This window comes from Staurois parvus, unplaced genomic scaffold (assembly GCF_062004578.1).
Source record: "Staurois parvus isolate SC_StPar_1 unplaced genomic scaffold, SC_StPar_1.0 ptg000163l, whole genome shotgun sequence".
Classification (NCBI taxonomy): Eukaryota; Metazoa; Chordata; class Amphibia; order Anura; family Ranidae; genus Staurois; species Staurois parvus.
In genome coordinates, this window is record NW_028317959.1 from 3,270,744 (window position 1) to 3,392,639 (window position 121,896).

General features: G+C 43.7%; 2 long non-coding RNA genes across 2 annotated transcripts; one reads left to right on the forward strand and one right to left on the reverse strand.

The window, feature by feature from the left end:
* Positions 1 to 35,743: 35,743 nt before the first annotated feature.
* On the reverse strand, positions 35,744 to 118,812 carry LOC149463007 (uncharacterized). Its single transcript, XR_016312545.1, has 2 exons — positions 118,572 to 118,812; positions 35,744 to 38,537 (listed from the first exon to the last, which is right to left on the reverse strand). It is a non-coding gene; the product is annotated as an uncharacterized LOC149463007 (long non-coding RNA).
* Positions 51,295 to 53,145, forward strand: LOC149463008 (uncharacterized). The gene is made up of 2 exons (XR_016312544.1): positions 51,295 to 51,786; positions 52,914 to 53,145. It is a non-coding gene; the product is annotated as an uncharacterized LOC149463008 (long non-coding RNA).
* Positions 118,813 to 121,896: the final 3,084 nt, after the last annotated feature.

Sequence of the window (121,896 nt, forward strand, 5' to 3'; positions counted from 1 at the left end):
CTTGCATAGCCCAGGACCTGGAGCTCTTTTAGGTAAAAATTTAAATTTTTCATATTGTCAGCAGAGAACTAAGAGATGGTAGGAGAACAAGGTGGAGAGGTGGGACAGTGACGTCACGCTCTCCACTCCATCCAATCAGAGAAAAATTTGCATTCATAAGAGAAACTATAAAGCATTCTCTAATTAGCACCCGTTCTAAGTGGCCGACTTCCTGTGTTCAGAATGCGGCAGGCTAACCACTCAGCATGGGACCTGGAAGCAAGTGGAGATCCCTAGAATAGTGGTGTCTTCTTCAATGTTCTCTGGCTTCCAAGGGTATTGACCAGATATGGTATATACATAGTTACATTGGTCCAAGCAGGAACAATGTTAAAATATGCTATGCCTGGAATTCTTCTTTTAAAAAATCTTTCACATGTCCCTGTAAGTATGATGAATATACAAGTCTTTTTTCCACAGAAATTATGGTTGTCTTCCTGAATTTGCATTTTGCTTGAATTGGATTTTCCTGCGAACCGCGCATAGTAGAATTCGTCATTGTATAAAAATATGCCGTAATATACAGTATTTTCTTGTAAAATGTAATTAAGACATATTTTTTCTTCAGAATTTCAGCTCTTTTCATTTGCTAGCCAAATGATCTCTACAGCAGAGTTTATACATCTAAAATAATGACTATGTTAGCATATTAGAATACAGACACACCTCTGGGGACAGCGAAAGAAGGAAGGTTGTATAATCATCTTGTGACATTCCGGCAGTTCTTGGATCCCCCCTTCCCCACCAACCGCCACCAGCTGCACATGACTTAACAGGAAAAAACACTTTTTTTCTTAAATGTATACAGCGTAACAATAATGTCATAAAGGAACCAAAGGAAATAACTGAGACGAAAGCTGACGAGCTGTAAAGATAGGGGGCTGGATGCAGGTGAGAAAATATCCCATACTTGCAAAATATCCTGAGATGCTGTTTATTGCTCACTCTCACAGTGGGAGACCTTTACAAAAGCAAAGCAAGTCAGCAGAGCCATTCTTATTGTGAAGGTGAAGATTTTCAAGGTGTGTTCAAAGTTGCCCTCTAGTGGGGGTACAGGGCAAATAGAGGCAATGCAAACTGCTTTTTTTATTTTGGATAGAGTGAGGGAGGATTATAACTATGGCACATTTTTTTTTTATTATCTGTGTCCCATTTAGGAGATTTCCCTTCACCTCCTTTCCCATAGACAAACCAGTGGTTGTCACCAGTACTAGAATTATTCCCATTGGAAGAGTTTCCCTCTATTGCTGTTTTGGTGACAACCAAAAAAATTGTGATTTCACTTTTGATGATAACGGTAAACAGCACTAATAGAGGGTGAATCTTCCTATTGCTGGCACAGACAGCAATAAAAAACTGACACCTGTTCCAATACATCTCCACTCTATCAAAAACTAAAAAAAAGTTTTGCCTTTATCTATAATTTAACACACTGTTGATGTTAAAATAACAAACATGTCATACTTACCTGCTCTGTGCAATGGTTACCCTGCCGAGTGCCCCCATAGTGAGTGTACTCACTCCTGATTCAGTTCTGTGTGTCCATTGACAGAGTGTGGCTCAGCCCCACCTCAGCTCCCTCCTCACTGGCTGTGATTGACAGCAGTGGGAGCCAATGGCTGTTGTCTCTGAGCCAATGAGGAGAGAGAGCAGAGAGAGCCTCTTCTCTCGTGCACAGCACTGGCCTGAGATTGTGATCAGGTAGGTATTAGGGAGGCTTGGGGGGAGCTGCATGCAGAATATTTTTTACTTTAATGCAGGTAAACACTGTAGATGCCTCTGCATCACTACAAGCTGGCATGCTGCCGATCCACAAAATGTAAGAATCGCTTTGGAGCCCACCCCCATTCATAAACACATACTGACAGCCCTAAAGAAAGGGGGAGGCAATTCCCCCAAAAATGTGTTGGTTTGATGTATACATTTACACTTTCAATAAACGTTTTTTTTTAATCCTACATCAGGAGTTGCATTATTCTGGGCAGCGGGCACTCCTCCCCCTCACCAAAGTACATTTTGGTGAAATGACCTCATAATCATACTAGAAAGATAGCAGCCCAATCCCTCAAGGGTAGGCCCTTGAGGAATTGGGGGTTGGAGATCTACCTGCGCATCATGGAAGAGATCAAAGATCACCGGGGTGCAGCACCCTTCTTTTTTTTTTGTTATAAAGAAATTAACTCACAAGGCCCCAATAAAAATGATGGCATGAAGAAAACGTATAAAATACAAATAGACAAACACCACTGTAAAAAAGATAAATATACTTAACCATTCTCAGCCAGCCCCAGTCTGGTCAATGTGATTTTCCTTGTGTCAGCAAGCGGCGACTGCAGAGGAGAGAGAGCGCTTAACAATGAATGGTAAACCTAGAGCGGTGTCCCAGCCGTTGTTGGCGCTCTCTCTGCTCTCCCCTACATACACCGCTGGCTCACAGAGGTGAGATAATGTGACCAGATTAGAGTGGCCTAAAAATAGGTTAGTTAGCATGGGTGTTAGTATTTTTACGGCTATTTAGGTTTAAGCTGTAATTGTATTTTAACCACTTTAAGACCAGCTAACGTACATTTACATTGCCAGTTTAAAGTGTTATACTGGGATAATGCCTACAGCTACAGTATCGTCTCGGTATTGTATTTTGTAGGCAGGCAAAGCTGTTTTTTTGTAAAAGCAATTCTTGCGATTAATTAGCTGATGGATTGCTTTTACAGGTGGTGAAAAGGCCTCAAAATTGTCAGCCTTTTTTTTTATAGTGCAAAAAATAAAAAACGCACAGGCGATCAAATACCACTGAAAGAAAGCTCAATTTGTGGGAAAAAAAGGACGTAAATTTAATTTGGGTGCAGTATTGCATGACCGTACAATTGTCCGTTAACGTAACGCAGCGATGTAACACAAACCGCTTCTGTAACCACTTCCTGACTGCCTTATAGCAGAAATACTGCTACAGGGCAGCATGGGTGCACAAAATCACATATATGTATATACAGCATATATACGTGATTCGCGCTCCCGCGGTGTTCACGCCCTTTACAGATGACAACAAATTGCCCGTTAGTACACCAGTCATCACATTGAACCCCTTGATTACCAGGAACACGCTCATGCACAATAAACCTCCACTGCTAGTATAGTGTCTGAACGGATCAATATCTTTGATCAGATCAGCACTATACCAGCGTTCACATTAGTATAGTGTCCACAAAAACATAGCGTCAGCAGGATCAGCCCCGACACCTGCCAGCACCTGCATTTAACCGCTACACTTACCACCCCCCCCCCCCTTCTCCCCCAGCAAGTGCAGTGTCAATAGGTCACTGTTACTTGATACATTGCACACAAAACCACAGTGTTGACAGAATCAGGCCTGATCTCTGTTAACACTTGTCAGTAAATTTTGATGACTCTCATATGCAGCAGAGTGCCAGTAATAGTGCCGCTCTACCTTTTGGTGAACTGGCGAGTACTAGTGGCCTAGTACATCCTGGTCTTTCACATACCTCTTAGATTGTAAGCTCCCAGGATCAGGCCCTCCTAACCCTCTTGTATTGAACTGTATTGTTCTGTATTGTCTCCCGTTATATTGTAGCCCTGAGCAAACTGTTGGCGCCATAAATCCTGTATAATAATAATAATACTAGCACTGCAGTATGACTTGGCGGCGTGGTGAGTCCCATAAGTGCAGTACAAGCTGGTGCAGTGGCGAGCACAAGTATTGTCCCGCAACCACAAAGAATTCACACACAGGCCTGTAGAGCCCCTAGTATCCTTCAGGATGTGCTTGCAAATCCCGATTGACAGCCCACAAATTCTGCAGCACCCGTACTTCCCCCATTCACTGCCCAACCCGGAATTCAGTTGGAAATAGCAAATTTAACTCCTCCCCTTGATTTTTTGAGCTGTTTTTTATGGAATATGTGTATGCATCGATTGTGGATCAAAGCAATTTATATGCAAAACAATTTATCGCCGCCAACTCAAATTCAAACCTTGCCAGACCAGTCGCATGGAAACTCATTACGGTTTTTGAATTTACATTTTTTTGGGCCTAACCCTCTACATGGGCATTAGTAAAAAAATTAATTTCAGTTGTATTGGTCCGCAGACCCAATTCATCATACGCCCGTGTTTTCTGCAGCCATGGCCAGGCATAAATATGAGAGTATAATGTGTTTTATGCATTTCAACGTCAATACACTCGGTCATCCTCGAGGTGACCCTGAATTAGACCGGCTCCACAAAATTTAGCCCCTCGCAAATCACCTTAACCAAAATGTACTGGTACATCACTGGACTTTGAATGGTTATACCAGGATGATGCCTACAGCTGCAGGCATCATCCTGGTATCATTTTTTTTCAGCCGGTGATCAGCTTTCATGTAAAAGAAATCCTAGTGGCTAATTAGCTGCAAGATTGCTTTTACAAGCAGCGGGAGATGATGCCGACCCCCCCGCTGCCTTCCATTACCTTCTCAGCCAGTCCTGTGCCATCGGGGGAGCTGAGAATGTAGCCGGTGTTTCTGCCAGCTGACCATAGAGCTGATTGGAGACCAGAATGGTGCCAATCATCTCTATAGTCTAAGAATTCGGAAGCTACAAGCATTTCATCACTTCAGTTTCGCAGGATATAAACAGCGCCATTTGTAAATTGGGAAAGCATCTGATCACACCGATTTTGGTGTAATTAGATAATGTAAGGGCAGAGGAGATATCTAGAGTCTGACAGACCCCAGATTTCTCAAAAAAGAATATATGACATTGCCCTTTGAAGTTTTTGGGGATATTTGCATTCCCTGTGATAGCATTAAAAGTGATAAAAAAAATGAAAGGTACAGTGTAAAAATAATTTTAAAAAATCAAAATAACTTAAATAAAAAAAAAGATAAAAAACTCACCCCTGCCATGTGCGTACACCTGTGTGCACAAGCCTTGACCCTGTGCCGGTATGTAAGCAGCGGTTGCACCATGCATGTGAGGTATCGCCGTGAACGTCAGATCAAGGGCAGTAATTCTAACACTAGACCTCCTCTGTAAATCTAAAAAGGTAGCTTTTAAAGGCTTTTAAAGCGTTGCCTATGGATATTAAAAATCTATGAAGTTTTTCGCCATTGCACGGGGCATGCGCAGTTTTAAAGAATGTCATGTTTGGTATTTATTTACTCGGCATACCATTATCTTTTATATTTTACCAAATGATTGGCCAATATATTGTGTTTTTGTGCATTAAAAGTAAAAAAAGTGTATTTTTTTGCTTTTGAAAAATCGCTGCACGAGTACAATGTGCCATAAAAAAGTGTAGTACCCACCAATGTATTCACTAGGGTGTCTGCTTTAAAAAAAATATAATGTTTGGGGGTTGAAATTAATTTACTAGCAAAAAATACAGATTTTTTTCATGTGAACAAAGTGTCAGAAAAGGCTTGATCTTCAGGCGGTTAGAAGAGTGAGTGATGTGTGGCATAAACTTCTAATGCTGGGCATAAAACACCCCCACCCCCCAAACGACCGCTTTTTGGAAAGTAGACACCCCAAACTATTTGCTGAGAGGCATATTGAATCAATAGAAGAATTTTTATTGTTTACCACAAGTTTTTGGAAAATTACAAAAAAATATATTTTATTTTTTTTTACACAAAATTGTCACTTAAATGATTTACTGCTCATACATGCCATGGGTATATGTGGAATTACTCCCCAAAATACATTCTGCTACTTCTCCCGAGTATGGGGGTACCACATGTGAGAGATGTTTTGGCAGTCTAGCCAAGTACAGGACCCCAAAATCCAATAAGCATCTTCAGGCTTTTAAAGGGCTTTATTTCCTCATCACACTTCCAGACTACCTATCACAATTTCGGAGGCCCTAAAATGCCAGGATAGAACCAAACCCCCCCCCCCCAAATGACCCCTTTTTGAATAGTAGACACCCCAAAGAATTTGATAAGAAGCATGGTAAGTATTTTGCAGATCTCATTTGTTGCCACAGGTTTTTGGAAAATAAAAACAAAAACATATTTTTTCTATTTTCTTTTTACATTTCAAAACCTTGTGAGAAAAAATGAGATCTGCAAAATACTCACCATGCCTCTTTTTAAATTCCTTGGGGAATTTAAAAAGAGGCATTACTTTCCAGAAAGGGGTCATTTGGGGGGGGTTGGTGCTATCCTGGCATTTCAGGGCCTTCGAAACTGTGATAGATAGTGAGGAAGTGTAATGAGGAAGTTACACACCTTCAGGCTTTCAAAGTGATCATTGGATTTCAGGCTCCTGTATGTGGCTAGGCTCCCAAAAAGTCTCACACATGTGGCATCTCCAAACTCGGTAGAAGTAGCAGAATGTATTTTGGGGTGTAATTCCACATATGCCCATGGCTTGTGTGAGAAATAAATAATTTAAATGACAACTTTGTGTAAAAACAAAAATGTTTTTGTCATTTTCCAGAAACTTGTGGGAAAAAAATAAATCTTCCATGGACTCAATATGCCTGTCAGCAGATACCTTAGGGTGTCTACTTTCCGAAAAGGGGTCATTTGGGGGTGTTTGTACTATCCTGGTATTTTAGCACCTCAAGAAATGTAATGGACAGTCAGAAAGTAAAAGCTGTGTAAATTCCATTATCTACCATAGTTTGTAGATGCTATAACTTTCACAAAAAGCAATAAACATACACTTACTGGGATTTTTTTAACCAAAAACATGTAGTAGAATACATTTTGGCCTAAATTTATGACGAAATTTTAGTTTTTTTGGATATTTTTTATGACCAAAATGAGAAAATATTGTTTTTTTCCAAAAAATTTTTTTTTCTTCAAAATTTTTCTGTTTATAGTGCCAAAAATAAAAAGTGCACAGGTGATAAAATACCAACAAAAGAATGCTCTATTTGTGTGAAAAAAAGGACATAAATTTCATTTATGTACCATATTGCATGACCGCGCATTGCATGTCCGTTAAATTAGCACAGCGCTGTATAGCAAAAAGATGGCGTAAATCTATACCATAGTTTGTAGACGCTATAACTTTCAAACAAAGCAATCAATATACACTTATTGGGATTTTTTTACCAAAAACATGTAGCAGAATACATTTTGGCCTAAATTTATAACTAACTTTGAGTTTACTATATATTTTTTATAGCTGAAAGTAAAAAATATTGTTTTTCTTCAAAATTTTAGGTCTTTTTTTGTTTATAGCGCGAAAAATAAAAAGCGCACAGGTGATCAAATACCACCGAAAGAAAGCTCTATTTGTGTGAAAAAAAGGACGTAAATTCTAAGAAAAGATGTTCAATAGTAGTGGGGTATTTTGTGACTATTTGTTGTGAATAAATGAATGAGATAGTTTTTAGAATAGTGGTCAGAAAGTAATAGCCTAAAATAACTGGTGAGTAGAAATGTTTTAAACTGGTGGCACCATAGACTAAATCCAGGCTTCCAATCACTGGTGTCATCACACTCACATGAGTCTCACAATGTTATGGAGTGATTTGTGTTGTTTGATTAACCTTTAGCTTTGTGCATATCAGAGAATGTTTGTTTGTTTGTTTTTTTCTGGGGGAGGTTTTTAGGAACCCACAGTAGGCTCTGAAGGGGAATAGATGCTTCTTGTTCAACATCAACCCAACTCTTTAAAGATGAGTATTTTCACCAGTCAAACAATGTGGTTATGATGGTGGACCAGATGATGACAAGATCAGGGAATGTTGGTTCATTAGTCCCCCACTAATCTTGGTAAAGTGCAGTGTAAACATGGAAATTTGGGAGGGTTTGTAAGCCCAGAGGAATTCTATGAATTTGCTCTAACTAAAACAATATAGGCGGTGAGGATTTTTATAGGCATAGTTTGTTTTAGGTACAGGAGTTGGGACCGGATATTCATTTTCAAGATATTAGTTTGCCTAAACCATTTGTAAGTTGTCAGATTGACAACATCGTATTGTTTATAGGATAAATTGGAAGTTTTTTATGTTTTTCACTCTTGGGTGACATTAACTCCCAGATATCTTAATCTCCCTGGCACTTATTTGAAGGGAAAGTTTGAGGTAGTGGTTGTACATCATTGAGTGGGAATGCTGATGTTGATCATTTCCAATTTGAAAAGTTTTTTTTTTTTATAGTTAGAGATTTTTACACTTTTTTTTTTAAATTAAGAAAACAGCATTCAAGTTGAAGGGCAAGACCATGGACCCACGCAGGGGACCCAAGAATAACAGTAACATAGTTTATATAACTATGATTTATAACAAGATGATGGTATCGCAGGTCTGTCCATGGAACCTGAAACCAGTAACATGCAACTCTCTGACGATCGTGCTACCTAGTCCTGAAAAAGCAGCTTTTCAGCTTGCTGTGCAAAAAAAGAGTTGCTCGAGGGATACGTGAACAAACTAGGTGACCTTAAAAATCAGGCTAGGGGGCATCTAACAGTGGAAGGTGCTAACAAAACAATGGTAAGCGATTACCAAAAAAGAACCAAGAAAGAAGACATCAAAAGGAGGAATGACAAAGTAGTGGGGTGGGAAGGGGGTGGGGTTGAGAATTTTCACCATAGGGAAGTTTCAGCCATGGTCCCATCTCAAAGGGGGTGGGGGAGTGACAGTGGAAATGTTATTTAAAGATGGTCTAGCCCTGTGGTATATCGGGAGACCGGCTGGTAGTCAAGCCAGGCTTGCCATATCAATAAAAAATGTTGTGTTTGTCCTCTGTTAACTTCTGGTTAATGAAGATTTGACATCTTAAAAATGGAGAATCAGGGATTTCCACGCACATGCAATGGTCTGTTTTGTTGCCATAAAAAAGAATTCAAACAGCACCCTAGATTTCCTTTAGTGGTCTGAGGAGAAGAGATTTACCCGGGTTCTTCCACAGATTAACTTGCGTGACTGTGTGGATCAGGTTATACACCCTCTCCCACAAACGGTGGGCCACAGGGCAAGACCACCAAATATGGAACATTGTTCCGTCAGCCTTACACCCCTGAAAGCAAAGCGATTATACCCTGGTACATACTTTGCAATAGGCATTGATTGGGGTAAAATACCAACAGGTAAAAACCTTGTACAAGTTTTCCAACGCTTATATGTTCCAAGAACACTTCGCGACCACTTGTCAGATTGGCGTCCAGTTCTCCAATAATAAAGTTTCCTGTAGATCTCGGGTCCACTGATTGCAATATGAAGGGAGGAGCGCCAGAATTAAGGAAGAACGAACAGAGGAAGATGCCGGGTGTCTGGGGTTTTTATAGCAGCTGAACTGCAGCTCCTTCCAGTGTTCCTCTCAGACTGTCCCATACTGCAAGCTGGCTGATGATCACTGTGGAGTTCCAGCCCTTCTATTCCCATCCATTAGTGGAGGCAGAGCTGCACCTGCGGAGGAAGGTAATGTCTGATTCTGATGTCTCGTGTTTATGTGAATGTGCCCGGCCGGCCACTCATCACATGTGCAATGTGTCACTGAGTGATGACATCATCATGATCCCACAGCCTGCTCTTCTACTGCCTGCTGAGCCTGCGTCATTGTTGGTGGTGGTGTGTTGTGTCGGAGCTGTCACTGTGTGGGATGGCTCAGTTCAAGTGTTCTCTGTGTGTTTGTGGGCTGAGCTGCATTCTGTCAGTGTTTTATCTCCCCCCATTGCCTGGGGAATTCCAGCCTGGGATCTGTCAGAGTGTGGATCCATCATCCTCCACTCACTGCAACTCTCACCCTGCCACTGCCAGCTACAGACACTGATTTTGTCTTTAATATTGGTGCTGGTGGCATTTTATGGCAATTAGTTTTGCAAATTAAAAGAAATGTAGCAGTTTAATGTTTTGCTGATTTAAAAATTTCTATTTTTTTTTTTTTTGAGGGGCGCAAATAGCTAGTTTTGCATAGGGTGCAAAATAGTCTAGCACTGGCCCTGCCTGCCCCTCTCTCTCAGTAATGAGGTCAAATTATCTGAGTGATAGAGAAAAAATGAGAGAGAAGAGAATCTTGTATCAGTGTGCAAAAGTGTATTTGCTTTGGACAAATAAATCCCCTCTATTGTTGGGTGTCCTACATGTGTGGGTATTGCTGCATTTAGGTAAAACTATTTATAATAGTTTTTTTTTATATTTTAGAATGGGGTGCCTTGAGACTGTCCATAATTTTAAAGGGTGCCTCAAGATTGTTTATAACTTTAAAGGTTGCCTTGACTGAAAAAACGTTGAGAAACACTGGCTTAGGCTATGCATACTAAAGTATTTTCCTATTCTGAACATGCAGCCAATGCAATTTAAAACAAACCTCAAGTTAATTTATATCTGTATCTACAAGCATTGAGGAGAAATTATTTTTTCAAATTTCACTGAGCTCTTCACTATTCTTTTATCATAACAGAATGCTGACAGCCTACCGTTCCTCCTTAAATAGGCCTTGTATTCTATAAAAAAAAAACAGTTTTTTTTGTGAATGAGCAAGGAGAAAGGAGCCAGCTTGTTGCCAGCTATGACTTTTACACTAAGCAGTAGTCATCCACACACAGTATAAAAATTACTAGGGCTAACTTACTTAGCTAGTGCTAGCTAGGTTTTAAAATAAACATTTTTCCCGGAATTCAGATTTAAGGGGAATCCTGGTCCCAGACAACTTACACATATTTGTAGCATGTTGTCAGATACATTCCAGACAACATTCCTCATGTACAGTCCTCAGGCAAGGATACCGGAGACTTTCTGTGCTTAGAAGTAGCACATGGATAGGTGAATCCTTTTATATTGGCATACAGGGGGACTAAATTCTTTATGGCTGCCAAATGGGATCTCTCTGGCTGGTATTTTTCAAGTCAACTTCCTTTTTTATTTCTAAAGTATGGAATTCAAAGGCCAGCAGACCAGAGTCCTTGTCTTGGCTGCATTCTCTACATTTCCCAGAATCATTTGCTCACGTCGCAAAAGATTCTACGCGGTCTGCATTTTATATTAGAGTTTTCATCCATTGATGTGATTCACTTGTGTATGTGTAAATCCCTGTTTGCTGGATTCTGTTGTCAATGACAATTCAAATAGCAAAATGATTTGCTAGTTAACTCAGACTGTATAAACTGCAAGTCTATCCATCTATGCATGAAAGTTGCCAACTTGGTTTGATATTGGCCCAGGGGCGGACTGACAACTCATGGGGCCCCCGGGCAATAGGGGATCATGGGGCCCCTGTGTCCTTGCCCAAACTCAAAAAAGCCTATGAAAAAGGTACCAGGGGCATCTCATGGGGCCCCCTACTGACACGGGCCCTCGGGCAGTGCCCGAGTTTCCAAATGGTCAGTCTGCCCCTGTATTGGCCACTGACCCCTTTCCACTAAGAAAATAGTGACAGAGTTGGGAGCGGGTGCTCCCAGCAATCAGAGACTCAACCTTGCAGCCAGTCAAACACCTGGAACTAATTATACTGGTGTATTTAAGGGACATTCAGACCTGCAGACTCTGCCTTGGTGTTGTGTTTCTCTTGGGCCCTGTATCCTGTTCCTGCTCTCTGTTCCTGTCTGATTCTCTGCTGACCCTGCTCTGATCCCTGGCTTGTCTGACCATTCTCCTCTGCCTGACCCTCTGTACCACGCTGCCTGCTACCTGCTGAACCTGGCCTGTGACCCCGACCATTCTCCGCTTGCTCCCCCTGTACCTACCTGCCCGACTGATATTGACCCAGCCTGCCTGACGACGCTTGCATTGTATGTACTGTTATCTGTGGGTGGTTGGTTGGTTTGTTTGCACTGTGTTATGTTTTAGTATTGCACTGCGTTTATGTTTGTATGGTTAGTGTTAATAAATTACATTGTTTATAACATATCTGAAGTCTACGTTTCCCTGCGTCAGTCACACACCTCTGGTCATACCCGGGAGCCCTGACAGACTCCTATGGCATTGTTGTATTTCTGTATGAAAATTTTCCTATCCCCTAAGGATGAGCATTTTTTTGTTCTAAATTCTTTTTATTGATTTGAACAAGTAATCACATAAACAGTGTAATTGTTGCCCACGCAGGGGCAGGGCCTTTAGACCCATAATACAGAAGCCAAAAAGAAATATAGCTACAAAAAAAAGGAAAAAATAATTACAATAAAAGAGAGAAACCCCAGAAAGAAGATGTTAATGTCTTATAGTGCAAGGCTTGAGCAATCCGCAGTCGGGTTAGAAGAGGATGAGGGACACATTGGGTGGGTAAAATACCTATAGGGTTAACATCCTCATAGACCTTTAAGTGGAATTATCATGTACTGCTGTAGCAGTAGAGGAGTTATCTAACCAGCAAGACCATACTCTTTGCAACTTGCAAGGACACCCCTATTAGTGTATGTGGCTTGGTATAGGGGCAGGTCGGAATTTACTAAGTGCATCCAGAATTGCACCTTGAGGGGAGAGGTTTGTTTCCAGGCTAAGGATGAGCATTTTTACTTTGGACATTTTCATCAAAAACCAATGTCTACAGGAGATCAAATTTAGCTGACAGCAAACCCCCATTCCCCCGCTAACTGTGGTACCTGTCTCAAACACGTGTTTAGCATAATAGTAAGGCCAGCAGACTAATCAATAAAGAGGGATCCAGACAGTAATTTATTTTACAAGTGTCAAAAAATACAAAACATTCAGAGAACATATGACAGCCAACCCTGCTCTTATTTTGTGTGATTCACCCTTATTCATCTATTCACACTGGACAATGTAGCAAGTGCTTCTCAGTCTGCATGGGTACTCAGGCGCAGTAGTCTCAGAGAATGCTGCACTGCTCCTACATGCAAAGGAAACACAATTTTATAAAGATTAGAAACGTGGCCAGGGGCGGACTGACCATTTGGTCAGTAGGGGGCCCCATGAGATGCCCCTGGTACCTTTTTCATAGGCTTTTTTAAATTTGGGCAAGGACACAGGGGCCCCATGATCCCCTATTGCCCGGGGGCCCCATGAGTTGTCAGTCCGCCCCTGAACGTGGCTTTCTCACACCAGATATCAGAATTCTATGCAACTCTCTTTATGTAACTTTCCCCCTGGAGCTGCTATACCCAATTTCACAGACCTTCCCTCACTAGCCTGAGTACACATTTGCCAATATTAAAGGAGTAGTAAACTGAAGAAAAGCTTTTTTTTTAATGGCAACCTTAGAAGTTTGTGCCATAATGTGCTAATATGCAGCGGCCTGCTGTTACCAATTCTGGTGCTTCCATCTTCATCTAGTCTTCCTTCCGGGTTTGTACTCTCTGGCTGTTTGAATGAATGCGCACAGGAGTCATGTATGCATCAAGGCAATCTGCATTCAGGGCACACTCACTGTGTCCTGAATGCCAATCACTTTGTATTTTGTAAATGAAACATTAAGCTGTGTTTGAGTATATAATATACAGATGTGTTATGTTTTTTTACTCTGTATGTGTTTGTATTGAGTTGGACTTAAATACCCTGGGTTGCTACAATTCCTGACCACGTGATATTGCTAATGACACTCTAACTTTTGTATCACCAATAGTATTAGAAGCCGGGGGGCCTAGCCAACCATTTGGGGAAGGAAATTAAACGACATCATTGTAAATGCTCTATTGGGGGTGTAGCGCTGAGTATTTTGGGTCCCCTAAGAAGCCGCTGAGTATTTTGGGTCCCCTGTTCTCTCTGAGCTGGATTTGGAGCACAGCCCCTGCGGACAGAATTGTATAACCTTGACCAGGAAAACCGCCTGGCTATGAAACACAAAATAATCACACAGATTAAAGTGCATAAATGCTCTGTTTGTATTGAAGTTAGAGACAAGTAATGCAGGCATGAAACAAATGATAGTAGGTGTGTACAACATTAATCACTCTAGAAAATGTAGCCAAAATTAACATTATGCATGGCCACTTTATTAGGTACACCTGTTCAATTGCTTGGTAACACAAATTGCTAATCAGCCAATCACATGGTAGCAACTCAATGCATTTAGGTATCTAGACGTGGTGAAGGTGACTTGCTGAAGTTCAAACCGAGCATCAGAATTGGGAAGAAAGGGAATTTAAGTGACTTTGAACGTGACATGGTAGTTGGTGCCAAACGGACTGGTATGAGTATTTCAAAAACTGTTGATCTACTGGGATTTTCACACACAACCATCTCTAGGGTTTACAGAGAATGGTCTGAAAAAGAGAAAATATCCAATGAGCGGCAGTTGTGTGGATGAAAATGCCTTGTTGCTGCGACACTCAGATGGTAGGGTCAGAATTTGGCATAAAGAGCATGAAAGCATGGATCCATCCTGCCTTGTATCAACAGTTCAGACTGGTGGTGGTGGTGTAATGGTGTGGGGGATATTTTCTTGGCACTAGCAAGGTGTTCCTAATAAAGTGGCTGGTGAATGTACAGTACTACTTTAAATAGACCCAATTGTCCTGCAGGACCAGAGTTTAAACAGTAATGATGTTCTCCCCCACAAGTGAGCCCACAGGTCTTCTACCCCTTCGGCTCTGGATGTTCTAAGTGCCCTTGCCACACCAGTTGATCCAAACCCATGGATAAATCTACCTCCACAAAAAGGTTTTTTCCTACTAGCACAAAGGAGGGGGGTGCCTAATGGTTTTGAAGAGATTTTCAGAAGCTCACATAGCAAACACAATGGTGTAGAAGGTTGTATCCAAAGGTTACAAAATAATTCCCATCCTCCACCTGAATTTTTTTTCTTCCTGTGTCTCAGCAGCATTGAACAGAACATCTTTCAGCCCATCAGGGATTGCTGAACCAGAGGGTTATCATTCCCATTCCTGCAAGTAAATGGTTTCAAGGTTTGTACTCAAAACTGTTTATAGTTCCAAAATCCAAAGCAGGCATGTGTTCTATCTTAGGTTTGAAAAGACTCTTAATGCCTTTGTACATCTTGCATCAATTCAATTAGTTATGCTTCACTTCATCATAGGGACCTCTTACCATCCATCTTTATAAAGGATGCATAATTAGACATTTAAGCCCTTTCAGGTCATCAGTGATGTGTTTGCTTTGCCATGGGCGACAGCCATTATCAGTTTTTGGCACTTTGTCTTCAGCCCTGCCAGTATTCACAAAGATTCTTGCACTAGTTCTTGGCCTGCTTCATCTCAGAGGGGAGCTCTGGTCAAGAAGCAGGCTGAGGCTTAGACTCCACGCCCTGGGGAACCCCAAGTTTAGGATCAACAAGAGCTCACTACCACTTCCACTCTCCTGGAACAACTCCAGTGTGTGGCGCAGAGAGTCGATGTCCATCAGGCCTATCAGGAACGTATTATGCAGTGTCTGCAGGAACTTTCCTCCCGGTTGGATCAGCTACAGTCCCCTTCCCCTTTTGTCCCCCTTCCTTACCCTCTGTTTCGGCTCCTGCCACGGTTCCAGCTGCTCCAACACCCGCTGTTCCTCCAGTGGAACACAGTCCTTCGAAACTCCATCTGCCTCCACCGTCTCGCTTCTCTGGTGATCCCAAAGCTTGTCGGGGCTTCATCAATTAGTGCTCAATTCACTTCGAGCTAGCAGCCCATCATTTTTTTACTGACCGTTTGTTGACTATGATACATGTATTTTTGAATACACCTCAATCCTTGTAGGAGTATTTACATGTACACAGCTAGATCTGAGAGTTCCTACACAAAAGAGGTAGTTCAATCTGCAATATACCTTATGTTATGGTCTTATGTCCCCCCCTTCTGTCTGTACTGTGGCTAATATAATGCTCACTAATTGGACACTGTACCTAGCCAATGTATATTGGGTGCAACCTGATTGGAAGTTCACAGAAGGTTGCTGTTTACCACTCATGTTAAATATGCTAAGGGAACAGAAGGCCAGAACTTGTAATACAAGTTTGACGTTAGAAAGTTTTGATGCTGCAAAACACTCAGTGGTTTAAATACTGTATATTTCCATCTAACTAAAATATACTTGTAATGATAACATTATTTACATCCATTAATGGAGATTTCACATAAACTCATTATCTAACAGTCCGTCCCTTGTGGCCAGTGAAACTAGACCACACCTAAAATAATGATTTATGTGTAATCTTCTTTAATATTCAGAATTTTGCTGTTACCTTCTGAGTAAAAAAAAACTCTTTGAAAAGACTCTTTAAACTCATTTCTACAGTCCACATTTCTGGATCTCAATATCTGTAGTCCATAACTTGTGTTGGATGTCATAAGTACATATTAATAATAAGAGACAAAACCGAAAAATGGAGGATCTTTTTTTTTTCTCAACAGTCCCATAATATTAAGTCCATAATGCCATTTTGATCACGTTGCACTTGCTTCTGTGACATCCTTCCATGGCGATTTGTCTTTGGTACACGTATGCTTTATTATTGTGGGCACCAATATAATAATGGAAAACACAGGTTTCCTGAAGAGTACTTGTAAGACAGATTCATTCAAAGTGATGTTTATCTAGTACTTCTGATTATTATGGACCGTTGTTGGCAATTGCTATAGATATACTGTGACATACTCGTGAGATCCTTTTACATTGCCACATTAACAATTTGGATGGTTACTACTTTCAGCCAGTTTCTCAGGGTTGAAAACACCCTCTGTCTCCTTCCATTGTCATAAGTCTGCAATAATTCCCCACCTTCTGCTGATGCCCACTGTGTGTGTATGACCCTTCATATCTCCGTTGGGGATCCTGTTGCCATCGCAACTCACCACTGTATGCTTTTACTGGAATCTATGTCCAGTTATACAAACCCTGATGGGCTAAAGCCTTGGCTGGTGTCAAACATTTGTACACTGAATTCCGTCCTTGGCTACTGGGTGTAGCTACTGTATGAGCCATGCCTTTAGCAGGCTAAGGAAGAGGTCATACAGTACCTTTAGCAGGCTAGGGAAGAGTTCCCAAAGCAGAGTAGGCAGTATCATATCAGCAGACCAAATAACTTCATTTCAGAATACAGAGAAGTGTGATATCACCTGTTACTTGTGGCTTCAGGAATAATCCAACTAAATTACACTTAAGTACAATTGTACTATACTATACCTGCTAGTGGCCAATCGCTATGAATCTCAATACTCAAGCAATGCCCTTTGAACTTTGCTATGGCAACAAACACAGGAAAAAAAATGACCATATAGGAGGACTGATAGATTCTAGTACTGTAGAGAGGACTTCATGTGAGATGTAGAGATACTGTAGAATGGATACACAACTGTTTCTTAAACCTGGTGTTACTTTTCTTGTAGTTGGCAATAATTAAATCACAATAGGGGAGCTTCACTACATTTATATAAAACAGTTATTCAATGTTGGAAGAGAAACAAAAATGCTGGAAATTCACTAATACACACAAAAATGCTGTAAGGGAGCTTTAATATTCTATATCAAACATTTAAAATAAAAAAAAAATGTTCTCCCTGTGCAATTTCAAAATGTTCTCCATATAATGTTCTCCATATCCCCCTCTTTTTTTTTTTATTTCACCATGGCCAAACCACACAATTTAAGAAGCACCCAGGAAGAGAAATTGTGCTTAAAGGATAAACAGAAAAAAAAAAAGCAGAAAAAATAAAAAAGAATAATAAAAAAGAAATAACAAAAAGGTTCAGATTTAATGCTGACTCAACATGACATTTATCCTACACCTTTCTCATTAACTTGTTAGAAAGCATTGAATCTGTATTTGGTCTCCAAAACAAAATGCAAACTGCATTACAAAAAAAAAACAGTAACAGTGACTTAGCACAAGCCACTCCTCTATTATAGTGAGTAAATTGATCCATTTTAAACTCACTTTGCAAGGCAGGGACACAAAAAAAGTAGAGAGAGGAAAAAAAAACATTTTATTTTAGAGTTTTAGTTTGTCCCTGTAGCTGTAATTCAGAGGCTTCTCCTTAAAGCAAACATAAAAAGTTTGCTATGCTTTAAGGTCCTCTTTTCCAAGTATTTTGCTTAGTCTGGGTCGGCTCTGTATTATCCGTCAATGTTCTAGTAATTTTTCCTAAAATACAAAACTTAGAAACCATTAATAACCCCTCACTCAACTTCTGAGAGGTTCCCAATGACTAAACAAGTAGTTAATGCTTGGAACTAACTTCCAGCAGAGGTAATAAGTCAATTTGGAAGAGAAAAACAAAATAAAAAAAAACACATACATACTAAATTGACAAACTATCATCAAGTGCAAAATAATATATTATCATGTATTTTCCCAGTGTCAGAGTGAATGTTGACTATGTTACATGTATTTTTGAATACACCTCAATCCTTGTAGGAGTATTTACATGTACACAGCTAGATCTGAGAGTTCCTACACAAAAGAAGTAGTTCAATCTGCAATATACATTTATTGATAGAGGTACATAATATATACAAATTAAACGCTAAGCAGTATTTACAACACAATGTACAGTTTAAATCTCTTGACTTATACAATATTTACAATTTACCCACAAAATCATGTTTAAAATACAATGTACAATACAAGTATGAAGTTAGTTTTACCTCTCAACTTCAGGTTTAGTCATCCTGCCTGCTGTGTGTGTCTCATCACCAAGAGCCCTCCAGCTGGGTGACCAGGCCTTATGTCCCCCCCCCCCTTCTGTCTGTACTGTGGCTAATATAATGCTCACTAATTGGACACTGTACCTAGCCAATGTATATTGGGTGCAACCTGATTGGAAGTTCACAGAAGGTTGCTGTTTACCACTCATGTTAAATATGCTAAGGGAACAGAAGGCCAGAACTTGTAATACAAGTTTGACGTTAGAAAGTTTTGATGCTGCAAAACACTCAGTGGTTTAAATACTGTATATTTCCATCTAACTAAAATATACTTGTAATGATAACATTATTTACATCCATTAATGGAGATTTCACCTAAACTCATAAACCCCTTGTGTTTTGCATTGTATTGGTATTGTTCTGTCACATGTTCTGTCCCCCTCTGTAATGTACAGCGCTGAGCGAACTATTGGCGCTTTATAAATACTGTATAATAATATAATAATAATAATCTAACACTGTTCCAAGGTGGCGTACATGCTTTCCCTCCTTTCTGGTGAAGCACTGGCTTGAGCCTCGCCACTGTAAGAGCGTCAAGATCCAACTATTTTCAGCCTCCCAGCCTTCCTGTAAGCTTTCCGTAAAACCTTTAATGTGCCTGGCAGGACTTCATCTGCCGCAGGAGCTCTTCTTCGGCTTCGTCTAGGTAGCATGACTGTTGGACAATATGCAGTTCAGTTTCGCACCTTAGCTTCAGAACTGGCATGGAATAATGAAGCCCTCTCTGCAACCTTTTAGCAGGGTCTAGCAGACCGTATTAAGGACGAACTAACTGGAAGAACCATACCCACCACCCTGGATGACTTGATTGCTCTTAGCATCCAAATCAATATCCACTTCCAGTAGCAAGATCTGGAAAGGGCTCTTCCACGTCACCTCCCAGTAGGGTAATTTGCTCCTGTTTTCCAGAAAGCCCCCGATAAACTTACCTCTGCAACTGTACCGACATCTGAAGAGCCTATGTAGTTAGGCCGAACACACCTCACTCCACAAGAGTGATCGCGTCGCCTAAGATTTGGTCTATGCCTTTACTGTGGGGCTGAAGGTCATCTAATTAAGTCCTGTTCTGTCCGCCCAGGAAACTCGGGTCTTGGTCACTCTGAGGGAGGAAATCTAGACCAGAACCTGAATTCCGCCACCTTCCCTCGATTTATCATACCTGTCTCCATTCATTGGGCCCTGAACTCGTACCAGGTTTCTGCTTATGTGGACTCTGGGGCAGCCGGGAACTTCATTGAGCAATCTTTGGCCACTGAATTGGGAATTCCTCTTGTCCCCTTGACGACACCCCAATCAGTATCTACAGTTGATGGCTCTACCTTGGCCTTAGGACCTCTACGCTTCCAAACCACCTCCATAACTATGCATGTTGGCGCTCTTCATCGTGAGGAAATTTCCTTCCTGATCCTCCCTAAGTCTTCTAGCCCCATCATTCTTGGACTTCCATGGTTGCAGAAACACTCACCCAATCTTGACTGGAACTCTGGACAAGTATTGTCTTGGGGGCCAAAATGCAATCGGACTTGTCTCCGTAAGGTGCTCCCACCTCGCACCGTACCCGTGGCTGAGGCCACCACCTATCTGATGCTCCCTCAACATTGCCAGACCTTACAAGATGTTTCTTGTAGTAAAGCTGCTCCCTTGCCTACTCCTATTGTGGGCCCCCTTCCGGTGCTGTTCACCTCTAGTTCCTTATCCTCTGTCAGGAATGGACTCAGCACTGGTGGTGGGACTCACCTGCCGTGTGGGCTGCAGTACCAGAGCTGACCAGCGGGTGCTCTCAGCAGCCAGAAGCTCACTCCTGCAATCAGCCAAACCTGGGGCTGATTGCAGAAGGTGTATTTAAGGCATGACCAGGCCTGTGACCAGACCTGGGCCTTGGTGTATGTTTTCCCATGAGCCCCTGTACCTGGTATCTTGTGTTCCTGCTTCGTTGCTGACCCTGCTTGATCCTGACCTCTGCTGACCGTCTCCTGTTGAACCCCTGGCTTGCCTGACCATCCTTCTGCCTGATCCCCTGTGCCACGCTGCCCGTGAGTTACTGAACCCGGCTTGTGACCCTGACCATTCTCTGCCTGCTCCTTTGGTACCTTGCTGCCCGCACATTGCTGACCTGGCCCGTCTGACCACGCTAACAACTCTGCCATCCATCCATCCTGCACGGATCCAGCCGTCCCTGCTCACACCTTCTGCCTCTTCACATCAGGCTTTCTACCTGCACATACCTCTGGCGGATCCCTCTACCACTAGCAGGTGTACTCAGGGGCCGCGACCTGGTTCCTGTCTGCTCCAAGTCCATCCCCACCATCAGGGGCCCTGGTGAATAAGCAGACTGGGACTTAGACTCCGCGCCCTGGGGAATCCTGTCCTGGGGACCGCTAGAGGTACCACCAAACGGTCATTACAGAACCCTACGGCCGGCCTGACTGTTCCACCTCTCCAGCCCTGACTACGCCTGTGTTCCTGCACCTCCTAAGATTAGTGGAAGGTTGGTTTGCTCACTGTGCGTTTATATATATATATATCTGGGTGGCTAATAATAAACTGTATTATACTGTACCTGAGGCCTGCGTTTCCCTGTGTCAGTCCACACCTTTCTGGTCACTCCTAGATTCCTGACACCCTCCTTGCTGCCCAAACCATCAGTCCCTTTACATACTGTGCAGCTCAGAGCTCCTATTTCACTACTTTCTGGGTGGGTGGAGGCCCCAACATCTGTGACCTCTGTACCATCTGAGTTCCCAGCTTCGTGTGCCCTGAGACCCCAAAACTCCCTTCAGCTGCTTTGGACCCAGCTGTGGTTTCCACAATAGTAGCTACTGTGCCTTCTGTCCCCTGTCCCGTCCCCATACACCCTACAGTGCCCTCTGTCCCCTGTATTACCCCAGGTTCCTGTTCTGCACAGCCTGTCTTGCCCACTGTACAAATCACAGCCTTCATGCCTACTCCTGTGTCCTCCCTGGTAGCCTCCTCACCAGACCCTTCATCCTGGTTATTGGTGTCTGCTCCAGCCCAGCTTCCTGTCTTATGTTCTCCTATTCTTACCCCTTCTGAGGCAAATGTTTCCAAGAACTTATATCTGTCACCTTCCAAGTACAAAGTAGCTCCAGACTGTCATCGCCGGGTGAGTCCTAAATTTTTCCCTGGTTACAAGGTTTGGCTCTCTACCAAGAATATCTGTCTTCGAGTACCCTCTATGAAATTTGCTCCTCATTTTATTGGTCCATTTACCATCCTCCGCCAGGTCAATCCTGTTGCTTTCAAACTTTGCCTCCCTTCACATCTGAGAATCCCTAATATTTTCCATGTTTCTCTTCTGAGACCATATATCATCAGCATGGTTTCCCGTCCTGATCGTCATCCTTCCCCAATAGTGAATACTTCAGATCAGTATGTAGTCAAGCAAATCTTGGATTCCAAATTCATCAGAGGAAAGCCTTCCTATCTAATTGACTGGAAGGGATATGGTCCTGAGGAGAGGTGTTGGATTCCTGCTACTGATGTTTCTGCACCCCGTCTGGTGGTATTTTTTCATTAGAAGTTCCCCCTTAAGCCTGGCCCTAAAAAAGTGGGGATACCTCGTAAGGGGGGGGGGGTACTGTCACAAGTTAGCCTGCAGTTTCTTGTTTTACCTTCTTGCTGCAGTCCTGTTCCTGATCCCTTCTCATGTGTTTGTCTGTGCTCATCTATGGGCGTCGTCTGCTGTCCTCTGGGTTTTATTTCCTTCCCTTCCATCACTTCCTGGCCCACCTCCTTGTTAGCCTGTCTATACAAGATGTGCTCAGACTAGGCCACTTTGTCTGAGAAACTTCCTAGTTGTTGGAGCTCCCGTGTGTTACTAAATATCACAAAAATAGTGCAGCGCTTAAAGCGCTGCACTATTTTTGTGATATTTTGTACTGAGGTTTTTTTGGTTGCCTTGAGTGTATAGCTGCTGAACTGAATAGCGCTCACTTTTTACTTTATTTCCCGTGTGTTACTACTGTCTGAATCCTACATTGACTACTTGTGTACCGACCCCGGCTTCATTCTCTGAATTTGCTTGTTTTCCACCTGTCCTGACCCCGGCTAGCCTATTGGATTCCGTTTGTCTCCTCCCATTATACTCTGCTCCCGCGAGCGGTCCCCTCAACCTCAGCTGGGCGTACCTGGGGGCCACGACCTGGTCCCAGCTTTCTGCAAGTCCATCCCCACCACCAGGGGCTCTGGTGAAGAAGCAGGCTGGGGCTTAGACTCCACACCCTGGGGAACCCCAAGTTGAGGATCAACAAGAGCTCACTACCACAGGTGCTGACAGCATCATTCCAATTAGGTTTTGGATAGCAGTAAGACCAGGAGCAGGAAACCAAGAAATAGACGTAGGTCCCACTTCAATCAAAATATGAAAATTTGTCTTTGATGGAGTTGCTGTTTAAGTATAATTGTAAACCCCATCACACAACAAACAAACTACCTGACCGTCTTATGCAACCAGACCACTTGTATTACTACAAGACAAAAGCTGTTCTGCAGTTAATTTTCAGCACCAGCAGACACAATACAAGGTTTTCTCGTGGCTTTCTATCTTTCATCTCAAGCAACACAATTTCCTGGAACAATAAAACTCCCTCCATGCCAAACTGGTTAATACTGGGGATAGCGAGAAGGAACAGGAAATGAGTTGGTTGCTGACAGGAAGTTGCCACAGCTAGGCCCTGGACTTGCTTACTAGGCATCTGCACCTTATCACTAACAGATAAATTGAGGAAAGGTCATTTGACTGGAAAAAACTGTTTACTTCTGCATCATTTACCATGAAATACTACGAGGGAAAATTAAGCTGTGTCTATTTATGTCTACCATTTCCCATCATCTTAAAGGAAAAGCATGTATAGTAGCTAAAGAGGAATCATATTGCAATCTGTTTGTTCTGACCTATCATAGCACAAAAGAAATACTTTACCATGTACCTGTCTGTATTGAGCCATTAAGCTCAAAAAACATCTCATATGCTGTGGGGACTTGGAGATGTTGAAACTGCTGCAATTGCTGTACAGGGACTATAGCAATGAAAACTCAACAAATATGGGAAATTAGAAGCTAAAAAAAGGAGCTACAGATAGTAGGTAAGTGTTATGTGGTGTCTATTCTCATAGATTACTGTGTATTTGTGGCAAAAATTGAACAAAGTTGGGCGGTGAAAAAATAAGATATGAATCAATGCCAAAGGATGTTTTAAGAGTGCTTTTAAAGATTTTACGGAGCTGGCTAATTGCAAGGGATTTATAAATTTAGGGGTCCTGACTATGTAGTTGTGTGACTAATAAATTTAGAATGTGTCACTGCTAGACTGTAACCAGTCTGAGCTCACATTTACATTTTCTGGGTTCTGTAGGTTTTTCCTAAGCCTGGCAGGTTGATTGCTTCAGCCTGTTGCTGGAAGGAGGCCTGTCAGGGAACGAGAAGATCGCCACGACGCATGAATCTGCACATGCGTAGGATCCCGACAAGACATAGAGGCAGGCGGGCACTAGGACCCAGGCGCGCCTGTCACCAATGACAGTGCTGGCAGGCACTAGGACCCAGGCGCGCCTGTCAGTGCCGGGTGGGCTATTTAAACCAGCTCTTGCAATGCTCACATTGCCGTATGGTCTTATTCCTGTGTTCCTGTTCCTAGTACCTGAGATTGCCTTTGTTGCCGAACCTGCCTGACCCGGATTGTCGTGACTCTCTCCTGCCCTGATCCCTGGCTTGTCTAACCATTCTTCTGCTTTCTCCTGTTTACCTGACCTCCTGTTGCTGAACCTGGCCTGTAACCCGTTTATCCTTTTGCCTGCTGATCTGTACCGCCTGCCTCTGCTGTTACCGACCTGGCCTGTCTGACTACGTTACACACTACCTCTTCAGATCTGGCTCTCACTTGTTACCTACCACTGGCAAATCCACCTTTACCACAGCTGGTTGAACTTGGGGGTCGCGACCTGGTCTCAGGCTGCTTCAAGTCCATCCCCACCATCAGGGGTTCTGGTGACTGAGGCTTAGATTCCACGCCCTGAGGGATTCCGGCCTGTGGCTCGCTAGAGGCTACCGCCAGTCGGTCCATAACAAGGCCCCAGTAATCAGCACGGGAAGGATTAAAGAAGAACTACTGTATAGGCAAGCCTTTTTTTTTTTTCATTTTGGTTGGGAGGGTTGGGTCCCATTGGGGAGATTTCCCTTCACTTCCTGTCCCATAGCCAAAACAGGAAATGAGGTGAAATACCTGGAAGTTAAGGGGATCCCTAGAAGACCCCCAGGTGACCAGAACTAGTGTCTCCATTGGAAGATTTCCCCTCTAATATGTTTCTGGGGACAAACCAAATTTCGGGATTTTCTTTTACTTTCAAAGATAAGGGTAAACGGGGCAAATCGGGTGGGTGAACTTCCCTAACGGGGGTACAGACAGCAATAACAACTGAGAGGGGTTCTAATCCAGCTCCAAAACTATAAAAAAAAGTTTTGCCTTTTGTTGTACTTTTAATTACTAGGTCCTGAATATTTTTCTGACTCCACCAATCTCTGAGGGTGTTGTTCAGAGGTATGGGCTGGGAAGATGATAAATGAGTTGAAGCACCTTTCCAGAGCTCTCCCCACAGGGAGAAGCCTTGTATGTAAGAACTGCTGCAAGGGCCTGGCTTCAGTACGAGCCATGTGCTGTATGCCCTGGATACAAAACCCTTTGCTGAGGTGTTTGCCTGAAAGAAACTGAATAGAGATACTTTTGCCTGAAGAAGGTTACAGAGCAAAAGGGTAGAAGCTACCATATGGACCTTGGAGGAGGAATCCATCCATGACACTGATTTTGTCTTTAATATTGGTGCTGGTGGCATCTTATGGCACTTATTTTTGCAAATTAAAAGAAATTTAGCCTTTTCATGTTTTGTTCATTCAATATTTTCTACGGTTTTTAAAAATAATTTTTTTTGGGGGGGGGGGGTGCAAGTAGCTGGTCTTGTTCAGGGCTCAAAATAGTCTAGCGCTGGCCCTGACCACAACGGTGAACAATTGGTCACTGGATCTAAAAAGAAACTGCTGTTTAAAGGTAAACTCCTGCCAATACTTTTTCCATCCTTGGATAAAGTCTGGCAGGTTCAGCGTGGAACCTCTTGTCAACTTTTTATTGCTGTCTGTGTACATGTGTGCAACATATTTCTAATGGAACAGGAACTGAGGAGAACTACTCCCAAAAGGTACACAAGCAGAGATAATACACATTTTCTGGTAAAGTGGAGAAGCCTTTGGATGTTTCTAAAGGATAACTGTAATATTCCTTGAAAGGTAGATTTCTCCTCACAGGTGACAGGTATCATACAGAACAGAAAGTGAGAGGAGATCTTCTAAGCAGGACACCATATATAAAACTGAGCAGATGTTAGAACCCTTCTCTGCTCTGAACAAAACTGAACTTTGTTCAGCAAATGGTATGAATCCAAACCTTCCTGGTGCTGAGCCTCCACGATTGAAACAACTGAAATGCAATGATTGAAACAACTGAAATGCAATGAATGAAAGGGGTGGGCCAAGAACAGTCTGGCTGGGGAGAAAGAGCTAGGTGATGCTGGACATCCTCCAGCCAAGAGATGTGGTGGACTTATCTGCTTGTTGCAGCTTTTAATGCACACTGTTAGAAGCTCACAGTGTGCAGTGAAATCAAAGTAAGCAATTTAGTACAGGAGAGTCAAGTTGGGCTCAAAGTTCAGACCAAACTTTGTTTGAGTGTTCATTTGAGCACTGGACTTTTTACCCATTCAAAGGGAACTAAATGTCATATATAGTACAGTATTTTCACGCTACTATCCATGACATCTTCCTGTCAGGGGTTGGTAAGGAAGCCCTTTAAGCAGTACTAAAATCGCTGCTTTCTGCTACAAATGGAAATTATTCTTTTTTTGCTTTGTACATGTTCATCAGGACTGTGCCCCCATCCCATCCTTACAGCTGGATTTCAGCTGTAAAGTGTATGTAAAGCCAAAACTTTTTGATAGCGTTCCTTCTGGAGAGATTCACCCCTTCTATTTGTCTTGTTACCTACAGCAGTGTTTCTCAACCTTTTTCAGTCAAGGCACCCTTTAAATTTATACAAAATCTCCAGGCACCTCATTCTAAAATGTGAAACTAATAGTTTTACATAAGGCAGGAACATCTACACATACAAGACACCCAACGTTAGAGGGGATTTATTCTTCTCACACAAATAAACTGTACCTTTTGCACACTGGTACTGACTAATATTCCAATATTTCTCTCACTCATACAGCTAATGTGACTCCAGTGCTGATCGAGAGTTGCAGGGGGGGCTAACAAGGATGCTGTGCAGGCACCCAATGTCCTCATTATTTATTTCAGGTACTTATATAGCGCTGTCAATTTACGCAGTGCTTTACATACATATTATACATTCACATCAGTCCCTAACCCTCAAGGGGTATACAATCTAAGGTCCCTAACTTACATTCATACATACACATACTAGGGCCAATTTTTAGAGAGGATCCAATTAACCTACCAGCATATCTTTGGAGTGTGGGAGGAAACCCATGCAGGCACAGGGAGAACATGAAAACTCCAGGCAGGTGGTGCCGTGGCTGATCAAAAAATTATGATACTAGTTGTTAGGATGTCGGTGGTAGAATGTTGTAATGGTGCACAATGAAAACCCGTGGCTTTGTCTAACTAAAAAACAGGTTTGTATACAATTTTTAGCTATTTTGCCAAGGCATCCCTAAAAAAACCTTAAGGCACCCTGGTTGAAACAGGCTGACCTACAGTATACTGTAGGTAAGGGAAAATTGAAAATTTCACCAGAACAGGAATAGAGGGGAAGTCTCCCAATGGCTACCCTTGCTTCTGTGTAACTATCTATATAATATGCGCACGAGATGAGTAAAGGGAAATCTCCTCAATGGGAGCAGCAACAAAAAAAAAAATATCAATGGGTTTACACAGTTTCTACTACAACTGGGGAAAAGGAGAAATGTTGGATCTCTGTGATATAATCTAAGTGATACATTATATAAACAGTTGAGATTGAGTGAGATACCTACAGTGGGGATCGAAAGTTTGGGCACCCCAGCTAAAAATTTGTATTAATGTGCATAAAGAAGCCAAGGAAAGATGGAAAAATCTCCAAAAGGCATCAAATTACAGATTAGACATTCTTATAATATGTCAACAAAAGTTAAATTTTATTTTCATCATTTACACTTTCAAAATAACAGAAAACAAAAAAATGGCATCTGCAAAAGTTTGGGCACCCTGCAGAGTTAATATCTTGTACTGCCCCCTTTGGCAAGTATCACAGCTTGTAAACGCTTTTTGTAGCCAGCCAAGAGTCTTTCAATTCTTGTTTGAGGTATCTTTGCCCATTCTTCCTTACAAAAGTCTTCCAGTTCTTTGAGATTTCTGGGCTGTCTGTCACGCACTGCTCTTTTAAGGTCTATCCATAGATTTTCAATTATGTTGAGGTCAGGAGATTGTGAAGGCCATGGCAAAACCTTCAGTTTACGCCTCTTGATGTAATCCCCCCATGGATTTCGAGGTGTGTTTAGGATCATTATCCATTTGTAGAAGCCATCCTCTCTTTAACTTCAGCTTTTTCAAAGATGGCATCAAGTTACCATCCAAAATTTGCTGAAATTTTATTGAATCCATTTTTCCTTCTACTTGTGAGATGTTCCCTGTGCCACTGGCTGCAACACAACCCCAAAGCACGATTGATCCAACCCCATGCTTAACAGTTGGACAGAGGTTCTTTTCATTAAATTCTGTGCCCCTTCTTCTCCAAACGTATCTTTGCTCATTCCGGCCAAAAAGTTCAATTTTAACCTCATCGGTCCACAGAACTTGTTTCCAAAATGCATCAGGCTTGTCTATATGTTCATTTGCAAAGTTCAAACGATGATTTTTGTGGTGAGGACGTAGAAGAGGTTTTCTTCTGATGACTCTTCCATGAAGACCATATTTGTACAAGTATCTCTTTATAGTGGAATAGTGTACCACAACTCCAGTGTCTGCCAGATCTTTCTGGAGGGATCGTGCAGTCAAACGTGGGTTTTGAATTGTTTTTCTCACAATCCTGCGAGCTGTTCTGTCTGATATTTTTCTTGGTCTTCCAGATCTTGCTTTAACTTCCACTGTTCCTGATGACTGCCATTTCTTAATTACATTCCGAACAGAGGATATTGACATCTGAAAACGTTTTGCTATCTTCTTATAGTCTTCTCCAGCTTTGTGAGCGTCAACTATTTTCAGTTTCAGTTTTCTAGACAACTGCTTAGAAGAACCCATGGTGCTGATTGTTGGGGCAAGGTCAGATGAGTCTGGGCATTTAAAACCTTTGAGATTGACATCACCTGGTCTACCCAAACGATGATTGAGAACAATCCATGACACTGGCAGGTCTCAGCTTTGCAAAGGGGGCAGTGCATGCTATAAATTCTACAGGGTGCCCAAACTTTTGCAGATGCCATTTTTTTGTTTTCTGGTATTTTGAAAGTGTAAATGATGGAAATAAAATCTAACTTTTGTTGACATATTATAAGAATGTCTAATCTGTAATTTGATGCCTTTTGGAGATTTTTCCATCTTTCCTTGGCTTCTTTATGCACATTAATACAAATTTTTAGCTGGGGTGCCCAAACTTTCGATCCCCACTGTATAAGTGTTCTGCAAGATCAATAGTCGGAGAAGCAAAGATTGCAGATTCAATCTTCTTATGCAGACAATCACAGTTATCCCTCCCACCTGTGGATGGGCTTGTGCCATTATTACATTATGGGAATGGAAGTCTTACAAGAGAATGGTCCCTTAGAGCTTACACACAGTGTCCTAAGACAGGAAAGTATCATGATTGGACACTGATCTCTCAGGAGTCTTTGGCGAGTCCCTTTAAATAAGGGACCCCACCAGGGGCGGACTGACAACTCATGGGGCCCCCGGGCAATAGGGGATCATGGGGCCCCTGTGTCCTTGCCCAAACTCAAAAAAGCCTATGAAAAAGGTACCAGGGGCATCTCATGGGGCCCCCTACTGACCCCAGGCCCTCAGGCAGTGCCCAAGTTTCCAAATGGTCAGTCCGGCCCTGGACCCCACATAATTTTGTGGTGTTTCAGGTGAGTATGTGGTAGGGATGGGAACCTGTTTGTGAAGAATAGTGTTTAGGGCAGGGTCTAGATCTGGAAGAATGATCGTTCAGGGAAGGCTCCTTTTCACAGTGTTCACGCCGGGGAAAGTAGTGTGGAGGCGAGGAGCCAATTTAAGTTGCTAATACAGCTACAGCCTCTGCAATAAGGGATACTACTCCTGTAACGGAAGCTGTCTTCTGCTAATTTAGCCTGTAAAACACTGGCACTGTATATTCTTTGGATTGCATATGCTAGTGCTGAAAATCAGTGACCTATACTTTTAATAGACGGTGCAAATGTATGCATTCCCAATTCATTGTGTGTGAGTATTCCCTCCCAATATAAGGTACTTAACTTAAGCCCTACCTACAAACATCTCCTTAGTATCTCCCACTTCAAGATCATCAGACAAACAACATTATACTCCAGAAATAATTGTTTTACAAACCTCTGTAGCAGTGTTTCTCAACTCCAGTCCTCATGGACCCCCAACAGGTCATGTTTTCAGGATTTCCCTCAGATGAAACAGCTGTGGTAATTACTAAGGCAGTGAAACTGATCAAATCACCTGTGCAAAATAATGGAAATCCTGAAAACATGACCTGTTGGGGGTCCATGAGGACTGGAGTTGAGAAACACTGCTCTATAGGTACATGTAGTGATTTGTGACTGATTTAGATACAAGTAATCACAAACATGCATTTTTACCACTAGTTAAAATATCATCCAATGCATGCTATGCTGTAATCTTCTGTACTTTTTGATTGACTGAAATTTGATTTGAAACGTGCAACTGAAGACGTTTTTCACAAAGTCAATGTGAGAGACTGGTGGGTAGTTACACAAAATGCCTACAAGCAGTCATTTCTGCTAAAAGAGGTCAACACCACCTTTTGAGGCCATAGAACAACATTTCAATAATTTATATTTTGGTTAAAAAATTATTAAAAAGACATCTCCGTTTCTCAAGTATATAATCTTTATCTGTATACACTGTTTGAAATAAGATATAATGTTTAAACCAAACCTAATTATCAGTCAGGGCAGCCACTACGTCATTACCCCTTACACCACAAAAAAAAAATCATCAAACACATAAACATAAGTATAAAATTGCATATGAATCAATAATTAAACATAAGGTTGCTGCGTGCATCATAAAGTGGTTTCACTCCACCTCTCAGTAAATAATGCTGCAAAAGATGCCATGCAACCCACAAACCACTATAAAATAATAATAAAGTCCAAAACATAAAATCCAAAGTAGTAAGATCTTCCATCAAATTATATATGTGCACCAGCAAATCATCCACATGTCCCAATAACGCTGTGCATCAATATCACCAGTGCTACTCATGCATACACCTCAAATGAACAATATATGCCCACCTCCAGACTAGACCCTGATGGCTTGTCAAAAGTCACATGCGCTTGTGCCTCCTTCATGGGCTGCAAAAGGGTGGCTCCAGATTCACTCCACCACAGATGGTGTCCACTGTTTCACGGATCCTCCACTCATATAAAGAGTTATTCCTGTAGCACCCTCCTAGTCAGCTAGGGGGAGCTAAAGTTTGAATTGTTAGCCAGAGGCTGAGTAGCAGCCTGGTGCAAGTCAGAGGGGTCAAATTTTGGTCAGGGCTGAGAGGCTCTGCAAACCAGCTTTCTGAAACTTCCCCCTGCACTAAAACTTTAGAGAAAGTTCTAGAAGCAGTGGATTGAGGTGAGGAGTGGCTACTCTGCACTCTTAAGGGATCCTGGCAAATCCCAATCAGGAGGTTTGGCATGGGGCCAGGAACAGCCCTTAAAAGTGACAGAGCCTGCTCAGCAGCAGGAGAGTTCGGGTGGAAGATGGAGTTGAAGTGAGAGGCTGGAGAGCAGGACCCAGTGAGGGAGGCCCAGCTAGAGAGGGGCTCTCCTACAGGCAGATGACCTTGGAGGGAGAAAAACTCAGGACTTCACTGACCCCCAGAGCAAGGACCACGTATGCAGCAGGGAAGGAGTGGCCCAGCTAGAAGGCCTGGTAGCAGCCACCAACCCACCACCAGCACAGGAGAAGGACTCCATGAGTAGACCTGCACCCCTTGGGCCAGAAAGTGGAAAGAGGCATTCTAGTGGGAAACTGGATTCGATTTCTTACCCGGGACTGTTTCACACTGTGGTGCCAGGCACTGGATCCCCTGCCCATTGATTCACCCAGTACAGATGGATGAGGAGTGGATTCATCTAGGGTCTGGGGTGGTACAACAGGAGATGCTGGCTAGCTCTCCAGAAGAAAAATTTCTACTGTGTAAAGACTTGTACATAGTTGCTAAGGAGTTTGTCTTCTGTTGCCATTACCCTTGGGCATCCCATACACCCCTTACCCCATCCAAGTTCAATCCCCTAATAAAACTTCAAAAAAAGCTCAAGGACTGGTTACTGTCTCCTGGAGTCAAGTCTGTGTAGAAAATACTTCATCAACTCCTAAAGGGGTAGTGCAACATTTCATTCATGAAAGAGGAATAGGAACTGATAGTGCTCTCTGTACAGTAAAAACATTTATCAAAAATTTTAAATGACACTCAAATGTCAGTGCAAACACAAACACTGACTGACCCTGTTCTACTCCTATATGTAACATGTATAGTAGTGGAGCTGGGTCAGTTGGCGGCCATCTCGATATCGGCAGTAGAGATAGAAAGCTGCCTATGTTTGATATGCGCTGTACATAGCACACTGTGTATGCTCTGACTTGTTTGTGTCATTTTACATTTTAAGTAAATGTTTTTACTGTACGGAGAGCACTATCAGTCCCTATTCCTCTTTCATGTTTAAATAATGCCTCTTATGTAAGTGGAGGAGCCAGGGAACAGCGGGAGCCATTTGTGGTGGAGTGAATCTGGAGCCTTCCTGTTTGCAGCCTGTGAAGCACAAATGCATGTGACCCTTGACTAGCCATCATGATCTAGTCCAGAGGTGAGCTTATATTGTTCATGGAAGTTGTACGCATGAGTAGCACTGGTGATCAGTTATAGAAGATATTGGTGCACAGAGATAATGGCACACATGGATTATTTGGTGGTGCATGTGGATAATTTGGTGGAAGATCTGAATACTTTAGACTTTGTGTTTTGGTCTTTATTATTATTTTATAGTGAAGATTTGTGGGTTGCGCGGCATCTTTTGCTGCATTAGGATCTTGTGTTTGCCTGTTCATATACTGTATGTTGAAAAGGTCAAGAATTTCCGTTAGATGTGCTTACTTTTTTACAAGAATGTAGAATTCTTATAGATAGATCACAGCAGTAGCTGTGTCTTTCAGACTCTCTTAATTTAAGGTCTAAGGAGCCATATAGAACAGGCGAGCTAACTTACTCAGCTAAGCGTGTAATTTGAGCTTCAACATTTGATCTCTGAACAACAGTCTCTATGAAATATTCATATGCATGATAAATAAAGAAAATATGTACAAGGACACAATGCTTTCTCCACTGGACTGAGCTATTTGTAGCAATGTAAAGCCATGATTACAGGGGTGCACAGAAGAGTTTTTTTCTGACAGAAATTTTAACATCAAATGTTAGGCTCCATGCACACTTGGCGTTTTAATAACACTGGTAGCGTTAGCTGTGTAAAGTCACGGTAAAAACGCACGTTTGTTAATGTTTTTCAGCATTTTTGCATTAGCATTCAGCTGTGTTTTGCCACATTTGCATTTTTGTAGCTTTTTTTTTACTTTTTTTTGCTCACAAAAGTCCAAAAACACTGGTTTGTCGTGTTTTACCGCATTGTTCAGCGGAAGAAGGGATGGGGGAAGGAAGGGGAAGTTTATATATGGAAAAAGGTAGTCCAGACAGCAGGGCTTTCGTGAAATCTGACTTGTCGTCAGTTTTATTTAAAAGGTTCCAGGTCGACCTGGAACACACACCTCCCAGCCTGCACTGGGATGAGGTGTGTGTAGAGCGAGTGCACCTGTTCCATATCTCCATGCTCACAGCCCAGGAGACAGCAGACAGGTCTTATTGCGAAGTACCTAAGGTGATCTCCTGATATGAAAGCACACCACCCCTGGCGATAGATGATATAAGGCAAATTCGTGTTACTGTAAAGAGGCGCACTCCCCCTGGTGGTAGGAGACAGCAAGAGTAGTGCACAGTTGTTCCTGAGGGCTCTATGCTGATGACCATTTGGCTGTGACCAGGAGTAGGTCATTATACTCCAATGCCCTTTGGCTTGCGCTATCTGGTTAGTGCATTTTACAGCTATTCTCCTATCACAGAAGTCACGGATTTGATTGGCACTTGGATGTATCCCTAGATCTAATGACTCTAACATCCCTATCACTATATGCACTTCGATTGGTCGGATGAATCTTTATTACTTACCCGACCACTGTTTACATTACCGTATTTGCCGGCGTATAAGACGACTGGGCGTATAAGACGACCCCCCTACTTTTCCTGCTAAAATTTAGTGTTTGAGCTATACTCGCCGTATAAGACTACCCCTCTTCCAATGCACACCAGTGTCAGGAATAGTGCCCCATCATTGGTATCAGTGTCAGGAATAGTGCCCCATCATTGGTATCAGTGGCAGGAATAGTGCCCCATCATTGGTATCAGTGGCAGGAATAGTGCCCCACCATTGGTATCAGTGTCAGGAATAGTGCCCCATCATTGGTATCAGTGGCAGGAATAGTGCCCCATCATTGGCATTAGTGGCAGGAATAGTGCCCCATCATTAGTATCAGTGGGAGGAATAGTGCCCCATCATTGGTGTCAGTGGGAGGAATAGTGCCCCATCATTAGTATCAGTGGGGGGAATAGTGCCCCATCATTGGTATCAGTGGCAAGAATAGTGCCCCATCATTAGTATCAGTGGGGGGAATAGTGCCCCATCATTGGTATCAGTGGGGGGAATAGTGCCCCATCATTGGTGTCAGTGGGAGGAATGGTGTCCCAACATTGGTGTCAGTGGGAGGAATGGTGTCCCATCATTGGTGTCAGTGGGGGGTGGAATAGTGCCCCATCATTGGTGTCAGTGGGGGGGGGAATAGTGCCCCATCGTTGATGTCAGTGGGGGGGAGGAATAGTGCCCCATCGTTGGTGTCAGTGGGGGGGAGGAATAGTGCCCCATCGTTGGTGTCAGTGGGGGGGAGGAATAGTGCCCCATCGTTGGTGTCAGTGGGGGGGAGGAATAGTGCCCCATCGTTGGTGTCAGTGGGGGGGAGGAATAGTGCCCCATCGTTGGTGTCAGTGGGAGGAATAGTGCCCCATTGTTGGTGTCAGTGGGAGGAATAGTGCTCCATCATTGGTATCAGTGACACCAATGATGGGGCACTATTCCTCCCACTGACACTTGCTGACCCTGTTCTCGTATGGTGCTGCTGCAGCCAGCATATGTGGTTGCAGCAGCACCTCTACACTGACCACTTACCTGCTGGTCCTGCACTCGATTTTCGCGGGGCCGCTCGGCTCCACCCCCTCGCCGGTGATTGGCCGCCTGTGTGCCTTTCCTGAGCTGCAGTTCTGGCGGCCAATCACTGGTGAGGAGGCGGAGCCGAGCAGCCGCACGAACATCCAGTGGCCGAACTGAAGGCGCAGCCGCGCTTCCTGGACCGGATCGTCGTGGGACCGGAACCAGGTAAGAAACAGCCGCTGCCCACCCCTGTACTTAGTGTCCCTTCCATTGGGGGAAGGGGGGGGCGGCGGCGGCAACGCGCCGCCCCCCTAAAAAGTGTCAGTATGCCGTATACCGGCGTATAAGACGACCCCCGACTTTTGAGAAGATTTTCAAGGGGTAAAAAGTCGTCTTATACGCCGGCAAATACGGTAATTTATGTACGTTAAACCTGGTGCATGTCATACCTCTAATGTATTTCCTTCTATTTCTGTTGTGCATATGTAAATTCTCCTTACTATACACTCAAGCGCTGCATTTTTTGCTTTATTTTATATACTGTATATATCATAGTTTGTAGATTCTATAACTTTCACACAGACTAAATAATATACACTGATTTTTTGTTTATATAGCAAAAAAAATTAAAAAAAACCCAGTGGTGATTAAATATCACCAAAAGAAAGCTCTATTTGTGTGAAAAAAAATTATAATTTTATTTTGGTAAAGTTGTATGACCGAGGAATTGCCAGTTAAAGTAGCACACTGCTGAATAGCAAATAAAATGCCCTGGTCATGAAGGGGGCAGAACCTTGCAAAGGTCAAGTAGTTAATTTGCCTACACATTCAGGAACATTCAGGCACTTGAATGTTCAGCACGGACTTCTCCTTCATGCATTTTATTAAACAATTACATTGTTATTATTAAAATCTAGAAAATCCCAAAATAAAATTTAAAAAAAATTTTATTAGTAAAAAAGAGAAAAGGGGGCCTCATTACTATTATAGATGAAATAGTTAAGGTCTCACTCTACATTAAAACCATGTGGAGTGAAATACCTTAAATCATAAATCCAGTATGTTTCCCATTGGGATATTTCCCCAAATAATATTGCGGCCATTTTACTCTAGGGTCAGTACACTATCCTTGTCTGTCACTTTTGACAATTCACTTGTACTTGCACCCAAGTTTTTTATATGTACTTCATGGCAATAAAGCATCAACCTACTACACTATGGGCATTCCCTCATTGTTTTTGACCCTATATTGAGGGTTTCAGATACATAGCAGCAGTTCTACTACACCAGTATCCAGAGGAGAGAGCCCATACATCCAGGCTGTTCATCCACTCTTAAGGAGACCTCTGTGCCCTGCTGTACATCACTTCATCCAAGGCTTGATGATCTTTACCCTGGAGGGATGTCCTATCATCTATCCGTAGTTATCTACCTCGATTGATGGTCACTTATATGCGCATTCCTAATGCGCGGTCCGTGAGTGCGCATTTCTGCTATTTTTACCAGTTACTAGCGTATAACAGCAGGAGGATTTCTATTTGATGCCATATATGAGACATGTCACATGAACTTTTATGAATTCATCTGATTATATTTATTTTACATTTGATGTCGTTTTTGATTTATCACACGAACTTCCATGAATTTTATTAGTTTTTATCGCTGCACTACTATTTTATATATTATGATATGAGGTTTATGTGATTCCTTTGAGTGTTCTTGCTGCTGTCCTTATGAGCGCTCGCTTTGTTTTAGTTTTTCTTAAATATTTAGTTACTGTTTCCTTAAAAATGCCCCCCTTTTTTTCTTTCCTTGACATATTCTTCATCTAGGAACAGACATACATATTTTATAGGGGATAATAATAATTATTCAACAGCTTTATCTTCTTTTAATTGTGACATGATTTCCTTATATTTACAGGGGACCCGTATGGTCTTCTAGAGTTTGAAAGTAGGACCATTATGGTCCATAGGGACATTCTGTGCTTTACATACCAGTAAGTACATAGTTATATATAATAATATGAGATATGTGATTTTATACGTGCCTTTAGTTTTGTGTTAACATTTTAAAAAATCTTCTTGAAATAGTCTTTCCCTTCTCCCATACTAAAGGGATTCCTTTTTATGTGTACATAAATATAATTCATTTATATTTGTATTTATTGAGCATTTTTTAATCACACATTTTATACACCCCCTTTTATTTATTTATTATCCATGATTCTTATTGCTTATTAGTTCTTCATTTTACTATTGAGTTATTATTGTTCCATTGATTGATTAATGAGAGCAGGCTGGCTGGGCTTCTGGTCCTCCCACTTTTTAGTCCTCTATAAAATAGTCTTCATGGCAATACACCCCCAGGCCTTTAGACGAAGCAGTTAGCTCCGAACACATAGTCTTGAGCTTTCTCCTTTCTGTGACGTCATATCTGCCTACGTGTGTGCTCTAAGCTGGTCCCAGGAACTTCTGGTTTTCAAGCAAGCATCCAGGAGTCCTGCTCTCCATCTGCAGCTGACAGACACACAGATCGGCGGATCCTGCAGGATGTGGATGAACGGCGGTTGTTCTCATTGTATCATATTGTATTGTATCGTATCTGTATTGTAATTTTAACCTACATACTGCACTTAGAAGGCTCTTCCCCTTTCTCTTATAGGAAAAAGGGGAGGGGAAGAGGAGACAGAAAGAGGGGGAATTGTTATGGGGTTTTTTTTGAGGGGAAGAGTTAGGTAAAGGAAGGGAGAAGGAGGGGAAAGGAAAAAAGAGGGGGGAAGAAAAGGTGGGAGGGGAATTTTTATTTTTTTTGAGGTAGAGAAGAAGATGGGAATGAGGAGAAGAGAAGCAGTTGGGGGAGGAGAGGAATTAGGGGAAGAGAGGCTAAAAAAAGAGACAGGGAAAGAAGAGGAGAAAAAAGGGGGGGGGAGTGAAAGGGGGACTGGGAAAGGGGAAGAAAGAAGAGAGATTGAAGAAGGGTGATGGAGGAACTCTAGGGGCACTCCTCTGCTGTTTTACTTCCTGAATAGGAGCATCTGACAACTCACTGGGAAATCGGAGATCGTGGGGCCCCCTGTGTCCCCACCCACAAGCCTCCAGTAACTGCTTGTGCTAGCCAATCACGAAGTGGAAAAGAGAAAAGCGGCTCAACCAATGGGAAAGGCTTGAAAACAGGAGTCTCCATGACCACTACAGCTTAGGGGTGGACAAAAAAGAACAATGCTAAAGATGGCTTCTGCATGGCAGCCATCTTTATGATGTGACGTTAATGCAGCTGGCCCTGTCAGAGCAGCACCGAGGTCGGCAACATTCTCTGCCATTTTCTGGGGTCTTCCCCTATTCCAGTTCGAGTTTGTGCTCTTTAGAGAGGCTCACATGGGATCAACACACATGGGATCAACAGTTGATGTCCCACTTTGGCATCCAGGACACTGTGGAAGGTCTGGACGCTGGTTATTTTTGCACCTGGAGAAAGAAAAAAACAAGGTTAAACTTTGTGTTTCAAAGAAATACTAAAGTGTATAGCAAGCCAATAACCTTTTTTTCTAGTTTTGGAAATAGAGGGGAATAGTAATAGAACTCTTGTCAGGTTCTTACTGCGATTCAAGGCTCTGTTGGAAAGATTTCCCCTTCCTTCCTGTCCTTCTAAGAGCCAATTCACTGCACAGTAAGTAAGGAAAAATCGCGACAGGGACGCAGACATAAATAAAACTCTCCATACTCTTTTAGAGAAAGGAAATTGTTTTTCTGTCTGTGTTGTCCTTCTGAAAAAATGGCATAACTGCCAGGTGGGCAGTCTGGGCCTGGCCCATAGTAAATCTCACGTTACATTCCTGTCCATTAATTGCTGGGCACACCCAGGGCCAGTGCTTCCACCAGGCAAACAAGGAGGCCAACAAAGGGCACACTGCCACCCAGGGGCTCCAGGGCGCAGCACAGGCCGGCACTCTCTCTGTGTGGGATGCACATAATGAATGATCCTCCAGCTGCGGGGAGGGGTGGCAGAGGGGTAGAAGAAAGGACAGAGGAAGATACCCAGTGTCTGGGGTCAGTGTAGCAGCTGAGCTGCTGCTCCTTCCAGTGTTCCTCTCAGACTCAGTCACTTATTTCAAGCCGGCTGGCAGCTGCTGCTCACTGTGGTGTTCCATTCCTTCTCTTTCCATTCAACATTGGAGGCGAAGCTACACCTACAGAGGAAGGTAATGTGTGATTCTAATGTCATATGTCTGTGTGAGTATGACCCGGCCATCCATCACATGCGCAATGTGTCAGTGAGTGATGACATCATCATGATCCCAAAGCTTGCTGTTCTAGCGCCTGCTGATCTTTGTCAGTGTTGGTGGTGGTGTGGTGTGACAGATCTGTCACTGTGTGGGTTCGCTTAGGTGTTCTTTCTGTGTGTGTGTGTGTGAGGTGGGCTGCCTGCTGTCACAGCATTTTATCTCCCCCCATTGCCTGGGGAATACCAGCCTGGTATCTGTCAGAGTGTGGATCCATCATCCTCCACTCACTGCAACTGTCACCCTGCCATTGCCAGCTACAGATACAGTGCATCCGTGACACTGATTTTGTTTAATATTGGTGCTGGTGGCATTTTATGGCACTTATTTTTGCAAATTAAAAGAAGTGTAGCAGTTTCATGTTTTGTTGATTTAATATTTTCTATTGTTTTTAAAAATGTTTTTTGTTATGGGTGGAGGGGGGGGGGGGGCGCAAGTAGCTGGTCTTGCCTAGGATGAAAAATAGTCTAGCATCGGCCCTGGGCACACCTTGTAAGTACAAATGTCATCATGTCTGTCCCCTGTTATCCCCTGTATACCCAGACTGCCCTAACTCTCATCTAATGAAAGATAGATGAAGCTAGTTACAGCCACCTTATTTAAAAACAACTGAGTACTGTCCGTGATACTTTTTTAATTTGCACTAACATCCAAATTTTCAGGAAAATTTTTTTAGTGGGAGTGTCTTGTCTAACAGTGGGAGGGTCTTGATGGAGCATTGTTAATACCAGTAGTGAGTTATGTGCAGAGTGCAGAGTTCAGGAGTGTGCTATGTACAGAGTGAAAAGATCAGGAGTGCGCTGTCTACATAGTGCACTGTATACAAAGTGAAGAGCTCAAGCATGTACTGTGTACAGAGTGCGGAGTTCAGAAGTGCACTTTATATATATATATATATATATATATATATATATATATATATATATATATATATATATATATATATATATATACACACACATACACACACTGTATATATATAGGGCAGGGTGCAGGAGCACGTTACGCACAGAGTGCAGGGTTCAGGAGTGAGCTACGTAGAGAAAGCAGAGTTCAGGAGTGCACTGCATACAGAGTGCAGAGTTCAAAAGTGTGCTACATACATTCCTGACAATTACACTAATCTCTACTCTTCTAAATCCACATTTACTCTAGAGGCCCTGGATGAATATTTTGGAGATACCCCTTTACCTACACTAGCTCCTGCTCAGAAATCTTATTTGGACTCTCTTATTAGAGTAGATGTCAAGGCAACTACTTTATTCCCGAATAACAAGGCAACGGGGGAGGATGATATCCCAAAAGAAGTATAGAAAGTATATGCCGACACCATGCTACTGCGACTTTTAACGGTGCTTCAGACGGCATATGACAGGGGCTCTCTACGTGCTTCTATAACCAAGGCCACGGTGGTCTTGCTACTCAAGCCGGACAAGATGGCCACTGACCCTAGCTCCTACAGACCCATATCCCTATTACAATCTGACATTAAGATTCTGGCCAAAGTGTTAGCGCTTCACTTAAATAAAGTCATTACCACTATCATCAACCCTGATCAGGCAGGTTTCTTGCCAGATACATCCACTGCTGCTAATCTACGCAAACTGTTTATTAATATGCAGACACCAGCTGACAAGGGGGGCTCTAGAGCGCTTCTATTGTTAGATGCCACTAAGGCGTTTGATAGCGGGGAATGGGATTACCTATGGCGGATTCTTGCAAGATTCAGTTTTGGCGACCGGTTTATAAATTGGGTGTAGCTTCTATATCACTCTCCCTGTGCTGCAATTAGGTAGAGTGGAGCAATTTCCTCAACTTTTCACTTGGTCAGAGGCACCTATCAGGGATGCCCCCTTTTCCCGCTTTTGTTCGCATTGGCCATCGAGCTTTTGGTGGCACGAATTAGGGCTAGTATAGATGTGGTGGGTTTCAAGTATGGTACCCATCAAGAAAAAATATTCCTATATGCTGATGACGTCTTGCTTTTACTTGGTGACACTGTACCTTCTTTGCGTACAGTTATGCGTATAATTTCACAATTTGGCCATTATTTGGATCTACTCATTAACTGGTCTAAGTCGGCTTTGTTGCCATTGGACGGGGTTGTGCATCTCATGGTGCCTACTTTCTGTGATTACAGCCTCTTTCAAATATTTAGGTATCCTCATTAGTGCTGATCTATTAGATTATTGTCACCTTAATGTAGCTCCCTTGTTGAATCGCTTTAAAGATAAGGTCAAGATATAGTCCAAACTCTGGTTATCTCTGGCAGGTAGAGCTAATCTTATAAAAATTATATTTACGTATGCCTCAATTGTTATATTTCCTTCATAACTCCCCAGTCATGATTCCATTGAAAACTTTTGCTATTATAAATACAGTTTTTTGCTCATTGCTTTGGGGGGGCGGTTCACCTCGGCTTCAGCATGAACAATTGCAGCATCCCAAGGATAGAGGGGGGATAGCTTGCCTAACCCATGGTTGTACTACGTTGCTAGTCAGCTGCAGCATTTTTATGAAGATATTGTGCAGGGAAGGGTTGACCCAGCTCCGGTTGCCGACTCTACTCTAAAAGTGATGTTGCATTGCACTGCCTCTGGCTCTTTGCCTGAGGGTCTTGAGGCCCAATCTTTTTGTAAATCTAATAAATTCTTCCCTATATATCGCCTGATGCAAAATATTTGGATTAAGGTTAAACAATTGCAACAGATTATGGGCCATACGTTTTATAGTCCCATATAGAACAATGCAACAGTAGCAGAATTGGCCAAATTACAATATGTTGCTAAATGGAAAGCTTATGGCATCACTCACCTAAAACATATATTTTGCAATGGTAAGCTTCTCTCCTTTGATGTTTTTCAGTCTAGGTATAACCTCCCATCCACGATGCTATTTTACTATTTTCAATTGAAACATGTAGTCACTGCTCGGGGCCCATCGGCCCTCTGGCACTCCTCCCCGACCTCTATTTTTAATTACTTACAATCTGCTACGGTGACCAAGGGGGTTTATCTCTTGCTGCTATAGCATACTTTTGACAAATTATTTGGAAAAACACCCGAGTAGGGCCGGTGAGCAATGGGAACGAGATGTTGGGACTTTCGAGGATGACCAGTGGGAGGCTGCTTTGCATTCTGTACATCTTAGTTCTTTGACGGTTTCCCATTGCATTTCCCAATTGCATATTCTGCTTAGGGTTCATTACACATCTGCAAAATTGTACAAGATGGGGCTTCATCAGGACCCCCTTTGTGGTAGATGGAAGCAGGACCATGGGGATCTAATCCATATGCTGTGGAGATGTCCAAAACTTTATAGGTATTGGGAGGAGGTGGTGACTACCTTTAACTTGGTGTTTCAAACTAATTTAATGTTGGATCCTAAGCAGTGCCTCTTGGGTATTTTAGATTCGGTAACGCAGGATACATTTATATTGGAGGCCTTATTTCAGGCGCGCAAGGCTCCTCTTGTGCGCTGGACCTCTGATATTCCTCCCACTGTTGCTGACTGGAAGCAGAATATGAGAATTATTTTATGATATGATCGTGTAGTTTACCTGCATAGAGGATGTTTGGGTAAATGTGAGAAACTTTGGGATGCTTGGTTGGCCACTCCAGGGTTAGTCCCTTTTGATGTAATAATGCATAGGCTAATTGTCCTTAATTGTAATTTGATTATCACTTTCTCATGGCTAGCCTATGCCTCTCCTGCATTCTTTGGCAGTGGGTGGGGTGCTCTGTTTCCTGTGGGTCTACTGTTGTGGGGATACTCCTAATGTCTTGTATGTGCAAATTACGATGTCATTTGATTGCATTGTAATAAGTTATCTCTGTAATGATGCAGAAACTCTTGGATTTCTTGTCTAATTGATGGCACTGGAAGGTTTTATTTATTATGTTGTTCGGTTTATTAATGATTGAGTCTTTGATATAATTCCATATTTGCTTTGTCATTTTGAGATTTGTATGACTTCAACGTTAATAAATGTCATTTCTGATTTAAAAAAAAGAAAGAAATGTAACTTGACGTATGATTACAATTTGATAGAACAAATAAATGAGGCACCAAATTCATAATGATACAGGAAAATTCAGTGGCACATCTTATTATATCCAGAAGAGGAAGCGGAGAGACCCACAATTTTATGACTCATCTGAAAATTATTCCTGTATATTAATTTTGTTCTCTGCCAGATAAAGCTGTTGAAGGCTCCCTATGCTGCAATGCCCAAAGAAAGTAGAAATCAGTATGAAGCCATCAGGCTCACTGTATGCTTTTATAACCTATGAACAGAAGATATGAGAAAACAGGAAAGTACACACCAGCATAGTGTAACAAATCTTTTAAAAAGCAATAGTAATGCACTCACAGAGTAAAATCCTTGCACATCTTGCACATAGTAAAGTACAGTATTTTAACAAGGTGTCTCCACTTGTGGCCATCAGCATTGGTATCTGGCAGGAGTGCAGTACACATAGCCCAGCCCTAACATTGCAGTACATTCACCTCTTTCCTGAACTTCCTGTCGCCTGTTCCATGCTCCAGCACCAGGTTTTTCCTTCTTTGTGCAGCCACAATCTTTCCGCCAATCACAGAGGGGGGTGCATCTTTAAAGGACTAGGCTGCAGGTTGCTCAGTGTTCGAGCAATGCATCCACACACTACCAGCCGCAACCCTTTTGTTTACTAGTGTGTTTGCTAGTGTATCCTAGTGCCTCCCAGTGTTTCCCCTTGACCTCTCTTGTTTCCAGTGTCTGTCAAGCCTGTGTTCAGCTCCTGTGTGTCTCAGTAATTCCAGCATTCCCCATTGTCTTCGGTGATTCTAGCATGCATCCAGCCTTGTGTAGTCCAGTGTCCCTGTGCCTGCTCCTGTGTTCTCCTGTTCCTCAGCCTGTATCCTGCTTCAGTGATCTGTGCCCTCCTGCCAGCACCCTGTTTTGCCTCACCACCACATCTCCCTCTGTACTCAGTTACCTGTTTTTCTGCACCAGTGTATTTCCCTATGGCCTCTGTTTACACTCATGGATGTCAAATTTGGAGCAGCAGCTATGTCTGTACAGCTGCTGCATCCCAATTGACATGAAAGGGACTGTCTGCTTAGGAATGCAAGGAACACCTGTGCATCTACATGCAGCAGGGACGGACTGACCATTTGGAAACTCGGGCACTGCCTGAGGGCCTGGGGTCAGTAAGGGGCCCCATGAGATGCCCCTGGTACCATTTTCATAGGCTTTTTTGAGTTTGGGCAAGGACACAGGGGCCCCATGATCCCCTATTGCTTGGGGGCCCCATGACTTTTCAGTCCACCCCTGACATGCAGGGATCATTTTGATCCATGTATGGGCACTGTAGCTGAACAAAAGGTGATCTACAGATCGACTTCTGTTCAACCTATTGGAAAATTTCTGCTCAATTAGATCTGCAAGCTATAGGGAAAAAACTGATTAATGTATGGGAAGATTTACTATATCAGGCAATGGTTATGGGCTTGATGACCATTTATTGGTTGGCTGGTGGAAAGAACAAATCCTTCTGGAGATGGTTCTGTATAGTAGATATTAGTAAAGTCACATTAAAATCATCATCTGTAACATGAATACAAAAGCTGAGCAACAATTAGATACATAAATCTACATCTTCCTGGGAGGTGGTACAAGCATGAAGAGTTCAAACTTTGCAGACTTCACTGGCTGTATGCTTGCTCCAGGTCAGAGACTCTCTAGGTAGTGATGCTACCATGATGGTCCTGTGCCTTTAAAATACAAGCAATAGCAGTTGACAAGTTCTATTTAAAGGGCTACTTGCACTGCGCTGGGCAAAGAATTCATGAATTAATAAAACTGGATTTGCAAATATAGTAGATTTTAGTTTACCGATATCTCAATAAAATTCAGCACCTTTGTGTGAAATGCATTGGAGTCAATGCAATGTGCCACAGGAGTGAGCTGTTTTCTGATTCAAACCCAGGACATGCACTTTCTCTCTCCTGATGCAGTAGCTCTGTTTTTGAGAGCTCACTCCTGTTATGGTGAAGGTGAACAGTAACAAACCCAAATATTACCTTGTGTAGCACTACCCCCTTGGGGGTCGCTATTGACTTTGGGTCCCCCTATAGCCCTGCACAGCCAATCAATGAGTGTTCTCCAAACAGCATTCATCCCCAGAGAAGAAATCTGGCTTTGAGCATTGGTTTTGTTTTTTTATCTTGGGAGTTTGAACTTGAATACGGAATAGGGGTGTATAGGATGCCCAATGTCACGATATAGGGTCAGGTTCAGAGACCAGTTGCTACAGCAGTTGTAAGGCTTACCTGAAACCAGCAGGATTGGTACACCAGCGGCCCACCCTGGGAATGACGCAGGCTCACCTGAGGTGCGGGGTCTAAGCATCCACCGGTCTTCCCCAGAGCTCCTAATGGTGGAGATGGATTTGGCTGTGTGTGAATGCCAGGTCGCAGATCTCAGGATCACCCCCCCAGGGAATGAGTAGGCTGGAAACCAAAAGCGGATCAAACAGTTCAGGGATCAAACAGAAGCGGAGTCAGTCACAAGCCAAGGGTCGGTCACCAATGGTAGTAGATAGGATGAGGCAGAATCGTAGTCAGTAGCAAGCCAAAGGTCGGTACGTAGATGAAGACAGCAGCAGGAACAGTAAGCGGGATATTGGCTGGTAAGGCACAATAATCTGGCAACCAGGAAGTGCAGAGACATGGCTTTTATAGGAAGTTCATGGGAGGAGCAAGGAGTTCAAGGTTCAAGACAAAACAGGACAAAGGCAGGATCATCCAAAGATTGTCAAGGGAGCTGTCCAGTATTCCAGGTGGCTCAGTGAGAAGAAACACTGTCTCTCACCGCAGAAGGCCCAGGTTCAATTCCAGGCTCTGACACCCAATGGACTGAACACCGAGGACAAACTTCCTGAACTATTCACAACCTCTCCACTGCAACATAGTCTCTTGTTGAAGTTGTAGCCAGCAATCCCTGTTGTAGTACTACAGACCCCAGATGAACTGCTCTTCCACCCAGCAATCTGAAAGTTTTTCTTTCCTGAGCAGGGGATCTGGCTCCTGTCCCATTAAGCAAAGTGTATAGTCATTAGAAAGGAGACTAATCTGGCTTCCCGCCAGAGAGCTTCTTCCCCTATCCACCCTGGGGTGCAGAGGTACTCACTCAGACCATCTCCTGCACAACTTTTGGATTGGCTGCTGCTTCCAGGCATATCAACTGCGCTGCTTCTTGCTTGTCACACAGGAGGACCTCTCTCAGGGGACCAGTGAGTCCTGAGCTTTCCGACTCTCTGACCCCAGGCTCACTAGCAGGCCCCATCCCAGCAGACCTCCTGGCAGCCCTCCTCCACCAGCCTCACTTCTCTCTCTTCTCTACTCCACTCCACCACTCTCCCATTCCTTCTCCTCCTGACTGAGCAGGCTCCAACACCTTTTTAAAGAGTCCAGCCCCCTTCCAACCTCCTGTTGGGGATTGGCTGAAGTCCCTGGAGAGGTGCAGCCAGCTACTCTTCAGATCCATCCACTGCCTCCAATACCCTCCCTGAGAACCTCAGAGCAGAGGGAAATTCCAGAGAGGCTGGCCTGCAGAGTCTCAGCCCTGTTCCAAATTTGACCCATGTGGCTATTACACATGATGTCAGGAATCAAGGAGTGACCAGAAAGGTGTGGACTGACACAGGGAAACGCAGGTTTCAGGTATAGTATAATACAGGTTATTATTAGCCACCCAGATATATATATAAACGCACAGTGAGCAAACTAACCTTCCACTAATCTTAGGAGGTGCAGGAACACAGGCGTAGTCAGGGCTGGAGAGGTGGAATGGTCGGGCCGGCCGTAGGGTTCTGTAACGACTGCCTGGTGGTACCTCTAGCGGTCCTCAGGGCAGGATTCCCCAGGGCGCGGAGTCTAAGTCCCAGTCTGCTATTCACCAGGGCCCCTGATGGTGGGGATGGACTTGGAGCAGACAGGAACCAGGTCACGGCCCCTGAGTACACCTGCTAGTGATAGAGGGATCCGCCAGAGGTATGTGCAGGTACAGCTGGATCCGTGCAGGATGGATGGATGGATGGCAGAGTAGTGAGCGTGGTCAGACGGGCCAAGTCAGCAACGTGCGGGCAGCAAGGTATCAAAGGAGCAGGCAGAGGATGGTCAAGGTCACAAGCCGGGTTCAGTAACTCACAGACAGCGCAGTACAGAGGATCAGGCAGAAGGATGGTCAGGGATAAGCCAGTAGTCAGAACAGGAGACGGTCAACAGGAATCAGAATCAGGCAGGGTCGGCAACAAGGTATCTTCTCACAGGCACTAGGAACAGGATACAGGGGCTCATGGGGGAACATACACCAAGGCGCAGAGCACAGGCCTGGTCATGCCTTATATACACCTTTCTGTAATCAGCCCCAGGTTTGGCTGATTGTGAGCTTCTGGCTGCTAAGAGCACCCGCTGGTCAGCTCTGGTACTGCAGCCCACACGGCAGGAGAGTCCCACCACCAGTGCTGAGAGCACCCGCTGGTCAGCTCTGGTACTGCAGCCCACACGGCAGGAGAGTCCCACCACCAGTGCTGAGAGCACCCGCTGGTCAGCTCTGGTACTGCAGCCCACACGGCAGGAGAGTCCCACCACCAGTGCTGAGAGCACCCGCTGGTCAGCTCTGGTACTGCAGCCCACACGGCAGGAGAGTCCCACCACCAGTGCTGAGAGCACCCGCTGGTCAGCTCTGGTACTGCAGCCCACACGGCAGGAGGGTCCCACCACCAGTGCTGAATCCATTCCTGACAGAACCCCCCCCTCAAGGAGCGGCCTCAGGATGCTCCAAACAGTCCTTAGTGGGCAAAATGTTCCACCGCCCGGGTCCGGTAACTGGCTGAATATCCTACTGCCGGAGTAAACCGGCTGGCTGGGTTTCCTGCTGGTAGACTTCTCTTTGTGTAGGAGAACCAAGGAAGGCAGGTCACTGGGCACAGGATTTCCAGGAGCAGGCTGGGTATCAGTTATCGGCCAGTTTAACTGGACATCAGGGGCTGGTATGGCGGGCTGTGTAGCGGGCAGAGGCACGTCAGCGGGCACCAAGTCATCTGGCACGACAGCGGGCACAGGGTCACCGGGCACGTCAGCGGGCACCGAGCCTTCTAGCAGAACCGCGGGTACCGGGTCACCAAGCTCGACAGCAGGCACCAAATTAACTGGCACAACAGTGGGCACTGAATCAACTGGCACAACAGCGGGCACCAAGTCATCAGGCATCAGGTTATGTGGCTCAACAGCGGGCACTGGGTCCTCGGGCATCAGGTCATGTGGCTCGACAGCGGGCACCGAGTCAACTGGCATGACAGCGGGCACCGAGTCAACTGGCATCGAGTCATCTGGCTCGACAGCGGGCACCGAGTCAACTGATACGACAGCGGGCACAGAGTCAACTGGCACCGAGTCAACTGGTACGACAGCGGGCACAGAGTCAACTGGCACAGAGTCAACTGGTACGACAGCGGGCACAGAGTCAACTGGTACGACAGCGGGCACAGAGTCAACTGGTACGACAGCGGGCACAGAGTCAACTGGTACGACAGCGGGCACAGAGTCAACTGGTACGACAGCGGGCACAGAGTCAACTGGTACGACAGCGGGCACAGAGTCAACTGGCACCGAGTCAACTGGCATCGAGTCATCAGGCTCGACAGCGGGCACCGAGTCAACTGGCACCGAGTCAACTGGTACGCCAGCGGGCACCGAGTCAACTGGCACCGAGTCAACTGGTACGACAGCGGGCACCGAGTCAACTGGCACCGAGTCAACTGGTACGACAGCGAGCACCGAGTCAACTGGCACCGAGTCAACTGGTACAACAGCGAGCACCGAGTCAACTGGCACGACAGCAGGCACCGAGTCAACTGGCATCGAGTCATCTGGCTCGACAGCGGGCACCGAGTCAACTGGTACGATGGTACAGTGAGTGGGAGCAGGGTACCGACATGTGGTAGATTGCTGGGTATACTGGGCTGTCACTGGGGGGGCTGTCACTGGGGGTGTTGTCGGGAATGCAGGAAAAGAGCTTTGAGCAGAGGAATGATGAGAAATAGGACTGGTTTGTTGCAAGCTGATTGAGGCTGGGTGTAACAAGTCTGACCATGTCTGCAGTAAGGGTTGGACAACGCTCAGCTTACACAAGGCCTGTCTGATCAAAGTTTGCACTGCGTTTATACACTTCTTTAGCACCTGTGGTGAATATGCTGAATAATGCTCCAAGAAGCAATCCGGATCATCCTCCAACAACCATACCAGTGATATTACTTGACTCGCCCTGAATGGAGGAAGAAATTCATCACTGCTTTCAGGGGTACTAGATGAAGCCAACTCAATACAAGCCTGAATCAAAGGTTGCACCTCAGAGAGCTCTAGGTCCTGACCTACTAGGGAATGAGCGACCCGTATGCACTCTAGCAGCTGATCCCGGGTATACTCCCGCAGAGTCTGATAGGCATATTCCCTGTCATCAAAGACTAGCATAGACAAATATATAACCTCATCAGGATGCATCCTTCACGACAAGTCAAGATGGCTTCCCTGTGCAGCCACTTCTGGTCAGGAAAGGCCTTGGTGTGATGTCAGGAATCAAGGAGTGACCAGAAAGGTGTGGACTGACACAGGGAAACGCAGGTTTCAGGTATAGTATAATACAGGTTATTATTAGCCACCCAGATATATATATAAACGCACAGTGAGCAAACTAACCTTCCACTAATCTTAGGAGGTGCAGGAACACAGGCGTAGTCAGGGCTGGAGAGGTGGAATGGTCGGGCCGGCCGTAGGGTTCTGTAACGACTGCCTGGTGGTACCTCTAGCGGTCCTCAGGGCAGGATTCCCCAGGGCGCGGAGTCTAAGTCCCAGTCTGCTATTCACCAGGGCCCCTGATGGTGGGGATGGACTTGGAGCAGACAGGAACCAGGTCGCGGCCCCTGAGTACACCTGCTAGTGATAGAGGGATCCGCCAGAGGTATGTGCAGGTACAGCTGGATCCGTGCAGGATGGATGGATGGATGGCAGAGTAGTGAGCGTGGTCAGACGGGCCAAGTCAGCAACGTGCGGGCAGCAAGGTATCAAAGGAGCAGGCAGAGGATGGTCAAGGTCACAAGCCGGGTTCAGTAACTCACAGACAGCGCAGTACAGAGGATCAGGCAGAAGGATGGTCAGGGATAAGCCAGTAGTCAGAACAGGAGACGGTCAACAGGAATCAGAATCAGGCAGGGTCGGCAACAAGGTATCTTCTCACAGGCACTAGGAACAGGATACAGGGGCTCATGGGGGAACATACACCAAGGCGCAGAGCACAGGCCTGGTCATGCCTTATATACACCTTTCTGTAATCAGCCCCAGGTTTGGCTGATTGTGAGCTTCTGGCTGCTAAGAGCACCCGCTGGTCAGCTCTGGTACTGCAGCCCACACGGCAGGAGAGTCCCACCACCAGTGCTGAGAGCACCCGCTGGTCAGCTCTGGTACTGCAGCCCACACGGCAGGAGAGTCCCACCACCAGTGCTGAGAGCACCCGCTGGTCAGCTCTGGTACTGCAGCCCACACGGCAGGAGAGTCCCACCACCAGTGCTGAGAGCACCCGCTGGTCAGCTCTGGTACTGCAGCCCACACGGCAGGAGAGTCCCACCACCAGTGCTGAGAGCACCCGCTGGTCAGCTCTGGTACTGCAGCCCACACGGCAGGAGGGTCCCACCACCAGTGCTGAATCCATTCCTGACACATGAGCTGCTAGCAGCTCCTGACTGACCATTAGGGATTCTAACTCCCCCTAGTGTAACTAGGCGGGTGTTACACTTGTAAAAGGAGTGGTAACATCCTCACTTTCCTGCCTATAGTTTGTGCAGAGAACTGAGCTGTAGGAGGGGCCCAGCAGGCTCCACCCACTATAGGCTGCATGCAGCAAACTACAGGAGAGGGTGGATACAAGACCAGTTTCCCTGCACAAGTAGAGAGAGCAGCAGTGACCTGTCTTTACTACAGACAGCAAACTATCACACTGGATTACTGCACAGATCTAGAAGAAATACACAAAACACACCACGATTCAAGGAAGAATGCACATGACTTTTGTATTTAATACTTGCTTATCCCAGAGTTCAGCTTTCACTCTTGTTTTTGTTTCAGAATAATATTTCTCTGCAAGTTCAACGTTTCTATCAGACAGAGCATCTGGATGCACAGGACACGCTGACCTACACACTGGGATACTGTTGTCTTGCTTTCCGTGAAAGCGCTCAAACTGACAAGTATTTTATTAATCTCTATATCACATGCTGTCATTATTTTGCACTTGGCCTTTCTGAAACAAACAGGTTATCAGCAGCTGCATGAAAAGGAACATTTGTTTCGGAAGGATTTTCTGTTATCAGCCCTCGATCAATATCACCCTTGGCATGGTGAGTGTCCTATTGTTTTGAAGAGTTAAAACAGATGTGTTTAGTTTGTAAACAGAGATCCATGGTGGCCTATTGTCCATTGCCGCAGCTGTACTGGAAATATTGACTTTCACAACCTATGCTTTTTATATTCTTTTATCATGTGTTGCCTTTATTTTAGGTACCTATAAGATAGAATATGCAAGTTAAGTGAGGTTTTGATGTGATTGTTCTATGTAATATAGAATATGATGTATCAACAGCTATGCTAGATATTCTTTTGTGATCCTGTGGATAAATTGCTCAGCAGGGACACATTTTTATATGCTTGGGTAAGGATAATTCAATAATTACTAGGCGTAAAAATCTCAAATGCTATGCTTTTGACTGTACTGTCTGATTGGGCGCTGCCACCCCAGTGACCCCCTGCACCCATCCTTAGTGAGGGCAGTGCTTATAAAAAGCACTGTTCCCCTGCTGTTGGTGCACATTTTGTGGCTACGTTAGGGACAGAAGATTGACAGCATAGTCTGTTGTCAAGGCTTCTATAGCGCCTTCGTAGTCAGATCCTAATGGTTAGACAGGGGCTAAATTGCAGCCCAGGCGTAATAATCAGAGGGGTCAATTTTTGGTCAGGAGCTGGAAGGCTCTGCAGACTCAGCCCTCTAGGATTTCCCCCTGCATAGAATTTTGGAAAAAATTCTAGAAGCAGTGGGTGAATATAAGGAGTGGCTGATCTGCATATTCAAGGGACTCTGACCAATCCCCAACAGGAGGCTTGGCAAAGGGTCAGAATAGCCCTTAATTATGAGGAAACCTATCCAGTGGGGAAGAGTCAGGTGGAAGAAGGAGAGAGGAAGATGTGAGGCTGTGAGGAAGAAGGCTGCAAGGAGGCCCAATGGGATAGAGCCAACCTGCAGGCCTGGAGCTGGAAAGGGAGAAAACTTGGAACTCACTGGCCCCCTGAGAGAGGACAGGGAAGTAGCATCCCATCTGATAGGCCTGATAGCAGCCACCAACCCACAAGCGGTGCAGGAGAGGATCTCAGTGAGTACACCTACACCCCCTGGGCAGATAGAGGAAGGAGCACTCTGGTGGGAAACCAGATTAGCTATCTACCAATTACTATTTTCCTCTTAAATTGACAGGAACCGGATCCTCTGTTCAGGGACACCTCCAGATTGCTGGGTGACGTGGAGAAGTTCCTCTGAGGTGGTACACTAATGAGACACAGGCTAGTTCTCCAAAAGAGACTATGCTGCAGAGAAGGCTTGTAAATAGTTCCAGGAAGTTGTGCTCAGTTTATCAGTTTCCTTGGGCATCCTGTACACCCCTAAACCTATCCCCATTCAGATCCCCTCAATAAATAACAAAACAAAAGTTCCAGGACTGATTTCTTTTTTTGTGAAGATGTGTGATGCCTGCCTGTGTAGGACTATAGGGGACCCAAATCTTATCCTACAACTCCTAAGGGGGTAGTGCTACACTTCTAAGGGGATCCTTTCCGATACCAGCCTCTGCTGCATCTGCCTTTCAGCTGCCCTCCTGTGCCAGGTGCTACCAGTCTCTGTGCATCACTCTCTGCAAGTACCACATGAATTCTGTGAGTGTTGCTGCCAGCTCTAAGCCACTGTAAAGAATCTGTTATTATATGTTGTAAAGTTTTGACAATACAATTCCTGCAATGTCACCTACTGTTTGTGCCTTGCCTTCTCTCTGGGGTGCCTACCACCCAAGTTTCTACAGTCTACAGACATATTATAAGAGATTGCAGACATGATACAAGAAATGGTCAGAGACTGTGGACATGACACAGGAGACTGTCAGACTGTGAACATGCTAAAGAAGTTGTTGGAGACTGGAGACATGCTTCAGGAGACAGTCATTTACTGAAGACAAACTACATAATGCTGCTAGATATCACTACTACAACAGGGCAAAGGAATACACAGATAAGTGTGTGCAGGGGCCCTAAGGGCCGCACAAAAAGTGCCAAAGGGCCACATGCAGCCATGAGGCCGCAAGTTGAGCACCAGGGATTTAGTGCAATGACTGCCTGAAAAAATATTATATTGGAGTATTTAAGCCTTAACCCCTTGCCTCATGCGTCCAGGGCAATTTTGACATTTTCTATATACATTTTACAATCATCACTTTTTTGCTAGAAAATTACTTAGAACTCCCTACCGTTTTATCATTTCTGAATACTGAGGTCCTATAGAAAAAAATCTTGGCTTTTTCGATTCAAACATGAGCAATGGCCATACAGTTATTGCTCTCACCCAGGAACGGTGGTGTTGGTGGGAGGTTCCTCAGCACTGTAAAAGGCAGATGTAAAGCCACTCAGGTCTCTTTTACATGACTGTTGGACTTGCAGAATCCCTAGGCTAATACTTACCTACCCCCCTTAAAACACCTCCACCCCTTCAAAACCTTTCCCCCCAAATAAACACGCAACTCACTTTTTGGTGTAAAACCGGCCATAGCAGCCTTTATTTAACATAACTCAACATAAATATTTTACAATAACTCAATTGATACCTGACAGTAAATTACCACCCGGGTCCAAGGTCTCTGAAGGCACCATTACTCCCATCACCACCTCGGCTGTATCTACTACTCAATGAAAGGCCCCCAGCCGCTACTACACCGCCTCGGGGACAATACTACCGTTACTTAACCCAGATACAGCCAAGTGAACTCCCACATTACCAATATGACCTTTTATTGAGAAGGGACACCCATACCTACGATGGGCCCAACCCATAATTCCTCAACTTGTCACTCCACCACCGCCTTCAAAGACCCATCGACCCCTGCCAGCTGCCATGACAAACGAACAAACACTTCAGGACACAACAGCTATCCTGAACCTTGAACAAACACCATGAACCCACATAAAACAAACACCACGAACAACCACCAAACAACAAAAACAACACCAGAACAAACACAATGACAAACCTATAACCAACACAACAAACAGAATACAAACCAACTTCAGGACGGGAGGGCGGGAGAAACCACCTCCGTGATGGCACAAGCTCCGACTGACTCCGACAAGACACAACCCCCCAATTCAAAACCTGCAAGACCACCCACAATGCTGCGTACACCAATCAAGTAAGTAACCACCCCCCATCCCCTTTTCCTTGCCTATACTCCACCCAAATTACACTCTCCGCCTCATCTGCACGCCCCAGTCATGCTGGCCCTCCCTTATACTTCGCTCAGTCCAGGCTCTGACTTGACTGTTGGACTTGCAGAATCCCGAGGCTAATACTTACCTACCCCCCTTAAAACACCACCACCCCTTCAAAACCTTTCCCCCCAAATAAACACGCAACTCACTTTTTGGTGTAAAACCGGCCATAGCAGCCATTTATTTAACACAACTCAACATAAATATCTTACAATAACTCAATTGATACCTGACAGTAAATTACCACCCGGGTCCAAGGTCTCTGAAGGCACCATTACTCCCATCACCACCTCGGCTGTATCTACTACTCAATGAAAGGCCCCCAGCCGCTACTACACCGCCTCGGGGACAATACTACCGTTACTTAACCCAGATACAGCCAAATGAACTCCCACATTACCAATATGACCTTTTATTGGGAAGGGACACCCATACCTACGATGGGCCCAACCCATAATTCCTCAACTTGTCACTCCACCACCGCCTTCAAAGACCCATCGACCCCTGCCACAGCACACGAGTGTAAACCCTTACACTCGTGTAGCCCGCCACACACGTAATCCACGTTGGATACCATCCTGCAGGCCCAAGGACCACAGGTCAATCCCAACCGCATTAAGATGCACCCCATCCGAACGCAAATACCGCCAGGACTCCTCCTCCAGCTCCCTATGACGGACTGCTAGGCCACCATTCCTTACCACAAAACGCGCCACCTCCTTATTCACCTTAACCCGAGCCCTATTAATTTTTGCAACGGAACGGGCCATACGCCAATAAGCACGAGCCACTATGTCCGACCATACCAGCACTGTGTCCGGGGAAAAAAGACAGAATCCGCAAAAAGTCAAACTTGATATCTCGGATAACCTCCCGCATGGAGCGTAACCCGAGATCATTACCCCCCACATGCAATACCAAAACATCTGGAGGCCGGTCTAAACGGGAATAGTGATGAATTTCCGGGACCACCCTGGACCACAACATTCCCGGCACTCCAAGCCAACGAAGCCTCACCTCCCCCCTCTCAAATCCCAGTTGTCGACCCTCTGGATGGACATCCGCCCTCTTAGCCCCCCAAAAAACATACGAATGGCCCATGATCCATACCAAGCAGCCTTCGGAACCTGCAAAGAAACACACAGAAAGAAGGGAGGAGGTAGAACCTACACCACAAAGGCCCCCACAAAACAAACAAAAACACAAAGTTAACAAAATACAAGTACCACAGAGACCAACACAACAACACCAAAACCTCTTTTTTTTTTTTTTTTTATCACAAGAGCTGAGGACGCACATATAACTTGAACCTATCCGAATCCCAACGCCCAATCCGACGAACCACTCGATCACCTAACCCCCAGCAGGCGGCCTCCGTAGCCGCCCCAATGCGAAACGAATGAGACGAGTAATGTTCCACACCCAACCCGGCAGACTGCAAACACCGTTTAAACACTGCCCCAAATTGGAATCGAGACAGAGCCATCCCATTCGTATGCAGAAAGAAAACCCCAGGAAGGTCAGGTCTCACCTCGAGAAATTCCCTAACCGCCCGTACCGGACAAATCCGAGAACTCGGAATCTCAGCCAATTCCACCCAGGTACCCCGACCCAAACGGTCCATTTTCGACTTGCGCAGAAAAATACGCAACCCACTACCCAGCAAGACCACCTCATCTACGGTCAAAACACCCTCGCCCCACTTAGTCCGACTAACCAACTCCCCAACCCTAAAGGCCCCAAAAAATGCCAGCACAAAAGCCGCTCGGAACAAAATCGCCTCATACAACGAGGAACAAATACGATCCAACTGGCCAACCACCACTTGAAGAACCTCAAAAGAAACCGGCCGTCTAGAATCAGGGATGGAACGGCCTTTTCTGTACCCCCGCATAGCCTGCCGAACAAGGAAATCCTTCGTCACGTCACGACCCCCCGCCAGTTTTAAACGAAAAGCCAACCCCGCCAGCTTACGAGACATCAAAGTTGCGGAAACACCCCTTTAAAAATTCCTACCAATGAAATAAAGCAGGAGGCATAGGGCATCATCCACCCTTAAACCACCCCCCACCTCACTCACCAGCTCCAGCCATTCCCGCCACACCTTCTCATAGAAAACCCAAGTGGACGCACAAACTGATGTCTGAATCAAGGCCGCTGAAGAGGCAAGGCAATGCTCCACAAGTGATCCGGACAATCGATTCCGCGCTGCTCCGCTTCTGGTGCCAACCGACGGAATCGGTCCCACTGAAAACGAGATAGAGCATCAGCAACTGAGTTATCCACACCCGGAACATGAACAGCCAAAATAAAACAAATGAGACTTAAACAGTCCAAAACCAACCGCTGCAACATACGAACCACCGGCCTAGACGTGGCCGAAACACGGTTAATGGCATGAACCACACTCAAATTATCACAATGAAAACGAATCCGTTTATTCCAGAAAACAGCACCCCACAAAGAAACAGCTAAAACGATTGGGAAAAGCTCCAGTAAGGTCAGATTGCGCAACAGACCCACCTCCCGCCATTGCAAAGGCCACGAACCCGCACACCACTGACCCTGAAAATAGGCCCCAAAACCGGCCGAGCCCGCCGCATCCGTAAAGAGTTCCAAATCAAAATTGGACATGACCCCATCCAACCAAAGTGATCTTCCATTATAGGAATCGAGAAACGACCTCCATACCCCCAAATCATCCCGTAGCTCACCTCGCAGCCGAACCCTGTGATGCGGGTCCGCCACACCAGCCGTGGCAGCCGCCAAACGCCTGGAAAATATACGCCCCATGGGCATGATGCGGCAAGCGAAATTTAACTTGCCTAGTAACGACTGCAATTCCCGAAGCCGAATCTTCCTGCACTGACCCACCGAACTCACCAACCCCCGGAGCTCCTCCAATTTATCCTGAGGCAAACGACATTCCATGGCCTCCGTATCGACAATAATTCCCAAAAAACACAATTCCGTTGTCGGACCCACCGTCTTATCCAAAGCCAAAGGAACGCCAAAATGCTCAAACACATGTTCCACCGTGCTCAGTAACGATGCACAGATGGAACTACCCGGAGGGCCAATACACAAAAAATCATCCAAATAATGGATGACAGATGCGAGCCCAGAAACATCCCTGACCACCCATTCAAGAAAAGAACTAAAAGTCTCAAATAGAGAACAAGAAATGGCGCAGCCCATAGGCAAGCAACGATCAACAAATATGCACCCCTCCCATTTGCAACCCAGCAATCGGAGACAACTAGGATGCACCGGCAAAAGGCGAAACGCCGCCTCAATATCAGTTTTTGCCAACAGGGCACCCCGACCAAACCGCCGCACCCATGAAATCACCGCGTCGAAAGAAGTGAAGGAAACAGAACAGAAACCTGGGTCAATAGCATCATTGACCGAACCCCCCCGCGGATGAGACAGATGATTAATGAGTCTATATTTATTAGGCTCTTTCTTGGGAACAACACCCAGCGGCGAAATTACCAAATTAGGCATAGGGGGATCCACAAACGGGCCATCCATGCGGCCCAAGGACACCTCCTTGTCAATTTTTGCCCTGATAACCTCCGGATGCAACCGCGCCGACCTCAAATTATCCGCCGCTGGAGGAACTACCGCCAATAGACAGGGGATCAAAAAACCTTCCGAAAAACCCCGCCGCAACAGGGTCGCCGCCGCCTGATCAGGGTACCGCTTTAAAAACGGCAACATCCTTCCTACCCTCACTGGCGACTTCCCTTTTTCCAGTGTCACACGCCTGAAGCCAATTAGAGAACGAGCGGGGAATCAAACGATATCGCCGCTTTTCTTCCTCCTCCCTCTTACTCTCATCTGGCCGAACTTTATCTAAGTTGAATTTCTCCAACGGCAATAAAGAAAATATTTCCACATACTCGCCCCCCCAAATGCGCTCCTTCACCTCTGGCTTCAGATGAGCCCCAAAGGGCCCCTCAAAGCACACATAAACTTCGCATTTCGCAGCGTCCGCCAAACGCACACCATCACACCCCGTAACCCCTTTATCTCCGCCATCAACCCCAGTGTGATCCTCCGCCGCTTCCCACCTCAGAGCCTCAGAACCAGAGCTAAAAGAACCCACCGCCGCCGATCGCACTGCAGCCGCGACTCCAGAGACCTGCGGCCCAGCCACCGTAATCACCTGCGGGGGGACCCCAGCAGCTTCGTATCTACCACCCCCGGGGCCGACACCGCTCCCAGATGCCGCATCTTGCATCCCCGACCAAGCAGCCAAAGGTGGCGCCGAAGTCCTAGCGACCAACCCCGCCTCACAACATGCCAACACCTCCCTGAAACCGGACAACATCATACTGACAACACCATCAGCCCCCGGGGAACCCCCCAAAGACCCCACATTAAGCCCTGCGGCCCCAAACCCCCTCTCCGCCAAAACAGAAACGCCACTCCCCAGGTCCCGAAAACCCTCAAACAGAGAAGACAAAGAAACAACCCCTGAATTCAACTCACCAGGCTGCAGTCGTTCGCCGGGACCCACAGCCGCCAATCCAGATCCAGGCAGTGATGAAGGGACCGAATCTTCCTCGGAACCGCTGAGCTCCCCTTCGGATCTCCTCTCCGCATCCACCGGATCCCAGGCCGCACCAGGCCTCGCTCCAGGTTCTTCCCCGGCTCCTGGGCCCGGTCGGCACACTGAACGGCTGGCAGCACCCACCGCACCAGAGCCCAGAGCCGCCGGATCGTTCCTCCCACGCTGGGCTCGCTGGGACGCAGCCGAAGCCCCAACTGACAGGGGACCTTCTCCTGCTCCTGGAGAGATACGGCGCAGAGGGGTGACCTCAGCACCCCCCGCCCCCTCTCGAGAGGCTCGCTGGGTCACCGAGGCACGCCCAGCAGCCGCAGGCTGATTCCCAGATGAAGGCCTCCTCCCAGCTCCCGAGCCCAGATGGCGCCCGGGAGTGACATCATTAGGCCTCGCCCACCCCGCGCTCCGCACCGCCGACTTCAGGGAGGCCCGCCGGGCGGCAGAGGGAAGCCCAGCAGCCGCAGGCCGGTGAGGAAGGTGTGGATCCCCGGCTCCAAAGCCCGGGCCGAACACAGGGGCCATGTCATCACCGGCTGCCGGCCCAGAGCTCCGAGCCGCTAAGCCCCGCCCACTTCGCACTCGATCCGCACTCAAAGATGGACTCGACCTCGTGGTCCTGGCCTGTTACGAGGCGGCACCCTCCTGGGCCCGCCGTGATCTTGGAGAGCCCGATCCTCTTCTCCTTGGGGACGCTGACCCAGTCCCTTCTGAAGGCCGCCCGCCACTCCTCCCACGCCAGGCTGCCACCGCTGCAGGCCCAGAGCCTGCAGGGCCAGCCGCATGGTCCTGAATAAGAGGTGAGTTGGCTGGGGAGCGGGTGGTAGTAGATGTGCTCCTGCCAGGGGTCCGCCAGCGACGAGGATTCCTCCCAGCCCTCCCCGGAGAAGCAGGCCGACGCTTCACCGGCGGAGCTGGAGGGTCCCCTAAGGGGCTCCCAGAACGGCGCAGAACCCGAGCTGTCACTTCTGGGCTAAAGCGCACTGGAGGCACAGACCGCCGAGCACGTGTGCGCCCAGTAGAAGGGCCCGGTGACGCGGGCCTGGGGCCTTGCAGCATGTCCGACAGCCTCTCCCTTAACCACCCTGAGCCATTGGCTTCAGCTGCCGCCCGCTATTGGGATAGCATCCCGTCTAAGTCACTCATGGCCTAGCTTTTCCAGGTACCAGCAAAAGAAGAAGAAACCACCTCCGTGATGGCACAAGCTCCGACTGACTCCGACAAGACACAACCCCCCAATTCAAAACCTGCAAGACCACCCACAATGCTGCGTACACCAATCAAGTAAGTAACCACCCCCCATCCCCTTTTCCTTGCCTATACTCCACCCAAATTACACTCTCCGCCTCGTCTGCACGCCCCAGTCATGCTGGCCCTCCCTTATACTTCGCTCAGTCCAGGCCCTGACTTGAAAACAGATTGCCGACTCTGCGATATAAAATACTATAACTGCTTGCTATTCAGGACATACTGAAATGAAGACAGACACAGTTTTTGTTTTATCAAGCTCTTTTTACTCAGTGCAATTTATAACATCCAAGTGATAGATATAACACCAACATGTCAGAAAAAAATTTAAAAAAAATTCAAAAACAGAATCACCAAGTTGGAAAAAGAATCACCCACTGTCAGTATTTTGTTGAACCGTCTTTTGCTTTAATTACAGCCCCTAGACTGTTGGGATATGTCTCTACTAACTTTGCACATCTAGACTTTGCAATATTTTCCACTCTTCTTTGCAGAACTGCTCAAGTTCAATAAAAAAAAAAATTAACATTTAAAATCGCTTTAACATTCATTAGTTCAGCATCTCAATGCTCCATCTAAGGGGTATACTGCAAAGTTAGCCGAGCTCCAGTGTCAATCACTCTCAGTCAGTTGGCACTTAGATTATGGCTGAAATCTGGAAACCTTTGTGTAGAGTGAGGCTGAGAGCACCATTTTCATACAATGGTGACAACAGCAGGTTATTGACACATTCTAGTCACATTTTGTGTCCGTCTCAGGTTGAATGAGAGCCAGTCAGCCCACAATGGTAAATTGCAGGCTACTTTGCTCTCTCTTTAGCTAGCACTTTAGCAAAATAACTTTGTGGAAAAATGATTACCAGGAACAAATAGTTGTTCTAATATAACTATAGTAGACACACACTCAGAAACAACATATCTAGGCCTTTAGGGTCCGTTCACATCATCTGCTGTGTTACAATTTAGTACCTGGTGTGTGGTGCTGTCCAATCTCAGCGCATCACACTGTTCACTTTTTAAATGAACTTTATTGAAATGTCACAACGTGACATTTCATGAAGTTCTATTGGTCAGTGATCTTCACTTCGCTGGAAAAAAGTACTGGATGCAGTACTTTTTTCAACGCACACCACCACAACACAGTGGGATGAACTGTCCACACCAGAGACAAGGCATTTTCTCCTAGATTGTAAGCTCGAAAGAGCAGGGCCCTCCATCCCCTCATGTTTTGCACTGTATTGTTATTGTTCTGTCACATGTTCTGTCCCCCTTTGTAATGTACAGTGCTGAGCGAACTATTGGCGCTTTATAAATACTGTATAATAATAATAATAATAATTTTGTTGTGGTGGGGGTGAAGAGGAACTGTGATGGAATTGCTGCCCAACACAGTTCCACCACACCTGGTATGACTGGACCCTTACTCTTGCAACAAAGAACTTGATTATTTTTTATGTGTGGTCATGTGAGGCGCTGGCGTGTGTACTGGGGCATATAAATGTAAAAGCCTGAGAGACTGGACAGGAAGACAAGGGAGAGATCTAGAGAAAAGGAGTGTGTTGTTCGCTGGAGAGCTGGACCAGGCCGCAGAAAGAGAGGAGGGAGGCAAAGAGAATCTGCTGATCACTTACCCTGCCACTTAATCCAGAGCTGACCTGCCAGCAGGTGACTGAACCGGAGAGTTGGAGTGGGTCCCATCTGGAAAGAGCGAAAAACTGAAAGAATCCACCAGATGCCATTCCTTGGATGAGAGAGTGCTAAACCTTGCCTAGGGAAAGGAACACTAACACTCGCTCCATAATTGCACAGTTGCGGGCATCGTGTACAGTCACTATAAGTTGCGGCCTAGATCTTTCAGTTGCTGTTGCTGAACTACACTTGACACAAACTTAACACCACCACTGATAGCAGGACAGCCATCTCGCAGGCCGAACCTTGGTCGTCTCACAATCATCATCAATTTACCTTTTTTAAAGAGACTTCTTCCTCTTGTACCACTAGTCTTACATTCCAGAGAGGAATTACCTTATACCCTGTTCCAAATTATTATGCAAATTCTATTTAAGTGTCACAAAGACTAATATTTTGTTTTTCAGTTTAACTCATGGATGGCATTGTGTCTCAGGGCTCTTTTGATCACTGAAAACAATCTCGGACACCTGTGATAATTAGATTGGCAGGTGAGCCCAATTTAAGGAAAAACTACTAAAGGAGAGGGTGTTCCACATTATTAAGCAGAGCACTATTTTCAAGCAATATGGGAAAGAAAAAAGATCTCTCTGCTGCCAAAAAGAGTGAAATAGTTCAATGCCTTGGACGAGGTATGAAAACATTAGATATTTCACGAAAACGTAAGCGTGATCGTCGCACTATTAAGAGATTTGTGGCTGATTCAGAGCACAGATGGGTTCGTGCAGATAAAGGCACATTGAGGAAGATTTCTGCCAGATCCATGCATCGGATCAAGAGAGCAGCTTCTAAAATACCATTACATAGCAGCAAACACATATTTGAAGCTGCTGGTGCCTCTGGAGACATTGGACATCAAGGTGTAGAGTCCTCCAGAGTCTGTGCATAAACCTTCTAATCGGCCACCACTAACCAATGCTCACAAACAGAAATGGTTGTATTGGGCAGAAAAATGTTAAAAAGTAACGTGACCTGTTAAAATGTTTAAAAAGTTAAAATGTTGTTAAAAGTTTGATTGAAATAGCTTTTAATTTCAGTAAATATGCTGCAAACACAACAAATGACAATTTTCAGTTCTTTACAACCTATAAAGTGTTTTGAAACTTACTGTGCGTAATAATTTGGAACAGTGCATTGTAAGTTTTTTATGTTTAAAAAAAATACTGTTATCATTAGGAGGTTTGTTCAATAAAATTTGAATTGTACTCTTCATAGTTGATAATATGAGAATTATGCTGACTGTTATTTATATCAATTATTTAGGTAAATGAGAAAAATATAATTTGCATAATAATTTGGAACAGGGTGTATATCAACAACTTCTGCCAGCCCAACATTCTTTCTTCTTCACATCTACTTACTAGTGACCTGTGCACTTATAAGGACATTACACCAGTTTATTGCCACTGTCAAGGGGAGTGTTGTTTCTCCTTTGCCTTATTGCATTGTTCTTCAGAAAATTACTATTCACACCTCTTCTCATTGTGCACCAACTGGGCCCCAACACGTGCACAGAAGTCTCTTCATTGCACTTAAAGGGGACATTGGTTACTTTAGGGGTAAAGAGCTCTTTTTTTTCAGCCTACATCCCTGCCATCAGGTCCTGAGGGCCCAGAGTAAGCTAGCCTTGCCTGGTTGATAGCTCTCATTGCTCATTGGGGACTATAAAGCCAACTCAGGTTGAAGGCATTAGGTTATTTTCTGAAAAGCAGGTCTGCTATCACTATCTGTGGCTCTGTGGTAAGTGTTGTCTTTTCTTTGTTTAAAACAAGTAACACCTGACTCTGCATAGGCTAATTTTGTTTATGCTGTGTAACCAAGCTACATTTAAATCTTCTATAAACCTCCTACCAGTTTACTCCAATCAGCGTGTGAGTTTACTTCCTGGTAATAATTTATTCCGGTTAGGAGTGTACTGTGGTGTCAGCTTTTAGAGAGGGGTCCAGAGCAACAGGGAGCCCAAAAATAATCCAGCAACTCCTAAGGGGGTAGTGCTACATATGGTATAACAACACCTTCTTTATATCTTTTAGGTCCAATTCCCAATGACTTGTACTAAAACTTATGGAAAATGGATGTACATTTCTATCCATTTTAGTCGCGTACTGACATCCGTTGATATACATTTTGACGTCAGTTGGTACACATTTTGAATTCAGTTAATATGCATGTTAGCGCTAAACGTTAAAGCATAGTGCATTTTCACAGGATATCCTGTGCATTGTGTTGACATCCATTGCATTGCGCTAAAATGCATGTTGCATTTTAGCGCAAAGCAGGTCAAATCAGTGTTATGGTGTGAATAGGACACATTGGAAATGATTGTTTTACAGATATCCTTATGTTGATCTGCATTTTACAGCTGCCCTAAAACGCAGATCAACGCATTGGTGTGAATTAGCCCTTATGCCTTTTCCTAGCAGTCGTTCAAGGAATGGCACAGAGCTGGAGCTAAGACAACTACACTTCAAGGAGACTGGTGAGTGATCTGTGAGACCCATATGACAGAGCGTGTGTTCCAAACAGAGAGTGTTGTAAGTGTGCTCTATTGTAAAAAATATGAAGACACTAAACTGAAATTGTAAAAATATTTGAGGACTTTCTGAATGCACACAGTGCATTGAGGTTTGTTGCATATGGGGCTGTGCAGGCTCAGACCGGTCAGCATGCCCATTCTGACCTGTGCCCAGGGCCAAAAGTGCCAACAATGAGCATGTGAGCATCAGAGCTGGACCTCGGAGCAATGGAAGAAGGTGGCCTGGTCTGATAAATTCAAGAATGGTTTGAGGAACACAAGGAGGAACAATAATTAATGGAAGCCACACCTTGCAATTTACATAACTTAAAGGATTATTGACAGCTTGGTGCCAAATACCTTCAGAGGTCTAGTGGAGTTCATGCCTTGATGGGTTATGGCGGATGGGCATAATGTTATGGCTGACCAGTGTATATGTTAACACATATACCAATATCATTCCTACTTTTTGCAGTGTATTAAATGAGGTTGTTGAACCTCATGCAATCTTGTTTAATTTTATAAAAAACAATAATATACAATACACAGTTATTGCCTTTTTCTCATCAATGAGATATTTCTGGTCCTGTACATTTTTTCTTAGAAATGAATTGCAAGGAACAAAAGTACTGGACTCTTTCCAGGCAGACATAAAAGTGGACATTATGCAATTGCTTTAATTGAGTATTCCATTGAGGTAGCCTTGCCAAGGCTTCACAAGCTTTATGCTTGGAAAAGTACTAGTGCAGAAGACGCTCTTATAACCTTTCCTATGACCTCTGGGGGCTGACAGCTGATTGCATGGAGCAGAAATTAGACAAATATATCTCCAAACAGGAACAAGCAGTGGTTTAATTGTTGATTTGGTACTCATTTGCACGAAACAATCTTTCTTCGAGTCTGATAGCAAGTGGTGCCTGGTGAGAACTGGCATCTGTCCAGAATATGGAATTAGACAACCGACTACAGATTAAACAATGCCAGACACATTTAAAAAAAAATAATTTAGTCCACACAATAGCTGAACAAATGTTGTGAGTTATGTTTACTGGCAACAACTGCATATGATGTGGAGCAATGCACAAAAAATATTATACGTGTGATGAAAAAATTTTGATATCAAGGTGTGGGTCCTGCTTAACCAGGTTAAGATGTGACATTTGTAGCACCCTCCTAGGTAGGTGCTAGGGTTAGATAGAATTAGTTGTATTTTTGATATTTACATTTACTTGTCACTCTGTAGTCAGAGTGGCTGTAAATATTTGTTAGGAAAAAGCATAGTTAGCTCACTGTGATCATTTAGTTAGGTCTGTTCTGTGTGCTCAGCTGCTGCCAGTTTGCCCAGCTTCCTCTGTAACCAGGCAACTGTAGACATTTCTGCATGATAGGTGTGGAATTATGCAGATGGCAGCATGAATATTAATACAACTTCAGCCTATACCAGAGAGAGTGACTCTAAGGCGTGCTGGGTAACTGTATATATTCAGTGAGCACACAGGTCTCTGGGTCTTTCCTGGATAAGACTGCCCAAGCCTGGGAGAGGACATGATGCCCTCCCAGGCAGCTGCTGCCATAGGCCTAATGTGGGCTACCTGAGGGCCTGAAGTGCTGAGACCCGGGTTCTACAATGCTAACTGAGGGGCTGTCTTTAGGCCTTGAGAGTACAGACATCCCTAAGGATCTTAGAGACTGAGTACTGTTTATCCCCCCTCTGTTGCTAGGAAGTCAGCTGTGGGTCTAGCAAAGGGAGCATGGGCTGGTGTTCCGAAGCCTTTGTCTACCTGCCCACTAGTACTTGAAGGTACACTGCTCTGAGGCTCTAAAGAAGTTATTGCTGTTACTACTACTACTTGTTGCTACTGCCTTAGGTTGAAGTCCACAGCTTGATTCAAGCAAGGACTCCAATATAGCCTGCCCTGAAGTTTCAAAAAAGTCCTCAATGTACATAGTTCCTATTTTGGAGTATCCCACTCATCTTCCTCATCCCTATTCCCCAAAAATAAAAACAACAAAACAGCACCCCTAGACTGGTTATTGGAGAAGCCTATGTGCCTGGCTGCAGGGCAAAGTAACTTGGGAGGACCTGGACAGGGTTCCTGTGGCACTTACAGGACTAGCGCTACATTTGGGGGCTTAGTCTGTGAGTTTCCTCTGGAATACTGCAGCCGTTGCAATGGCCAGAGGAAAGGGACTGTTAGTGTTACTGTGTGGATTGTGGGGAGGCAATCGGAATTGCAGAATACCTGAGGCTCCTGTGGGAGTAGCGGTACACATTGAAACAGTACTTTGAAGATAACTTTTTTCATGCTTTGAAAAATGTATGGTATGACCACAGAAAGCAGAAATATTAAACTGCTGTTTAAAGTAGGGAAGGAGGTCAGGAATAGCTTTCTTAGCTAAGCACAGTCCCCTGCCTGCATGTCTGAACTAAGGACAGACAGATTCCAGAAAGTATGGTATATGAGTCATCTGCCCTTACTCAAGGTGGGCTCAGCTAGAAATGTGTTTTTCAAATGATTTCTCAATAAAATAAAGTATGAAGACTTGGATGGATGGGTGAGTTTGCTTTGAATAATAAAAAAAAATAAATAGTGTTAGGTACCCTTTGTCATGTCACAAATTTGTAATTGATAGGTTATGGGCATATGGTATCCATGTGGACAGAAAAGTAACTGCCATCCAAAAAGGAAACACCATTGCCACACAGATAGGACAGAGTAAAGTGATCAACAGCCACAGATGGGCAGAGGTATATTACAACACAGCTACTGTATATGCCCAAATTACATGGCAAATTATAACTAAAATATTTTTTTTATGAATTTGTTTTCTAATCACAGTAATTATCTTGAACTATGCCAATACTACACAAAGCTGCATGACCCTGGAGAAAAACTGTAAAACTCTTGGCCTTTAAGATCTCTAAGGTCATCCTGATCCTACAAAAGGGGACATTTTAAAAATTCCTCATACATTTCCTCCATCTCCCACACTCAGCATTTTGACTTATGATATTTTTTGAAATTTTACTCATGATATTTATCTTATCTCAAAAACACCCACAGTGAGCTACAGCAAAAATATCTGGCTATTCTAGGAATGGAGGAAACCATTAATCATGTATATAGGAAGATGTATAGATTAGCACAGCAAGGATACACACAAATATTTGCTATATGCATTAGGAGTGATATACTGTTTAATAAAATATAATCCCTGAAACCTGTAATGCTGTGCATACAATTTTAATGATTACTATATATTTTTAAGTTTCTAAGTATTTCATTTGTAACACTACCCCTTAGGAGTCGCTGAGTTTTGGGTTCCTCTAAAGCTCTGCACAGCCAGACAACACACATTTTCTTCCACACTTTGCACTCAGAGCCAGTAAACAGTCTGTGAGCTTAGTTTTGTGATTTTATTAAGGGGTTTAGAACTTGTATGGGATTGAGGGGTGTATGGGATGCCCAAGGAAACTGCCAACTTGAGGACAAACTCCTTGGCAACTATGTACATTTGTAGACAAATTAGCCTCTCCTTTAGGAGAATTCCAGCTCTTTGGTGTATTTCCTCAGACCCCAGATAAATCCTCATCCTCACCCAGGTGCACTGAGTGTATTCCCTCGGCAAGGGGGCCCAGAAACTGCCAATTTATCACAGCAGCCCCACATGAGAAGCTAGTTGGGTTTTCCACCTGACTTTCCTAACGCCTTATGTGGCCCAGAGGGTGTAAGAGTACTCACACTGTCCTTCCTGATAGCTTAATTGGTTGGTGGCTGCATTCAGGCCTTTTGCTGGGCTGGCTCCTTCCCTGTTGTCTATCCTGGTGGTACTTGTCTAGCACCAGCCTTTCCTGGGACCCCTCCCAGGCTTCACACTCTAGTCTTTCACTCGATCTTCCACTCAACACTGCTACTGCCTCACTCAGGCTCTATGATTCTTAAGGGTTACCTTGGTACCATGCCCAGGCTCCTGCCAGGGGATTGGTCATGGTCCTTTAAGCATGCTTATCTGAGCCTCCTCCCCTCCTTCATCCTTCCTCCAGAAAGCTCTCAGGCTTCTGGAGAAGTGGGAGGGCTCCAGAAGCTCTTACCTTAGAACCTCTCTAGCCTGCCCTGAGATGCCTCACTCACAGGTTGACTCATCCCCGGTTGGTACTCAGCCTCTGGCTAGAAAAATAAAACAATAAACTGCTATCTAGCTAATTATTTTAATTTACTTTCATTTGTAAACAACTTACCAGTGATGGTAGTTTTCAGTACAGGTTTTCTGAGTCTAAAACAAATCTATATAAGCCTCCTTAAGTGTCCTTTGGTGCACTCATTTTCCAATTGACATCATCAATGGGCACAATTCCTCCCACTGACAGCAATTGTAATCAACCCTCTACATTAGCAGAGGAAGGTGTAGGCTCCCCCCAAGGTGCAGCATGAACCTGGGAAGAAAAGTTCTACTGATTGGGAAGACAATCATGTGAGGTTCAACTAGGTGAGTGGCTGACTCTCCCAATGGGCTATCAATAGAAAGCTCTGGTTCCATAAAAATTCAGAATGAGATAAAATAAACTGCTTTTCTTCTAACGCCAAAGTATTTATTTAGCAGTTAAAGTAACAGTTACTTATTATGTGCTTCCTCCCATTTTTGCTTTTTTCATGGTGTATTAGTTCTATGGAACAAACTCAAAGAAAACTGTGGTGACAACTTTTCCCATAAGACACAATTTCAAAGTACAAAGACCATAGACAACTAGATGTCTGAAGGTGCCCTTTGAAAATCCAAAGTTGGTATGATAATATATACTTTCACTGGGTATAATTGTGTGTTACTCTCTTTACCAACTCTCCCCTGTCATGTTTTCCCATCTACTGTACATTAATACCACGTATAGTGATGCCAACCTGTCTGGAATACGATGTCACATCCTCAGGGTGGTTTCTGGATGTGTGAAGTTGACAATATATATTTATATTTACTAATATGCACCTTGGTCTACCCTTGGAATGTTATTTTGTATCCTTTTTGAACCAAATGCTAAGGATAGAAATTTACTGAGATGCACAGCATATATATCATGACTCATTAAATTTATTTTTATTTTAGTTTTTGGCTTTAACGTTTTTTATTTCCATTCTCACCTCTCTGTGACCTGCACACCATCTACTGAATATCACAATGTTTCCAGATTTTTCCATGTTAAAGTTACATTCTACTCAAATATGAAAATGTACATGTAAGCTTTGGACTATGACTTTGGACATGGTCCCTTTGCTGCGGCATTTTGGCTTTTTTGAAATATCATTAGTGGTTCACCAACTGATTATATTTGTTGCCTAAAATTCTATTTGAAAGCTGATCTCAAGTTTCTGTATGGGAATCACACAAAGTCACACTGAAAAGGGATCTTTAAGGGTCCATGCACACTGGTTTAAAAAAATGCCAGTGCTCTTGACAGAAAAATGCTAATTTTGAGTGATTTTTGTTTTTTTTCTTCCAGAAAAATGCTCTAAAAAATGCAACTCAGAAGGGTTTTTTCCTGTCTCTTAACACTGAGCTTAAAATATGCCTGTAAAGTCCTAATGTGCATGGACACATAGGATAACATATCTCCTAGATTGTAAGCTCCAAGTAGCAGGGCCCTCATATCCCTCTTGTATTGATCTGCAGTGTTACTGTATTGTCTCCCACTATAATGTAAAGCACTGAGCAAACCGTTGGCACTATATAAATCCTGTATAGTAATAATAATAATAATAATAATAATAATAATAATAATAATAAAACATTAGTTGCTTCTACAGGCAGAACTAAACTCCTTTAGCTACAGCTTGGAAGAAACAACGTGAGGCTGAAATAGACTCCCTGTCAGCCAAACTCCTGGACATGGAAAGGGCCTGGAAACAATACCCATAATGTGCCTTTAAAATATATTTAAAGTCTGCTAGAACAGAACTTAATCATCTGCTTAAACATAAAAGCAAAAATAATTTCAATAAAAGAAACTACCGTATTTTTCACTCCATAAGACGCACTTTTGTCCCTCCAAAAAAAAGGGGGGAAATATCTCTGCTTCTTATGGAGTGAATATTGACCAGGACACCTCCTCCCCACGTCCTTGTTAGAATACAGGGCCGGCCACTCGGCTTTTCTGTGGCAGAAGAGAGGAGGAGTCAGAGTCAGCAATGCTGCAGCACCAGGCAGGGCCCAAAGCAGCTGCCCCTTAAAGAGGAGTTCTTTTTGGACCTGTCACGTGTCTCAGAAGACTATGGGGAGGGAGGAAGGACAACTTTCGATCGCTAGGCGATTGCAGCGGAAGTGGGAGCGGGTACCTGTCAAATTTGGGAACCCACTCCCCAAAGGTCTGAAGTCTCTGATCATCTGTACTATGTCTGCAATCTCTGGTCATCTCCTGTAGTATGTCTGCGGTCTCTGGTCATCTCCTGTGCTATGTCCGCAGTCTCTGGTCATCTCCTGTACTATGTCCGTAGTCTCTGTTTATCTCCTGTACTATGTCCGCAGTCTCTGGTCATCTCCTGTAGTATGTCCAAAGTCTCTGGTCATCTCCTGTAGTATGTCTGTAGTCTCTGGTCATCTCCTGTAGTATGTCTGCAGTTTCTGGTCATCTCCTGTACTATGTCTGCAGTCTCTGGTCATCTCCTGTAGTACATCTGCAGTCTCTGGTCATTTCCTGTACTATGTCTGCAGTCCATTGGTTCAGAATATTATTTTTCTTGTTTTCCTCCTCTAAAACCTAGGTGCGTCTTATGGTCAGGTGCATCTTATGGAGCGAAAAATACGGTATGTTTTCATGCTTGTGCAAATAAATCGGAGTCCACCACTAGGATTCCCCTCAGACCCTCATATCCTATCTCCATGCATTAACCAGATCGTGCAGTGACAGCAAACCCCGTGAAGATTGTCAAATATTTCAGTGACCATCTCCTCGATTATACACAAATTCCACTCCTCTTGCTGCTTATTTAGCAAACACGCTTTTCCACAATTTAGCTTTCCTCAAAATCTCTGCAGAACGTAAAAAGCAATTAGATGATGACAACACCCTTCAAGGAAGTCTTCGCAGCTACTGTATCTCCTAGATTGTAAGCTCTAACGAGCAAGGCCCTCTGTTTTCTCTTGTATCAAATTGTATTGTAGCTGTAATGTCTACCTTCATTTTGTAAAGCGCTGCACAAACTGTTAGCGCTATGTAAATCCTGTATTATAATAATAATAATAATTAAATCTCTCAAAAGTAGCAAAGTGTCTGGGCCAGATGGATTCTTCAATCTGTATTTTTTTTTTCAGTATCACTTTGTATTTCAATGATTTTTATTAACCTTTTCAAACAAGTTAACAAAGGAAAATTAGAGCAAAAGATACGCCCATGCAGGGGCTAGCAATGGCACATAAAAAATAAAGAGAACAGTGCTGTAACACCAACAATGTAAAAGGCACGCCCACATAGGGGCCATTAAAGGCACATACAATACAAAAACAGTGATAGAACACCAACAAGATACTATTCAAAGGCAAGTATCTACCAACTCACAGATTCAAACAGAAAAGAAAGAGGGAAAAGGAGCAAAGATGGAAGAAGGAAACAAGACCCGAAGCAGGAATCCAGGAACGCCAATACCATACAACATCATGAACCCAGACTAGCTGGGGGGAGCGTGGGAAAAGCATATGTCAACCACGGCTCCCATATTTTCAAGAATTTCCGTTTGTAGTTATTATGGATACTCTACATCTGTTCATTGAGCATCAGAGAGGTCATACGGTCCCGCACCCCTTGAAGAGGGACAGACGGGCTTTTCCAGGCCTGAGCAATTGTTCTAGTGGCCGACAAAAACAAATAGGAAGCCAGCTTCTGCTGATGGGCCAACAGGCCCAGTATGGGACAATGAAGCAAAGCATACCGAGCCTCCCGGCATATGGAGAGATGGAACATTGTGCAAAAAAGGCCAAATACACATGACCAAAAATCAATCAGTCTGGGACATGACCTCCATATATGCAACACATCTCCACGATGGCTACAACCCCGAAAGCAGCAATCACTATAAGCAGGGTTCGCCTGGGCTATTCGGGCCAGGACCCAATACCAACTAAACAGTACTTCATATGTATTGAACGAACATTTAGTTATAACCGAGCAAACCCTGTTCCAGTCCACGACCGCCCCCAAGTCACGCTCCTACTGGGCAACATATGATAGAGAGGTACGTATTGAGCGCCTATTCAGGGATGCATAAATTAGGGTAACAAAGGCCAGAGCTCACTGTTGGCAAAGCTGTTCAAAGGCAGATTTCTGATACTGGAAAGCGGAATTACCCCTCAATGAGGTCAGTCAGTGCTGCAATTGAAGATAACGAAAAAATTCTGCCTGCGGAACATCCCGTGACTCCCGAAGAGAGCTCCAAGTGGGGAAGGCCTGAGAAGTCAAAAAGTGTCACACTAGGTGAAAAACCATTGGCCACCCACCAATAGAACGCCCCTGGTTGATCGAAACCCAGTGGAAAAAGAGGATTATTAGTAATTGGGAGCAAAGGCAGAAAGGGAGACATCAAGCCACTGGAATAACGTATCGAATCCCACACTCGTAAGCTAAGGAGCAAAATCAGACTCAGTGTCAGTGGGCGCAAGGCAGGGGGGAGCCATAAAAGTGTTGATGTCGCAATGGGGGCACAGTTAAGCAGTTCCAAAAGGACCTAAAGAGGAACATCAGAGGAAGCGTACATCATAGACAGTGGGGCCATCTGGCTCGCCTGGTAATACTTAGTTACATTAGGCACCCCAAGACCTCCCTTGAGTCTATGGATAAAAAGCGTATTTCTAGAAACTCCGGTGCTTCTATCGGCCCAGATGAATTGCATAATCCTTGCCTGAATCAGTCGGAGAAAATGAGGAGGAACCCGCACTGGGAAGGTGCAAAAATAATATAACAATTTAGGCAGGATGGTCATTTTTACAGAGTTGATCCATCCTATCCAGGACAGGTGCAGGAATTGCCAAGACTGCATAAGAGAGGACACAGAACAAAGCAAGGGATAATAATTTATGGCAAACAAAGAGCCATAGGTAGGGGTCAGGCGGATGCCCAAGTATTCAAGGGAAGAGGAAGCCCATTTGTAAGGGAAGTGAAACTGTAAGCACGAAACAAAATCTGAGGCCAAGGTAATATTGACAGCAACAGTCTTATCCAAATTAATACGGAGACCTAAAATAGTGGAAAAATGCGCAAGGACCTGTTGCAAATTTGGGAGCATTGTCAAGGGATTAGTTAGAGTCAAGAGGGCATCATCCACAAAAAGGTTTAATTTATATTCCTGTCCTGCGTATGGAACACCTGACACATTACAATCAGCCCTGAGCGCTAAAGCCAGCGGCTCAAGCGCCAGGACAAAGAGCGCCAGGGATAGGGGGCATCCTTGTCTCATCCCCCGCCAAATAGGAAAGGGGTCTGAGAAGTACCCTGGATATTTACCCAAAGCCGAAGGGGAAGAATATAAGGCCGTAATCCAAGAAAAAATAGAATCCCCAAAGCCCAACAGGACAGCACAAACCACAGGTATTCCCAGGATAGGGAATCAAAAGCTTTATATACATCTAGGGACAGTAAGAATCACAGGATTTTCCTCTGTTGTAGAAGATATATAAGGTGGGCCACCTTACGAACGTTATCACCTGCCTGTCTCCCAGGGACGAAACTGACTTGATCCCTATGGACCAAACTGCACAAATATTTATAGATATGAAGACTGAGAATCTTGCCCAATATCTTCAGATCTTCATTAAGAAGTGAAATGGGCCGAAAGGCTTGCGGTTCCTGCACATCATCCGTTGTCTTAGGAATCACTGAAATATGAGCTCTGAGCAGAGAACCCTGTCATAACTCATTGAAGTAACCTGCCAAAAAGTGCGCCAACGGGGTTGAAAATTTCTTATAATAGAGGCCTGAAAAGCCATCAGGGCTCGGGGCCGTGGTGGACCGTAAAGATTTGATAGCTTGAAGTACTTCCGATATGGTTACTCCGGCATTGAGGGGTACCTGGCCCGCTTCGGACAATCTAGGAAGTCATAGATCTTGAAAGAACACTTCTGCTTGAGCCACAGGGAAGGGATCTGGTTTGGCGTATAGGTGTGAAAGGAAGTCTGCGAAGTGTGAAACTATCTGCTGGGGATTGGAAGTGCAGCCCCCCACAGGGAGTCTTATCCGGACCTGTTTGTAGGGTTTCCCCACAGATTTGAGTTTTCTAGCCAGAATCAAACCTGGCCTTTTAGAACAAGTATAAAATCTATGTTTGGTCCAACGCAAGGCCCGTTCAGCCTCCGAAGAAGCAAGCAGGTCTAACGCTGCAGCGAGAGCGTCCTGCGTTTGTTTATGGGCCGTGGATGGGTGCGACTTCCAACGAGCATCAGCAGAGGCTAGTAAAGAGTGGAGGACCGAAAGACGACACTCCCGCTTCTGAGCCACAGCCAACTGTATAATGTGGCCCCCTGCACTGTGGCTTCATGCACCTGCCGAAGAAACAGATCCCAAGTTCTCCGTAAAATATATACGTATGAAAGATTCTATTTATTGGCAGTTGACCTGAGTAGTCAGTAAGGATTCATTAATACGCCAATGAAAAGGGCACCATGCTGACCTGGATAGGGCAAGGAGTAGAACCAGGGGATCATGATCTGACCAGGGCAAGGAAGGGATAGATATCTGCCTGACTAAAAGAAGCTTTTGAAGATTTGAGTAAAACGTGAAGTCGCGCTCAGCTGGGTGAAGTTCCCTCCAAATGTCTGCCAGCCCAGCAGTCTGCAAAAGGGAGTGCATACGTCCCTCTAACACTAAGTCGTGAGAAGGGGGCCACCCGCCGGGCATAGCGTCTATCGAAAGTGGAATCCAAGGTAACATTTGAATCCCCCAAAAGAAGAAGTCCCTTGGAGTGTCGAGAAATGACAGTGTAGAGATAGGAAAAAAATGTATTCTGAAAGTGATTGGGGGAGTAGTAAGAGACAAAAGTAACCTCCTGGTCCCAGAGGGTGTCCTGCAAGAGCAAGTACCTGCCCATGGGGTCCGCTATATTCTGGGCACAGATGAAGGGGAGATTAAGTTTAATAGCTATCAGAACACCCCGTTGTGTAAAAGGTGAGATAATGAGGCGAAAGATACCATGGGGCAGAGGACTGGGAAAACTTTGTTTCCTGCAAACATACTACGTCAATTTGTTGCGATTTGAGGTGATGGATAGACCACTTCTGAGGCAAATTAAAGCCTTGGATTTTTTTTTTTATGTATTTTCAAAAGGGGGGAAGCCATGGCGGGAACGGTGGGATCTGCTCAGCAGAAAAAGCAGAAGTTGGCCAACAATTGCCATTCCCAAGAACAGTTGGACCGTGGTGTCCCAAAATCCTGCATAAAACAAAAACAGAGATACCAGGAAAGAAAAGATAGGAGAAAAAGAACACAGAAAAATTGTATAATAGCACAATCGTATCACACCAATGGTGGAGTACATCCTACACTCAAAGTATACCAGTTGGGGGTGACTCTACCACCGAACACATGACTGCAAATGGATTAATCAGAAACCTAAGCCCTCAGAGGGCAAATGGCAACAAACATAACATAACATAACAAAATCCCACATTATCAGATACATGAGTCCCCAAAAGCAGGTCACATCCGTGGAAGCCTCCCCAGTGGAAACCCAGCTAGGCATGGGGGCCCAACCCCCTCTGGGGAGATGACTACAGGCCATAATGAAACCTAAATAACATAGCGCAGGTGTTCCCCCCTCAAGCGTCCCAGCAGGGCTGTCATCCTAGCACCGAGAAGGGCCCATTGGAGCCAACCTCCCCTCCCCCGGAGCCTGAGGGAACTAAGGTCCAGGTCCGCTAACAGGAACCCATTCTTCAGTGGCAAAAAGTCAGGGACCTCAGTGACCCCCCCTACTCAAAGATGGAACCTAAAGGAGCCAGCCGCGTGGGGCCCAATCATGGAACGTTAGCAACCAACAGTGAAACCAATGGAAGAAGTCCTGGACACAACTTCAGCCCGGGGAAGAGAAGGACGGACCGGATCGTAGAGGGGTCCGAGGGAGGGCCCTCTTCCTGTCGGATGTCTTCTCCCAGAGGCAGCCCATAGGAAGCAGCCCCGCCGGAGATCCAGATGAATGCGCCAGACTCTGTGCAGTGCCTCCTGGTTGAAGAAGGTGCAGGGATTCTAGGAGAGAGTCGGCCTCCGGCATAGCAACCGAGTGGCTGTGGCCCTGGTAGGTGAAGGTGAGGCAGAACAAAAAGCCCCATGCGTATTTAATTCTGCGATTCACCAGGACCAAAGTGAAGGGCTTCAACTGGCAGCGCTTCTGAAGAATGATCTGGGAGAGGTCCATGAAGAGCTGGTAGTAATGCCCCTGGAAACTGAGGTCTGGGTTGTTTCTGACCGCCAAGAGGATGGTTTCCTCAGTGCGATAATAAGTAAATATTATGATGATGTCTCTTGGGGGCCCCTCCAGCCGTCTGGGGTCCAATGCATGGTTAAAACAGTCAAATTCAATTTGCCCGGTCAATGGGAATAGCGGGCGTCAACTCCTGAAACAGGGCAGTAGCAGTTGAGGTGAGATCCGTAACAGTTTCTGGGTTACACCTTAAGCGTAAGTTGCAGTGGCGGGAGCGGTTCTCAAAATCCTCAAGCCAGAGCAGCGTGTCCGGCAATTCGTTCTTGAGGTTGCAAAGATCCTGTTCATGGCCTTCAATGACCGTCTGCCAGCTTAGAGTTGGAGGAGGATAATTCCATCTGCAGCACTGACTTAAAGCGACACAGGAGCTCAGCATCCCTCAGAGCCGGAGTGGGTAACTGCAGGGGTGCCTCTGATGTCCTCTTCATCGGTGGGGTCCAGTTCACCCGTGAGTAGCGGCAGACCCGATATTGAGGCCGAGGCTTCAAATGCGGCCTCCAGCAGGTAGGCCTCAAGTTTCGGCACGGCCTGCCAAGGTGTGACCTGCTGGAGGCGCAGGCAGACCCTGTTTTCTTGTCCATCAGGATGGTGGGTAACAGCAATCCAGGGGAGGCAGCTGGGAAGGTGATCGACCCCCCCTAAGGACCAGCGGATCGGCAGAGGAGCGATCCCACTGTGCGGCCATTACGGACGATGCTCACTAGCGCCCCCCTTCTTGAATCTATATTTTAAAAAATTCAGTGACCTATTAGGCCCTTAAATCATCAACCTGTTTTTCTTAAAAAAACAAAGTACTTTGCACCCCTCCTCCTTCTTCGCAACTATAGCTATGCTTCCAAAATCTAACAAGGACTTTTTTGACATCTCCAACTATAGCCCTATCTCTCTATTAAATACAGACATAAAGTTATTAGCAAAAATTCTGGTAACTCATCTTGATGGCTTCCTCTCTTTTCTGATCCATAGAGATCAGGTTGGGTTTTTCCCTTTTCATCAGGCCAGTGATAATGTTCTCATGAATCAGAGGTGTATCCTGGGGTTTTGTTGTTCTTTTTTTTTTTTTTTTTTTAATTTAAATATTTATTTGTTTTCAAATATAGCAATATAAATATTTCCAACACAAGAAGTAATAAAGTACAACATAACAAATTTCTTCTAAAAACACTTATTGCATATCATTTTCTCCCCTTAACCTCCTTCGCTCAACCCCCCCTCCCTCCCACCCCTCTTCAATAAACCCCTGACATCTGTCCGATTCCCATCTTTATTCTTATTCACGGAGTGACTTCTTTCTTCTTTGCTCTAAATTCCTCCCATTTCTTCCATTTTGTATTATAAACCTCCATCTTGTCTTCCTGTATATAGTATAATTTCTCCATTCTAACAATCTGATCCACTCTGTCTATCAAGTCATCTACCTTCGGTGCCTCAACTTTACGCCAAAACCTAGGTATCAATCCTTTAGCTGCATTTAAGTAGCACTCTATACCCATATCTTTAAATTTATTCATTGATATTTCTGTGATATGAAAAAGGCATATTTCAGGGTCCAAACCAATCTCAATTTCAGTGATATTCCTAATTTGATTTATAACCTTTCTCCAATAAACTTGTATTTCTGGGCACCCCCACCACACGTGATACGTTGTGCCCTCCTCTCCACATTCTCGCCAACACCCAGGTTGTTTCTCACCACTCATTTTGTGCTCTACCATCGGAGTGATATACCACCTACTTAAACATTTATAGTTCAATTCCACCTCCCGCATGCTAACATTTCCATGTACCATTCTATATATTTTTCTTTGTGTATGTTCCTCCAAATCCACCCCCAAATCCCTTTCCCATTTTTCTACATATCTTAATTTTACCTTACTATCTAAATCAGTGAGAATTTTGTATGTTTTAGCAGTGCTGTGTTTCCCATCACCTCGAATTTCAAAAAATTTCTCAAATAAATTCCAATCTTTTCTAATTCTAAGGGGCTTCGTCAGTTTCCCCACGAATTGTTTTAATTGATTATACCTCCATATATCTATCTTAGTGAAAATCCCTCCCTCTTCCCTTTTCAAATCCTCTAGTGTTCTTAAGTTTACCCCCTCCATTACGTCTCTCAACTGAGCAGCCTCTTTCTTAATCCATTTACCCGTAATTTCCTCTTTACCTGGGGGGAAAAACTCTGAATTTCTTAATGGCATTAACAGTGAATTAAAATCCCAATTCCTCAGTTTGTGCAATCTATCCCATTTTTTCAAAACAATCCTAGTGTATGGACTTGTGCTCTCAGCTAATTCTCTAAACTGTGTTGACACCCAAACGATCCCACTCAAATCTTTCCCACTAAGTGTATTTTCTATTGTAACCCAATTTTTACTCTTTGCATTGTGTTTCCAATCAAAAATTCTTGATAGGATCACTGCTCTATAATATCTTTTGAGATCCGGCATTCCCACTCCACCCTTTTCCTTATTTCTACTCAGCACTTCATATGATACTCTAGGTTTTTTATTTTTCCATATATATCTTGTTACCATTTGCTTAATTGTTCTAAAGTATGTCCCTGGGAGTTTAATGGGAATCATTTGGAGTTTATACAAAACCTTAGGGAGAATTACCATTTTTATTAAGTTAATACGACCTAACCACGAAGGATTTCCTCCTCCGATTCTCTTCAATTCCTCCCTAATCTCATTTAACAATGGTATATAATTTGCTTTATAAAGATTTTTCTGTGAAGAAGTAAGTTTCACTCCCAAATATTTTATTTCTCTATCTTTCCATATAAAGGGGAACTCTCTCTGTATCATTTCTTTTTCGCTCTTTGGAAGATTTATATTTAATATCTCTGTTTTACTCGGATTAATTTTTAGGTTTGCCAATTCTCCATATTCCTTCAATGTTTTCATTAGGTTAGGAAGCGTTATCCTGGGGTTACCAATATAGAACAATAGGTCATCCGCGAATGCGGCAACCTTGTGCTCTATCTTTCCTACGTTAATTCCCTTTATATCTATATTTTTCCTAATTGTTAATAGCAAGGGTTCCAATGACAAGACAAACAACAATGGGGATAGTGGGCAACCCTGTCTAGTTCCGTTTGTCATTAAAAAAGACTCTGATCTCTCTCCATTTACCATTATCATCGCGGAAGGCCCTTCATACAGTCTTCCAATCCATCTCCTCATCCTGTTACCCAGTCCCAAAGCCTCTAGCGTATCCATCATGAAGCTCCAATTAACCCTGTCAAACGCCTTCTCCGCGTCTATTGAGAGCAATAGTACTGGATTTTTTCCCGTTCGACTTTTCTGAATAAGCATCAGGGATCTCAACCCATTATCTCGACCCTCCCTTCCTCTGACGAAGCCCACCTGGTCCCCATGTATCCAATCTGGCATTAGATCCCTCAACCTATTCGCTAAAACCTTTGCATACAACTTCGTATCTGTGTTCAGCAATGATATCGGTCTATAACTTGAGCACTGGGAGATATCTTTACCTTCCTTATGTATCAAAACCACCTGGGCCTGTAGGGATTCCTGTCTCATCTCCATCTCTCCTCCCAACGCATCCATATATCTCTTTAATTTAGGTAGTAGTAAGTCACTATATTTTTTATAGTACCTCACAGTATACCCATCTGGGCCCGGGCTTTTCCCCGACTTAAAGCTTTTTAATGCTGTTTTTAGTTCTTCCTGTGAGATTTCAGATTCTAAGGAGTTTAATAATTCTTCGCTTAATTTTGGTAATCCTGCATTTCTTAAATATTCTCTTCTTTTCTCCTCATTTACCTTTTTGATCTTATTTGTAGGGTCGTTGGGGGCAATATTATATAATTTACTATAGTAATCCTTAAAAACTTTTGCAATTTCTTTAGTTGAGTGGACTAATTCTCCCTTGAAATTTTTTATTTTATCTATATAGTTTCTATTTTTTTTCTTCCTCAGAGTTCTCATCAAATATTTTCCCGGTCTATCTCCCCATCTATATCTTTCTCCCGTGATTTTATGAAAAATTCTCGTTTTTTCTTCCTCCAATACTTTCTCTAATTCTTCCCTCTTTTTTATCATTTTTTCTTCTATCTCTTTCATTATATTACTTTTATGTAGGAGTTCCAACTCAGCTATTTCCTTTAAGAGCTCACTAATCCTTTCTCTCCTTTCCCTTTTTTTCTTTGCCCCAATCGCAATTAGGATTCCTCTGATGTATACTTTGTGCGCCTCCCACACTGTAGCCCTTGATACGTCTCCCATTTCATTTTCCTCAAAAAATCTCCCTATCTCCTCCCTAATTTTCCGTTCAGTATCTTGATCCATGAGAAGTGCCTCGTTCAGCCTCCATGTCAGTCCTCCCGATGAGCTCCCTCCCCATCTTAATTTTAATGCAACGGGAGCATGATCTGAAAGGGTCATTACTTCTATCTTAACACTAGACAAATCTTCGATGAGCCGATGGTCTATCAATATATAATCTAATCTGGAGTATGTTTTATGAGCGTTAGAATAAAAGGTATAGTCTCTGTTTCTGTTGTTTGCTATTCTCCAACTATCCACCAATTGGCTCTCTCTCATCACCTTCTTCAATATTCTCATCGACTTGTTTCCCTCTCTCAGCACTATAGAAGTTGTGTCTATTTGTGGGTCCATACATAGGTTGAAGTCTCCTGCCACTATTAAATATCCCTTAGAGAAATCCATCAATTTCTTCAGAACCCCTTTCAAAAACATCTCTGGTTTCCTATTAGGGCAGTATATATTTGCTAGCGTACACTCGATATCCTGCAATTTGCCTTTCAAAAACAGAAACCTCCCATCCGGATCGGTATTTCTATCTTCTAGTTCAAACCTAACATTTTTTGCAAATCCTATAGCCACCCCCTTCGCTCTCTTAATTGGGGAATCCGCATAATACCAAACCGGATGGTATCTAGATTTCAACTTAAGATTTTTTTTTAACTCGAGGTGCGTTTCTTGCAAGAATACCACTGAGGCCGCTCTGTGCTGTAGTTCTCTAAATAACCTAAATCTTTTACTTGGACAGTTCAACCCATTTACATTATGAGTTATGAACTGTATTTCCTCCATATTTTGTTTATTTGTCGTCTTTCTATTTTACCATCTCCTTTCTTCTTCCATTTCCCTCTATCTCTTCTTTTATACCCGATGTCAGTTTTAAAAAACCCCTCTCCCCCCTCCCCTTCCAATTCCCTCCCTCCCTCCCTTCCGCTTTAGGCCTATGACTTACCTTCCCCCCTCCTCCTCCCTCCCTCCCACCCATTTTAGGCTTGTAGTTTGCCTATAAATCTGTTGAGGATCTAAACCCTTCATAGATTTTGTACCTTGGGGTTGAGCTCCTCCCATGAACGGCCTTTCCCACCTCCCACCCCCCCAGATGCCCCTTGTCTATTTCATAAACTCAAGATGATTCCACTAAGATGTACTTCATTCGAGCGAACAGGAAGTAGGGAGAAAAAAAAAATCCTCCTCTATCTTCCTCTCCCAATTAACTGCCAGTCTTCCTTTACTCTGGCCCCACTATCTCCTACCTCCTCCTCCCAACCAGAAATTTCTATAATTTGCAAATCAAGTCTATTACAAAAGTCTCTTAAATCCTCAGGAAATATCAAGTAGGCTGTAACTCCATTCTTCCATCCGATTAGGCACTCAGGAATACCCCATCTATAGTGCACATTTTGTTTTTTCATTTGCTCTAACAGGGGTTTCAGAGATCTTCTTCTCCTAAGTGTCTCTGTTGTCAAATCTGCAAATATCTGTATATTTATTTCTCCATATTTAATATTTGATCTTCCCTTAATCTTTCTCCATATCTCTTCTTTATCACACATCTTTTGGAATTGGACAATTATGTCTCTGGATTTCTTTTCTCCATTTCCATGTTGAATCCTTCCAATTCTAAAAACCTCTTCCAGATTCACCTGTTCTGTTTAGAGATGAGCGAATTATTCAAAAATTCGGTTCGGCTGATTCGCCGAATTCGCCGAATAAATTCGCTTCGAGCCGAATATATTCGCTGCGAATTTAACTTATAAAAAGGGTGTTTCTAGGCTTCAGAGAGCCTTTATATTAGTGCAGAACACTGTACCTTTAATTTAAATGCCCTTGGAGTCTGCTGGGGAAGAGAAATAATACTGTCAGTCAGTATGACATGCAGATGAGTGCCGTCGATCTTAGAATCACCGCACACTTCACTCATTTGGGCAGTCACAGGGCCAAAACCAGAGTGTGGAGCCACAGTGTGGCGGTGGAGGCAGCAGCAATGGGAGGCCATACAGCACCCTATGACAAAATGGAACCCACCAGCAGTGTGAGGAGACCTGAAAGTGGCACATGGCAGAGTGTGGCGATGGAGACAGCAGCAATGGGAGGCCGTACAGGGACCCATGACACACTCTGGACCTGGCAGCAGCATGAGGAGGCCTTACAGGGGCCCATGACAGATTACGGGCCTGGCAGCAGCATGAGGAGTCGGTACGGGGGCCCATGGCAGATTACAGGCCTGGCAGCAGCATGAGGAGGCAGTACAGGGGCCCATGGCAGAGTGGCGGAGCGTAAGCAGCTAAAATTGAAGGCCATACAGAGGCCTATGTTAAAAAGTCCCCCCAGCAGCAGCGTGGGGAGACGACTATCAAGAGTCCAATGGCAGAGTGGCGGAGCAGAAGCAGCTTCAATTGAAGGCCATACACAGGCCTAGGTTTAAAAGTCCCTCACAGTTAATTCCAATAACGAACTCTACTCCTCCGTGCAATCTACTTACGAGACCCTGGGCAGGTCTGGGTCCAATTTGTGGTAGAGACTGGTTTTGTTCAGCCATGCTTGAGCGAGTAATAACAGGTCTGTGCTGCCCTTTGGTGTCTGGCTTAATGCGCACAACACTGAACGTCCCAGCGTTTGTCAACGATTTGCCGTTAAGTGATGCAAACCCGCTGAACCACGTTCATGAGGAGCCGGTACAGGGGGCCAAAAAATATTACCGCCAGCCGGCGTGTAAATGGATTTAACTCTTTGAACGTACAATAGTGGTTGTGAAGCAGAAAGTCAGTTTATTTAGCACAATCGGTCAATTGCAGCTTGCCGTTGGCTGTAAACTGTACGTTTATGTCACTGGAATGCACTAATCACCCAAAAAATATTACCGCCACCCGGCGTGTAAATGGATCTAACTCTTTGAACGTACAATAGTGGTTGTGAAGCAGAAAGTCAGTTTATTGTACACAATCGGTCAATTGCAGCTTGCCGTTGGCTGGAAACTGTACGTTTCTGTCACTGGAATGCACTAATCACCCAAAAAATATTACCGCCAGCCGGCGTGTAAATGGATTTAACTCTTTGAACGTACAATAGTGGTTGTGAAGCAGAAAGTCATTTTATTTTGCACAATCGGCAAACTGCAGCACCAACTGTGCACGACAGCCACCAAAAAAAAAGGGTGTATGTCACTTTAAATTTTCGATTCTTTGATAGCTGTGGCCCTAAGTAACGATTCTGTGTCCCTGAGTAACGATTCTGTGTCCCTGAGTAACAATTCTGTGTCCCTGAGTAACGATTCTGTGGCCCTAAAGTCTCTGTGGCCCTAACTCTGTCCCTTAATACACACAGGTCTGTCTCTCTTGAATGACCGTAGGCTAATGGAGAATTCTAAGATGGCCGCGATTTATAGCTCCACCATTACACAGTGCTGGCTGGCTGCTGATTGGCTAATGCGATCACATGTCATGAATGCATTATGGGTCAGCGCGCCTTGTCTGCGCGCCTTCCCAGAGATCCCCGCCCCATCTTCTCTGTCCATTTTCTCCGTCGCCACACATGTTGCCGCCATTTTTGGGAAAATTCGATTCGTGCATCCGAAGTTTGCTAATCTTCGGATTCGTCGCGAATCGAATTTTTCCAAATCTTTGGAACGAATTCCACTTCGTCATGTTCGATTCGCTCATCTCTAGTTCTGTTTCTGGTCTATCTCTTATGGAGTTTAGGATTTTACAGATAAAGTCTCTCACTTCCTCTCCCTTCACGGACTCCAGGATACCTTTTACCCTAAAGTTCTTCCTTCTTTCCCTGTTTTCCTGTACTTCCATCCTATACAACAGTCTTTTTTGCTCTTTCTTAATATCTTTTGTCCTTTTTTCTAAGCCAGAGATAGATTGGGCGTGATTTTTAATTCTTTCCTCTGTCTCCTCCATCCGCAATAGCAACTGCCCTAAATCACTCTGTATGATTGTCAGTTCTTGTTTTATTGTTTTTTCTAGACTTTTGAACATATCTGCCATCTCTTTCTTATTTGGTACTTGTAGTTCACTTTCCAGATTTTTCCTCTCCACATTCTCTAATATTTGTTGGCTATTATGCTTTATTCCCAGGGAGAGTCTCGGGCTAGCTTCCAAGCTCATTTCCAGCTCACTTTTATCACCGATATCTTGAGATCTTTCTGGGGTCACATTACCTTGAGACGTATATTTTTTTATTGTGCCTACTTGGGACCCCTTTAGCCCACTACTTTTAACGTTTTTATTCTTCATCTCTTCTGTGGGTTTTATTCAGTTAAATACAGGAACCACCTTGGTTTAACAGCTACAGACCAGGTATCTAGATTTCAACACGTGCTTATTTTCCACTTTCCCACTATGCTCTCCTTCTTCTTGCAGGGCTGCTGGTTCCTCTTATACTCAATCTTCCCCAGGGAGTCTACCCCTCTTTAAACATACAGTCACCATATAATTACAGTTTGCTAGGTCGTGCTGCTCACACTCACCCTCTGGTTGCTTTTCTTCTGGTGAGGCAGCCACGAGCCACCAGCTGCTAACTTCAGCTTCCCACTGCTCTCTTCAGGGGGACTCCTCTGGGTCTTCTTCCTCAGACCCTGCTCCCCTGTGTATAAGCTTAACACACACGGGGAGCAGGTCATCCATTAAACGAGTGTCTTCTCCTGTATGTTTGCAAGGGGGGAGCGAGGGGGGGAGCGAGCCGGCGTCCTCACTCTCACTTCAGATGCCGGCCAGCTTTCTCCCCTTCCCAGTAGTGCTCTGCGGTTTCCCACGTGTCTGCTCCGTGACTCCCCGCTCTCCCAGCAGCCCCGCACGTCAGTCCGGACCTCCTGCAGCAAGCCCCGCTGCCCAGCACACCCTCCTCTCTCCACTCCCGGGCCACCGAACCCGCTCTAGAGCCGTCGCTCGTGGGTAAGTCCCCGGGTCACTCTTGTGCAGGCATCTGGGGTGGTGTAGGCACCCGCTCCGTGCTCTCCTACACCGCCATGACAAGGCTCCTCCCCTACCTGGGGTTTTGTTGTTAATCAGTATCTTCAATGCCTTTGACATGATATTACACTACTCCCTACTTGTACTACTACCCATTGTTTTTTTTTGGTCCAGCCTTTTGTTTTTGGACATCAACTCAATCACTCCCCTACATTTTGGGCAATATATGCTGGCTCTTGTTCTGAGGACATTTGGGTATTTTGAGGCACTCACCAAGACTCATGGACTTCCCTGTCTGTAAAACCAACAAGGATTGGTCACATTTCTAAATGTTTCTCCTACGTTACTTCCCAAGAGTCAGTATACAAGGTGCTAACATATTGGTCCCCTTTAGGATAGCTCAATATTATTCAACTGCTTTGAATAAGTGCTTCCAGAGCTGTAATGAAGTTGGCGATGTTAATGTACTAAAGGCAAAACTTTTTTTTAGTTTTAGATAGAGGGGAGATGGATTAGAACACCTGTCAGTTTTTACTGCTGTCTGTGTCCCCATTAGGGTGATTCACTTTCCCTACCTGGCCTATTTACCCTTATTATTGAAAGTAAAGAAAATCCCAAATTTTGGATTTTCCCCAGAAAAGTAATAGAGCGGAAATCTTCCAGTGGTGACACTAGTTCTGGTGACCTGGGTGTCCCCAACGTATTCCCCTAATTTGTAGGGATTTCCTCCTTTGGTTATGGGACAGAAAGTGAAGGTAAATCTCCCCAATGGGACGCAGATGGCAAAAAAATAAACTGAAAGAGGTTATAACTCTCCCTTACTGCATCTAAAATGAAAAAAAAAATGTTTTGCCTAAAGTTCTATTTTAAAGTGTTACTAAACACATCTCAGAGTGAGCAAGAGTGGGTGGCCACATTTCTACATATAGTGGGACCATGTAGAATGAACCTTTTAACACGAAGTAAGATCACAGCTTCAAAAACAAAGTCATATGGAGATTTGGAGGAGAATGGGGACAATAGAAGGGGCTTTCAGTTAAGAATACATACTTGAATAGTTTTTGTTTCTTTTTAAACCAGAGTTTAGTGTCACTAAGATTTGTGCCCCCCGGGTTATCTATGAGCTCACCTACATGAACCCAACCACACTCATGGCACCACTCTTATGGCTAACCTGCAACTGGGTTCATGACTTTTGCCCCCCTGATTCCTCCCTCCCCCCTTATCTTTCCCCCCTTCGTGCTCCCTTTTCTAAGCTCATCTCTGCTTCTATTTTTCAAACACTTTTAGTCTTTTGATTCATGTTTCTTCTCTCCAAACCTATTGTGTTCTAGCTCAACTTTATCTTTGGACTGGAATGATGCTTCTGTCACCTTTTTACCAATGTGTGCAAAGAAACAAACAAGAGGGTGAACAGGCCTAGTGCATTACCTTCTAAAAATGAGATTTATTGAATAAAAAGTAGTATACTCAAAAAATAATAAAATCAAAGGCACATCACAAGAAAGACAGCAAGGTCCAATCTCCCTAGATGGTAGCTATTAGGGGACTGTAGACCTCCAAATGGCTGACGCGTTTCGAGGCTGAACCTCTTCCTCAGAGCTCAATAAATCTCATTTTTAGAAGGTAATGCACTAGGCCTGTGGACCCTCTGTTTCTTTCTTTGCACACAGTTCCTTTGGATTCCCCTGGTCCAATAAGGGCGGCAAGGCTTGCATTCCCAATAAGTACCTCATGTGGGGTCACTGACATTGTGGAGCTCATCGTCCAATGCAGGAGTTTCAGCATTCATTTGCTTTTGCTTTTTTTACCATTTTACCAATGTTAGGTTGATAGTTTGTTGGCTACGGACACAGGTGCTAGAGTCATGCCTCCTGCTTTCAAGACCCTGCTGGTATGCTCTTACATTAGGAAGATGAAATTTCTGTTCTGTGATCTTTGCCAGTTTTAATGGCCCTGTATCTTTTGACCCAGCATTTCTTTTTTCGTATTCAACTTAGAACAGTGTTCTTCTTTCTTTTGTATACTTTGTAAAATTCTTAGAAAAGAAAAACCAAATGAGCAGTATTTAAAAGTAAAAAAGCATATTTTTCTGCAATGCTTGCTTGCAATCTGGTGCTGTCTCCTATAGTAGGTCTGCTTCTCCACAAGATTTTGCTTTTCTTCTGGCTTGATTTGAATGACAGCCATCAACATTTGACTTAATACCTGTGAGCCTAGGCTGTCATGGATGTACTCCCTGGGGTTGTATCATCTCACTGGCCTGGGCTCAGAGTACTACTGCACCGAACAATTGAGAAGGAAATCACCGAAAACAGCAATTCTGCAATAATCCCTTTCTACCTGCAATCTGTACATGATATAGACTTCATCCCAGCAAGTGCCTAATTTTGGAAGTACTTTTATGTATGTTCCAAGAGAGAGCTGCACACTGCTGTGGGGGGGGGGGGGGGGCAGTAGGATTTGATCTAAAATTAATTGGAGGGGTTACACTTCAAATCCTGGGCTTAGTTAACCTTTTCAATGTTACTGCAGTAACTGTGCTATGGCAGTGTAGTAAAAAGATTCTTTAAAAGAATAGTGTGGGAAAGCAAAATAACAAACATCTATACTCACCTATCGATCCGATGTTGCAGCTGTCTCCCGTCAACTCTAAGCCTGAGAACTGAGCAATCACATGGCCACTGGTCACTCAGCTCTTGGATCTGCACTGCCCTTCCAGTGCTCACTGGGTAGGAGAGGCTGGCTCAGGCTCTTAGGGGTATGCTGAGAGGCTGAGCCAGCTGCTGATCAGAAATCTGGGTGGATCCTGACATTATTGCCGGGATACATCTAGAGACTGGAGTGGCTCTGTGACGTCAGCTGACAGCTTGGCTTTAGCCTTTACTATAGAAGGGATCTGGGTAACCCGATCACTTCTATGTTTGTGATGGTGATTGATAAGGCATTCCCCCTGTACGGGTGGAAATCCAGTCAAATACATCTTCGACTGCTTTTTAGTTTTGCAGGAGTAGATTCTGAGTTATCACCCTGGTACTGGACTCACTACCTGTCCTGATGTTAGCATGTATGACAGAATTCCGCACAGCCACTGATCACTGGCTCAAATACAAAAAATAATAAATGCACATTTTTTATTAATCAATATTGATACTTTTTTTGGAAAAGATTGAGTTAGCCTTTAAAGGATAAGTTCACCTTTGGGAACATTTTATTTGATTCACCTGTATTTAGGGTGGAACATGTAACATGTACCCATACCGGCAGCTGCGCCCGCCACCACCACCCCCCCCCCTATGACAGAAAGTACGGGGAGAAGTTTCCCCATACTATCTGTCAGATTTGAAAACAGCGCGGTCATGCGGGGCTCTGCCCACCCTGCCGTGTCACTCATTCACGGACGTCCGTGAATGAATGAACTGCAAGTTCCGGCTGTGGGCTTGTAGTTTTCAATTAACTACCACAGCGTTGTGGAGCACCGCGGTAATTCATTAAACTTCCTTTCAGAATATCTGCTTGACCATGCATCCCGTACGGCAAACAGATATTCTGACAGGTCTGCAGGAGACCTGTATGGCATCAGCGATTTACTGATCACTAGTGCAATGCTTTCCAGGCTCCTGTAGACACAAATAATAAATGCACATTTTTTAACTGCAAAAAATGTGCATTTATTATTTTCGTCTAAAAGGTGAACTTATCCTTTAAATAAATGTCAGCAATATAGAACTGACTGAGGCTTAGCAGGAATCAAATTATGTACAGCAAGATTGTCACCTAGTGGTTGGGATTTATATTTTCATACACAGTTTAATAACACTTCATACAAATGTACGTATCTGTATTCTAACTTGTAAAGCAAGACCTCTCTCTAGTGGTGAGAGGCTGCAAGGTCATGTTTCAAAACTAGTCTACATCATTGGCCTAAAACAGAGGTCTCCAAGCTTTCTAAACAAAGGACCAGTTTACCGTCCTTCAAACTTTAGGGGGGGCATACTGTGCCTAGCGGGAGTAGAAAATGTCCTGGTGCCAGTGCAGTAAACAATGCCCCCATCATTGGTATCAGTGGGAGGAATAGTGCCCTATAATTCATGTCAGTGGGAGGAATAGTGCCCCATTGTTGTTATCAGTGGCAGGACCTATGCTCCTGTTGCTGAGAGTGGGGGGAATAATGCTCTCGGGCCACAGTTTGGAGATCACTGACCTAAAATATCAAAATATATAACAGGTTCTGGCAATATACACTATATTGCCAAAAGTATTGGGCCAGCCCTCCAAATTATTGGATTCGGGTGTTCCATACACCTCCATGGCCACAGGTGTATAAAATGCAGACTGCTTCTACAAACATTTGTGAAAGAATGGGTCACTCTCAGGAGCTCAGTGAATCCAAGCGTGGTACCGTGATAGGTTGCCACCTGTGCAATAAGTCCATTCGTGAAATTTCCTTACTACTTATGATTCCACGGTCAATGGTTAGTGCTATTATAACAAAGTGGAAGCAACTGGGAACAACAGCAACTCAGCCACAAAGTGGTAGGCCATGTAAAGTGACAGAGTGGGGTCAGTGCATGCTGAAGTGCACAGTGTGCAGAAGTCACCAACTGTCTGCAGAGTCAATAGCTAAATACCTCCAAACTTCATGTGGCCTTCAGACTAGCACAACAGTGCATAGAGAGCTTCATGGAATGGTTTTCCATGGCCAAGCATCTGCATCTAAGCCTTACATCACCAAGTGCAATGCAAAGCGTCGGATGCAGTGGTGTAAAGCACGCCGCCACTGCACTCTAGAGCAGTGGAGACTAGTTCTAAGAAGTGACAAATCACACTTCTCTGTATGGCAATCCGATCCGTCTGGGTTTGGCGGTTGCCAGGAGAACAGTACTTTTTTCAACTTTATTGCTATCACAAGGGACCCTTTGTGATAGCTTGGGCAGTGACAGTTTCTCTTTATTGAGAGATCAGGGGTCTATTAGACTCTTGATTCCTCCTCTGCCCTCCAAGGTGGCTAATGAAACAGAGATCTGTTTGATTGGCTGCTTCCAGCAGGAAAACACCGAACTGAAATTGGAATTGGCAAATTCCTCGTCACTTCTGGCTTCACTCCTCACAGAAGAAATGGAGGAATGTTCAATCTTCTCCTCTGTGCGCAGCAGACCCGACTGCTTACAGGGGTTCTGGGCTCCCCGGTGGAACAGGAAAGCCCAGGAACTGTGGCAGACAGCGGCAGAGCTGTGGGGGGAGGGGGTCTGTAAAATGCGCTGTAAAATTGATTGGGCAACTATATAGCTGCTTGAATCACTTTTACTGGAAAGCCGGTTGCCAACTCTACAGAATAATACCAGGAAAATTTTTGCAGATATCGTCATGATCCTGGTATAACTGCTTCCTCCCAAGGCCATAAATATATGGCCTCTGGGCTGGAAATTGTTAAAAACTAGAGCATGTTCGGTTTGTAAAGAGTGTGTTCACTTTGGAAATGAATTTTGCTTCACTCAGAGAATGAGATAAAGTGGTGTTTGTCTAATCATGCTGAATTATGTCCAATCCTATCATGTCCAATAATTTAGGTTTGCGCATAAATGGAAGGGGGTCTTCTGTGCTAAGGGAGACATTTATGGGAAGGCTGGTGAGTATCTGATCTTGGATTGAGGGCGAAGAAGAAGAATCAGAATATAATGGTCAAGTTAGATGGGGTCTGGCGACTATGTTAGGTAACAAGCAGGTACCCATGTTATAAACAACCATTGGCAATTATATTACTTTATTTATCACTAAATAAGTTACACAAAACACAAAGTGCAAAATGTGACAATGAAATTAAAGTGTTTTCTCACCAATGCCAGATGTCTGCCAAGCAAAATAGAAGAGTTGGGAGCTTTGGTGCTAGAAGAGAACTATGATTTAACTGGTGTTGCTGAATCTTGGCTTCATTCTTCACATGGTTGGGCTATAAATATTATGGACTATGCTCTCTTTTGGAGAGACAAGGTAAAATGAAAAGGTGGCAGTGTCTGTCTCTGTGTGAGAAGTGATCTCAAAGCGAGTGTGAAAGAGGACCTTGTTGATGGAGAGTGTGATTAGGATGAAGGATTATGGGTGGAACTGCATATAAGTATGCATATTTTAAAGTGATACTAAAGCTTTGGTGTTTTTTTTTTTTTTTAAATAACAAACATGTCTATAGTTACCTGCTCTGTGCAGTGATGTTGCACAGAGCAACTCCAATACTCTTCTTTTTGGGTCCTCGCCAGCGCTCCTGGCTCCTATCCCTCAAGCATTGCCCCCAGGGAAAGCCATTTACCCTGGTGGCACCACTGCATGCTTGTCCCCAAGCCACTGATCTATGCATCCATAAGACACATAGAGTTGTGGTTCGGCCCAGGCCCCTGCTCTCTCCTCATTGGCTCACTGGTTGTGATTGACAGCAGCTGGAGACAATGGGCTCCCGCTGCTGTCTCAGCAAATGAGGAGGAAGAGTCTCCAGACAGCAGAGGCTGTCGAAAACATCGCTGAATCAGAGGGGGCTCAGGTAAGGATTGGGGGGGGGGGCTGGGGGGAGCCACTACACTCAAAAGGTTTTTTATCTTCATGCATAGGATACATGAAGGTAAAAACCTTGAGCCTTTAGAACCACTTTAAAGTTAATCATTAGAGTTTGTTATAGGCCACCCAATCCTCCTTGCACAGATAGAATGGGCTGCAATGGCTGGGACAGTGATAATAATACATTTAACATCCCTGACATTGAAGGGGTAATGGCATTGCTGGAACAGTTACAGGGCAGACATTTATAAACCATTTACAAGACAATTTTGGTATATTTTATAGAAGTCTAAACTAGAAATGATGCTTGTTGGACCTGTTAATCTCAAACATTATAGAACTTATGACTAATGTTCATATAAAAGAACATCTGGGTAGCAGTGACCGTAACATGATTTAATTTAATGCAATCTGTAAACAATAAGTTAATTAACCAAGGCTGAGGTCTGCTCTCCAAGATTTATGCTGGGAGGGAATATGGACTTTAACCTCTTACCTACAATGGTACGCATATATGTGGCCTCTCGGCAGGTGGGCTTTAGTGTCGAGAAGCCGCATTTATGCAGCTCTATGTGAACACTTTTCTGTGCTGAAAGCACACTCCCAGCACAGTTACCAGCGAGGATCGGAAAGCCCCCAGTGCATGCCTGCATACTTGTGTTTTTGGCTCACATCCATTAAAAAAGCTATAAATAAAAAGAAAAGAGCATTTAAAATAGATGAAGGAACACTATCATCATTTAAAAATTACAAAGCATATAACAAAATATGTAAAAGAGTTGCAAGGTTGCAAAAGGGAGTAAGACAAGCCTCTCAAAATTCTTCAAATATATTCATAGTAAAAAAGTCAGGTTTGAGCATGTAGGCCCTTTACAAGATAGTCTAGAGTTGGTGACTGAGGACAAAGAGAAAACAAATTTATTAAATACCTTCTTGGTTTTTAGCTGTGAATGCACATTAAAATGGGGGAGCTCAAATTTATAATGAGGATGATATTGTTGACATAATGACGAAATGAACCACAATTGCTTGAAATTGAAATGGTCCAGAAACATTTAGGTAAAATAAAGATGAATAAAGCACACGAACCATATGTGTGCTCAAGAGTTGAGCTCTATTATTGAAAAGACATTGTTTTTTTGAAACTCTTTAATGACTGGCATAGTACCACTGGATTAGCGTAAGGCCAATGTTGTGTTTATATTTAAAAAGGGATCAAAGTATTTACCAAGTATTTACAGACCTGTTAATTTAACTTCTATAGTTGGGAAGATACTGGAGAGTTTAATAAAAGACCACATAGATGAGTTATTGCTGGAAAAAAATATTTTAAGCAACAGACAGCATGGATTCATGAAAGATAGAAGTCTTTAAAGCGGAGCTCCACCTAATAGGGGAAGTTCCACTTTAAGCCTTTGTCCCCTGCACCCCATTAAGGATTGGCACCTTTGGTGAGCAGGTACCCGAATTTGACAGGTACCCGCTCCCACTTCCGCTGTGATTGCCTAGTCGATCGGAAACAGAAGTTGTCCTCCCCCCCTCCCCGTAGTCTTCTGGGACATGTGACAGATCCCAGAAGACCAGGGGTCCATTCACAAAGCGCAGCACTTCTCGCGCATGCGCAGTAGGCACCCGGCTGTGAACCCGCAAGCTGTCACAGCCGGGTGCCCACACTAAAGATGCCGGCACCAGTGAGAGAAGACGGCCGATGAACAGGTAAGTAGCTGTATTTTAAAAGTCAACAGCTACAGTTTTTGTAGCTGCTGACCTTTATTTTTTTTTTTTCAAGGTGGAACTCCGCTTTAACTTGTATAGTTGGGAAGATACGGGAGAGTTTAATAAACAAACCATAGAGACATTTTTGCTTGAAAACAATATTTTAAGCAATCATCAGTATGGATTCATGACAGACAGAAGTTGTGAAACAAATCTGATTTCTTTTTATGAGAAAGTAAACAAAAACTTAGACAAAGATGTGGCTGTGGACGTAGTATACTTGATTTTGCACTCACATTTGACAGTTTCCCACGCATGGCTAATGTTGAAGTTAACAGCTAGTCAATGGTTGTTCTTTAATTCTGATCATTAGTATATTTTCCATGTGTGCAATGTGTGTGGGGCACATGGGCCCTAAAGGGGATAGGGCCCACTGTGCTCTCACATACTGCACACAGGACCAGCTTAAGGGACCACTCCAGGGATTCTGGGAGCCCCATGCTGATAGTATTCAGCTGGATCAGGGAAATCAGACAGAAATGGGTTAAACAGGGGGTGCATTCCATGCATTAAGGTAAAAAAAACCTTCAACTACCTGTCCTAGCCCCCCTGCACCTAAACACCTACCTGGCCTTAACAATCCAGCACTGTCTTAACTGCAGCACCATACTTCCACTTTCTGGTCTCACCGGAGACGCAGGCAGCAGTGGGATTCATGTTGCTGTCAGTCAAACTCCTGTGAGGAAGGAGTGAGGTGTGGTTTACCGGTGTTGTGCGTGTCTATGGACACACACAGTCCGGCTTGGGAGTGCTCCCACACTGGTGCCTCTTTAGCACACGACTTGCTTAGGGGGCACTAGGAGGAAGGAAGGAAGAGTGGCCAATGCCAGTGGGGGACTCTAAAGGAGATGGTAAGGGACTGATCTGTGTAATATCATTGCACAGAGCAGGTAAGTATAACCTCTTTTTTATTTTAACCGCTTCCCGACCCCTCTATAGCAGAAATACTGCTACAGGGTGGCACGGGTGTGCAAAATCACGTATATATTTACGTGATTTTGCATTTCCGGGTAGGGGGCACTGGGGATGTCGGTGACACCAAATCAGTTCGCCCAAGTGTCAGAATGTCCGCCGAAGTCCCGCAGTCCCATAATAAGTCGCTGATCACCACCATTACTAGTAAGAAAAAAAATTCCAGTATCTATACTGCCATTTGTAAACGCTATAACTTTCACGTAAACCAATTAATTTACATGTACACGTATTTGGATTTTTTCTTAGCAAAGACATGGAGCAAAATACATTTTGGCCTAAATTTATGACGAAATTTGATTTTAAAATTTTTTCTCCTAGACATGTTTAATAGCAAAAAGTCAAAAATATAGTTTTTTTTCTCAAAATTGTCAGGAAGGGAGGTAAATCCTCCAGAGGGCAAGAAAAGAAAAATATCCTTTAGTATCACTTTAACCTCCTACTTTGCTCTAAATCAGGGGTAGGCAATCTTTGAGCAGTGGAGATCTACGTGAACAACATGAAAGAGATCAAAGATCACCGGGCTTCAGTGCCATTTAAAAAAATAATTAACTAGCAAGGTCTAACTAAACAGCAAAGAAAATGTAGAAAAATATATTAAAAGAAATGTCACTGTAGAAATACAAGCTTAGCCTACCTTAAAAATGGGCAGTGTCAGTCAGCAGGTCAGTGGACAGTGTCAGTAGGGCACAGGTTGTTGTCAATCAGTAGAGCAGTGGACAGTGTCGGTCAGTAGGGCAGTGGATGGTGTCAGTAGGGCAGAGGTTGTTGTCAGTCAGCAGAGAGGTGGATGGTGTCAGTAGGGCAAAGGTTGGTGTAAGTAGCTTTTATTTTTACTTTTTTTTTTTTTTATATTTTTCACAATTTTTTTAGGAGCCCTGTTGAAAGCGGAGCACTTGGGGGTAGGGCCACGCAGCAGATAAAAGGAGGAACAAGGATGGGAGATGCAGCGGGGAGGCGTTTACTAGAACTGATCCCCTGGATTTTCCTCCTGCAGCAGCTGTACACTGGTGGGATGGTGAGGAGATGCTAGCTTTCAGCTACTCCAGGAGGACTATAAAGGGGATTGTCAGAAGGCAGGTACAGTAAAAATCTGAACTCCTTGCAAGTGGCTGGGGATTGGGATTTTTCTGCCCCCCACCCCTACCGTGGCTACCTAAGCATCTGTATGGTGGGCACCAGCATAAAGCTGCTTAGGCAGCTGCCTTAGGACACCAGGGTAGGGGGCTGGGCAGAAAAATCCCAATCCCCAGCCAATTGCTGGGAATTCAGATTTTTAAAATACCTGTCCATAGGAGGGAAGGGGGGGGGAGGACACTTCTGGTGGGGGGAAAGGGGGGCTAGAGGTCACTGCTATGGGGGAAAGGGGGGCAGAGGGCATTGCTAGGGGAGATAAGGGGGCCAAAGGTCACTGTTTTGGGGGAAAGGTGGGACAGAGGACACTACTATGGAGGGGGGGGGGGTGATATGAAGGGTGGTAGAGGACATTTCTATGGGGTGGCCCTGCCCATAGCAGTTTCTTCTGCCCTTCCTTCCCTCCCCCCCAGTAGTGTTTTCTGCTCCCCCCTTTCCCCCATAGCAGTAACCTCTGGCCCCTTCCCCCCAGCAATGTCCTCTGCCCCCCTTTCCTTCCCCCAGCCTCCTCTGCTGCTGCTGTCATCCTCAGTGCACAGGGGAGAGCGGAAGACAGCAGGGCTCAGGACCGAGGGCGAACTTTTCACATTAACAAGCTGGTAATTGGTTGCTACGACCAACCTAGCAACCATACACCTGCGGGTAATATGAAAAGTTCATTTGGCCAGCTCCTCCTCCCGCCCTCGGTCCTGAGCCCTGCTGTCTTCCACTCTCCCCTGTGCACTGAGGATGTCAGCAGACGCAAAGGTGGCTGGGGAAAAGAGGGACAAGGAACCGGCAACTAAAAGGCGGGGATTGCCAGTGTAGGTACCTGTTCGTGGTCTACCTGTCACCTGCCAGCAGTCGACAGGTAGACCGCAATCGACAGGTTTCCGACCCCCACTCTAAATGGACAATTTGCAGGTCCACATTAGGGCTTAGGGTACACTGGCAAGCTTGTATAAAATTTTGGAAATGAGAAAGTACATTTTTTCCAGAGTTTTATTGCAGCTTTTTTGGATGTTTTTCATGTAAAAAATTGTATCAGCACAAAATCTGCTGCTTTCTGAGATACTATACCAAAAAAATAATATACTACTCACAAAACTAAAAAAGACAATCAATTCCCTTTATTTATAAAGGATGGGGGACGATGACAGTGTCTTTCAGACGACAACCAAGAAATGCACTCTGCAGTATACGTAAAATAGGTTGCAAGTATGCAGGTAGTTGAGTCATATAGAGAGTGACAAGAATGATAAGCAGCAGCCGTTTCTATGCACCGCAAATTACCTAGAAACGCAGATATTTCCTGCAAGTTATTTTCCATTCATCGCGGTAAATGATTGAACTGGAAGCTGATTTGGGCCTAAGTGAATTGCTAGTCACTTGTATAGAACGTGCGTTTACTATTTCTGTAGCCTATGCATGGCATTCTTGCTCCTTTGACATTCTCCAGTGTCATCCTGCCAAATCTAATGTACATGGTTCTTAAATAGAAGGCAGTTTATTTACAGCACAGCCATCCAGCCACTGATTTATACCCTGCTTGTTCCACCAGGACCTGACAAGTTCCTCTACAAAGGTAAGGCATCAAATGTATAGGTGGACTTGGTTTACCTTTTGTTTGTCTGGGCCACCAATATGAGATGAACTATAGAACAGGCACAAATATAAATATGCTGGGATATATCAAGGACAACTCCATTTTATGTAATCAGGGCCAAATGAAACTTTAACTACTTGGCTACCGGGAACTTTTACCCCCTTCCTGCCCAGACCAATTTTCAGCTTTCAGCGCTGTTGCACTTTAAATGACAATTGCGCGCTCATGCAACACTGTACCAAAGCAAAATTTTTATACTTTTTTGAGACAGATAGAGCTTTCTTTTGGTGGCATTTAATCACCACTGGTCTTTTTATTTTTTGCTAAACAAATGAAAAAATACCAGATGTTTTGAAAAAAATAGTTTTTTTTAGTTTCTGTTATACAATTTTGTAAATAAGTAACTTTTTTCCTCAACTAATGGGCACTGATAGGCTGCACTGATGAGCACAGATGAGGCGGCACTGATGGGCACTGATAGGCAGCACTGATGGGCAGCACTGATGGACCCTGATTGGCGGCACTGATGAGCACTGATAGGCAGCATTGATGGGCAGTGAGAGACATTCCTGATGGGCACTGAAAGGCAGCACAGATAGTCAGAGCACTGGTGATGGATTGTTGCTTACATGCTCTCCTCTCCTCATGCACTGTCAGTGTGAGGAGAGGGCTGCCGATAATGGCAAATCCTGTTTACAGTGTGATCGGCTGTGATTGTACACAGCTGATCACATGGTAAAAGGCACTGTGATTGGGCCACAGCGATCATACAGCACGCCATGGGGACGCATGGAGGGGGGGCAGAGTTCTGGGGGGACATCAATAGACGCCCTCCCAGAACTGGTCGACTGCATTTTAGCAGCTCCTGCTGCTGCCTCCATGCCCAGTGAGGAGGGAGAATGGAGAAAGTCGCTGCACTCAGGCACAGCGCTGGATCGAGATTGTGCTCCCATGTAAGGGAGGCGGGGAGCTGAGCTCAGAAGGTTTTTTACCTTAATGCATAGAATGCATTAAGGTAAAAATCCTTCTGCTTTTAGAACCACTTTCTTCATTCATTGAAGAAAGTTTACAGATTATTGGCACTTGGAAACAACTTGAAATATTGGTTGCTCATTAATTGCTAGTTACAGCTACTCTTAAGCTTCCCTAGTCATATTCCTGTTTCCTAGTAGCCGTGCTGGTTTTCTACACCAGCAACAGAGGTGTTGCCTTGTACTGAACTGTATTGTGTGTAGATGCTATGATTTGGGGGGGACACGTAAAAAGGTAGTAGGTAAATCTGCCCAGGATGATTTTCAGAGGGTTCATCAAATCCTGTTTGAAACTCGCAAAACTCAAAATTAACAGCAAATCCCATTGAAGTCTATGAGGTAGTGAACATTGATATCAGATTATGGCTGTTTTCACAGCTAAAAGACAGGCTTTATTTTTTTTTACGAGGCATGGAGATCTGTGCACTGCAATGGAGAATTTTTAGGCTACTCTTAAGGACTTTAAAGCAAAAAAAAACTTTAAATAGTGTACAGCAGGGAGAGGGTCATTTTAATGTGACTTCAACAGTGAAATGTAAAAACACCAATTCTTGAAATTATTTAAAGTGTTACTAAACCCAGTACCCTGCATTCAGTATATCTGGTCTCCCACAGTACACAGAATATGGAAGTACAAATATTTTAGTAAATACAAACTACTAAATAGCTTTTTCTCATCAGCAGTTAGAACAGTCTTGTGACTTCTACCAGTGTCCAGCAGACCACATGTTAAAGCTTGTAGGAGCCGTTTTCATTTTGCTCTAGGAGGATGCAGAACCCCTGACCTCTGTCTGGACAGTGCTGATTGGCCCTGTGCTGATCACATGCACTCTCCCCAAAAAAAACTCTCTCTAGCAATACACCAAACTGAGAATGTGCAGATTGACTCCACATGATATGTCTTACCAGGAGATAAGAGGGGGACACTGGAAGAAGGGGAGGTTCAGAGAAGACAGGATCAAAAAGCCTTTTTACACAATGCAGAGGATTAACCCCTTAGATTCCACAGTGAGTATAACAAGCATGCTTTACTGCATATACAGACTAATTTTACTGTTGTGGGTTTGGTAACACTTTAATTTTAGTTCATGGACAGCATCAGTAACACTATATTCTGACAGTATATACTTTATGGGTAATTTATTGCACAACAAAACTGCCTTTTGTCTAATCAAACAATGGTTTACTAAAACTGAAGAACTCCGAATCTTGTGCAGATGTGCATGGTGGCCAATCAGTGTCTAACTTCAGCTTGTCCAATTAAATTTTGACAATAAAACCTGGAAGCTGCACCAGATTTTGCACTCTCAGGTTTTAGTAAATTTTCCTCACTGCCTTGTAACACTGACAGTAAATCCGTCCATAGACAGATCGAATTTCAATTCATCTATGAGTAGGCTTGTTGTACTGAACTCCATCTTAAGTCGATCTATTAATTGACTTTCAGTACAACCATCCTGTCAGGTTTTTCTTTTGTTCGATCACTGCTGGTGGCTATAGCTTCTGCCAGTGATCATAGTATTCTGACTGCTGGGAAACCTCCCACTGTCAGAATACAATAGTGCAGCAAGAGATTCCCCCATCAACACTGACTGTTTTGATTAGGGAATTTAATAATTTCCTTTCTTTCAACCCGTGGCTGAAGGAAAGAAAATTACATAATGTATAGCCTGCCTTACTCTGTCTTGAAGACAGCTAGGATTTGAAGCATCTCCAGTAACATTCAGGATTCAGTATCTTTAGAGATAACTAAGCTGGATTAATCTAAAGTAAAAAGATAAAGCTAAAGCCCCCAAGTCCACACAAATTGGTAAGGGGTTAACAGTTTATTAGCATGGTTCGTGAACTTCCTTTTCTCAAAGTACAACACTATATTATCTTAAAAATTTAATAAAATGTAAAGTCAAAGTGCACAAGAACACGTTAAGGCTCCATGCACACGAGGCATTTTGACAACGCTGGTAACGTTAGCTGTGTAAAGTCACATTAAAAACTTGAGTTTTTCAGCATTTTTTAGCATTTTTCTAGCAAAAAATGTCAAAAGCCAAAAATAGCCGCTGTAAAACCATCCAGTGTGCATGAGGACTAAGGCTACATGTACACTAGCATTTTTAAGCTCCTAGAAGCTGTTATCAGCATTTTTTTTCCTGCTCCTAGACAGTAAATAGTGTTTTCCTATGTGTCCATGCACACTACTTTAGGCTATTAGCATTTTTTGAGCTTCAGCATCTAGGAGAAAAATTATTAGATTATTCAAAATATAGACTTCAGGTATGTGTTTGTGAAAGGATCTGGATCTGAACGTGGAACCTCTGTGACGTCTGGCTGTATCTCTTTTCTGTGACACCTAAGATGATGGATAACTCCCTACCTGATTCCTCTGACAACCTTGCTTTGGGTCTTGTTTCTGGTGAACTTTGAACCCTTTGCTCCTCCCATTGACTTCCCGATTTAAGCCATATCTCTGCACTAAACAGAATACCAATCGGATAGCACACACCCCCTATACCCTAATAAAGTGACAAGACAAGTCAACCTATACACTCCTTCACCCTAAAGGAAGACTAACTAAATAATACAGCAGACTTGAATAAATATAATTATATCTAAAAACTGAAAGTCCAAAAATAGTCCAAACATTAATCCATCAACATGTGAAAAGGTGACAACAATGCTCAGAGCAGATCCAAATAGCTTAGATTCCAAAGGGGTCGATGATGGATTCCAGATATTCCTCATAGACCTCAAATAAAACAAAACCTAAACATAGTGTATTATCTTGATAAAAATCAAGTGCCACAGCAATCATGAACATAAACTAGATAAAATGAACCCACTGCACATGGTAAGGTAAAAATGCATAATTACCCTAAGGTAAACATAACCAGCATTGAATCCATATGTGGGATGGAGCTTCATCAAAATGCCATATGCTTCTCTGGATACTTTTCCACAGACCTCATAGACAGACCAGGGGTCAGTATTATGATCAAGTAAAAACACAATTTTATTATATCAACTTACATAGAAAAAGGCTGAAATCGGCATCCATAATGGCTCTGCACTTCCTGTTTGCCAGATTATTGTGTTCTCTCCTGCCAATATCTTGCTCCTTTGCAGCTCTCCTTATCTTCACTACCACTTATTATTGGCCTTGGCCTGTTCATGGACTACGCTTCCATCTGATTCCATACAGCTGCTTCTTGTCACTTACCCTTGGCTTGTTCTTCAACTACGTTTCTGCTTGTTCCTTATCTGTTCCTTATCTGCTTCATCCACTACCTGACTGCCACCTGCTCTCTTCCTGTTGAGGGAATCTTGAGGACCATGACTTGGCTTTACCACGCAGCAAAATTCATCTCCACTATCAAGAGCTCTGGTGAAGACCAGCTAGTACTTAGGCCCTGAGCCTGCAACATCTGCAAGCAGATCTGTTTGTGTATTAATCCAGCTGACTACTCATGAATCTCTTTGAGCCTGACTCCAGACCATGACAATTTGGTAGAAACTGGCTAGCATCAGGACAGCACACAAATACTTAAATAGGCAGCTAGGTGTAGGCCCCAATATATGGGAGGGGGAAACGAAGCATGGTTTATCTTTTTTTTATTATTACTTTATTTTTATTAATTCTATATTATAAATACAAATGCAACAGTTTTCCACACAATAAAATCACACAATCTCCATAACAAATTTTTACATAATCCCATCCCCTCCCCCTCCCCCCCATTTGGTCACCTCCTACTTTAAACCTCTTTCTTCCTGTTCCAGTATTTTATTCCTAACCTCTTTTTATCTCACTCCACTCTCCTTCCCCACCTATCAAGATCTTTCCTATCCTATCTGAACCCTTCCTTTACCTCCCAATCAATTCTACATATCTCCTAGATGTTTTAGAAACCATCCATCTGTCCCAAGTATTCTAAAATTTTTCAATTTTATCCTTTCCAATATGATATAGTTTCTCCATCCTGTATATAAACTCCACTCTAGTTATCCAGTCCCTCATTTTCAGGGTTTCCTGAACCTGCCAGAATTTAAGGATCAGTCATTTTGCCGCATTTATTGAGTGAAATATCATTGTGCTCTTATATTGTTTCACCGTGAGATCAGTATTATGAAACAAACAAACCCAGGGATCCTTCACTACACTAATCCCCGTTATTTCCTGTATTTGTTGTATTATTCCCTGCCAAAATTGCTGTATTTTAGGGCAATCCCACCACATGTGTGCCATTGTTCCTTTCTTCCCACACCTCCTCCAACACAAAGGTGAATTCTTTATTCATTGATTATGTGTCACACTTGGTGTAATATACCACCTTACTAAATTTATAATTCATTTCTACTGTATTCATATCCACTGCACCATGTATTAAATTAAATATTTTCTTTTTTTCTTGTTCATTTAATTTTGTTCCGAATTCCTTTTCCCACTTTTCTAAAAACGGTGGAGTAACAGTTCCAGATATAGCAATAAGAATCTTATATATGCGAGAAGTAACATGTTTTTGCATTATATATTAGGGCAGCACAGTGGCTAAATGGTTAGCCCTTCCGCCTGGCAGTACTGGGGTCATTGGTTCAAATCCCAGCCATGGCACCACCTGCCTGAAGTTTGCATGTTCTCCCTGTGCCTGCGTGGGTTTCCTCCCAAACTCCAAAGACATGCTGGTAGATTAATTGGATCCTGTCTAAATTGGCCCTAGTATGTATATGTATGAATGTGAGTTAGGGACCTGAGATTGTATGCCCCTTGAGGGTTAGGGACTGATGTAAATGTACAATATATATGCAAAGCGCTGCGTAAATTGACGGTGCTATATAAGTACCTGAAATAAATAAAAAATAAAATTATATCCATACTAAAAAATGGGATAAAATACATGGATACATGTCCTCTGTTGTCCTTAGTGGCTGCGGGAGCGCTGTAACAAAATGTCTTAATTGATAATAGCGCTACTCATTTAACATAAAAAATATTTCCTTCTTATTTTTAAATCTATAAAAGTGCACAATTTCCCTTTATCACTAATAGCTTTTAAAGGTACATTTCTATCTTTTATCCATTTACCTGCAATATTCACTTTCCCCGGAGGGAAGAGTTCTGTTCCCCCCAACGGTATTAGCAGTGAATTATACTCCCACCCACTTTGTTTATGAATTCTATCCCGTATCCTGAAAACATTTCGTGTTAAAGTTCTTGTATTTTCTGAAAATTTTCAAAACTGTTGTGGAAGCCAAATAATCTTATCTAACTGTGACTCACTCAGTGTACTTTCCATCATTACTCAACTTTTCCCCAGTGAGTTATAAATCCAATCTGCTATTTGTGACAGCAACACTGAACAATAATATCTCCTAAAATCCAGCACGTTCAGGCCCCCCGTTAATTTTATCTTTACACAATACCTCATAACTAACTCTTGGTCTTTTATTTGCCCATATATATTTAAGGATCATCTTTTTTAGTGTCTCAAAGAATGACCCCGGTAAATATATTGGGAGCACATGAAATTTATTCAGGACCTTTGGGACCATTATCATTTTTAACAGATTTATACGGGCCATCCAAGAGATTAATTCAATGGACATTGTCCTCAAATCATCCTTCAACTCATTTATTAATGGAATGTAATTTGTCTGACAAATGTTCTTTAAAATGGGGGTAAGCAGGTTTTATCTTGAAATAGAAGAAACAATAGCTTCAAATGATGTACAGTGGCTGAACAGTATGTAAGCAGATTGGTAAAGGAGCAATGTAAGAGTGAGAGACAAAGCAGCTTTTATCTTGAAGCATTAGAGTGTATTATATGAGAGGCAGAAGCCACAAATTATTACTTTACAGAAAAGCCATTAAAGGGTCTTGAGTGATAGCAAAAAGAATTGGGTCATGCTGATTACAGAGGGACATATCCAATATTCTACCAATTTTCCATAGGGATGTATCATGGTTGAATGGAGTCAATGGTGTTGATTTAATAAAACTGGAGAGTGCAAAATCTGGTGCAGCTCTGCAAAAAAAATCAGATTTCAGTTTTTTTGTCCAAGCAAGTGAACAAGCTTAAGATAGAAGCTGACTGGTGCACTTTCCAGTTTTAGTAAATCAGCCTCTATGTATCTTTCAATATTCGTGCTTTGCTAAAGCAAAGCATTAAATGTGCCATGGCTCAACAATATGGTAGTGTAAAAGTAGTATGTGCACTTTGTAGAGTGGATTTTTAATAAGCCAAACCTGTTTTCTTCTACTTCTTCACGGCATCTGAGCACCACAAACCCAAAACCCTGTGTAATTAATTTTTAATATTCAAAGCAAACTTACTTATCCATCCATGTCGCCATGCTTTATTTTGCTGAGAAATCACATTGAAAAACACCCCCTAGCATTTCTGGCCGTGGCCATTTTGAGACGGGAGCAGATGATTCATGCAGCATTTACTTCCTGGAATCCCTCTGCCTTCATCTCAGGCATGCAGGCAGGAAGATATTCTTAGCAAAAAAAAAACCCTCCTCCACTCCTGAAGGCTCCTGGGAGGTATAACATCATTTGCCTAGGCATGGAAACTAGGAAGTAACTGAAGAAAGATAAAAAAAAACTTTAGGACAAGAAAACACAATATACTTTCCTATCTATTTACTAATGTTAGCAACATAAGGATTAAAAATAGTGTTGACTGTGAAGGTGAAGTTCCGCTTTAAATGTCTTCATAGATTAACAGGAAAAATAACAGTCCATCCCACATCTCAAGAATTTGTTCTAGGGTATGTGCTAGGCTTAGTCATTATACTGAGTATCAAAACCTATAAACAAAAAAATAATATAGTGCAGCATACCGGTCCTTAGATGGTATGCTGCAATATCAGTTTACCTTTTCCCCTCTATTTTAACAAGGTTGTTTTGATAACAAACATACTTCTTGTCCTGAGGTGGCTGCACTCACTCACTCTACTGTATATATTTTGCTGAAAATGTTCTCAGCCTGAAAAATGAAAACTAATGCAGTCACCACATCTAAGGACTGGTAAACTGCAGAATATTAAATTTTTCTTCTTAAATTTAGATATCTATTAAATATGTTCCTTATTGCCTTGATGCAAAAAGAGATAGCTCTAAACAGTTCTTTCATCTAGTACTCTTCCTAAAATGGTAGCACATATAAATTATGGAATTTAGTGGATTGAATGATAGGGCCTTTGATTCCTGCTTATTAGCCATGATGGCATGCACAAGGCAATGTATTTCTCCATTGTAATTCTTTGCTTGAAGTAGCTTCAGTACACCATTGTGTATTCTTACCATGACATTGCCCAAAACAAAAGCTATACAGTTGTAGGTGGTTTATTTGGGCCAATGACAGACATTTCTCAATATCTTGTACAATAGATTTTGTATCAGCTTGACTTATGAGGGGCATATTCAGACATGTGGTAAGTATTGATCCATCTGATCTTCACTTGTAACTAGAACTTGAAAGAATTCATTATCTGTACATGTACATGGTACCTCTTTCATGTTCAGAGAAAATTCTTATTAACAGGTTAGTCCCTGCAATTATTTTGTATTATTCTTAATAGCACCTCCCGGCACATGTACATTGCAGAACTTTGCACAGCAATGCGTTAAGATGCATTAAGCTGTCGGATATACTACATGCACCTTTTTACTCATGCTATAACACCACAATAATGTGAATGGCCCCTTACTGTGGGAAGACTAAGCAACATCATTTACTGCATAATCAGATATTATACATTAGAACAGACCAATATTTAATGGCAGAGAAGTTCATTTAGATCAGTGACACTAAGAGAGGGAAAATCCAAAAATATACAGTCAGCACCAGAACAGGGAGCAGAGAAGAAATCTGTTGGAGCTTCTCTTTGATGTTAACCACTTGCCATCCACCCTATAGGAGAAGTATTGCTACAGGGCAGCACAGTTGCACAAAATCATGTATATATACATGATTTGCATGTCCGGGTAGGGGGCGCACGCATCGCCCTACCAACACCGCTATTTGCAGCTGGGAATGTCAATCACCACGTCCTGGCCAGTGATTCCCGGCCGACACTCGGCGATCATTGGCAAAGCTGATAGGGGAGAGACCTATGTGCTCTGCAGAGAGATACAAAGCATCATGTCTCCTAAGTAAAACAGCACACAATGTAAAACACATACAGCACACTGTTAACCCTTTGATCGCCCCAGATGTTAACCCCTTCCTGTCCAGTGTCATTAGTACAGTGTCAGTGCTTTTTATTAGCACTGATCACTGTATTCGTGTCATTGGGATGTCAGTGGCAGTTAATCAGTTCCCACCCAGTGTCAGAATGCCTGCTGCAGTCCTGCAGTTCTGCTATAAGTCACTGATCATCACCAATACTAGTATAAAAAAAAAAAATTCCAGTATATATACAGCCATTTGTAGATGCTATAACATTCACGTAAACCAATTCATATACAATTATTGGTAATTTGTTTAGCACAGACATGTAGCAGAATACATTTTAGCCTAAATTTGTGAAGTAATGTGATTTTTTAAGTCAAACATAGTTTTTTTTTCAAAATTGTCAGTCTTTTTTTTGTTTATAGCACAAAAATAAAAAAACTCAGAGGTGATCAAATATCACCAAAGATAGCTCTATTTGTGGGAAAAAAATTACATAAATTTCATTTGGGTGCAGCCTTGTATGACCGTGTAATTGTCAGTTAAATTAACACAAGAAAGGGGGTAAATCCTCTGGAGGGAGAGTGGAGTGTAACTAAAGTGTAATTTTTTTTTGCATAGAGTGACGAGGGGTTAGAACAACTGTCAATTTTTATTGCTGTCCTCATCCACGTTGAGGAAATTTACTCTCTCTATTTGTCCTGTTTACCGTTATGGTCAGAAGTGAAAGTAAAAGAGATTCCTAAACTTGACTCCACAACAGTGAAAAAGGGAAAATCTTCCAATGGAGACATTAGTTCTGGCGACCCTGGTGACGCACAAGATGCCCTTACTTTCGAGGGATTTTTCATCTCACTTCCTCTTTTGGCTAAAAGACAGTAAATGGTGGGAAATCTCCCCTATGGGACAGAGATGGCAAAAAAAAACTGAGGGGTCATAACCCTCCCTTATGATATCCAAAATTTAAAAAAAAAGGTTTGCCTTTAGTAAGACTTTAATGGTCAAAGATACTATTATGTTCCTTCCTGTTATGTCTCTATATCAGAGCTAGAGAACCTTGGCACCCCAACTGTGGTAAAACAACTCCCATCATGCCTCTGCCTTTGGGAGTAAAGCCTATGGCTGTTAGTATCTTGCAGTGCCTCACAGGACTTGTATTTCTGCAACAGCTAGAGTGATAAAGTTGCCTACTTCTGCTCTAGAACAAAAAGAGGGAAGAAATCTCCCAAATAGCTATACAGATAGCAATACAAAAATTGATAAATGCTCTAACCTGCATGTGTATGTAGCACTACCCTCGTAAGGGCTGCTGGATTTGATTTGGGTCCCTCTATGCTCTTCAGGACCAAGCAACAGGCATTTCCTACACTTTGCACACTGGAGTCAAAGAACAGTCCTTGAGCTTGAGCTTGGCTTTGTGATTTTATTAGGGGTTAAGAGCTTGGATGAGGTCAAAGGGTATATGGGATGCCCAAGGAACTGCAGAACATGAGGACAAACTCCTTAGCAAATACATTATGTAAAAAAATGCGGATAGCAACAGTTTTTCATTGAAGAGCGAAAGAAGGCGCTGAGTGCAGGCCGTTAATATTTTCATTGTAAACAATAGTGTAGATGAACATTGATATTTTAAAATATAGGTTAAGGCACATGTGTAGTCCAATGCAATAGCATCTGGCAGTGATTAGCATGTGCTGCAGGTGATTGGCATCCAGTTCCTAGGTCCAGAGGCTGTATGTTAGAAGATGGGACCAGAAAACTGGTGTGTACAGCGGTGGAACGCAGGTGGAGCACAGCGTACGGCATAACTGTGTCACTGGAAGTGACGCAACAACGTTTCAGAGCATGCGCACTGACCAGAGGGCACGCTCCGTTGTTGCGTCACTTTCGGTGACGCGGTTACGCCGTAAGCTGCACTCCACCTGCGTTCCACAGCAGTACACATCAGTTTTCCCGGTCCCATCTTTTGACAGCTGCCCTCTGGACCTAGGAACTGGACGTCAATCACCTGCAGCACATGCTAACCACTCCTGGATGCCATTGTATTGAACTACAGATGTGCCCTAATCTATCTTTTAACATTTGAGTGTTCACCTACACCATTGTTTACAATTACAATATTAACGGTCTGCTCTCAGTGGTGCCTTCTTTCATTCCTTTTTTACATGTGACATTGGAGATCTGCTTCTGCTTCTGCTCTACTTTGGAGGCTGCCTTGAGATACTAACCATTTCGTGGTTCTCCGTGGTTTTTCTACTGGATCCACCAAGTGGCCCTTGTCCCCCCTTTCTCTCTCCCCTCCCCTCTATTGTGCCCCCCTTTCTTTACCTCTCACCCCCCCTTCCTGTGGGACTATGGACCTAATTATAGACATCTAATTTTGCGCCAACTCACCCAATGTATTTCCTTGAAGAACACCAAAGGCTCTTTGGTGTACCTCCTCAGACTCCGGATGATTCCTCCTCTTCACCCAGCTGCCTGAAGATATCCCTGGGCAAGGGGACCCAACTTCTGTTAATTTAGAACATTTCCAGATGAAAAGCTAGTTGGGTCATTCACTTGACTGCCCTCTCCCCTTATCCGGCCCAGGGGGTGTAAGAGTACTCACATTGTACTCTCTTGTTAGCTTGTAGGGTTGGTGGCTGCCTTCAGGCCTGGGCTGGCTCCTTCCCTGCTACACAGGCTGTCCTCCTCTAGGTGATGTTGAGGCAGTGGACATCCTCTTTTCCAGCAACCTACCTGCAGGTGGGCTCCCCTCCCTGGGGCCCCCTCTCTGGCTCCACCCTCCATCCTTCCTCAATCCATCTTCCACCCGACACTGCACACCTCCCCCCAGGCTCTGCCACATTTGAGGGTTGCCCTGGCCTCCAGCCTCCTGCCAGGGGATTGGCCAGGGCCCATCAAACATCCAGATCTGGGCCTCCCCCTCTCCTCCACCCCTCCTCCAGAAAGCTCTCAAGTTTCTGGAGAGGTGGGAGGGCTCAAGAAGCCCAAACCTGATAGAGCTTTCCAGCCTGATCTGAGTTAACCTCACTACCTTACTCCTAGGCAGACTCATCCCCAGGCTGCTACTCTATCTAACAAGAACTATCTAACTAGAGGGCCTTACATGTATATCAAGAATACCAACACATAATATGCGCAGTTCTGTTCTAGGTCAATGACCAAATAACCAAATGAGGATGAGGATGAGTCAGCAATAGCAGATCCTATATTTCATTCCTTATAAGGTCTTTTCAAGGCACTGATCCAAAGCTGTTCTTTTTCAGGAAAATTTTTTTATATGTTTTTACCTATACCCATACAGAACACAACATAGCACACAGCTTGAAGTACGTGACAATCCAAATACACATAACAACACAAACACCACATCCTTTTTACTTGTACTAATGTGAGATACATCAGTTCCAACGTACTCAATCAAGTCAATTTACATGACAGTAAAAGTCAAATGTTGCCTTTTCTAGACCTGCGACATCCACAGTCTAACTTGTCCCAAAGTTGCTCATTGATGTCCTCACTTGGTCCTCATATGTAATAATATGCATGTCACAGGCTTTCTGACCACTGAGGAGCGGAGTGTAAGGAAAGGGTGGTCTTTTTCAGAGCTCCTGATGGTGGAGATGGATTGACTTCTTCTCATTTCCAGGCCACCACCCCAGTTACTACTAGCAAGGGCAAGTTAAGCAAGAGGCCTGGTGGGGTGCAAGCCACTGTAATGATGAGCAGTAGATCAGTACCACTCACAGGTTACCTGGGACTGAGTACAGTACACCATACACAGGCCTCAGGAGAATGAAGACTGTACAGCGTTCAGAATTTCCAGGTTAAGGCTCTATTTACTGGATTTCCAGGCATAGGTAAGCAGGGTGGACAGTAAAATTTCCAAGGATAGGGTACTGTTGAGGATGCAGAATTTCTAGAGAAAGTGAGCGGAGTGCACAGTGTAACTACCAGGAACAGGTTACCACTCAGCGTGCAGGTTTTCTAGGGACAGGTAAGCAGAGCATAGTGTTGGAATCCTAGGGATAAGCAATCACAGAGTACAGGGCTCAGCAAAACATGGACAATCATTGCTCAGGCAAGAATGGCTGATCTAAGCACAGCTTAAATAGTCACTGACTAACAGACTGGGTAGAGACTGGTCCTATATTAGACAGAAGAAGGTGCTGTCCCTTTAAATTCATATGTAATAAACCAAATGTGCAAAAATCTGTACAATACAATTTATCAATGGATTCACTTAACAGTGTATCTAAAATAAATTGTCCATAACACATGTGATAAAGAGTCCTAGACCACCAATATCTTGTGTAAAGCAAATCAATAGGAGTGACCAATTCTTTTCCAAATAAACCAAAAAATGTGCTCCACCATGTGATCAGCAAAAATGCCAATTGACCAGATCGGCACATCCTCAAAAAGTAGCCAAACAAGCAATATGGATGGAATCCTGTATCTAGAGGATTATTTCTTCTCCATGGGATATTGTAACACTCCACATATAGATGTCATTAATGGAAGATCTTGAGAATGCGTTTTCTTTGTCCTTGGGGGCAGAAAAAAAGCCAATATTGGAGTGGTGGGAAAAACAAATTGGAAGGTATCATTAATTCAGAGGACTGAGTTTCCCAGCAGATGTCCTTTTTTTTTCTTCTGCCCCCAAGGATAAAGACAACTCGTTCTCAGAATCTTCCATTAATAACATGTACTGTCATGACCAAAAATATTGGCACCCCTGCATTTCTGTCAGATAATGCACCACTTTGCTCAGAAAATTCTTGCAATTATAAATGTTTAGGCATTCTCATGTTTATTTCTTTTCTTTGTATTGGTATGGCACAAAAAAGTAGAGAAACAAAAAGCCAAATCTGACACATTGCATGCAAAACTCCAAAAATGGACTGGACAAAATTATTGACACAATCAATTTAATACTTGATAGCACACCCCATGAAAAAAATAACTGAAATCAATCAACGAGTTTCCTATGCCTCTCTACTGGCATGACCACTCTTTGGACAACTCTTCTTATACCAACTGCTCTGGGTCTTTCAGATTGGAAGGGTTCCTTTTCCTAACTACTGTTTTGAAATCTCTCCATAGGTGTTTTATCGGATTGAGATCTGGACTCATTGCTGGCTGGTTCAGTGCTCTCCAGTGTTTTATCTGAAACCATTTCTGGGTGCTTTTTGACGTGTGCTTTGGGTCCATGTCCTACTGTAAAAATCATGGCTTCTGACGGAGACCCAACTTTCTGACACTGGGCCCTACACTGCACCCCAGAATTCTTTGATAGTCTTCAGATTTCATAATGCCATGCACACGATCAAGACATCCAGTGCCTGGAGTAGCAAAGCAACTCATCAGTGAACCTCCACCATGTTTAACTGTAGGGACTGTATTCTTTTCTTTAAAGGCTCATTGCTTTATCTGAAAACAGTAGAATGATGGGCTTTAACAAAAAGATGTAATTTTGCTTAATCTGTCCAAGGCACATTCTCCCAAAAGGATTTTGGTTTCCTCAGGTAAGTTTTGGCAAATTCCAATCTGGCTATTTTATATTTCTGTGTCAGCAGTAGGGTCCTTCCTGGGTCTCCTACCATAGCGTCCCTTTTCATTTAGATGGCAACGTATAGTGTGAGCTGACACAGTTGTACCCTGTGCCTGAAGGTCAGCTTAAATATGTCTGGAAGTTGATCGAGGTTCTTTATCCACCATTCGAACAATCCTTCGTAGCAATCTTTGATCAGTTTTTCTCTTTTGTCCACGTCCAGGGAGATTAGCTACAGTGCCATGGGCTGTAAACTTAACAATGTTGAGCACAGTGGACACAGGAACATTAAGATCTCTGGAGATTGACTTCTAACTTTAAGATTGTCTATGTTTTTCCACAATTTTTGTTCCCAAATCCTCAGACAATTCTTTGCTGCTCTTTCTCTTTTCCATGCTCCATGTGGCACACACAGACACAGAACAGAAAGGTTGAGTAAAGTTATCACCATTTTTACTGGTTGCTGGTGTGATTTCTATATAGTCAGCACCTGTTAATTGATATAGGTGAATTTTATTACAAAAACAGGAGCATCACAAACTTGGGAAATTATTTCCCGCAATTTTGTCTAGTCCATTTTTGGAGTTTTGCTTGGAATGTGTCAGATTCTGGCTCTTTGTGTCTCCACTTTTTTTGTGTCATACCAATACAGTAATAAACATGAGAATGCCTAAACATTTGTAATTGTAACAATATTCTGGGTGAAGTGGTGCATTATCTGACAGAAATGCAGGGGTGCCAATATTTTTGGCCATGACTGAATATGTGGAGTATTTCAATATCCCATGGAGAAAAGATAATCCTCTAGATACAGGATTCCATCCATATTGCTTGTTTGGCTACTTTTTGTGGCCGTGTCGATTTGATCAGTTGGCATTTTAGCTGATCACATGGTGGAGCACATTTTTTGGTTTATTTGGAGAAGAATTGGTCACTCCTATTGATTTGCTTTACACAAGATACTGGTGGTCTAGGACTTTTCATCACGTGTTATGGACATTTTTTTTCAGATATTCTGTTACGTGAATTCATAGATGTATTGCATAGACTTTTGCACATTTGGTTTATTGCATACGAATTTAAAGGGCCAGCTCCTCTTAATATATATTTTTCCTACAGTTTTAAATGCTGTTCACACTTTAAAGGGGCAGCTGCCTTTAATTTAACTGTTTCAATTTACATCACAGATTGATATATTGTTTTTTTTATGTCACATATTTAGTGGTTGGCGCTTTCTCACATACATTTTTTTATTTTTAACTTTATAAATTCTGGACTTTGAAAAGATGTAGAGAAGAGAGGACTGCAAACAAGCAGGTACAACTTATGTAGGAGGATATGTTTCATCTCTGTGTACCACTGGAGACCAGTCACTTCACTGGGTATTTACAGCTACTTTAAAGCTGAATTACAAATAAAAGGAAAATGATCCATTGCAATGAGCCTGCCCCTGCATTGAAAGGGTTAAATACTCATTTAGGCCTAATGGGAAGCAAAAACTAGTTTACTTACCTGATCCTCCTCTCCAGCAGGCTTCCTCCAGGGTATAAGACTAGTCCCTTCAGCCTCTCTTCCAATTTTCTCCAGCAGTCTCAGGTTATCTGATGTAATCAAGTCCAATGCAGGCCCATAGCCCTGCACTGGAATTGAGGGTCCCAAGTGACAGTCCTCTACCACAGTAAGGCTACGTTCACACTAGCGTTGTGTGCAGGCGGCAGAGAGGCATTTGGGAAGCGTTTATACAGCTTCCCAAACGCCTCTGGCAATTCTACATATTGCAGCACATGGTGCTGTTCTAACGGGACCGGTAGCATCGCAGCGTGGCAAAACAGACGCCTCTGGACGAGTCAGGAGACATTGAAGCCTCCTATTCTTGTCTATGGTGCCGCTCCGCAAACGCCGGTTGCGGCACGGTTGCGGGGCGTTTGTGGAGCGGTAACACCATTCAAACTTCATTCTAGGCGTTTGTGGGGCATTTTTAACACCCGGCAAATGCCTAACAACCACTGCTAAACCGCGCATGTGGCGTTTGCTGAGCGTTAAAAAAACGCTCCACAAACGCCGGACCAACGCTTGCCAAACGCTATAGGGGCGTTTGGCAGGCGTTGGTAAAACAGTCAAGTGTGAATGAGCCCTCAAGGAGAGTGCCAGCTGCAGGAGAGTAGAGGATTGGGTAAGTAAAACTGCTGTCCCCTAGGGGAGGGGCAGTCCTACTGCAATGAAGCTTTTTTACTTTGCCTGGGGTTAAAAGAAGAAAATACTAATGTGATCTTTGTCATGTTGCTTGTCTTGTTGTTTGACACCTGCAGGCATAAAGTATCTTGTTAGATACACATGATCTTTCTGTATTAATGTCATATATTTCTCTTTTTTAGCTGGTAGTGTTGCACACAGCTAGTTATGCATGGTTATGGTTAGGGGCGGACTGACCATTTGGAAACTTGGGCACTGCCCGAGGGCCCCGGGTCAGTAGGGGGGCCCCATGAGATGCCTCTAGTACCTTTTTCATAGGCTTTTTTGAGTTTGGGCAAGGACACAGGGGCCCCATGATCCCCTATTGCCCGGGGGCCCCATGAGTTGTCAGTCCGCCCCTGGTTATGGTTTTACCTGCTTTGATCATTTTGATTAGGGCAACTAATTATGATTGTGACTGTCTTCTATGTTAGTGGAAGAACAATGGTGTGCATTAACATGCAGTCAGTCTCTGGGAAGCTTTTGTAATCCCCAAGCAATCTTTGACAAGCGTTTGTTACATGAAAGCGGTCTCTGATGGGCTTTTATTTTAAACTGTCTCTGAGCAGACTTGGGGCTTCACGTTTGGATCACTCTTCAGAGAACATTTAACAGGTGGTGAGGAGTCATTGTATTGCTTCCTCACCACCTGCTTTAATCCCTAAGGGCACATCACACTAGTGGTTGGCGGCATTAAAACTCAGCGGTTGAATCATGTTTTTACTGCCCCCAACTGTTACCCCCTTTATCTGCAGAGGCAGTGTCTGGTTGTGTACACATGGTGTGGGTGTCATGCTATGCTGTGTGGCCATGGCAGGAATTATACCCCGGTCGCTTTGCTCAAGTGAATGCTCTGCAAGCCCATATGGAAGAAACATATATTTTAAATATATATTAAAAATATTCTTCCCAAATATATTGACATATATTTGAAATGCTACAATTTGGGTATTTTCAATATATTTCATATATATATAACATACTGTATGTTGAAATGCGTTTCTATTACAAAATATACGAAAAATGTTTTTAAAAATAAATTTCACATATACTGTATATCTTTAAAAATACAAATCTACATGTAAATGCATTTACAGATATATGTAAAAATATATGTTAAAATTACTTTTTTATATGTTAAAAAAAATCTGAAGAATATATTTTAAAAAATATAAAATATATGAACAATATTTTTAAAAATATATAATAAAAATGCATTTCAACATACAGTGTATATATATATATATATATATATATATATATATATTGAAATATGTTTTGAAATATATTGAATATGGCCAAAATTGTAGCATTTCAAATATATGGCAATATTTTTGGGAAGAATATTTTTAAAATGTATTTCAAATATATTTTTCTTCCATCTGGGAGTGCCCTGCAATGCACGCAGTTGCAGCATAATAATGTGGGGTATAGGGGGTTAATGCGTTGTATCACCTGCTCAATGCCTGTCAAATTCTCTCTGAAGAGCGATCCAACAGTGTGAAAGCTAATGTGAATGAGCCCTTAAACTCCAATCTAGTGTGCTGCAACCGCATGCATTGCAACCATTGCAGGGTGCTTGCAGAGCTACCTCATTCCCTTGAATGGGTCATGCGCTGCATCCACTGAAAGTGACAAGGGGTATAATTCCTAATCCAGCATGCGTACTCCCTAGGGCTGCCTCCGCATCCCTTTAAAACTGAACACCTATTAATTATACAGGTTCTATGGCTGATTAAGTTGGTAATTAAACTCACTTAATGCCTTATGTACATTAAATTAGCCTCAGAACAGTAATTAATATGTGTTCGCTTTTAAAGGGATGAGGGGGCAACCCTAGTACTCTCCCGGCCTCTGCAGCTAAAGGGGGTAGCTACCAGGGGCAGTAAACGTGTGACTCAACAATGTGTTTTACTGCATCCCAACTGCTAGTGTGATCGAGCTCTATGAGAATTTTTTTTGTTGAATGAGGGAAGTCTCTGTCCGTGAGACTCATTAAGACCAGCAATGCACGGATTGCATGTCAACTGGCGCTGTGCTCTGGGAGACAAACTGATCTATTTTTCTTTATTTTCAAATAGCTTTATTGAAATGTCATAAGTGACACTTCTGTGACAAAGAATATATTTCAAGGTTTCAAAATAGGTACAACGTAATAAACAGGAGTACAAAGGACCATTTGAGTACAGGAGCAAGAATCAATACAATATAAATGCATTCAATGGGGTAACAGTCCCCATGAAACATTATGGAGTCATTTACATAGAATATAATGAACAAAGAACATAACATGGCAAAAAAAATAAAAAACGGAACAATATAGAAAAAAGCAGTAATTGTAAGCAGTGTGGCAACCATGGTGAGGTTCAATCATTGAGCACACAACGAAGTACCTATATGGTGCCAAATTCCATACTCAAGAACCATGTTCCTAATGCGAGGTGTCGAAGTATGGATTGTCGAGCGCAGAGTGTGCTTGTACGTCCAATGACATAGGGGTTGTGGGCTTACATGTAGTAGGGAAGGTGGAGAAGAGAAAAAGAAAACACAAGTGACACTTCAATACAGTTCTATTCACTGCAATGCTGTGCTCTACTCTACTGTGCTGTGAACTGAAACCATAGGACACATTAGGGTTGATTTACTAAAACTGGAGAGTGGAAAATCTGTTGCAGCTGTGCATGGTAGCCAATCAACTTCTACCTTCACCTTGTTCAATTAAGCTTTAAAAAAAAAAAAAAAACCTGGAAGCTGATTGGTTTCTATGCAGAGCTGCACCAGATTTTGCACTCTCCACTTTTAGTAAATCAACCCCATTTTGTTTTGTCTATGCATTGTGGCTGTGACGGAAATGACTGCCAGCGCAGTCCCAATGCATCTGGTGTGACCCAAGCTGGCCATATACATATATTGTAAACATACCCGATCTGTGTCTGCTCCCAATTGGATGCAGGATCTGTTCAGTCAATTTTCCACCAAGCTCAATCAAATGGTGTTAGACAGGAGGGTGCTGCCAGGGCATCCAACAGAGAGAATTTCGGCCAGTTCTTGGAAGCAGTCGAAATTAGAACAACCAACTTTAGAAAAAGTCACTTCTTCACAGTAAGTTATATCCACTGCTTGTTTGAAGGTGGGCCTCAAGTACCCAAGTACCACATTTGTTTCATTATAAATATCCAACTTCACATTAAATTTCTAGACATTCCAAACATGTGAGTGTGAGTTTTCAGCAACAGAACTCCTCCCAGGTCATTAAAATGACTGCTTTACCCCAGATAACCTTGTCAGAGAACACAGCCTAATCCCTCAGGCTGTATAGCTGGTTCCTGATTTTCAAACCACATTATTGCTTAAAAACTGACTTAAAAAGAAGAAATAGGAAATAGGTAAAAGGTCATATAATGTGATATATAGGTAAAAGCCCTTTAATTACAGAATATAACCCCCAAAAAAAATAACTTGCTGAGAGCTATTTTAATTGGGCCAATGTGGTACCATTGCATAACATTTTGCATTATTTTTTTTAAAAAATTCTCAAATATGTTGATATTTTGCTGCATGACATCTAAGGGCCCACTCACACAGGCCCTCAGCCCCGTACATGAATGACCCTTTATTTAGGATTATGTTCCAGTGCTGAGCTGCACGCAGCAGTGTTCATTTTGCTGTCAAATTTCGATTTAGTTTCAGACATAGTCTTTTAAATAAAATGCCGTTTAAGTTTTAGTCATATTTTAGTCATCTGAATTGTGTTAGTTTTAGTTGTATTTTAGGCAATTAAAATCTCCAGTACATTTTAATCGACTAAAATCGAATGGGCTTAGGTAAATTGTAATGCTTCATTTAAGCATTTCTCTAGAATTTTTAAAGTCATTATATACTCCTGGAGTAAAAAAAAAATCTAACATGTTATTATTTATGGTATTAAGGTTTGAATAAACTACACAGACACAGGTTTAGGGTCCTTTCACACAGAGCGGACCCGTTTAGCAGATCCGCTTGCTCAGTGGCGGATCTCTCCGCTGATCCCCGCTGAGTAAGCGGATTGAGCGCTTTTCTCAATGTGTGGTCGGATGAAAACAGACCGCCTGTGTCAGGAATGGACTTGCCAGTAATGGTGGGACTCACCTGCCTTGTGGGCTGCAGTACCAGGGCTGGCCAGCGGGTGCTCCCTGCAATCAGAGACTCAACCCTGCAGCCAGCCAAACACCTGAAGCTGATCATGCAGGTGTAATTAAGGGATGGCCAGACCTGCAGTCTCTGCCTTGGTGTGTGTTTTTCCTGGGCCCTGTATCTTGTTACCTGCATTCCTGTTCCTGTCTGTCTGACTGATTCGTTGCTGACCCTGCCTGATCCGGACCTCTGCTGCTTCTCCTGTTTCATCCCTGGCTTGTGACCCTGACCATTCTCTGCCTGACCCCCTGTACCTACCTGCCCCATTGTTATTGACCCGGCCTGCCTGACGACGCTTGCATCGTATGTACTGTTATCTGTGGGTGGTTTGGTTCGTTTGCACTGTGTTATGTTTTAGTATTGTACTGCGTTTATGTTTGTATTGTTAGTCTTTAATAAATTACCTTGTTTATAACTTATCTGAAGCCTGCGTTTCCCTGCGTCAGTCACATACCTCTGGTCACACCCCGGAGCCCTGACAGCCTGTCCATTTCATCCTACACGATCCAACCGACGGAAAGGGAATTGGATCTTCATCTGTCCCTTTTTTGCAGATCGGATTGGATGTCAGCGGGTGTAAATGGACACGCGTGCGCGCGCAGCCCTATTCGAGACACTATTAACTGCTAGAGATGTCAATCATCAGGTCCCGGCCAGCATTCAGCTTTAATTTTCTTTCTGCTGGATTATTATAATTGCAGAATCCATTTTCCTAATGGATTATATTTAGTCTTAAAGTATATGTGATCCCTCACCTTGTAAAACAATCAATTCAGTTTAAAATAGAAATGAAAGGCAAAGCATTTGTGTAGATATAACAGTATAAATACCCTTTCTTCTCCTTTTATTTAAGTGATCACATATCCTCTGTTCTTAGCTGCATAAAGATCTTAGAGAGCCAGGGAAGGAGAAAGCAGCACATTGATCTTCCCAGTGAATGGCTGTGCAGGAAGGGGGAATGATGTGAGCAGAAGTCTGATAAATGGAGGAGAGCAGTAGACACAAATACAACACCTCCTGCGCTCAGAGACCAGGATCAGAAGAGGGATGATGGAACAATATGATAGGATATATGAAAGTTTGTCCAAAACTGATCAAAGGTTGTGCGGCTCTAACACGAAGCTGGGGAAGCTCAATACAAACTGTAGTGAAGAACAAATACCAAAGCGCACCAACCTTGGGCATTACCTCAGTAAGCAATTGATAAATTTATTGATTTAAGAAGTATACTCACAAAAGTAGCCAGTAATGTATTTAGATTTTGTGCTGCCCTTGGCAACACAAACATTTTGCACGCCCCCTCCCCAATGAGAGAGCGAGAGAGTTCAATAAGTGTGTGTATGTATATATGATTCTCTCTATCCCTTTCTTTCTGTTCTCTACCCCCCCCCCCTTCCCTTTCTCGCTCTCTCTCTCCCTCTCTTTCTCCCCCTCCCTCTTCCCCCCCCCCCCTCTTCCCCCCTCCTCTCCCCCCCCCCTCTTCCCCCTCCCCCTCTTCCCCCCCTCTTCCCCCCCCCTCTCTCTCCCGCTCCCTCTCTCCTCCCCCCTTCTCTCTTTCTCTCCCTCCATCTCTCTCTCTTTCTCTCTTCCTCTTTTTCTTTCTCTCTCTATTCCTCCCTCTTTCTCTCTCTCTTCATCCCTCTCTCCCTCCCTCTCTTCCTCCCTATTTCTCTCTCTCTCTCTCTCTATTTGTCCCTCTCTCTCCCCCCTCTCTTCCTCCCTCTCTTCCTCCCTATTTCTCTCTCTCTCTCTCTTTGTCCCTCTCTCTCTCTCCCCCCCTCTCTTCCTCCCTCTCTTCCTCCCTCTTTCTTTCTCTCCCCCCCTTCCTCCCTCTTTTTTTCTCTCTCTTCCCCCCTCTCTCTCTCCCCTCCCCCCTCTCTTCATCCCTCTTTCTCCCCCTCTCCCTCTCCCCTCCCCCTCTCTCTTTTCCCTCTTCTTCTTTCTCCCTCTTTTTCTACCCCCCCCCCCTCTCTCTCTCTCTCTCTCTCTCTCTCTTTCTCCCCCTCTCCCTCTTCCCTTCCCTCCCCTCCCCTCTCCCCCCCCTCTCTCTTCCCCCCCCTTCCCTCAGATCATA